The following is a 144,179-nucleotide window of genomic DNA, read 5'->3' as shown; positions in this document are numbered from 1 at the left end:
CAATAAAACCCCCCCCCTCCAGGTGTGAAACCGGTAACCCCCCCAAAAATCCCCCCCCAACCCCGGGGGAACCGGGGAAACCCCCCCAAACCCCCCCCTCCAGGGATGAAACTTTAAACCCCCTAAAATCCCTCCCCCAGGGGGTGACCCCGGAAACCCCCCCAAAAAACCCGCCCTCCCTTTTGGGAAACCCGGTTTAACCCCCCCCCCCCAAAAACCCTCCCCCCAGGGGTTTAAACCCCGGTAACCCCCCCAAAAATCCCCTTTCCCCCCCCCCCGGCCCGTTTTTTTCCTGGTAAACCCCCTTTAAAAAACCCTCCCTCCAGGGTGGAACCCGGGGAACCCCCCCCCAATAAAAACCCCCCCCCCAGGCGGGGAACCAGGGGAACCCCCCCTAATAATCCCTCCCCCACGGAACCTGGGAACCCCCCTATTTAAAAACCCCCCTCCCCCTGGGGAACCTGGAACGGGGGCCCCCAAAATTTCCCCCCCCAAAATGGAACCTGGTAAAAAAACCCCCCAAATAATCCCCCCCCCCAGGGGTTAACCATAACCCCCCAATTTAATCCCCCCCTCCAGGGGGTGAAAACCCGTAAAAATCCCTAATAAAACCCCCCTCTTGGCGTGAACCGGGGAAACCCCCCCAATAATCCCCCCCTCCAGGTGGAACAATTTTTCCCCCAAATAACCCTCCCCTCCCTTTTGGGAAACTGGGAAAAAGCCCCCCAATAAACCCCCCCCTCCCAGGGAACCCCGGTAAACCCCCCCAATAACCCCCCCCCTCCGACGTGAACCTGGGAAAACCCCCCCAATAACCCCCCCTCCGGAAACCTGGGAAACCCCCCCTAATAAACCCCCCCTCCCGGGGGTGGAAACCGGTAACCCCCATAATTAAACCCCCCTTTCCAGGGGGGAAAACCCGGTAACCCCCCCCCAAAAAACCCCCCCCCCGGGTTTTGGAAAACCTTTGGGAACCCCCCCCCCCCCCAATAAAACCCCCCCTCCAGACTTTTGGGGAAACCCGGGGAAACCCCCCTAAAAACCCCCCCCTCCAGGGGCTGGAACCGAACCCTCCCCTTAACCCTTTCCTTCCCGGGCCGGGGGGCCTGGGTAACCCCCCCCCTTAATTCCCTCCCTCCCCGGCTGTTAACCGGTAACCCCCCAAAAAATCCCCCCCCCCAACTGGGGAAACCCGGAAAACCCCCCTTTTTAACCCTCCCCCCCCAGGCTGGGGACCCTGGGGAACCCCCCCCAATTTTAAACCAACCCCCCCCGGGGTGAACCTGGAAAACCCCCCAAAACCCCCCCCCAGGGGGGGAACCCGGGGGGAAACCCCCCAAATAAACCCCCCCCCCAGGGGGTGTAAAAACCAAAAACCTCCCAAAACCCTCCCCCAGACGTGAACCCCCCCTAATAACCCCCCCCTCCCCGGCTGTGAAAAAAACCGGAACCCCCCTTTTAAACCCTCCCCCCACGTAAACCCGGAACCCCCCTTTAAAATCCCTCCCTCCAGACGGGAAAACCCCCCCCCCCTAATAATCCCTCCCCCCTGGGGAAACCCGGGGAAACCCCCCAATAAACCCCTTCCCCCCCAGGGGTTGGGGAACCTGGTCCCCCCCCAAAAATCCCCCCCCCCTTTCCGTGAACCCCCCGGTTTTTCCCCCCCCCCAAAAAAACCTCCACCCCCCCCAGCTGTGAAACCCGGGAACCCCCCAAAATTTTCCCCCCCCAGGCTTTAAAACCGGTACCCCCCTTTTAAAAAATCCCCCCCTCCCGGCTGTGAATTTTGGATCCCCCCTAATTTTTCCCCCCTCCCGGCTGGAACCTTTAACCCCCCCAAAAACCCTCCCCCAGGGGGGAACCGGGGGAACCCCCCCCCAATTTAAACCCCCCTCCAGGGGGTGTGAACCCGGTAACCCCCCAATAATCCCTTTTCCCCCCCGGGGGTGAAACCCGGTAAAACCCCCCCCAATTTTTCCCCCCTCCAGGGTTGAACCGGTAAAACCCCTTTCCTTTTAAAAAACCCCCCCCCCCCCCAACGTGAAACCCCCCGCCCCAAAAACCCCCCCCCCCCCAAATGGGAACCCGGTAACCCCCCTAATTAAAACCCCCCCTCCTGGCTTTAACCTGTAACCCCCCCAAAAAATCCCCCCCCCAGGGCTGTAACCCCCCCAACGGGCCCCCAAAAATTCCTCCAGGCCCGTTTAAAACCCGGTAAAACCCCCCCCCAAAAAAAACCCCCCCCAGGCGTGAACCGGGAACCCCCCTAAAATCCCTTTCCCCCGGGGGTGGAAAACCCGGGAACCCCCCCCTAAAAACCCTCCCTCCCGGGTGTGAACCGGGAACCCCCCTTAAAAACCCCCCCCCCCCCAACTGGAAACCGGGGGGCCCCCCAAATTAAACCCCCCCCCAGGCCCTTTAACCTGGGCCCCCCCAAAAATCCCTCCCTCCAGGGGGTAACCGGGGAACCCCAATAAACCCCCCCCCCCGGGTGGGGAACCTGGTAAACCCCCCAATTAACCCTCCCTCCCCGGCCGGGGAAAACCCCAGTAAACCCCCTAAAAAATCCCCCCCCAGGTGAACCTGGTAACCCCCCTAAAATCCCTTCCCCCCAGGCTGTGAACCGGTAAAACCCCCCCAAAAACCCCTCCCTCCAGGGGGTGGAAACCCGGAACCTCCCCAAAAAACCCTCCCCCGGCCCCGTTAAACCAGAAACCCTTTCCCCAAAATCCTCCCTCTAAGGGGGTTTAACCTGGAACCTAAAATAATTTCCCCCCTTTCCCAAAGGGGGAACCTGGGAAAACCCCCCCTAATAAACCCTCCCTCCGGGTGTGGGAAACCCCCGGTTTAAACCCCCCCAATAACCCCCCCCTCCAAAACTGGGGAAAAAGGGGAAAACCCCCCCCAATAAAAAACCCCCTCCATCGGGGGGAAACCGGGTAACCCCCCTAAAAAATCCCACCCCCAGGGGGGACCCTTTTGGTTTAACCCCCCCCCAAAAAAATCCCCCCCCCGGCGGGGGAAAACCCGGGAAAAACCCCCCAATAATCCCCCCCCAACGGGGAAACCCGGTAACCCCCCCTAATAATTCCCCCCTCCAGGGTTTTGAACCGGGGAAACCCCCCCAAAATTTCCCCCCCCAGGGTGTTGGGAAACCGTTAAACCCCCCTAACAATCCCTCCTCCAGGGTGTGAACCTGGGAAAAACCCCCCCAAAACCCTCCCTCCATGCTGTGAACCTGGGAACCCCCCAATAATCCCTCCCCCCCAGGCGGAACCCCTTTAACCCCCCCCCCAAAATCCCTCCCTCCAGGCTGTGAACCCGGGAAAAACCCCCCTAAAAACCCTCCCCCCAGCGTGAACCTGGTAACCCCCCTAAAAACCCCCCCCAGGGTGTGAACCCGGGAACCCCCCCCCTAATAATCCCTCCCCCCCAGCCCCCCTGAACCCCCCCCCCCCCCCCCCCCCAAACCCCCTAAAAATCCCTCCCTCCAAGGGTGTGAACCTGGGAACCCCCCCTAATTTAACCCTCCCCCAACTGGGGGAAACCGGGGGAACCCCCCTAAAAATTAAACCCCCCCTCCCCCGAACCTGGGAAAACCCCCCCTAAAAAATCCCCCCCCCACTGTGAAACCCGGTAACCCCCCCCCAATAATCCCTCCCTTTCCGCTGTAACCAGGGAACCCCCCCCTTTTTTCCCCCCCCCCAACGGGGAAACCGGGGAACCCCCCCCCAAAACCCCCTCCCCTCCAGGGGTACCGGGAACCCCCCTAAAAAAAAACCCCCCTCCCGGCGGGCCGGAACCCCCCCCCAAAAAAATCCCCCCCTCCAAAGGGTGGTTTTAAACCCGGTAACCTCTCCCTAATAAACCCCCCCCCCCCCCCCCCCCCGAAAGGTTTAAACCCCCCGCCCCTAATAATTCCCCCCCCCCCAACTGTGAACCTGGTAACCTTCCCTAAAATCCCCCCCCTCCAGCGGGGGGAACCCGGGAACCCCCTAATAATCCCCCCCCAAGGGTTGAACCCCCCCCCCCCCGGCCCCTAATAATCCCCCCCCCCAGGGGTGGGGAACCTGGGGAACCCCCCCCAATTCCCCTCCCCCCAGGCGTGTTAAACCGGGTTTTAAAACCCCCAATAATTCCCCCCCTCCCCCGGTGGAACCTGGTAAAACCCCCCCTTAAAAATCCCCCCCCCAGCTGGGGGCCTGGGAAAACCCCCTAAAATCCCCCCCCCCAAATGTTAACCCATAACCCCCCTAAAATCCCTCCCTCCACTGGGAAAACCCGGAACCCCCCCAATAATCCCTCCCCCCAGGGTGTGAACCGGTAACCTCCCTAAAACCCCCCCCTCCAGGCTGGGGGGCCTGGGAACCCCCCCCAAAAATCCCCCCCTCCCAGGCTTTTGAACCCAGTAACCCCCCTAAAATCCCCCCCCCCCCCAGGGTGTAAAAACCCGTTTAAACCCCCCCAATAATCCCTCCCTCCAGGGTGGGAACCTGGTAACCCCCCTTTTTAACCCCCCCCTCCAGCTGGGGAACCCCGGTAAACCTCCCCTAATAATTTCCCCCCCTCCAGGGTGTAAAAACCCGGTAACCCCCCAAAAAACCCCCCCCCTCTGTGAACCTGGTAACCTCCCTAAAAAATCCCTTTCCCCCAGAAATGTGGGAAACCCCGGTAACCCCCCTAAAAATCCCTCCCTCCAGGCCCGGGGGGAAAACCGGGGGAAAAACCCCTAATAAACCCCCCCTCCAACTGTAACCTGGGAACCCCCCCCTAATTTAAAAACCCCCCCCAACGGGGGAAACCTGGGGAACCCCCCCCAATAATCCCTCCCTTTCCCGGCTGGAACCGGGAAACCCCCCCCTAATAACCCTCCCTCCAGGTGGGAACCGGGAAAACCCCCCAAAAATTCCCCCCCTCCAGAAAAGGGGAAAACCCGGGAACCACCCTTTTAAAAATCCCTCCCCCAGCGGTTAACCTGGTAAACCCCCCCCCCAATAAAAACCCCCCCTCCCCGTGAAACCAGTAAAAAACCCCCCCAAAAAACCCCTCCCCCCAGGCTTTTGAACCTTTTTAACCCCCCAAAAATCCCTCCCCCCGGCCCTTTAACCCGGGGAACCCCCCTAAAAAATCCCTCCCTCCAGGGTTTTTGAAACCCGGAAAACCCCCCAATAATTTCCCCCCTCCCCGGCTGGGGGAACCTTGGGGAACCCTCCCCAATAAAACCCCCCCTCCAGGCCGGGGGAACCGGGAACCCCCCCTAATAATCCCCCCCCCAAAGGGGGTAACCGGTTTAACCCCCCCCAATAAAAACCCCCCCGCCCAAAGGGGAACCCCCCCCCCCCCCCCCGGGGCCCCCAATAATCCCCTCCCCCCAGGGTGTAACCTGGGGAACCTCCCTAATAAACCCCCCCCTCCAACTGTGAACCTGGTTTAACCCCCCCCCAAAATCCCTCCCCCCACTGTGAACCGGTAACCTTTCCCCCAAAAATTTCCCTTCCCCCCCGGGGTGAACCCCGGGGAACCCCCCCCTAAAAAGCCCCCCCCCAGGCTGTGAAAAACCCGGGAACCCCCCCCAATAAACCCCCCCCTCCCGGGCTGTGAAACCGGAACCCCCCAAAAATTCCCCCTCCAAAGGGTAGGAAAATGGTAACCCCCCAATAAACCCCCCTCCAGGGTGTGAAAAAAGGTAACCCCCCCCCAATAAACCCCTCTCCCCGGGTGTGGGAAAACCCCCTAACCCCCCCCCAAAAATCCCTCCCTCCAGGCTTGAAAACCCGGTTTCCCCCCCCAATTTAAACCCTCCCCCCAAAGGGGGTGAACCTGGTAACCCCCCCCCCCTAATAATCCCTCCCCCCGGCTGTGAAAACCCGGGAAACCCCCCCAATAACCCCCCCCAGCTGTGAAACCCGGTAACCCCCTAATAAACCCTCCCTCCGGGGTGGAAACCCGGTAACGCCCCCTAAAAACCCTCCCCCAGGGTGTAACCTTTTAACCCCCCAATAAAACCCCCCCCCAGGCCCGTGAACCCCGGTAAAACCCCCCAAAAAAATCCCTCCCCCAGGCGTGAACCTGGGGAACCCCCCCCCCTAACCCTCCCTCCAGGCCCGGGAAACCCGGTAACCCCCCCCAAAAATCCCCTCCCTCCCCCGGGTGGAACATGGAACCCCCCAAAAAATCCCTCCCCCCAGGGGTTTGGGAAACCCGGGAAAGCCCCAATAACCCTCCCTCCACGTGAACCTGGGTTAAACCCCCCCCAATACCCTCCCCCCCCTGTGAAACCGGGGAACCCCCCCCTAATAAGCCCTTTCCCCCAGGTGGGGGAACCTGGTAACCCCCCCAATAATCCCTCCCCCCAGGGGTTGGGAAACCCGGGGGCCCCCCTAATAAACCCTCCCTCCAGACTGGGGGAAACCTGGTAAACCCCCCCCAATAACCCTCCCCCAACTGGGGAAAACCGGTAACCCCCCAAAACCCTCCCTCCGGCTGGGAACCTTTGTAAACCCCCCCAAAAAACCCCCCCCAACGTGAACCCATTTAACCCCCCCAAATAATCCCTCCCTCCACTTGGGGGGAAACCCAAATAAAACCCCCCCAAAATTTTTTCCCCCCTCCCGGGTGGGGGAACCAAAATAACCCCCCCAATAATCCCCCCCCCCCAGGGTGTGAACCAGGTAAAACCCCCCCCCCCAAAACCCCCCTCCCCGGCTTTTAACCAGGTAACCCCCCCCAAAAATCCCCCCCCAGGCTGTGAAAACCAAATAACCCCCCCCCAAAATCCCTCCCCTCCAACGTGGGAAACCCATAACCCCCCCAAAAACCCCCCTCCAGGTTTAAAAAAATAACCCCCCCAAATAAACCCTCCCCCAGGGTGGAACCTAGTAACCCCCCCAATAATCCCCCCCCTCCGGCTGGGAACCGGGAACCCCCCCCCAATTTTCCCCCCCCCCAGGGTGTTTAACCTGGGGAAAACCCCCCTAAAAATCCCTCCCCCCCAGGCTGTGAAACCCGGGGAACCCCCCAAAAAATCCCCCCCCCACTGTAACCCGGGAACCCCCCCAATAAAACCCCCCCCCCAGGCTTTAAAACCTGGAAACCCCCCCCCCCCAATTCCCCCCCCCAGGCTGTGAACCAGGTAAAACCCCCCTAAAAATCCCCCCTCCCAGGGGGTGGGGGCCCGGTAACCCCCTAATTTAACCCCCCTCCCCGGTTTGAACCTGGTAACCTCCCTAAAATCCCTTTTCCTTTCCAGGCCGTGAACCTGGGAACCCCCCCTAATAATTTCCCCCCCCTTTTTAGGCCTGTGAACCTGGGGAACCCCCCCAATAATCCCCCCCCCAGGGTGTGAACCCGTAAAAACCCCCCCAATTAAAAACCCCCCTCCAGGGGGTAACCTGGTAACGCCCCCCAATAATTTCCCCCTCCAGGCTGTGGAAAACCTGGTAACCCCCCCTAATAACCCTCCCTTTCCCGGGGTTTGAAAACCCGGGAAACCCCCCCAATAATCCACCCTCCAGGGCTGGAAACCCGGAAAACCCCCCCAATAACCCCCCTCCCCGGCGTGAAAAAATGGAACCCCCTAAAAAACCCCCCTCCAGGCTGGGAACCCCGGTAACCCCCCTAATAAAAATTCCCCCCAGGCTGGAAAAATGGTAAACCCCCCAAAAACCCCCCCCCGGGGTTGGGAAACCCCGGTAAAACGCCCCAAAATCCCCTCCCTCCAGGGTGGGGGAACCTATAACCCCCCGTTTTAAACCCCCCCTCCGAGTTGAAAATGGTTCCCCCAAAATCCCCCCCCTCCAGGGTGTGAAAACCGGGGGAAAAACCCCCCAAAAAATCCATCCCCCCAGCCCGTGAACCGGGGAACCCCCCCCAATAATCCCTCCCCCCCAGGGTGTGAACAAGGTAACCCCCTAATAATTTCCCCCCTCCAGGGGGTGTTTTAACCTGGTAAAACCCCCCAAAAACCCCCCCCAGGGGTGAACTGGGGAACCCCCTAATAATCCCCCCTCCGGGTGTGAACCTGTAACCCCCCTAATAAACCAGCCCCCGGGGGGGCGGGGAACCTGGTTTAACCCCCCCCAAATAAACCCCCCCTCCAGGGTGTGGGCATGGGAAAACCCCCCCCAATAAAACCCCCCCCTCCAAGGGGGTGGAACCTGGTTTAACCCCCCCAAAAAAACCCCTCCCTCCAGGCGGGGGAACCTGGTTTAAAAAACCCCCCCCCAAAAATCCCCCCCCTCCAGCTGTGAACATGGGGGGCCCCCTAATAATCCCTCCCTCCCCGGGGTGTGAACCCGGTAAACGCCCCCCCAATTTAACCCTCCCCCCCAGGCTGTGAAAACCCGGTAACCCCCCCCAATAACCCCCCCCCAGCGTGAACCTGGGAAAACCCCCCTAATAACCCCCTCCAGGGTGGAAAACCGGAAAACCCCCCAATTTAACCCCCCTCCAGGCGTGAAACCGGGAACCCCCCCCCCTAATAAATTTCCCCCCCCCCAGACGTGAACCCCGGGTTTCCCCCCTAATAAAACCCTCCCTCCAGCTGGGAAACCTGGTAAACCCCCCCAAAAATTTCCCCCCCTCCCGCTGGGGAACCGGGGAAAACCCCCCTAATAAAACCTTTCCCCCCAGGCTGGGAAACCCGGAAAACCCCCCCAATAATCCCCCCCCTCCAGGCGTAACAGGTACCCCCAAAAACCCTCCCTCCAGCCTTTGGGAAACCGGGGGGCGCCCCTAATTTAAACCCTCCCCCAGGCTGTGAACCGGGGGAAACCCCCCCAATTTAACCCTTTCCCCCAGGCTGGAAAACCCGGAAAAACCCCCTAATAACCCTCCCTCCCCGGGTGGGGAACCCCCGGGAACCCCCCTAAAATTTCCCTCCCCCCAGGGGTGTTTAACCTGGTAACCCCCCCCCCCCTAATTAAGCCCCCCCTCCAACTGTAACCAGTAACCCCCCCTAATAATCCCCCCCCCCGGGTGTTGGGAAACCGGGGAACCCCCCAAAAAACCCTCCCCTCCGGCTGTGAAACCTGAAAACCCCCCCCAATTAAACCCCCCCCTTTCCCGGGTGGAAAACCTGGAACCCCCCTAATTTAATCCCTCCCCCCCAGGGTGTTTAACCTGGAACCCCCCTAAAAACCCCCTCCCCCCCACTGGTTTTCTGGGGGAACCCCCCTAATCCCTCCCTTTCCCGACTGTTGGGAAACCCGGGAAAACCCCCCAAAAAATCCCTCCCTCCCAAAGGTAAACCGGAACCCCCCCTAAAAAATCCCTCCCTCCCCGGGTGGGGAACCTGTAACCCCCCTAATTCCCCCCTCCAGGCTGGGGGAAACCCATAAACCCCCCCCCAATAATCCCCCATCCGGGGTGAACCTTTGGGAACCTCCCCCTAATTCCCTCCCTCCCAAAAAGTTTTAAACCGGGGAAAAACCCCCCCCTAATTTTTCCCCCCCCCCAGGCGGTTTAACCCCGGGAACCCCCCCCAAAATCCCCCCCCCCCCAAAGGGTGGAACCTAGTAAAAACCCCCAAAAAAACCCGCCCCCCAGGCTGTTAAAACCCGGTAAACCCGCCCAAAAAAAAATCCCTCCCTCCAGAAAGGGGAAAACCCGGGAACCCCCTTAAAAATCCCTCCCTCCAGGCTGTTGAACCTGGTAACCCCCCCCCCAATAGCCCCCCCCTCCCCGGCGGGGAACCTGGTAACCCCCTAAAACCCCCCCCCCCGGGTGGGGAACCGGTAACCTCCCCCCCCAAAATTTCCCTTTCCCCCCAGGCCCGTGAACCTGGTAAAACCCCCCCTAATAACCCTCCCCCCAGGCTGTTAACCTGGTTTAAATTCCCCTGATAATTTCCCCCTCCAGGCGGGGAACCTGGGAACCCTCCCCAAAATCCCCTCCCTCCAGGTGGAAAACCCGGTAACCCCCCCAAATAACCCTCCCTCCCCGGCCGGAAAACCGGGAAACCCCCCCCAAATTTAAAACCCTCCCTCCAGGCTGTGAACCTGGTAACCTTTCCCAATAAACCCCCCCCTCCAGGCCCGGGGAAAAACCGGTAACCTCCCCCAAAAAATCCCTCCCCCCCACGTGAACCTTGGGAACCTCCCTAAAACCCTCCCTCCAGGGTGTGAACCTGGGAACCCCCCCAAAAAATCCCCCCCTCCAGGGTGTGAACCCGGGGGAACCCCCCCCAATAAACCTCCCTCCAGGCTGTTAACCCCGGTAACCCCCCCTAAAAATCCCCCCCCCGGGTGGAAAACCGGGGGGAACCCCCCCCCAATTAAACCCCCCCTCCAAGGCCCGGGGAAACCCGGGAACCCCCCTAAAAACCCCCCCCTCCAGGCGTGAACCTGGTAACCCCCCCCCCCCCCCCCCCCCTAATAACCCTCCCTTTCCCGGCTGTGAACCTTTTAACTTCCGGGTAGATGCCCACACTGCCCCATATGTCCAGCACAAAATTCCCGCGACCCGGCCCCCAAAAAAATTTTAACCCCCCCTGTCCAGGGGGCCCGGGGTCATCCCCTTTTCCCGGGTGGTTAAAATGATTTCCAAAAACCCAAATTTCCCGGGCGTCCCGGTTTTCAACCAAAGTCACGTCCTTTTCCCACGGGACTCCCCGTTTTCCCAAAGTACAAATAAATTGGGAAAAATTTAAAAAACAAAGTCGTGGAAAAAGGTTTTGGGCCCTTTTGAGGTTTTTCCCCCCCCCCCCCCCCCCCCCCCGGCCCCCATAGGTTTTCCTTTAAAACCCCCCCCCCTCCTTTTAGTTTACCTTAAAAAACCCCCTTAAACCCAAAAGGGCCAAGGGGGGGTAGGCAGTTTGGATTCCCTTTTTCCCCTCCTTCTCAGGGTTAACACTTCTTACAATGAAAAACCCCGTCATCACGTGGGGGGGCCTGACAACACACTTTTTTTGGGCAGGGCAACAACCCCCGGGGGGGATAAAAGAAAACCCCACGTGATCGGCATGACAACACACCGGGGTGTCCCTGACCCAAAACACGTTTATTAGTCTTTACAACCCCCGTGTGTCAATGAAACACCCTGATCGCAATTTTTTTGTCCTGATTAAAAAGGTACCCAAATTTTTAGGGGGTAGTTTTGGTTTAAAATAAATTTGCTCAAAGTGGGGTTAATTTCGAAAAATGATCTCAGGAACTATTTAATTTTAGTGGGGGTTAAAAACAAATTTGTTTTTAACCCCTTTCTAACACTGTTGTTGAAAACTACAAAAACTTTGTTTTACACTTTTAATCTACGTTAAAAATAAAAAGGCATTTTTAAATAAGTTATTTTTAATTTCTTTCTTTTTTTAAAGCAATTACAACCCTTAAAAAACCTATCTTTTTGGGTTTTTTCCCTTTTTTTTTTTTGGGGGTTTGGGGAATTTTAAAATTTTTTCCAAAAGGGTCCAAAATTATTTTTTAAATTTAAGGGTTTTTTATGTACAAGGAATCATTGTTTTTTTAAAAAATGGAAAAAAAAAGTGATCAGCCTGGGTTTAATTTTTTTGGGAAAAGGGGTTTAAAGTTTTTAAAAATTTTAAAAGTTTTAAAAAAAATAAGGGTTTTAAAAAAATGGGGTTTATTTTGTAACGCCCCCTTAAAAAACCCCCCCAAACAAAATATATAAAAAAAGCAGACGATTAAAAAAATTATCCGTTCCATTATTAAAAAACACCACGGGGATCAACTTTTAAAAACGAAAATTTCCCCGAAAAAAACCCAAAAAGAAATACAACTGAAACCCTTTTTTGGGCTGGGGGCAAAGGCCCCTTTTTTGGGGCCCCCAATTTTAGCATGGGAAAAAAAAAAAAATTGGCCAAGAAATTTTGATTTTTTGAGGCCCCCAAAATTTTTTGGAAAAACCCCAAGGGTGTCAAAAACGCGAAAATTTAAAAAGTTAAAAATTTTTGGCTGGGTTTAGTCTTGACCACCCCTTTAGAGGTTTTTATTTTACGGGGTTTCCTGCTAAAATTTTAGCAAATTTTGTTTTAAGTATAACTATTACTATCAGTAAGGCTCTTCAAACATATGCTATTGTCAAAGCCTACTTTGAGAATGGCTCAAATCCGTTTGTCACCAACAAATACCTACCTTGATTAAATATTAATATTTCCACAGAAGGACTAGAAATATCAGTGTATAACAAAACTGATGATTTTAATTTTCATGTTGTATCCCTTACATTTCCTCACAGTAACATCCCAACCGAGGTTGGCTACAACGTTTTTTCAAGTCAAGTTCTTAGATATGGTAATGTTTGCACTAGATTGGATATCTTTACCTCCCATCTTCACAAAATATTCAAAATTCTAATTGATAGAGGATATAGCCGTGATAGACTGATTAAAGGCATTAAACGTTGTCTGAGGAAATATGATAACGTTTTCAGGAAGTTCGGTATTCTAGATGACCATAACATTATTAAAGAACTCCCCTGATATCTTTTGATTTTATTGAAACACGGGTACTAACTCTGCTAAACTGAAAAAATTCGGAAACTTAGGTGAATAAGTGTACAACGTGCTAAACCGAAGTTCAGACTGACCAGTGAAAATGGGCGAGCGTACCAAGTATCATTTTAATTAGAAGTTTTAGTCAGTGATTTTATTAATTATTATTGTAATCTTACTATATATAAAGCGAGACGATATATATATATCTGTGCCATTTTACTGACACCACGGCATCAACTTTAACGCGACTAACGACTTTCCGCATAAACCGTAAAAGATATACAACTGGAACTTTTTTGGCTGGGTCAAATGCTTTAATGGCCTTCAAATCAGCATGAAAAAATAAAAAATTGGCCAAGGAATAATGATTTTAGAACCGAAAATTTGGACCCCCAAGTGGTGTCAAAAACGCCAATTAAATAGGTAATATTTATTTTAGTATTTTGAGTCTTGACACCGTTTAGGGTTATATTATACGGGTTCCTGCTAGTTATTATAATTTGTTTAATTTGTCAACCTCTTTATTTGTGAACATTTTAGTTTTTGATAATATTGTAATCTTTGAGTCGAACAGTGGAAAACGTAAAAGTTGATGTAAAAAATAATGGTACGATCTTAATGAGCCCCCCCCCCCCCCCCGGCCCCCTTAATGAGTGAGGGAGAATGGGATAAAGCAGAGCATGAGTAATAATAAAGCTATTAATTCAGACTACATGTGTTAATATTAAACTAATTAACAGCTTATTAATAGTGAGTAATCAGCTATTAATTCAGACTACATGTGTTAATATTAAACTAATTAACAACTTATTAATAGTGAGTAATCAGCTATTAATTCAGACTACATGTGTTAATATTAAACTAATTAACAGCTTATTAATAGTGAGTAATCAGCTATTAATTCAGACTACATGTGTTAATATTAAACTAATTAACAGCTTATTAATAGTGAGTAATCGCATTTACGGATGGAACACTGGGTCGGTCATCAAACATGAGGGAGACGGAGAATCGAGAGAGTAAAACACGAGTGCATAAAACATGATGTGCATGATTGTTGAACTATCAAACTCTTTCCCATTCAAAACATCCAAAAATAAACAAATGCTGTCAGTGCGCAGATTGAAAAATAAATTGCATTTACTTTAAGATTAAAATTTAACCATTCTGAGCTGCGAAAGTAGTTGATGATGTGAAAAGTGAATTTCAATCCTCCAACAAACTTTAGTAAAATACACGACGTATATGTTTCAAAGATTGTTTATTTAAGCTACCTTGACTTTATTTAATTAACCTGTGCTATTTGATAAAGAGAGAATAGCATAGCAGAATCTAGTTCACGTCTTCCTATTTTCATCAAGTCTGCGTGATCTTATGTAATTGATGAAGCACAATCTAAGAGTAGAATTCAGTGATCGTCTACAACACAATAAAATGAAAAAAATGGAAGTTTGATATACTTTTCAGAAACTCCATTGCAACATATTGCAATAGATCTCTTATCGGGGTATAGTATGATGTGAATTTGAAAAGTATTTAATATAAAAGCAAATTGTTTATCTCGTTAGGAAAATTTATCAAATAAACCCATGCGAATGGTGATAGGTGCTACGACACCGTGATTAATGAATATAGTGTTCATCGTTTACTTCAATCTGGATCCTAATTTTCCAGCTTTACGGAACTCAGAAAAGAATTTCCTTGCCACTACACGAAGGCACGCAGTAAATTTTAATGCTAAAGCTTGTCTTTCTTCGAAGCACTCTAAAATTTGGATCCGAATAATAAACAATGACCTTATGCCATAATTATTAGACGGAGAGATCGTCTATGTATATTTTCGGAGTTTGCGTTCCACGAACGGAGACCATTCCTACGGTAATTTTGTTGATACTGTAGGATTTTATCTCCGTGAAATTCCGGAGAGCTTCATTCCGTCTAATACAGTAGGACGGGGTGAGGATCATTCGGAGTATGGATCTACGGGGAAATGGCCTCCGTCTAATAATTTTGGCATAATATCCGGCCATGGAACTGGGGGGTAAACTGTTTGGAAATATCTGTAAAATTATGAAAATGTTTTTTTATAAATGATGCAACGTCTCGAACTCTCTAGGACGTTGCCACCCGAAGTATGTCTATTGTGTAATCAATTTTACCTAAGTTAAGTCAGAATTCACATCATTGTACCTCAAATAGTCCACTGGCAAAATATTTTCTACAGTAACCATATACTGTGAATGGACTCTTTTAATTACAGGTAAGAAGATTGTGTTGAATTATTATCTTTTCTTTCAGAGACCGTTTGTAGACTATATAATATATATTTCGTAACTGCTTATACAAAATTTCGGGAATCATTGAGTTGGGTGATAAAGTTTCTTGTTATAATATAAGTAGGGTTCATGGTGATCATTATTTTTGGATCCCAAAACTTTGGAAGCACTCAACACACCAGGCTGAAGAAAACTTTCACCATTTCACCGTACGTGGTAAGATGATCTAAAAGTATGTACTAGTTACATCTTTACTCGTGGGACGAGCGTCCTGACTTGAGCCGAAAATTTTTGGAAATTATATACCGTTAGTAATAAGTAGCATACATAAATATGATACCAAACATGTACAATGTGGTTTTGGCCATTGCTATATATTAAAATAAAATATATCTGCCATAATTATAAAAAATTTACAAATAAACTGAAGAAAGGGAGATGGAGAGTATGAGAATAGTTTCACATAAACATAATGAATTATTAAATGTGTAGGACGAATAAATGCATTAGCAAGCTTGTATCATTTAATTTTATTTTCTCTAGCTCCAGACCTATTTTAGTCATCATAACTGTCAATTATTGTAAATTGTCCTATTGAATCGATAATTGTTCATGACTTTAAAACTTTACTCACTCCCGGCTATTGTCATTCAGCAGATCACCTGTATAATAATGTGAACGGTCATTTTTAACTAGACTGTCTCTTCAATAAATCAGAATTGAGGGGCTGAAAAGATAAAGGAAAACAAGAAATTCAAAAGTCGGGCAAACACAATGAACAGTACAGGCATTTGAGAGTAAAAAATAAACTCTTTTTTAATATTGTGCCCTACGAATCCAGTACAATAAGTTGCATGAACATGTGGTAACAGTCACAACAATTTAATAAAATGTCCACTGAATAGGAGCACAATAGCACCAGCTAAAGCTTGTTGACAACTTCTTACAATCATCATTGCTAAAAGGTCGCTAGGGAATTCATAAAGCTGCAACATGCAGCCAACAATAAGCATGGACTCAAGTGATTATGACACTGTGTTGAGTAAAAAAACCTCCATCAAACAAAATGAGTAACAGAGTAAGTATCGCAAAACATCAGAAATTTGCCATTAAACTTTAGAATACCCAAAACTAATTACCGAATAAATGTTAGAAAAACGGATACAAGTTATTCAAAAAAGTACACTTGTAAGGTGACTTTATTAAGAGGGGGAACTGCTTTGTTAATAATATTAGATATACATACGATCTACTAGACTATTACGCACTCAGGTACTAGCATAAACTAATGATTTTCTTAGGTTGAATAATTAGATACATTTACTAGTATACGTTTAATTTCGGTATATTCACAAAGCACAGGCCGTTAGAGGATCATTGTCTCCTAGAGTACTAGGTGTAATGTGTGTGTTAAGCGTTGTAAGGCGTAGTGTTTATTGTCAAATTTTGGTTGTGTATAGGTTTTTGTGTCTCACGCAACAAAATTAACAGCGTCATTATTGTTGATTAAATTACGAAATGATCTCACTATCATAATCTGAATCATTTAATCAAAACTTGGTTCAGACTGCTCAGTTAATATAAAGTATAGCAATAAATCAGTGGTTTCAAAAGTTTGGTTGAAACTGTGGAGGAAAGCTTGAGGTATACGATTAAAATAACTTTTATAAATAAAGGTTACAAGTAAGAAGTCAGTATGTTGCAGGGATGCAGAGGTTGAGAGTACATTAATCAGTACAGTGTGTGAATAAAGCATCTGGGCTTTGGTGTGACTTGTTTTCCGACTTAGATCGTTGCACTGCTTCAAAATATCTCCTAAACATGTATAAATACGCTGTTTTAAACGAATAGTAACGCAAAAAATTTTTATTAAGAATGGACAATTAAATCAATTACATCTTCGGCTTGCAATCATATTTCTACATCATCAAAAATGGAATACTTGATGTAGCATAAAAATAATGATATTATACAATAGACATTTTACAATATTATTCCATTATACCTTGAAAAAACTACCAGGGAATTTAAACAAAATTTTCGAGAACAATTCGAAAAGGTTGATACAGACAGTTATAATAATCATAATACCTGTTAGGTATCTGTGTGTGACACAAAAATTATAACGACCTACTGACATTGAGCTAGTTTTAATATTGAAGAGTGAAAAATGTTAACAGTATATATAATATTATACAATAATTAAATCAAGTGATGCAATAGGGCAGAGCACAAAGTTAATCCTGAGCAAAATCGATATCGTCTATCTTCGTAGTTCTTCTCCTCAGTTATCAGGTTGAAGGAGACATTGGATATGGGGCGGTCCAGCTCTATGGCTTTCCATGTACACCTCTAACTGGCTACCTCGACACTCCTTTTAGTCTTTCTATTCATGTCAGGCGTGTCCTGATGTTAATATCCACTGGCTGTAGTCTCCTTGGTCTGGTGGCTATCAACACAGCAAGTTCCTTATAAAAACACTTGGCCTCAGGTGCCATTCCTCTGTGTAGGTAAATACAGGGGAGGACAAAAATGAACCCTTTCTCAATTATTGTAGACATGTTCATGCATACTGGTTCTATTTTCATTCTCGTGCAGAGTGTAGAGCTGTGCATGGTCTTTCCTCTGATATGTAGGCGATTTAGGATTGAAAATACGCATGTCAAAGAAAAGTCCTCTCAAATGTGCTCATTTACTCCTCTTGCTGATATATCGAGCCTAGCCTTATATCAGCATTGTTGTTTTTGTTGGAAGTTGGCTGATTCTATAGGTGTTAACAGGGGTAAATACTCAGCTCACCATTCTTGGAGTCAGTCTAAGGTCTTCCAGCAAAGAGTCTCTCACGTTATTATGACGGTAGTTCTTCCAGTTGGGGATATGATTGTGATCATTCTTGGCTCCAGAATAACAGTTCTTGGGGGTGTTAGGGCATGTCCCAAACCACACTAGAGATGAAACAGCATCTCTGAAGTCTTGCTCGCTATAAGCATACCTAGCTGTTGAATGTGAGGGAGCACATGTTAGCCAAGCTCCTGACCCATGTTCTTTGTACAGTTGCAAGTGAACTCCCTAGTAGTCTATCCACTTCCACTCATTATATCAGCAAGCGCCTTCTTCAGCGTAATCTTTAACTAACTTTAGGCTGTGAACTTTGCCCTTTATCTAATTTTATCCTCCAATTCATCAGGGATCTTCCTGGTCCATAGTGAGGTCAACCAGCTCCTCTGTTATCTTGATGTGACGTCTGGTATTCCTTTTCGCGATCTCTAGGTCAACGTCAACACCCCTCATTTACCAGGTGGTAGCGCAGACTTCACTGTGCAGGTCAGTCACATTCCTACCACTAATTGCGGCATGAACTTTTTCTTGACACTTCTCCAATGGGAGGAACAGTATTAATAGTGTTCTGGTGGTGCGCATCACAAGGTCCACCGATGAAGATGGCTTTGGTTATGCCTGAGGTCATCAAGAGCAATTCTGACAAACTCTTTACAGCCTCTCTCCCCTATCACAGTCCAGATGGCATCTGTTCCCAGATGAGGTCCGATGATGCCTCCTCTATCCAGTATTCCAAAAATAAAACATGGCTGCTGGTAGTAGCGGATTTTTTTTGGCCTTAGGATACGAATGTCTTCACTTTTTGGGAAGTGCCCTAACTTAGGACCCGTTCAACTGAGTAATCTACAACAGCCGAGTTTCTTCAGAGAAACTGCTGCTGCAGAGTCATCCACACACCAAGCTTGCATCAATTGTAAGCTAGTAGCCGGGCTGTACAGGCCAGAGTTGTTATAGGGTATATCACGTTTTGTATTCCATTACGATTATCAAGTTTGGTGTGGAGTAACTTCTTGCGTGGTCTAAGATGTACAAAGGATTCTGTTACCAGGCAACATATCATTGGCTCAATCTTTGGAATCTTTTAGACTCTTCTAAAATCTTCCTATTTAGACTGTCCCTTATTCTTCATCAATGAGTAACTCAATATCAATGACATACGAGAAAACATAGATGTAATCAAATTAATCGTTCGAAAAGATAAACCTAATAAAGTGATAAAGGAGATTTGAAAATGCATCGATATCACTAAAAAAATTACTAAAGTATTCTTGTGAAAATTTGGCAGTATTTGCTTTTAGCGTCGATTTTTCATACTACGGTGTAATTTTCGAATATGCGCGGCGCACCTACAATTTGGTTCCTTAAGAATTAATTATTTGCAGAATTATATTGAGCATTTAAATAGTCGTGATTAGTAGAGTAAGAAATAAATTTCGAAAATATTGTTTATAGTTATGAATTGTAGGTTACAACTACAGGACGCGGCCGAGTTGGATTCGATCGTCGGTCCACATATATGGAACGAATATTTTTATAGTATCACCGTTAGTTAGATCGCAAATGCGTTATTGTGCCTCGCGGCTGCGATGAATTTACATCGTCAATTAGGCGTCAAGCTGTGTAGTAAAAACAATTTAGTAAGTGCAGCGTGCAAATTTTGACGTATGGATTTTATGAACATGACACCGTTTTTAAAGGTGTTATCAGTGGTGGACCCACTGTCGCTTCACTATAGTGTATCGTCTTCGACGATACAGGGGGGAGCCGCAGCACTTCGGTGCGCAGGAGGTCATACGATTACAAGGTATGACAAGTTAAAGAACATCGGGTTGCCGAGGTTTAGGTTAACGGGGTGTTACCTGAGGACCCAGGCTTTAATGTTGATAGAGACTAGGCGGTGAATGACAGGTGAGCGCGGCCCATCTGCCCAGTAAAAACGGTGATACTCTTAAAATACTTGATTCAATATTATAAGTATATAACAAGAGTCGACAAGGACAGTAGTGGCAGCCGTTATCAGCTAGCAGTAATATATTTTGATATCAGTTCACATAACCTTTTTAAGTTGCAGTTCAACTGCAAATTCGCCGCAAATGAATAAAAGGCTTTGGATAAAGGAAATTGATCAGCAGTTAGCAGACTTTCTTTGCTTGTTTTATTATAGACCTTAATATTTGAAGCAAGAATTTTAAGAGTATCATGGTAAACCTTAAATTTGGTAACGATGTTGATTCACGATATCAATCCTTCGCATCTCGCCAATCTGCATCGGTTGCGAGAAGGCTTAATTTGATGGCGCGCGACAAAGTAGTGATAGTGCATCGCTACAACGCTGTACTGTGTAAGTGCTTAATTGACGATGTAAATTCATCGAAGCGCGCGAGGCACAGTAGGGCATCTTGCCGCGATCTAGTCACTGTGCGAAGCTAATTTCTGTGCGCGGCGCAGCACACAGTAACACATTCGCGCTACAAGCCTACGCTCCTGCAGCTGCAGTAAGATTTTTCTGGCCTTAAGACCTTAATATTAAGTCCTTAAGTGCTATTTTAAAATGTGATACTAGTAAAACCAAAATTTTACCGTCAAATGGTTCAACTCGGCGCGCATTTTAATTTTGATAGGTTATTAATACACTATATTAATTGTTATTAAATTATCATAATATTATTAAATTATAACATATAATGATTTATATATTATAACCTATAACAACATTTTTCGAAATTCATCTCCTCTACGTCTATTAATAACAAATAATTAAATGCATCAAGTATAAATTCTGGGCAAAATAATTAATTCTTAATGGAACCAATTTTAGGTGCGCCGGCATATTGCAAATTTACACGTAGTATGAAAATCGAGCGTACTTAAAGCAAAATACTGCCAAATTTTCACAAGAATACTTTAGTAATATTTTAGTGTTATCGTTGCATTTCAACCCTCCATTATCCACTTTATTAGGTTATCTTTTCGACGATTAATTTGATTATATATTTGATTTTTATATCCATGTTTTCTCGTAGTGTCATTGATATTGAGTAACATTGAATGAAAGAATAAGGGACAGTCTTAATAGGAAAGGTTTTAGAGAGTCTTAAAAGATTCCAAAGATTGAGCCAATGTATTATTAATAAATATCATAATTTAAACTTATAGTTATAGTGGCACAACAATTAAATGCACAAGTGTGCCACGGAAAACAAGTCAGGATACAAGAAACTGAAAAGCAATCCACATTTAGGTTCAAACCATAGAAAATGGTAAAGACTTGATACTCTAAAATTACAAGGTTTAAGGGTTATGCACTTAACAGTAGAAACGTTGAAAAGTAGTATATTAATTAATTTCAAAAAGACGTTTAAAAGAAACGTTTTCAGATTACACTTTAACGATTCCAGTGAATGCAATTCTTCATTTCAAGAGGCAGGCTCATTCCATAATTTAGGGCCCAACCTTCTGAAACGATCTTTTCTCCATACTGGGAATATACTCTTGGTTCAGTCAAATAGATAAAGATGATGATTAATTGGCATATTTAAACATATTCTCTTAAATATCTGGTCCCATAACATTAAGACATTTATAGACCAGAAGCAATAACTTATATTGAATTCTGTAATAATAGGCAGCCATGAAGGTCTTCAGAGTGTCTCTAGATGATCATATTTATATAGTCCTACTATAGTTTAGCAGCTGCATCTGAACGCGTTGGGAGTAGGTGGATGCGGTTGTCACTAATTCTAATTAAAGCGCATTGCGTAGTCCAATGTTGCAGAACAATGATGCTGTTATTTATAAGCTTGGCTGGCTTTACTAAAGAGATATTTTCTCCTTAATTACATTCTAAGGAGTCTGAAACAATGCTTTTTGAGGGAATTGATTTGAGGCTCAAAACGGTAAGATGATGGCAATTTGAAACACCAAGGCTCTTTGTTGTGTGAAAATCTGATCCAGGTATTTTTGATAGCTTAACTCCCCTATACTGACCGGTATAGAACTGAGGTGAGGCGGTGATAAAGTATTTGTGTTTGTCCGGATTCAGTTGAAGGCAATCTTCAACATCCAGGTGTATGACTAGGCAATTCACCAATGTGGATGCCCAGCAAGAAAACATTTACCTGATACAAGGTTTGAAAGTTTATATACCTGGTGGTTCCATGCTGCCTTTCTTGGCACATTGAATCCAGATTTTCGATGGTCTATACAGAGTCGATGATATGTTGAATAGCACGGTCAACACGAACCTTGAGGTCACACAATTTAGTATGATCGTAATCACTAGTAGAAGAGACTTTCTGGTTCTTTGAGTGGGCCTACCAGGAAACTCTTGAACAGTTAAGAGCAGTAGTACCTCCGATAGGGATCTTTCGAAAGGAATTTTGAGTAATTTTCTGTTGTTCCATGTGTCAAAGGCTGCAGATAAATCGAGGCTCTGAGATCAGAGTGGTGGATTTGGCTAACACTTTTGCCAGCAGTAGTCATTTGTTCTTTTAACAAGATGGTCTTAGTTAGAATGGAATGCTTATAGGCAGATTGCAGTGGAACCTTGAGATTTTTTAGGCCAGATGTATTAACTTTTTCAGCACAAACTTCGCGATGAGTATCAGAAAAGAGGGTTAGATATAGGTCGATAGCTCTTGAAGTCTTGAGGATCAAGTTTGTGGTCTTGATGGTAGGGGATATGTCAGCAGTCTTCAATACGTCGAATGTGACCTTAGAGAGACTGGTCACAGTTTGCACAAGACAGGATAGAAACTTGGGATATTGTCTTTGAGGACAGTGTTGAAGAAAATCAGATGGTGCACACTGATTCACTTTCTTAGATTATTTCAGACAGTATCTTGTTGCATGGTTCAACTTATTATAAGACTACACGTTGGAATTGTTCTGTTGATTCATAATGTGTTTATCAACATCAAAATCTTCTATGCTGGGGAAATCTTTCCTAATGTTCTTGTTCTTTCATTGAATAGTGATTTAAATCACTGCAAGTTTTGAAAATCTTTGATTCTGGAGAGGAGTTTATTCTGTGTTGTCAAGAGCTCACATTGACAATGTATATATGCTTTACTCATGTTGATTTTTGTCAAGTACAGTTATAATACTGTTGTTTTTTAAGATGTAGCCATGTTTGTTGTTTCAATCTCGGATCACTTCAAAGAGTTATCCTGTTCTCCTCATATTATGCTTAGTTCTATCAGGCTTTCCTTCTTAAGTTTCCTTGATCTTTGTAACTCAGAATCACACAGGGAGCATGGGGAACAAAAGCTTATAGTCTTTAGGACAAAGGTGCATGTTCATCGAGGACACTACAATGCATTGGAAAAAACTGTTCACAAAAGATCAACAAAGCAGTCTGCAATTCATAGTCTGAGAACACATCAGTAAATCAATCGCAACTGATCACAATCCACGGTTTTACGGTGGTTAGTATTGGATTGTTTTAGGAGCTTTTGAGGTAGTTTGAATTCTTGGTGGCAATATGGGGGAAGTGATATCAGGGTACAGTTTTTTCAGGATTACAATTGTAGACGTTTCAATCAGTTTACTCTGGTCAAAGAGAGAGGTCAATAGTTCTCCACATGTGGGTTCGGATTTTCAATAGTTGCTTGAAAACATAAGTGAGGTGGTCATGCAGGCAGTTCTGTTGAGTTTACAGTAATTGGACTCTGAGTGAATATTGAAATCTCTCCAATTAGTATTTTAGTCACTTTTCAGGACTTGCAGAACCCAATAAGTCATCAGTTCCTCAAAGAACTTCTTTGACGAAGGCCAGTTCGATAGATGCATAGGGAAAAGGATCTTCAGGGCAGGAGTGCACTTTATAGATCAGCGATGATTCAAAGGTTGTCAGGTTCGGAACTTTTCAAATTAACAAACAGAAAAATGTAATGCCATGTTGTAAATCAGGGAGGGGGCAGTGCACCTTCTGTTGTTTTGCTCTGAAATCATGAACAATACTGTAGCCATATGATTTTATAATGCTGTTTGTGTATGGCTTTGGTCAGATAAACCGGTTTCAGTTTACAATAGCAACGTCTACAATCATGATTTGAAGGTAAGACATAATGTCGTCACACATTATTATTAGACTTTAGCTTCCAGATCATTATCGGAAGTTGAAGCAATTTCTATTGGTATGGAGGAACTAGTTTTTTTGAATAATAAGATAGGGAGCTTTATGTTTTTCTTTGTGAACCTGGTAAGAAAGGACACTCATCAGTAGAAAATGCCGCTGTTTACATAAATCATCAGGTGGAGCCAGACTTTTTGCAGTTGATACAACAGTATGTGGGCATATTAGACATTTTTTCTCCTCTGAATTGTTGTCCTTTTATCACATTGTGAGTTTCATGTCCAGGGGCGGCGCGTGAACCCACATAACTCGTTTTACAAAGTCTTAGGAATAGTGACAAAGCCTTGACACGTGTTACATCTTTTATGTAATGAATTGGTCTACACATGGCAAGACAGTTAAACCGGAAAAAAGAAAACCTGTTATTATTATCTTTCGCTATAGCAAATTCTAAATATTATCACTCAACCTTATGATGTTGTTGATATTTTGGTTTGACGGAGAGGTTTCAAAGGACCGAACATCAACAGTGAAGAGTTGCTTTGAGGAGTGAGAATGTAGGATTTTGGCTTCAGGATGGTGTTCTTTTCTTTTTGTGATCTTATTAAAATCCTTAGGTAGCCAACAATGAGATATAGTGGGATATCTTTGCTTTGGTTGTTTTTCAGTTGATTAGCGCTATACCTGTGATATAGCTTGTCTCAGATTATTCGTGCAGCTTGGGTTTGGCTGATATGGAGTACTTGATCACCTTACTATCAACATATTGCTTATGAACTGGATGCATTCTCAACCCATGTCTTTTCTAGATATTTACATGGAACATAGCACCTTTTGTAACAACAGCAAGGTTTGTTCTTATTTCATCGAGCCACACGTTTCACCTGATCAGTAGCTGGTTCAAGGTACACTGTGCTTTGGGTGTCGAGATGAGATATAACAGGGATGTTAATAGATTCCCAGCAATTACATTCTCAATAATTTCTATAATCTCTGTGACATCACTAGCTAAGTGTGTTACTCTGTTGTCAAGAACTGAACATGATCATTAGTTGTGCTAGTCTGATTCACTGATGATGTGTAAAGCAAGGATTCAACATAAGGAAGTTTCCATATGTTGTTCTTTACTTTTGTTCGAACTTGTTTTGTACAAAAGGCTGTGTAGAAAGACTTGGTCCAGGGATTATTAGGCAATGACTTAGACTTGGGCTAGCACTGTTGAGTCATTTGAACAGGAAGCCACACAGAGGGCATGAAACAACTTTTTTACAATTGATACAACATACCGTTTCATCTTTTACTTGGGTTTTTTCAATGCACAGTTTGCACACAAGTCCATTTTCTCAGCTGTCGAGGATCTTTTAATCATTGTATTATCCGTAATGGTACATAATTCGAAGACACCGAACCGGCCACTTTAATTTCATTGATTCATCTTTGGGGCAACACAAGAAGATCCTGTTGGACGGCGAGTCTCTAATGTAGTCACGGGGGGGGTTAGTAGTGACAAATTTGAGTAAAGTTGCAGTTTAGGGGTCCCAAATTATTTGTTATATAGTAGTGTTGAAGTATAAAAACTGTTGCTGGTAACAGAAAGTCCTTTGTACATTTTAGGAGCCACTGCAGAGAGTTACCACACCAAACTTTGATATCGGGTAATGTAAATAAGCATCGTGGATTATACCGAGAATACTGGCCTGTAACAGCGGCTACAGCTTACAATTGATGCAAGGGGTGTGTTGGTGATGCAGCCGCAGGTTTCTCTGAAGAAACTCGGGCTGTTGTAGGATTTTACTCGTTTGAAAACGGTCCTAGTTAGGGCTACTTCCCCAAAAAATGAAGACTATTCTTATCCTAAGGGCCAAAAAGGCTACTACCAGCAGCCATGTTTTTATTGGAGATATGGTTAGAGGATCACATGCGATGGGGCGCATCATCTGGGGAAAATGATCGGTGAGAGAGGAGGCTAGAGAGCCGTATGCAAAAAATAAAAGTAGAAAATGGGTGAAGGATGTAGAATAGAGTTGTAGAAAATTGCTCTAGTGAACTCCGGCAGCCCTATCTGGATACAAGCCCTCTGTCATTCGGTTGGACTTTGTGATGGAACCATCCAGAACATATTAATACTCTTCATCCATTGTGAGGAAGGTACAAGAGAATGTTCATTCCTGCAATTATTGGAGGAATGTGACTGACCTGCACAGGAGAATGTCTGCGTACCTGTAAGATGAGGGGTGGTTGGTTAGCGTTGAGCAGTAGAGATCGCGGAAAAAGGAAATACCAGAGTCACTCAGATAAAAGAGGAGCTGGTTGACTATTATGACCAGGATGCATCCCTGATGAAGTTGGATAAAAATTAGATAAAGGGCAGAGTAACAGCCTAGTTAGTTAAAGAATTAGCTTGAAGAAGGAGCTTGTGAGATAATGAGTGAAGTGGATGAAATACTTGGGTGTCATGCAAGGTACAAGGAAACATGGGTTCAGGTGCTTGGCTAACTGTCTCCCCATTCAAAGCTAGGGTGGTATGCTTTATTAGCGAGCAGATTCAGAGATGCTGTTTCATCTTGGTGTGGTTGGGACATCCCTAACACCCCAAGAATCTGTGATTATGGAAGCAAGATGATCACAATCTTATCTCAACTGTAAGAACTACCGACTAACAACGTGAGAGCTTGTTGCTGATACTTAGCTGGTGACAAGGATGTGAGCTGAGGATTTAGCCTTTAACCACTTAGAATCAACCAACTTTTCCATTCTAGAGAATCACCAAAACGATTTTCAATCTAAGGAACTAATGACAGTGACCTAAAATATTAGATACAGATGCTTGCTTGAAAACATGACGATAGTGAAGGTCATCAGCCCATATCCATGTATTCTTCTCTTTAAGAAGTTGACTCAGAGATGACGATTTGTGACACACACTCATCTCAACAATTACGCTATAAAGGGGCAAATCTATGGAATTATACGTGGTCTTGAGCAGTCACTGCACGTGGTTTAAAATAGGTTCACTGGTTCAATTAAATCCAATGAAGATTCTATCATGAGGTCAACACCAACCTGACAATATTAACTGGCAGGACTTAAACTTCAACACTTTCCTCTGAAAAGTACCCCATTATCTTTGATTCTTTTACATTTACCTGTCACTCACAATATATATAACACAAAAGAAACAGATTCTTCAATCATTCCATTATACAGCTCACTCCACCACACATGCACACAAACCATTGAAGCAGGTTACACGCGGTTGTAACGTTCACTTTTATCCGAAGGGAAAATGATACTTTAGTAAACGCGCGATTTAGTCTTGGTAGCTAAATTATTAAAGCGCTATTTGTAAGAGCGGACACAAATGCGCGCTGCGAGCGCTTGCGTGGTCACCTATCCAACATCATTTTAAACGTAATCAGGCAATGGTTCAGTTATTATGGTAAGGGCACAGCTGTCAAAACCCTTTTCGCATGATCCGTCGACATCGCCTGAAGGTGACTGCATAATAACGGACAAACGTGGAATCAAACGTTATAAGCTTGCAGCTTCCGTGACAATGTTTCAGACCTGTGTCATGCTTTGAATTGGTTTTGGACTTGCTTCATGCTTTTAATTTATATTATTGTTATTTTTTTTTCTGGTTATTATGAGCTTGATATGTAATACATGCATCGGTATCTAAATTAAGCGTATATGGCATATTTAAAATTTTTAAGAATTAATGTATTGCGAGAGCTGTAAATTAATATTTGCATATTTATAGAATTATAACTAAAACTAAATTTTATTGGAATATAGGTTTTAATAAGATAAAATTAATGTCAGACCCGTCGCCCTTCAGCAGTCAACCCAGGGTCATAAAAGCTTAAATGTGATTATGTTATTGAACCCAGCTAACCACACAGGTGGTGTACGTTCTATTTTAGAGTCCACAATAATGTCACCCTCTTCACTGAGATCCACTGTCGCTATCATCTGTAAATATTGGAGGTATCATGAAACTGTCTTTCTATTTAGACAGGAATCTATCTGACTACAACATACCACGAACCATGAGACTACAACATGTGACTACAACATGTGACTACAACATGTGACTACAACATGTGACTACAACATGTTACTACAACATGTGACTACAACATGTGACTGCAACATGTGACTACAACATGTGACTACAACATGTGACTACAACATGTGACTACAACATGTGACTATAACATGTGACTACAAAATGTGACTACAACATGTGAAAACAACATGAGACTACAACATGTGACCACAACATGTGACTACAACATGTGACTACAACATGTGACTACAACATGTGACTACAACATGTGACTACAACATGTGACTACAACATGTGACTACAACATGTGACTACAACATGTGACTCCAACATGTGACTACAACATGTGACTACAACATGTGACCACAACATGTGACTACAACATGTGACTACAACATGTGACCACAACATGTGACTACAACATGTGACTACAACCTGTGACTCCAACATGTGACTACAACACGTGACTACAACATGTGACTACAACATGTGACTACAACATGTGACTACAACATGTGACTACAACATGTGACTACAACATGTGACTACAACATATGACTACAACATGTGACTACAACATGTGACTACAACATGTGACTACAACATGTGACTACAACACGTGACTACAACATGTGACTACAACATGTGACTACAACATGTGACTACAACATGTGACTACAACATGTGACTACAACATGTGACTACAACATGTGACTACAACATATGACTACAACATGTGACTACAACATGTGACTACAACATGTGACTACAACATGTGTCTACAACATGTGACTACAACATGTGACTACAACATGTGACTACAACATGTGACCACAACATGTGACTACAACATGAGACTACAACATGTGACCACAACATGTGACTACAACATGTGACTACAACATGTGACTACAAAATGTGACTACAACATGTGACTACAACATACCATAGGTTGGGGTAGATCCAGACTTATGGCACGTCTGGCCGGTATAGCAGAGCTAGTCCCGCTCAAACTAGTGATAAGGTGAGCTTCTTCGTTAGCTAGCTGCTTGTGTGCTAGTATCCTGGTTAGTGGGTAGTAATGTAAAGAATGTGAAGAATTTTACTAAGCAGGGGGAGGAGGAGAGAGGGGAACCCGGACAAAGTGAAAGTGAAAGCGAAAGTGAAAGCGAAAGTGGAGGTGAAAGTGAAACCCGGACTCAGTGTCCTCCACTCTCACGTCCCATATAAGCAAGGACAAAGGTAATCGCGGCATGTGCGGAATCGCGATTTTCCCCATTCTCCGCGACAAATCGCGATTTTCAGCTCTCCGCGAAAAATCGCACTTTCCTTTATCCTAAATCTGAGGGCCAAATATTAGTACGTTCTTTATAAGTAGTATATGGAACCAATCACAGCCTTCCGATTTCCGAATGTAGGTACGGACTAGGAACCGACCGGCTGATATCAGAGTAGCATGAAACGTGAACAAAATTAGTTTCCAGAAAAACTTTTTTAAATTTTGACGTTACAAATCTTTGGTCAGAGTCATTCTCGATAAGTACCTCTGAAGGCAGAGCTCCCGCTCCCGAGCTCGTATTGCAAAGGGGAGGCCTGCCTTCCGAGATCGTATTACAAGGAGGAAGCCTCGAGTTCAAAATTGTACATCGAGGAGTTTGTACTAGGAACGTGATATAAGTAAAAGTGAAAGTGAAAGTGAAAGTGTCCTCCACTCTCACGCCCCATATAATTGAAAGTGAAAGCGAAAGTGAAAGTGAAACCCACCTCTGAATCCCGGACTCCATGACCTGAGTGTCAGTGTCCTCCACTCTCACGTCCCATATCCTCACCTCCACTCTCTTGCCCCCCTCACCAAACATCCTCAAATCCAGGGTTACATTCCTTGCTTCAGAGTACATTATTATCTTATCTTCTTCTCTATTTCCCGATAGTGGGTCTGAGATATCCTGGATAGAGGAAACATGAGTTAATCACCTAGCAACCACTCAGTAACATATCAACCACTCAGTAACCCAGCAACCACTCAGTAACCTAGCCACCACTTAGTAACCTAACGATCACTCAGTAACCTAGCCACCACTTAGTAACCTAACGATCACTCAGTAACCTAGCAACCACTCAGTAACCTAGCAACCACTCAGTAACCTAGCAACCACTCAGTAACCTAGCAACCACTCACCAACCTAGCAACCACTCAGTAACCTAGCAACCACTCAGTAACCTAGCAACCACTCAGTAACCTAGTAACCACTCACCAACCTAGCAACCACTCACCAACCTAGCAACCACTCAGTAACCTAGCAACCACTCAGTAACCTAGCAACCACTCAGTAACCTAGCAACCACTCAGTAACCTAGCAACCACTCAGTAACCTAGCAACCACTCACCAACCTAGCAACCACTCAGTAACCTAGCAACCACTCAGTAACCTAGCAACCACTCAGTAACCTAGCAACCACTCACCAACCTAGCAACCACTCAGTAACCTAGCAACCACTCAGTAACCTAGCAACCACTCAGTAACCTAGTAACCACTCACCAACCTAGCAACCACTCAGTAACCTAGCAAACACTCAGTAACCTAGCAACCACTAGAAGCATCTTAATGACCACTGCAACTGCACATAGTATATAATCCACCTACCAGTATCTTCTCATCAGTGTAGAGGAGGCACACTGCTAGTTCTACCTGTACCTCTACTCTGATATCCCCCACTCCTCCCTCCCCAGTTATAGTACCATCCTCACTCTCCACACTGGTCTCTAGATCTGCAGAGGGTTTCTTAGGGGCAGGTGCTACCTGAGAGGTGCAGGGGGTTAAGTTGCTGTAGAGACTAACCGTACAGCAGGTTAAGTAGAAACCTTAAAACTCTAAAACAACCTGCAAATAACAGTAAATACTTAAATATTTTATTAAATACCGCGCGGTATGTTACCTACCTTACACAGTTTGAAAGTTTCCCACCCGACTAATTTAGTAACTTATAATTCATATGAGAATATCAGCAGTTACCTACGCTATGGTAGGATGGTAACACTACCATATAAGGTAATGTTACCATAGTAACACTACCATATTAGGCAATATAGGCGGATACCAGTAGTTACCAACGCTATGGTAGTACGGAGGAAAGACCAAATATTTATTAAGTTTATGAGCCGTACACATAGCTACATAGTGTATTATCTTGCTTACTACAACATACAGCTGTAGCTGCGAGGATTTTACTTGCAAGGCTTTATCTATACTATAGTATACTATAATATATCTATACTATAGTATACTATAATATATCTATACTATAGTATACTATAATATATCTATACTATAGTATACTATAATATATCTATACTATAGTATACTATAATATATCTATACTATAGTATACTATAATATATCTATACTATAGTATACTATAATATATCTATACTATAATATATTATATATCTATACTATAATATACTATATTGTATCTATACTATAATATACTATATATCTATACTGTACTACTGGTGGAGTGTGAGACTCGCTTTACTTTTGCACGTGATCATTATTTTACTCAATTTTACGGTTACTTGAAATTTAATCACTAACATTACCTTATCTGGTAGTGTTGCTATGGTATCATTACTTTATATGGTAGTGTTGCTGTGGTAACACCACTTGACTGGTAACCTACTCTTACCCTCACAGATATGTTTAAGTATTACTGTGAGTGTTGCTGTGGTTGCTATGGTAACTAGTAGACTCCGTTTTGCTATTTTCGGTAGTTTTATAGCTGGGTGTGTCAATGTGTGGTGAAACTTTTACCATTTTATGTGTCATATAATTTCCTGTTAGCCACTCTATTGGTGCAGTAGTACAGTACAGTGCACAAACCCAACACACTGGGGTAGTATAGATATTCATATTGATATCTATAGCTCATTTAGTTTATTCTTTCTACACACCACTAACATACAGTTTAATCCAAGCAAATCATATTGTCATGATGTAAAAGGTCAGATCAGGCCGGATTTAATTAAAAAACAAAGGATTCTAATATTCCAATTGTGAGAGAGAGAATAACCTTCTCCCAGTGTATTGTGAGGAGCCTGGTTGGTAGCAATACTGGGTTACAGCAGCGCAACCTCTCTATTCTTGTGGTTTAACCTTTTGTAATCCTGCATTGTTGTGGTGTAACCTTTTGTAATCCTGTATTGATCGGCCAGACTCGCTATTATTAGCTCAGATTGTGGACATCATGGTCTCGCTATTAAGAAGGCATTTGCCTATTAAGCCTCACTGTCGCTATTCTTCTTGATCCAAGTAGTCACTCCTGAACTTTTATTTGCACTCGGTAGAATACAGGGTGTCCCAAAAAAAACGCCCCAGTTAGTAACCCTCCTCATTTCCTCAATTTCCTAAATTTTCCTTTAATGGTAGTAGTATGTATCTCTTAGTATGTTTACCTCAAGGGTTGGGAGATTTGTTTGTGACTTCTGAAAACTTAAGCAAACTATTTTGAGTCCTCATTTTAAAAAAGTCAAAAATTATTCAAAATAGTCCCCAAATTATGAAGAGGAAAAAAAACCTTTTGTTATGAATTTTAATTGCAAACTGTTCCTTTTTGTCTCATCTAACTCCTGAACACCTCAGTTCATGCTAAAAGTCCCAAGAGGTGCATGCAAATGGTCATTTTCCCAGCAGGCCTAAAACCCAAAAATGGACGATAGGCCAAATTTGCATAAATTATGCAATTTTTTCCCGATCCATGACAGCATGACTCATGTGCCGAAATCACAAAAGAGTCAAGGACAAGGGTTAGCAAAGGAGGTTTTTTTTCTCCGTATATGGTAGCTTGCGACCGTCGTGCGTGCCTGCCTGCGAGCGAACGTGCCTGCATACCCAAATGTCGCCCACGTCCCTAATATAACTGCGCAAAGTTATTTTGCGAGATATTCTGAATTAAATTTTCATTGGCGCACGGCGCTGAACCGATCAAGTCTAACCATGAGTCTTCGCTTGCTAGCGTGAGGGCTTATTCTGTAATAAATGGCATAAAATTGAAATGTGTGTTTAACTGAGAGTAGGGTAGCCAAAAATTAAAAATAATATGAAAATAGGGCAAAATATCGCCGTTAAAGGCAAAAAAGGGTGTGGCCCGAAAATTCTCCCAAAACATGCATTTCAGTTCTCATTGTGAAGAAGACTTTCCATTGTGTCTGATATGCCTGGTTTACAATTTGGGGCAGTCTTAACGTTTCAAAACTAGGATTCCATCATGGACGAAAACCATCGCCTATTATGGGATCACACCAAGATTTCTTCGCATATCTTCAACATCAAAAGAATGTTGCCCATCAAGTTCATATATTAAGACGCAATGAATCTACCGGACCACGATGTATGGGGACTTGCCACTCCATGGCAACATTAAAATATATCGACTCTGTTACATCGCTTCCTGTTAATATAAAACTCCGTTGCAAATTGAACCGGGATGTGGCAATACTACACCTTAGTTTAATAAAATATGATAAATTAATGTATAACTAGACTAAAAGTCTGAAAAAATATAGAAAACAAAATAGTATATAATTATTAATCAACTATATACAGCAAACACAGGATAATAGAAAATAAATCATAAAATCGAGTGGCCGAGTAGTCTCGACTCACCCATAGCTTCTCCATAAGCGTCTATCATGAGCTTTGTACACTAAATCGTTGAAATTACTTAACTTACTTAATAAGTATATATATAATACTGCTTGAAAGCTTAATAATAAACTGTGAAAGAGCAGTCAACGTAAATATGAGACTCCCAATGGTCCAAAACAAATCTCCTAACCAATGTAAACCAGATAAGCAATGAGTTAAAACTGAGAAAATAGAGGGTTATTCTAAAGAGTAGCCTTTTTTGTGAGTTATTAATTTTAATTATAAGTTAAAGTTAGCGCAGAATGAAAAGTTTTAGAAAGCTTATAACTAGTGTTTAATTTTTACTAAAAAATAAGTCTCAAGAAGATGAAAGTCATGACTCTGTTAGCTCTTTCTTGTTTGGCTTTGATAAAGATATCAAATGGTACGTACACTTTTATCCATCATGTTACAATTAATTAACTATTAATTGAAACTAATTAAGTAATAAACAATCCTGTTTATTAGTTTCTGCCCTAACCAGCCTGAGCACGTTTCAGCCTAAACATTCTTTGTAGTCATTGTTTATAAGTTAATTGCTGTATAATTCTGTATCATTTTATAAAAATTTCAGATCAAACTATGTCGAACAGTAATTGTAGTCCTAATACAGTAGTATTAGGTAGTACACCTCCTAGTTACCATGGTTAAAGTTAGTTACCATAGTATTAGGTAGTACACCTCCTAGTTACCATGGTTAAAGTTAGTTACCATAGTATTAGGTAGTACACCTCCTAGTTACCATGGTTACAGTTAGTTACCATAGTATTAGGTAGTACACCTCCTAGTTACCATGGTTACAGTTAGTTACCATAGTATTAGGTAGTACACCTCCTAGTTACCATGGTTACAGTTAGTTACCATAGTATTAGGTAGTACACCTCCTAGTTACCATGGTTAAAGTTAGTTACCATAGTATTAGGTAGTACACCTCCTAGTTACCATGGTTACAGTTAGTTACCATAGTATTAGGTAGTGCGCCTCCTAGTTACCATGGTTAAAGTTAGTTACCACAGTATTAGGTAGTACACCTCCTAGTTACCATGGTTACAGTTAGTTACCATAGTATTAGGTAGTGCGCCTCCTAGTTACCATGGTTAAAGTTAGTTACCATAGTATTAGGTAGTACACCTCCTAGTTACCATGGTTACAGTTAGTTACCATAGTATTAGGTAGTGCGCCTCCTAGTACTATTTGAGTTCCATTTGAGCAAATCACTATTTGAGTATTTTCCCTAATGGCAAAGGACAAATAGTGCGCCTCCTAGTGCGCCGCATAGGACAAATAGTGCGCCTCCTAGTGCGCCGCAGAGGACAAATACTCAAATAGTGCTGCTCAAATATTGACCCACTGTAAGAATGTAATTATTTGTTATGGATATCAACTTATCAAGTTCAACATCATTTACTGCAGTTAAACCAACGAATGTAATTTCAGCTGGATACGCCGTAGCAGATGAGTATAGCAAAGAGAATTGTCCAATCTGCTACAACCCCAGAGTGAACCTGCCCGATGATTGTACACAGGATGATGCAGACAAGACAAGAACTGAAGGTAATATTAGTACCTACTACTACTACTGTATTGATAAAGCTTTCGCTGACGTTAAGGAAAGTAGAGATTGTCCAGCAAGGGTGTTAATTAGCCGCAATCCTCCCAAGATAAAATACGTTAGGATCTTAAGATTTTTTAGATAGCATTGAGCATAAGCACTAAGCAGTGATACAACGTATCTCGGGTTGATCCGCAGAGTCTCGACTAGTTTCGGCTTACCGCCATCAACAGGATCGATGAATCATCTCAAATTATTTGTTATATAGTAGTGTTGAAAGTATTAAAACTACTACTGTATACTATATTGATAAACAATCATAAACAATCAACAATGAAATATAATATTAACTATCAAAATATTAAGATCAGCCGATGAAAGAGAAAACTCATTTTGTTTTATCCTAGCGTGCGATGAGGATGAGCTTTGTTACATTATGACGTTGGAAGAAGGTGCTGTTCCAAACGCAAAAAGTTTTAACACGAACTATCATAAAGGCTACAATGCCCAATTTCTTTGTGCCGACGAAATTGGTAAGCTCCGTCCTAACTTGTATTATATTTTATGCACTAAAGTAGTCCATTATTACATTTTAGAATATGAAAACATATCCCTGCTCTTGACATAATGTATACTATAGTATATATAATACATTATACATTATACATTACACATTACACATTATACATATATACATTACACAAAGTTTTTATTGAGTGTAAATCAATAAAATCCCTAGAATTTGAAAACATCATCAAAAGTATAAAGATTGACGGACTGACAATCAGAGATGTGGAAGTTACAACTGAGCCACCCACAGGCTCAACAACAGGAACAAGTAAGTGGTTGTTGGACGAATATCAACTTTCCGTTTCAAAGCTGATAAATAAACTCAGGTTATAAATTATTATTTATTATCAATAATAATAATAAATTGAAATTTAATAACACCACTTTTAAGATACAACTTATACTCAGCAGTGTTTAAACTAGTCACCCCCCCCCCCCTCTGTAATAACAGCAGCAATACAGGGGGAGACACCCCCCCCCCTCTGTAAAAACAGCAGCAATACAGGGGAGACACCCCCCCCCCCTCAGCCTCTGTAAAAACAGCAGCAATACAGGGGGAGACACCCCCCCTCTGTAAATACAGCAGCAATACAGGGGGAGACACCCCCCCCCCCCTCAGCCTCTGTAAAAACAGCAGCAATACAGGGGGAGACACCCCCCCCCTCTGTAAAAACAGCAGCAATACAGGGGGAGACACCCCCCCCCCCTCTGTAAAAACAGCAGCAATACAGGGGAAGTCACCCCACCCCCCCCCCCCCCCCCCCCCCCTCTGTAAAAACAGCAGCAATACAGGGGGAGACACCCCCCCCCCTCTGTAAAAACAGCAGCAATACAGGGGGAGATACCCCACCCCCTCTGTAAAAACAGCAGCAATACAAGAGGAGATACCCCCCCCCCTCTGTAAAAACAGCAGCAATACAGGGGGAGACACCCCCCCTCTGTAAAAACAGCAGCAATACAGGGGACAGACCATCTTATCTATAACTCCTCCTCTCACATTTAGTTGGGGGTCATGAGCCCCCATACAAACCTAGACCATCCCCCTTTTTTGCTGCTGTTGTTTGCTCTCTCAGTTCTGGAGCGGTAAGGCATGTAGAGATTAAGTGTATCTTCTCATTGCAGTTGAGATAGTTACGGAGGAACCGACTGAAACCGCACAAGAAATCACATCTTGCGGAGCGGGAAAAAGGCCGGGCGCAGAGACAGGATGTGAGAAATGTCCAGAAAATACCTACAGCGTGGATGGGGCAGCTTGTGTAGAGTGTCCTGGTGAAACACCCGTCACTAACGTGCCCAGAGGGGCTACAAGTGCTGAGCAGTGTTTTGCTGGTTAGCTTTTATACACCTTCCTCTTCAACTGTTGTTCTACACACAATGTACTTTACAATGTACTTTACAGTGTACTTTACAGTATACTTTTTCTACATTTCACCTCAGGTAGTAAACTCGAAGTATATATATATACATAAACTATCTATAACTATAAAGTATATTATATATAAACTATCTATAACTATAAACATATCCTACTATATACCCTATATAAAAGTATAAACATACCCCAGGTTGTGCAGCTGGGAAGTTCCTTGATAACAAGGGCAAGTGTGAAGATTGTGCTGACAACTACTACAGTACTGACGCTGTACACAACACTAAGTGCGAGGAGTGCCCTGCTGGATCCGCTAAACAACCTGGCAGCTTGCCTGGCAACGACTGTACAACACTAAGTACGATATTATCACCATGGTAACATCCATTAGCTTATTATGGTGTACGATATTATCACCATGGTGATATGTAATAAGGAAAATGTCACCATGGTACAAAAGTTTATAAGTCCAAAACATGTTCCTGCCTAACTATTCCCACTATTTGCTGTTAACTTGTAAAGTAAAGTAGAAGTGTATGCCAAGATAACCCCCCTAATAATCCCTCCCCCCAGACTGTGAACCCCCCTCCCCCCCACGGCCCCTAATAATCCCTCCCTCCAGGCTGTGAACCTGGTAACCCCCCTAATAATCCCTCCCTCCAGGCTGTGAACCTGGTTACCTCCCCTAATATCCCTCCCTCCAGGCTGTGAACCTGGTAACCCCCCTAATAATCCCTCCCTCCAGGCTGTGAACCTGGTAACCCCCCTAATAATCCCTCTCTCCAGGCTGTGAACCTGGTAACCTCCCTAATAATCCCTCCCTCCAGGCTGTGAACCTGGTTACCTCCCCTAATAATCCCTCCCTCCAGGCTGTGAACCTGGTAACCTCCCTAATAATCCCTCCCTCGAGACTGTGAACCAGGTAACCCCCTAATAATCCCTCCCTCCAGGCTGTGAACCTGGTAACCCCCCTAATAATCCCTCCCCCCAGACTGTGAACCCCCCTCCCCCCCACGGCCCCTAATAATCCCTCCCTCCAGACTGTGAACCTCCCCCCCCCCACGGCCCCTAATAATCCCTCCCTCCAGGCTGTGAACCTGGTAACCTCCCTAATAATCCCTCCCTCCAGGCTGTGAACCTGGTAACCCCCCTAATATTCCCTCCCTCCAGGCTGTGAACCTGGTAACCCCCCCTAATAATCCCTCCCTCCAGGCTGTGAACCTGGTAACCCCCTAATAATCCCTCCCTCCAGGCTGTGAACCTGGTAACCCCCCTAACAATCCCTCCCTCCAGGCTGTGAACCTGGTAACCCCCCCTAATGGGCATATTTCAAAACTATAGAATGTTACGGTGTGACAATTTTACCGATTTTTTCCGAAAAATGTCCAAGAAAACAGGTTCATTATTGGTTAAATTATGTTTCTAAGGCTTTTCAAACCTATGATTTACATATCTGCCAAAGAAAATAGTGAGAAATCAATCCGTTTTTGAGTAATTAAAAGTCGAAATTTCGTTACGGAGTGACTAGATAAATTTTAAGATTTTGGTACACCCATATTCTGACCTAATTTTTATCTCAGATATTCTTGAAAGTTGCATTTTGACGGCTTCCAGGCACTTTTCAGACATTTTCCTTCAATAATTAATCAAGAAAAAGTGTGTATTGCCAAAGGAATAAAAAATTTGAGGCTTTAAAAATGTTGGGGATTGTTACGGAGTGACTGTTACGGAGTGACGCATCAAACAGTCTCTCATTCCACTCGAATTTTTCATCATTTTTCATCCTGTTCCTGGCTCTAAATAGTAGAATTCTTTTCAAAATTAGATAGATAACACTTAAACAAGGTAGACACACAAATTTATTGATGTGAAATAAATCAAATCTGGTACAATTCATATAAGTCTTGATCACAATTATGAATAAAAATACGATCATGTGATAAAAAATCAACCCTGGAGCTTACAACTCTGTAAATTTCCCTTAAAATACAGCACATTTAAATCACTGTTTGAAAAATATAAACAACTGCATAAAAATCAGTCTCATTGGTTTAACTTTCTACAAATATTACTCGGTTAAGAATCTGTTACAGAGTGACATATCATAATGAAATGTTTAAAAATCTGGGCTTATTTGTTTAAAGTTATAAACTGTACAATGTACACAGATTAACGAAAATTTAAACCTTTACACCCCACTTATAAGCAAGTTCAGGTACTTCAAACTCTATTCTTCTCCCTGTTCCCGGCAAAAGCTTCGGCATACCAATAGCTCCTTTCACGTCAATAAGTTCGTAATCATGGACGTCCTCTTTGTCAGGCCATTTCCAGATTGATCCAGGTTTTCCAGCTGGTACAAGGCACTTAACGGTAAGGTTACTGCTGTCTGGCTTGCCAATAACTTTTCCTGGGTAAAGTTTACCCTCCTGGGTAAAGTTCACCCTCCCAGTTAACAATCACGAATTGATCAATGTTGTAAGTTTCACAGCTGTTAGAAGATGATGGTGTTTCCTCCTCTCCAATAACTGTTGTTGAAGTCGTCTGAGCAGATGATTCATCGGCAAACTCTTCTTTATCAAAGATCCATCAACTGACGTGTCCCTAAAGGTAAGGATGCAGCTGTTATCTTTGAAAGAACGGACAATGTGGTGCACTTTCAAGGTTCCTGGAACTGGTCTTGCTTTCCTTCTGCACTCCTCTTCCATACCTGAGGCTAGATCTCCAACATACATGACATTGATTGACTTGAGAAGACTGTCTGCATAGGTTGCAAACTCCTTTGGTGTATTTATGACAATAAAAAAATTCGTTACGGAGTGACAATGTCCCTTGAATTTGTCACTCCGTAACACAGCGTTACGGAGTGACCAAAGTTTGGCTCATCATATCTCCTCTTAAATTATAATGTTATCAATCGAAAATGTTGGAAAATCTTAGTGTAAGGTCGCTGAGATACTTCAGAAAATATGGAATGGAATAGGCGTGTAGTTAAGAGAATAGATAACTTTTTTACACTTTTTTGTTACGGAGTGACAAAATTTTTAAAACCACATTTTCCCCATGTTAGCTCTTTCTCCTTGATTGGGCTTTATATCAGTCTGTAAAAATGAAATCTCATATACTAACACACAAAATTTGGGTTTAGTTCAAGCAAAGGCCTAATCTAGAGACGTTATGAAGTAGAGCACACTTTTGAGGATTGTTTTAGTGTCGATGATAGAATGAGCTATTTTTGCATGATAGAGTAGATTGATGTCTCCAATATTGCAGATTTTCAAAGTATAAAGTTCAAACATTCTAAAATTTCCAAAATTGGATTGATAAAAGCATTTCTAAAATTTCCTCCAAGTGGAACCAGTTTTGAAATATGCCCTAATAATCCCTCCCTCCAGGCTGTGAACCTGGTAACCCCCCCCCCCCCCCTAATATTCCCTCCCTCCAGGCTGTGAACCTGGTAACCCCCCTAATAATCCCTCCCTCCAGGCTGTGAACCTGGTAACCCCCCTAATAATCCCTCCCTCCAGGCTGTGAACCTGGTAACCCCCCCTAATAATCCCTCCCTCCAGGCTGTGAACCTGGTAACCCCCCTAATAATCCCTCCCTCCAGGCTGTGAACCTGGTAACCCCCTAATAATCCCTCCCTCCAGGCTGTGAACCTGGTAACCCCCCTAATATTCCCTCCCTCCAGGCTGTGAACCTGGTAACCCCCCTAATAATCCCTCCCTCCAGGCTGTGAACCTGGTAACCCCCCTAATAATCCCTCCCTCCAGGCTGTGAACCTGGTAACCCCCCCCTAATAATCCCTCCCTCCAGGCTGTGAACCTGGTAACCCCCCTAACAATCCCTCCCTCCAGGCTGTGAACCTGGTAACCTCCCTAATAATCCCTCCCTCGAGACTGTGAACCTGGTAACCCCCCCCCCTAATAATCCCTCCCTCCAGACTGTGAACCAGGTAACCCCCTAATATTCCCTCCCTCCAGGCTGTGAACCTGGTAACCCCCCCCCCCCCCCTAATATTCCCTCCCTCCAGGCTGTGAACCTGGTAACCCCCCTAATAATCCCTCCCTCCAGGCTGTGAACCTGGTAACCCCCCTAATAATCCCTCCCTCCAGGCTGTGAACCTGGTAACCCCCCCTAATAATCCCTCCCTCCAGGCTGTGAACCTGGTAACCCCCCTAATAATCCCTCCCTCCAGGCTGTGAACCTGGTAACCCCCTAATAATCCCTCCCTCCAGGCTGTGAACCTGGTAACCCCCCTAATAATCCCTCCCTCCAGGCTGTGAACCTGGTAACCCCCCTAATAATCCCTCCCTCCAGGCTGTGAACCTGGTAACCCCCCTAATAATCCCTCCCTCCAGGCTGTGAACCTGGTAACCCCCCCTAATAATCCCTCCCTCCAGGCTGTGAACCTGGTAACCCCCCTAATAATCCCTCCCTCCAGGCTGTGAACCTGGTAACCTCCCTAATAATCCCTCCCTCCAGGCTGTGAACCTGGTAACCCCCCCCTAATAATCCCTCCCTCCAGGCTGTGAACCAGGTAACCCCCTAATAACCCCTCCCTCCAGACTGTGAACCTGGTAACCCCCCTAATAATCCCTCCCTCCAGGCTGTGAACCTGGTAACCCCCCTAATAATCCCTCCCTCCAGGCTGTGAACCTGGTAACCCCCCCCCGGCCCCTAATAATCCCTCCCTCCAGGCTGTGAACCTGGTAACCCCCCTAATAATCCCTCCCTCCAGGCTGTGAACCTGGTAACCCCCCTAATAATCCCTCCCTCCAGGCTGTGAACCTGGTAACCCCCCCCTAATAATCCCTCCCTCCAGGCTGTGAACCTGGTAACCCCCCTAATAATCCCTCCCTCCAGACTGTGAACCTGGTAACCCCCCCTAATAATCCCTCCCTCCAGACTGTGAACCTGGTAACCCCCCTAATAATCCCTCCCTCCAGGCTGTGAACCTGGTAACCCCCCCTAATAATCCCTCCCTCCAGGCTGTGAACCTGGTAACCTCCCTAATAATCCCTCCCTCCAGGCTGTGAACCTGGTAACCCCCCTAATAATCCCTCCCTCCAGACTGTGAACCTGGTAACCTCCCTAATAATCCCTCCCTCCAGGCTGTGAACCTGGTAACCCCCCTAATAATCCCTCCCTCCAGGCTGTGAACCTGGTAACCTCCCTAATAATCCCTCCCTCCAGACTGTGAACCTGGTAACCTCCCTAATAATCCCTCCCTCCAGGCTGTGAACCTGGTAACCCCCCTAATAATCCCTCCCTCCAGGCTGTGAACCTGGTAACCCCCCTAATAATCCCTCCCTCCAGGCTGTGAACCTGGTAACCCCCCTAATAATCCCTCCCTCCAGGCTGTGAACCTGGTAACCCCCCTAATAATCCCTCCCTCCAGACTGTGAACCTGGTAACCTCCCTAATAATCCCTCCCTCCAGGCTGTGAACCTGGTAACCCCCCTAATAATCCCTCCCTCCAGGCTGTGAACCTGGTAACCCCCCTAATAATCCCTCCCTCCAGGCTGTGAACCTGGTAACCCCCCTAATAATCCCTCCCTCCAGGCTGTGAACCTGGTAACCCCCCCCTAATAATCCCTCCCTCCAGGCTGTGAACCTGGTAACCTCCCTAATAATCCCTCCCTCCAGGCTGTGAACCTGGTAACCCCCCCCCCCCCTAATAATCCCTCCCTCCAGACTGTGAACCTGGTAACCCCCCTAATAATCCCTCCCTCCAGGCTGTGAACCTGGTAACCTCCCTAATAATCCCTCCCTCCAGACTGTGAACCTGGTAACCTCCCTAATAATCCCTCCCTCCAGGCTGTGAACCTGGTAACCCCCCTAATAATCCCTCCCTCCAGGCTGTGAACCTGGTAACCCCCCTAATAATCCCTCCCTCCAGGCTGTGAACCTGGTAACCCCCCTAATAATCCCTCCCTCCAGGCTGTGAACCTGGTAACCCCCCCCCTAATAATCCCTCCTCCAAACTGTGAACCTGGTAACCCCCCTAATAATCCCTCCCTCCAGGCTGTGAACCTGGTTACCTCCCTAATAATCCCTCCCTCCAGGCTGTGAACCTGGTAACCCCCTAATAATCCCTCCCTCCAGACTGTGAACCTGGTAACCCCCCTAATAATCCCTCCCTCCAGGCTGTGAACCTGGTAACCTCCCTAATAATCCCTCCCTCCAGGCTGTGAACCTGGTAACCCCCCCCCCCCCCCTAATAATCCCTCCCTCCAGGCTGTGAACCTGGTAACCCCCCCTAATAATCCCTCCCTCCAGACTGTGAACCTGGTTACCTCCCTAATAATCCCTCCCCCCAGGCTGTGAACCTGGTAACCCCCCTAATAATCCCTCCCTCCAGGCTGTGAACCTGGTAACCCCCCCCCTAATAATCCCTCCCTCCAGGCTGTGAACCTGGTAACCTCCCTAATAATCCCTCCCTCCAGGCTGTGAACCTGGTAACCTCCCTAATAATCCCTCCCTCCAGGCTGTGAACCTGGTAACCTCCCTAATAATCCCTCCCTCCAGACTGTGAACCTGGTAACCCCCCTAATAATCCCTCCCTCCAGGCTGTGAACCTGGTAACCCCCCCCCCCTAATAATCCCTCCCTCCAGGCTGTGAACCTGGTAACCCCCTAATAATCCCTCCCTCCAGACTGTGAACCAGGTAACCCCCCTAATAATCCCTCCCTCCAGGCTGTGAACCTGGTAACCCCCCTAATAATCCCTCCCTCCAGGCTGTGAACCTGGTAACCTCCCTAATAATCCCTCCCTCCAGACTGTGAACCTGGTAACCCCCCTAATAATCCCTCCCTCCAGACTGTGAACCTGGTAACCCCCCCCCCTAATAATCCCTCCCTCCAGGCTGTGAACCTGGTAACCCCCTAATAATCCCTCCCTCCAGGCTGTGAACCTGGTAACCCCCCTAATAATCCCTCCCTCTAGGCTGTGAACCTGGTAACTTCCTGCTAGATGCCCACACGTGCTCCATATGCCCAGCGGACACTTACAGCGACCAGGCTCACAATGAGAAGTGTACCGCCTGTCCAGGGGCAGGATCATCCAGTTCCAAGTGTGGTAAGTTCTTACACTCAATTACACCACGTGACGAAATAATTAAAAATTTAAACCCCCCCCCGGCCCCCAAGTAGGTTACGATCTTAAACCAACCCTCTCCCTCAGATATACCTGAAAAAACACCTGAACCAACAGTTCCTAGTAGTAGCGCAGTAGTGGAGTCCTGTTTCCTCCTTCTCAGCTTCACACTGCTTATCAGATTGTAAGCAGAAGCAGTCATCACGTGATGTCATAACAACACACGTGATGTCATAACAACACACGTGATGTCATAACAACACACGTGATGTCATGACAACACACGTCATCGTCATGACAACACACGTGATGTCATGACAACACACGTGATGTCATAACAACACACGTGATCGTCATAACAACACACGTGATGTCATAACAACACACGTGATGTCATGACAACACACGTGATGTCATGACAACACACGTGACGTCATGACAACACACGTGATCGTCATGACAACACACGTGATGTCATGACAACACACGTGATGTCATGACAACACACGTGATCGTCAGATTATTTTACTGATTAACAGGTACATTATTGAGGTGTGTTTAACTAAATTGGCTCTACGTGCAGTTTATTGCAGCAAGATGATCTCAGGAGCTTATTTAATTGTAGTTTTGTTAACACTAGTGTTGTTAACACTACTAACACTGTTGTTAACACTACTAACACTGTTGTTAACACTATTGAACTGTTAACACTACTAACACTGTTGTTAACACTTCATCTACGTTAAAGAATTAGAAGGCATTTGAAATAAGTTATTTTAATTTCTTACAATACAATCTTTTGAGAATTTCCTTTTTTGTTTGGTTTGTTCGAATTAAGAGTTTGTCAAGAGGATCAAGTTATGTATATATTAAGTGATGGAACAGTGATGCCACGAGGAATTAGTCTTTTAGGATCGGTGAGAAGAAAGTAATATACACAGTACAAAGTGATCAGCATGGTTTACTTTTTGGGTACATGGCTTATGTTTTAAATTTATAAAGATAGTTTTACAAAATAAGTTAAAACTATGGGATACATTTGTAACGTCACTTAAAAACCAGAATTATAAAAATTTGTTTAATTTGTCAACCTCTTTATTTGTGAACATTTTAGTTTTTGATAATATTGTAATCTTTGAGTCGAACAGTGGAAAATACTTTGTAAAAGTTGATGTAAAAATTAACGGTACGATCTTAATTAGTGAGGGAATGGGATCAAACAGAGCATGAGTAATCAGCTATTAATTCAGACTACATGTGTTAATATTAAACTAATAACCAACTTATTAATAGTGAGTAATCAGCTATTAATTCAGACTACATGTATTAATATTAAACTAATAACCAACTTATTAATAGTGAGCAACTAATCTTGTTACTTTATTAAGAAGCTACTAATACCACTAATACTACTACTAATACCACTAGTAAAGATTTACCGCAGTTCTTTTTATCCCCAAACTACGCGGCAAATCACTCAACTAATCTAAAACTTTTATTTTTTTAAACCAAATTATTAAATTAACGTTATTACCTCAACTTATTAACTTAACGTTATTACCTCAACTTATTAACTTAACGTTATTACCTCAACTTATTAACTTTACGTTATTACCTCAACTTATTAACTTAACGTTATTACCTCAACTTATTAACTTAACGTTATTACCTCAACTTATTAACTTAACGTTATTACCTCAACTTATTAACTTAACGTTATTACCTCAACTTATTAACTTTACGTTATTACCTCAACTTATTAACTTAACGTTATTACCTCAACTTATTAACTTAACGTTATTACCTCAACTTATTAACTTTAAGTTATTACCTCAACTTATTAACTTTACGTTATTACCTCAACTTATTAACTTAACGTTATTACCTCAACTTATTAACTTAACGTTATTACCTCAACTTATTAACTTTAAGTTATTACCTCAACTTATTAACTTTACGTTATTACCTCATCATTAGTGATGATTGCTTGCGGAGTGACTTCCAAAACTCTGTCTCCAGTTTCCGCCAAGTTTTCCTCCAAAATCTTCAAGGCCATGTGATAGTCTTCATAGCCTGTAATGTTGAACTAATCACACCGTATCATGATATCTCTTTTTTTAAATATCGATCATTCAAAATATCTTAAACCACAAAAATGAACGTTCAAAATGAACATAATTGTTATTTAATTTGATATATTCTTCGAATGAATGATACTAGCAAGATTGAAGATACTCAGTGACTGAGAAATGAGCCGCAACGTATTGAGCCCCGCAATAAAACTTACCAAGATTAGCGTGGATTTGTTTAAGTGTGGTATTAACACTGATATTAGCATCTTACCAAGATTAGCGTGGATTTGTTTAAGTGTGGTATTAACACTGATATTAGCATCTTACCAAGATTAGCGTGGATTTGTTTAAGTGTGGTATTAACACTGATATTAGCATCTTACCAAGATTAGCGTGGATTTGTTTAAGTGTGGTATTAACACTGATATTAGCATCTTACCAAGATTAGCGTGGATTTGTTTAAGTGTGGTATTAACACTGATATTAGCATCTTACCAAGATTAGCGTGGATTTGTTTAAGTGTGGTATTAACACTGATATTAGCATCTTACCAAGATTAGCGTGGATTTGTTTAAGTGTGGTATTAACACTGATATTAGCATCTTACCAAGATTAGCGTGGATTTGTTTAAGTGTGGTATTAACACTGATATTAGCATCTTACCAAGATTAGCGTGGATTTGTTTAAGTGTGGTATTAACACTGATATTAGCATCTTACCAAGATTAGCGTGGATTTGTTTAAGTGTGGTATAAACACTGATATTAGCATCTTACCAAGATTAGCGTGGATTTGTTTAAGTGTGGTATTAACACTGATATTAGCATCTTACCAAGATTAGCGTGGATTTGTTTAAGTGTGGTATTAACACTGATATTAGCATCTTACCAAGATTAGCGTGGATTTGTTTAAGTGTGGTATTAACACTGATATTAGCATCTTACCAAGATTAGCGTGGATTTGTTTAAGTGTGGTATAAACACTGATATTAGCATCTTACCAAGATTAGCGTGGATTTGTTTAAGTGTGGTATTAACACTGATATTAGCATCTTACCAAGATTAGCGTGGATTTGTTTAAGTGTGGTATTAACACTGATATTAGCATCTTACCAAGATTAGCGTGGATTTGTTTAAGTGTGGTATTAACACTGATATTAGCATCTTACCAAGATTAGCGTGGATTTGTTTAAGTGTGGTATTAATACTGATATTAGCATCTTACCAAGATTAGCGTGGATTTGTTTAAGTGTGGTATTAACACTGATATTAGCATCTTACCAAGATTAGCGTGGATTTGTTTAAGTGTGGTATTAACACTGATATTAGCATCTTACCAAGATTAGCGTGGATTTGTTTAAGTGTGGTATTAACACTGATATTAGCATCTTACCAAGATTAGCGTGGATTTGTTTAAGTGTGGTATTAACACTGATATTAGCATCTTACCAAGATTAGCGTGGATTTGTTTAAGTGTGGTATTAACACTGATATTAGCATCTTACCAAGATTAGCGTGGATTTGTTTAAGTGTGGTATTAACACTGATATTAGCATCTTACCAAGATTAGCGTGGATTTGTTTAAGTGTGGTATTAACACTGATATTAGCATCTTACCAAGATTAGCGTGGATTTGTTTAAGTGTGGTATTAACACTGATATTAGCATCTTACCAAGATTAGCGTGGATTTGTTTAAGTGTGGTATTAACACTGATATTAGCATCTTACCAAGATTAGCGTGGATTTGTTTAAGTGTGGTATAAACACTGATATTAGCATCTTACCAAGATTAGCGTGGATTTGTTTAAGTGTGGTATTAACACTGATATTAGCATCTTACCAAGATTAGCGTGGATTTGTTTAAGTGTGGTATTAACACTGATATTAGCATCTTACCAAGATTAGCGTGGATTTGTTTAAGTGTGGTATTAACACTGATATTAGCGTATTACCAAGATTAGCGTGGATTTGTTTAAGTGTGGTATTAACACTGATATTAGCATCTTACCAAGATTAGCGTGGATTTGTTTAAGTGTGGTATTAACACTGATATTAGCATCTTACCAAGATTAGCGTGGATTTGTTTAAGTGTGGTATTAACACTGATATTAGCATCTTCAGTGAGGTACCGTGTTATTTTCAGCTCCATCTCATACGGTTCTAAAATATCTCGTTCTCTTAAAACGTCCCCGTAGCTACCCAGGATCACCCTGTTGAAATGTACAGTTAATTACACCACATGACGTAATCATAATACCACGTGAATCCTTCAAATACCACGTGACGTCATTATAATACCACGTGACGTCATCATAATACCACGTGACGTCATCATAATACCACGTGACGTCAGTATCACGGGTTGCCTGGCAATATCGAGTTTCCGCTAAAAACTAGAAAAGAAAAGTACTAATCGAAAATAATTTTAATAGTGAAACATTTTTGAAATGTTGGGCAAGTTTTCGTACCTGGAGACGGCAATGTGAGACAGTTCAATAGAGATAACATCTTTTATAGTCTTTTTCTTTGTCAAGGAGAACTTGTTTTGCAGTTTAATGTTTCCCAACTTAACCTTGTACCCCTCTACACTGGTAGAATTGCGCGGTATCTTCACTACCGGGCTCTCCACCTCCAGGTTTAGCACTACCAGTGAGGAAGTGGTGGACTGTTGCGCTAGTTTAGCTGTCTCTATACTCGCAGATACCATCTTATCTCGCGCAACACTAAACACGTCCAGCACGTGCAGCAGGTTCTGAGGAGGTATTGTGTGACGTCATTACAGTGACGTCACTAGATTCAGTTTGGTGATTAAGTTACGTCATTACAGTGACGTCACTAGATTCAGTTACGTCATTAAGTTACGTCATTACATTTAAATGACGTCATTACATTTAAATGACGTTATTATATTCTAAACCCACAGTACCTGTACGAAATAGTTGAGGAATATAAAATGAAGAGATCCCATCTTAATGTTCAGTTCCATGTCGGGGTCTAGTTCCCCTAACTTCTTCTGGTACTGTATCTGATAGAGGAGAGGTAACCATGGTAACATGGTCCAAGAGTTTCATTCCCAAACATTGAAATAAATAGTAATTAGTTAATTAACTAGGGTAATCAATTAGAACTTTGCACGGTAACCATGGTTACACTGTTTAAAACTACACACCATCTGGAATGAGATAAGCTCCTGGTAGATACTGCTCTCCACAGTGAGTATATTGTTGTAGGTAATGTGACTGGAAGGCTGCTTAACATCTAGTGACTTGAGAGAGCTGTTCACTTCTGTAGTGTTCTCCTTTACTATCACCTGTAGTTATCATGTGACGTCATTGTAATACCACGTGACGTCATTGTAATACCACGTGACGTCATTGTAATACCACGTGACGTCATTGTAATACCACGTGACGTCATTGTAATACCACGTGACGTCATTGTAATACCACGTGACGTCATTGTAATACCACGTGACGTCATTGTAATACCACGTGACGTCATTGTAATACCACGTGACGTCATTGTAATACCACGTGACGTCATTGTAATACCACGTGACGTCATTGTAATACCACGTGACGTCATTGTAATACCACGTGACGTCATTGTAATACCACGTGACGTCATTGTAATACCACGTGACGTCATTGTAATACCACGTGACGTCATTGTAATACCACGTGACGTCATTGTAATACCACGTGACGTCATTGTAATACCACATGACGTCATTGTAATACCACGTGACGTCATTGTAATACCACGTGACGTCATTGCAATACCACGTGACGGCATTGCAATACCACGTGACGTCATTGTAATACCACGTGACGTCATTGCAATACCACGTGACGTCATTGCAATACCACGTGACGTCATTGCAATACCACGTGACGTCATTGTAATACCACATGACGTCATTGTAATACCACGTGACGTCATTGTAATACCACGTGACGTCATTTTAATACCACGTGACGTCATTGTAATACCACGTGACGGCATTGCAATACCACGTGACGTCATTGTAATACCACGTGACGTCATTGTAATACCACATGACGTCATTGTAATACCACGTGACGTCATTGTAATACCACGTGACGTCATTGTAATACCACGTGACGTCATTGTAATACCACGTGACGTCATTGTAATACCACGTGACGTCATTGTAATACCACATGACGTCATTGTAATACCACGTGACGTCATTGTAATACCACGTGACGTCATTGTAATACCACATGACGTCATTGTAATACCACGTGACGTCATTGTAATACCACGTGACGTCATTGTAATACCACGTGACGGCATTGCAATACCACGTGACGTCATTATAATACCACGTGACGTCATTGTAATACCACGAGACGTCATTATACTATTATCTTATTATACCCTATTATACCTAAAGTAAGTAAGTTATTTAAATTAAAAATCATAAGTAATTAACATTGAATATTACTAGTATGTAACTAGTATATTACTATATTAAATACCCACTAACCTCTGCATTACAACTAGTAATGGATATGTCTGCATATGTCCTCTGACTGCTGTCTACGATTATGTTAATGTTGTTCACTACGGCAGCCACGTGAATCTGTAACGACACTTTTTAAACAGTAGAAATGTTTTCTACTTGGAACTGATGTGTTCGACAAGTCGTTTTATTATTTCCTACTCTTGTTGTGCAAAAACATTAAAAGGAGTTTCAGTTTGAACTATTAATACCTTATAGTAAACTTTAGTAACCACTAATAAAGTAATAACCACTAGTAACCATTAGTAACCACTAGTAACCATTAGTAACCACTAGTAACCACTAGTAACCACTAGGAAGTAGGAACCATTAGTAACCACTAGTAACCACTAGTAACCATTAGTTACCTTGATAAGATCCTCATTAATGCTCTCATCAGAAGAGTACCTCTTCATTTCCCCACCAGCCCCACTCTTCTCCTCCTCCTTCTCCTCTAGTCCAGATACTTCCTCACTTGACTGGGGCAGCACGGACATTGCTACAAATTATTTATTTAATATTTTGAATTTGGGTTTTATTAAGGTATTAACGGTTTATCATAGTTTAGAAACAATTAGTTGATTCGGTTGTTATTTTTTTATCTCACTATAATTTGATAAATCTTGATATTAGACTTAAGAATTTGACTGATTTCGAAGACCTTAGATTTTTAGCTTTAGATAGGGAGGAGTGGAAGAAGTTAGAAGATGGTTGATGTTTTTGTTTTCTTTTTTATGCGTTTTGATATCTATAAGGTGCCTAGGATGCTCTTTTAAAGAGATATTTCGTACTTTGAAAGATTTACTACTACTATAATTTGTTAAACGTATAGAGAGCAGTAGTCCGGAGGTGTTTATATATAAAGTTAAGTAACCACTAGTAACCAGTAACCACTAGTAACCACCAGTAACCACTAGTAACCACTTGTAACCACTAGTTACCACTAGTAACCACTAGTAACCACCAGTAACCACTAGTAACCACTCACCAAACTCGTAGATGTTACAAAAAGAGTCGACGTGTATTTTAGCCGATATCTGGTCGAATGTGCCCAGAACTGCAATCTCCGTGTTCTTAAAGTCGTTCTCAAAGTAAGGTGAAGTGGGGTCATTCATCTGGGCTGCTATTGAGATCAGTTTACCTGAACATTACGTCATCACAACGCATAGTGACGTCATAGTTACCGCTGTAACAAAAGTTCACTAGTAACCAAAATTAACCAATGGTAACCACTAGTAACCACTAGTAACCACTAGTAACTAACCGTCAGGGGGGATGATATGAGATGTAACCACTAGTAACCACTAGTAACCACTAGTAACCACTAGTAACCACTAGTAACCACTAGTAACCACTAGTAACCACTAGTAACCACTAGTAACTAACCGTCAGGGGGGATGATATGAGATTTAACCACTAGTAACCACTAGTAACCACTAGTAACCACTAGTAACCACTAGTAACCACTAGTAACCACTAGTAACCACTAGTAACTAACCGGCAGGAGGGGATGATATGAGATGTAACCACTAGTAACCACTAGTAACCACTAGTAACCACTAGTAACCACTAGTAACCACTAGTAACCACTAGTAACTAACCGTCAGGAGGGGATGATATGAGATGTAAGGGTTCCTCAGAAGTAAAACAATCCAGCATGGTAATCTCCCCCAGAGAGGCCTCTATTTTCTGCATCCAGGTTGTTTTAACAAAGGTTGCTGTGATATTCTTTATTAGGGACTTCAACACTACCTTCCCTTCGTAACGACCTGAAATAAATAACACCTTAACAATGTTTACTTCAACACTACCTTCCCTTCGTAACGACCTGAAATAAATAACACCTTAACAATGTTTACTTCAACACTACCTTCCCTTCGTAACGACCTGAAATAAATAACACCTTAACAATGTTTACTTCAACACTACCTTCCCTTCGTAACGACCTGAAATAAATAACAATGTTTACTTCAACACTACCTTCCCTTCGTAACGACCTGAAATAAATAACACCTGAACAATGTTTACTTCAACACTACCTTCCCTTCGTAACGACCTGAAATAAATAACAATGTTTACTTCAATACTACTTTCCCTTCGTAACGACCTGAAATAAAACAACACCTTAACAATGTTTACTTCAACACTACTTTCCCTTCGTAACGACCTGAAATAAACAACAATGTTTACTTCAACACTACCTTCCCTTCGTAACGACCTGAAATAAATAACAATGTTTACTTCAACACTACCTTCCCTTCGTAACGACCTGAAATAAATAACAATGTTTACTTCAACACTACCTTCCCTTCGTAACGACCTGAAATAAATAACAATGTTTACTTCAACACTACCTTCCCTTCGTAACGACCTGAAATAAATAACACCTTAACAATGTTTACTTCAACACTACCTTCCCTTCGTAACGACCTGAAATAAATAACACCTTAACAATGTTTACTTCAACACTACTTTCCCTTCGTAACGACCTGAAATAAATAACAATGTTTACTTCAACACTACTTTCCCTTCGTAACGACCTGAAATAAATAACAATGTTTACTTCAACACTACTTTCCCTTCGTAACGACCTGAAATAAATAACAATGTTTACTTCAACACTACCTTCCCTTCGTAACGACCTGAAATAAATAACACCTTAACAATGTTTACTTCAACACTACTTTCCCTTCGTAACGACCTGAAATAAACAACAATGTTTACTTCAACACTACCTTCCCTTCGTAACGACCTGAAATAAATAACAATGTTTACTTCAACACTACCTTCCCTTCGTAACGACCTGAAATAAATAACAATGTTTACTTCAACACTACCTTCCCTTCGTAACGACCTGAAATAAATAACAATGTTTACTTCAACACTACCTTCCCTTCGTAACGACCTGAAATAAATAACAATGTTTACTTCAACACTACCTTCCCTTCGTAACGACCTGAAATAAATAACAATGTTTACTTCAACACTACCTTCCCTTCGTAACGACCTGAAATAAATAACAATGTTTACTTCAACACTACCTTCCCTTCGTAACGACCTGAAATAAATAACAATGTTTACTTCAACACTACCTTCCCTTCGTAACGACCTGAAATAAATAACAATGTTTACTTCAACACTACCTTCCCTTCGTAACGACCTGAAATAAATAACAATGTTTACTTCAACACTACCTTCCCTTCGTAACGACCTGAAATAAATAACAATGTTTACTTCAACACTACCTTCCCTTCGTAACGACCTGAAATAAATAACAATGTTTACTTCAACACTACCTTCCCTTCGTAACGACCTGAAATAAATAACAATGTTTACTTCAACACTACCTTCCTTTCGTAACGACCTGAAATAAATAACACCTTAACAATGTTTACTTCAACACTACCTTCCCTTCGTAACGACCTGAAATAAATAACAATGTTTACTTCAACACTACCTTCCCTTCGTAACGACCTGAAATAAATAACAATGTTTACTTCAACACTACCTTCCCTTCGTAACGACCTGAAATAAATAACAATGTTTACTTCAACACTACCTTCCCTTCGTAACGACCTGAAATAAATAACAATGTTTACTTCAACACTACCTTCCCTTCGTAACGACCTGAAATAAATAACACCTTAACAATGTTTACTTCAACACTACTTTCCCTTCGTAACGACCTGAAATAAATAACACCTTAACAATGTTTACTTCAACACTACCTTCCCTTCGTAACGACCTGAAATAAATAACACCTTAACAATGTTTACTTCAACACTACTTTCCCTTCGTAACGACCTGAAATAAATAACAATGTTTATCACATTAAATCTCTTAATCAAAAAGCTTCGAAATTCGTAGCAAAATTTCATCGACATTCGGGCATTTTCAGGGTCGGGGTGACATTTAATGGTGCCCCCCCCCCCCCCCCCCCCCTAACGTTATAACAGCAGATAACTCACTTTGTTTTACGACGTCTAATACAATAACGTTTAGTGTAAAGTCTGCTAGAAGCACTGTCTGACTGATTATATTCAGAGATTCCCTCTGAAAAATACATTTTCAATGTAAATCCAGGAATACTTTATTTATTTTCCGTCACAACAGATACAAAATAAATGAACCAGTAAAAATCGCTATTAGTTTCTAATTTTTGCTCTTTTAAAACTGTTATCAGTCACAAAACAAATACCTCTGTTATCAGTCCATCCTCCTCCACTAAAAAGTGGTCTGGAGCGTCAAAGAAATCGTCGGAAGCCTCAGTTGAGATGGAAACAGCAGATAATGGGGATTTGGCATTTTCGGAGGGTGTGGACACTTTCCCTGGGATTAAATAGTCAGTACTAGGTGTTTTAATGTTGGAACTGTGAACATTTCTAAATTGATTGTTCAAGGAGGGAGACGGGAGTTAACACTAATTTATTTTCTAATTGTCATAATAGCTTTGCTCAAGGAGCGGGTGTATTAGATTTTGAATTGTGTTACTTTTTAGGATCCCTTTCACAAGTTTCTTCTCAGACCCAGATTTGTGAGTCGAGGAGTCAGTAGTCGGTCGGTCAGAAGATTGGGTATTGTCAGAAAAGGAAACACAAGGTTTCAACTTCTTTAGTCTGTAGTTCCTGCGCGACTCTGAAATTCAGTGAAAGTTTTGTGAAGGTGCTAACCATGATTTCCACACAGTCAGGGTAATAATAGGAGAAGCTGGGAATTAACTCCCTGATCAGTTTCAATCGGACAACTTTTTCCGATGTTTCATGGGAATATGGACGACACATTCCTTAAGAAAAACCTTTCATACGAATATTTTCACAGAAGCTGTAATAAATTGCGCTTGTTGCGGAAGCTAGCCTCATGAAAATATTCATTTCACACATGGCGCCGCGCGGTTTTTACTCGCGTGATGAGGTGCTGACATTGCGCCGCGCGCTACTTTCATTTTATAAATGTCTCGTAAACTAGTGGTAGCTGGAAGTAAACTCAGCTGAGCCCGCATTGAACACATTCTGCTTTGTTATTAATTGCTATACCTCTTCTAGAGATCTACAGATCTACAGGAGGACAAGCTAAGTGTTTCTTTAGAAAACACCCTTTTGCACACCTACATAATCTAGCTATATTGTTTATCATCTTCACAATGACTTCACTTCTTTAGAATGCTGCCAGAAATAAAGGAATTTAAATGGTATCACGATGTTTAGTGCTAGCATTACAGGAATTGTTGATATAACTTGCATTATAATAACATTCTGACCTGTAACTATATTAGTAACAGCAGCTAGTTGAGCTGCGTCTACCCAGTTATCATCTAGTCCTACCACTGAGTTTTTACTCTTAACTTCAGCTGGCTCCGACTTTGGTAAACTGTTTATTATCCTGGGCAGTGCAATTGTTATACTGTGTACTGTGTACTGTGTACTGTGTACTGTGTACTGTGTACTGTGTACTGTGTACTGTGTACTGTGTACTGTGTACTGTGTACTGTGTACTGTGTACTGTGTACTGTGTACTGTGTACTGTTAGTAATTATACTACCTACCTATTGAACCTATTGAGAGGTTTAGAAGTTGGCATCTTCACAACCATCACGCAATCTACGGACTGCACCAGTCTATTATCGAGTAAGAGTTTTCTGCTACTTTTATCAATATTGTAATAATACTTTCTCAATCGCTTTAACTATTCTCTAATTGAGAAAATGTGAAATAAAGCAATTCTACACACAATGACTCTAAACTAAATAACCCTAACCTATACAAATGCTGAATCTTCACATCTGACATTACAACTTTAACAGAGTCCAGATGTCCCCGGCACTTGGTTTTAGGTAGCTTCTTATCGTCAGGCAGGATAGAGTTAGACAGATTTATATTGAGTCGTACAGGGTAGAGTATAAAGGAGTCGTGTGTTATTGCTAGATCGTTCTCCCAATCTTCCTATAATTACTCTTGTTCATGGGAATGTTAACCACTAGTAACCACTAGTAACCACTAGTAACCACTAGTAACAACTTGTAACCACTAGTAACCACTAGTAACCACGCACTAGTAACCACTGGTAACCACTAGTAACCACTAGTAACTATGGGAATGTGCAGACAGACATGTTCTTAGACCGGGGTTAAAGATTCAGGGTTAAAGATTTTATTAGATTGAGTTTAAACAAGCGATCAGTATAACAACAGTTACTAATAATATTAAATTTAGTTTTATTTAATGTACCTTATTGTTGAACATTTTAACGTAGAAGTTTTCAAGATTGAGCAGGTAATTATCGTAGGCAGCTTCTTCTAACTCAGCTAGTGACATTGCTAACAACTCTTTAGGAGATCTAGTCTCCCCCACCTGAAGTAACGGTTAGTTGTAGTAATGTCTTGTAGTTAGTAATACAATAGTTCTTGTTTGTGAGACCTTCAGGATCCCCGTAGTATTTTCACATTTCACTAATGGAAAGCACGGGTCAACTTCACTTTTCTGTGCTGCAGTATAGATTTAACGTAATAACAATTACAAATCGCATTTTAACAAGAATTGCACCCGTGTTTCTTTTTGGCGGACGCTAGATTTCCATTTCCTATAACTATAAATACTGTATAAGCTCTAATCAGCTCACTTCATAATAATAATATTGAAACACATCAGTTCACTACGCGTACCAAGTACAAAATTGGCCACGTACAAATTGGGCTTATTACCTAATACTATACATTAAACATAGTATACATTAAAATACGCTCGAGCCGCGCATTCCAAGCAATCCTCGCGCACGCGCGTGGCTTTTCCGTTGACATCTTACTATATATAAAGCGCGACGATATATGTTTATCCGTGCCATTTTACTGAACTTTAACGCTACTTTCCGCAAAAACCGTAAAAGATATACAACTGAAACTTTTTTGACTGGGCCAAATGCTTTAATGGCCTTCAAATCAGCATGAAAAAATAAAAATTGGCCAAGAAATAGAAGTTTTAGAGCCCCAAATTTGGACCCCCAAGTGGTGTCAAAAACGCGAATTAAATATATAATATATATATATAATAAAATATATAATATATATATATAATAATTATTTTAGTCTCTTGAGTCTTGACACCATTTTAGGGTTATACGGGTTCCTTCTAGTGGTAACTAACGGAAGGAATGACACCATATTCAGACCTGCCTACCGCTATCTCCAAAATCCTTGTTTTTCTGCAAAAACGACCATTCGTAACCTTTCACTAATGCCTTTTTACAAAAGGGTGAAATGGAAAAACTCTAACTATATAATATTACCACGTGACTACAAACAGTAACATCACGTGTTATAAAGGGACACGTGTTGTTGCACGTGCTGTTGCACGTGTTGTTGCACGTGCTGTTACACGTGTTCTTGCACGTGCTGTTACACGTGTCCTACATACCTCTGTAGTTAGAATAAGGCGCCCCAGATCCGCTACAATAAGAGGTCCATTCTCCTCTAATTTCCCACTCTCAGGTATAATAACTTTAGGGGCTGATAAGGTAACGTTAACGTCCACTACCTGGGTAGACATGATTATTAGTTACATATTATATTGTCATAATTAACTGTAATGGCTGATTGGAATTAATTATTAGTTATTACATAATTCGGTAACCGTGGTAACCGTGGTAACTGTGGTAACCGTGGTAACTGTGGTAACCGTGGTAACCGTGGTAACCGTGGTAACCAGAACCTAGACCCTCCTGCCCCAGCTAGACTATGAATTGAATGTATTAACTTTAATTAATTATAAATTATCCTGCTAACTAATTCCAGCAGACAGGGAACACGTGCCACTTTTCCTGCTAACTTAAAATAATTTACATAATTGATCCAATAACAGACAATACATACCTTGCGTTTCTCTATAGCGTACAGCAGCCCCGACTTGCCCTGCACTTTCAACCTATCAGAGTAGTAGTTGATATTCTTACGCAGTTCAGCAAAGTCAGTTAACTCTTTCTCTGTCTTAGTGAAATCCAGGATAGAGTTTATTAGGTTCTGAAATGGTAAGCTTATTAATTTACACTAATTAACTAAAATTATGGTTTAAATTAGAATGATAACAGTGGTATAGAGTTCCATAATTCAATTCAATGAAATACTCCCCCCCCCCGGCCCCCCCCCCCCCCGGCCCCCCACTATTATATTATAACAACTGGTTTCTAGTAAAACTACTATAATACTTATTATAACAAGTGACCGCTGTGTGGATTAAACGTTATTACACAAATACTTGTGTTAACGTTTTGTGAAATTTGATATGTAAAAGCTGAGTATACACAAAAGGAGAGATGTGTGTAATGTTTGATATACAGAGTGTGTCTACTCTAACAGAGTGTGTCTGCAGTATAATTTTATAGTCTACCACTTACTCACTCTTCACTTAGTATCAGGTAACAGTACGGGGGGGGGGGGCAATGTAACAGTACGGGGGGCAATGTAACAGTACGGGGGGGGGGGGGGGGGGCAATGTAACAGTACGGGGGCAATGTAACAGTACGGGGGGGGGGGGGGGGGGCAATGTAACAGTACGGGGGGAAGGCATTGTAACAGTACGGGGGGCCAATGTAACAGTACGGGGGGGGGGGGCAATGTAACAGTACGGGGGGGGGGCATTGTAACAGTACGGGGGGCCAATGTAACAGTACGGGGGGCAATGTAACAGTACGGGGGGGGGGGGCATTGTAACAGTACGGGGGGGGGGGGCAATGTAACAGTACGGGGGGGGGGGGCAATGTAACAGTACGGGGGGGGGGGCATTGTAACAGTACGGGGGGGCAATGTAACAGTACGGGGGGGGGGGCAATGTAACAGTACGGGGGGCAATGTAACAGTACGGGGGGGGGGGGGGGCATTGTAACAGTACGGGGGGGGGGGGGGGCAATGTAACAGTACGGGGGGGGGCAATGTAACAGTACGGGGGGGGGGGGGCATTGTAACAGTACGGGGGGGCAATGTAACAGTACGGGGGGGGGGGGGCAATGTAACAGTACGGGGGGCAATGTAACAGTACGGGGGGGGGGGGCATTGTAACAGTACGGGGGGGGGGCAATGTAACAGTACGGGGGGGGGGGCAATGTAACAGTACGGGGGGGGGGAAATGTAACAGTGCACATTACTACATTATAACAGGTGTCCGAGTTAGAAACTAACTTCTCAGTGCAGTTCTCTAGCACAAGTAAAGTAATTGACTCGGTACTGGGATCATCCCTTCTACAATGTAATTCTTTACTCGCACGTGTTACTCCAGTGTTAATATTGCACGTGTTACTCCTTTGTTAATATTGCACGTGTTACTCCAGTGTTAATATTGTACGTGTTACTCCAGTGTTAATATTGCACGTGTTACTCCAGTGTTAATATTGTACGTGTTACTCCAGTGTTACTATTGCACGTGCTACTCCAGTGTTAATATTGTACGTGTTACTCCAGTGTTAATATTGCACGTGCTACTTTGGTCGTGGAGTTGAATATCAGATATCCCAAATGTAAGCGTAGTAAGACAAGACACAAACCAGCAAATCAGGAGATCTCACTTTTTATTATGATTAGAATCACGTGGTACTAGTACTGTGTTCTGACTGGTTGGTTTATGTCACGTGGTACTGGGACTGTGTTCTGATTGGTTGGTTTATGTCTTGTGGTACTGGGACTGTGTTCTGATTGGTTGGTTTATGTCTTGTGGTACTAGTACTGTGTTCTGATTGGTTAAAACACTTACCATGTCGAAGAGTAGAGTGACAGAGGAGAATTTGGAGAGAATGGCAATGTCAGCCGGGTTGTCAGTAGGGTTTATCAGCACTCTGCCCTCACATATAGGAACTGGAATAAGAGTGTATAGTGTACTGTGTATAGTGTACTGTGAATAGTGTACTGTGTATAGTGTACTGTGTATATATTTAGTTGAAAATATCAAAACACAAAATAAGAAATGTGAATATTTTCAGTTTAACTCATTAAATCTATTAATTACTCGATCACTTAATTTCTTTAAATAAGAAGTGCATTTTATTGTTTTAACACCGATCAAAGTTTTTATCCTAGCAGACAAGAATCAATGAAAACAAATAGCTTTACAAATTGGTAATATTTCTCTGATTTAGAAGATCAGTGTACTCATTGTACACATTGTACTACATTGTACACATTGTACACATTATACTACATTGTACTACATTGTATTGATAAAACAACAGCTACAGAATATAACCTTGGAGAAACTTATAAGTCTCTGAAGTGCGGTGCGAACCTGGTATTAAATTTACATATTATCTAAAATATATTACATAACAATAATTATATGATATACCAATGTACCATTAAACCTTAGAAGTACCAATAACTTTTTACAGAATTAGGTTAAGGCAATTAATGGATTAAAAGTTATTCAAAAAGTACGTCCTTGCAGAACTTTTGAAACACCCTGTATATTTAGAAAATATGTAATTAAAAACAAGGATTTACAGTAATACCGGGGTACCATTCAGTTTAATCGCTTATTTTCTTAATTTGTATGTATAATTTTGCAATAAAAATCTATAAATTTACAATTCACGATTTTCAAGGCACCTGAATAGTGAATGGTACCCCTGATATAAAATAATAATATAATAAGCTTCCTCACCAATAGCATGAGAATCTGAAGGTATGAGAATGTGTATAGTGTACTGTGTATAATGTATTATGTATAGTGTACTATGTATAGTGTACTCACCAATAGCATGAGAATTTGAAGGTATGAGAATGTGTATAGTATACTGTGTATAATGTAGTATGTATAGTGTACTATGTATAGTGTACTCACCAATAGCATGAGAATCTGAAGGTATGAGAATGTGTATAGTGTACTGTGTATAATGTAGTATGTATAGTGTACTATGTATAGTGTACTCACCAATAGCATGAGAATCTGAAGGTATGAGAATGTGTATAGTGTACTGTGTATAATGTACTATGTATAGTGTACTATGTATAGTGTACTCACCAATAGCATGAGAATCTGAAGGTATGAGAATGTGTATAGTGTACTGTGTATAATGTACTATGTATAGTGTACTATGTATAGTGTACTCACCAATAGCATGAGAATCTGAAGGTATGAGAATGTGTATAGTGTACTGTGTATAATGTACTATGTATAGTGTACTATGTATAGTGTACTATGTATAGTGTACTCACCAATAGCATGAGAATCTGAAGGTATGAGAATGTCCACCTTATCTGATAGCACGTAAACAGTGTGTATCTGATAGGACAACACTATACCGTTATTGTTAGGTATTATACCCACTTCACTCGTTATTCCTTTAACTGCAGCCTGGGGGTATAAAGCAATAATACAGGCACCTTCCTATCTTAAGGTTGAGTTAATTAATATTATGCTATTGTGTAATATGGTTCTCTAGTAGCAGAGTGTAGTGGTTCTTTCGTTTCAAAACAATTTATTAATGAGCTATTCAAAACAGTCCGACGTCGACCCAAAATTTCAGCAAGATACTAATGCAAAATTGGAGCTTCTAGCTTGTTTCCCAGAACGGGTATAAGCAATTTAATGTTGAAAGTTTGAGTAGGAACAGTATTTGTAATTTTACAAGTCTCAAACATGTTATAACCCAAACATTTGCACACTGACTTATGTGCCATCTATACTAGTAAAGTAGTAATCTCAAGTAAGCACGGGTTAGTCCTGTGTAATACCTGCTGTTCTCACGGTATCATTACACATTATAATATAATATATCATTAGTCATTATATATATATATATTATTACATATATTATAACATGTATCAAGGTATGCACATAATATATGATATATGTGGAATGCACATTGTTTTTGTAATATTTGTATCACGAACAAAAGGTATTATAACCGTATTGTTCTGCGTAAGGGGGAGGGGGAGGGGGAGGGGGAGGGGGAGGGGGAGGGGGAGGGGGAGGGGGAGGGGGAGGAGGGAGGGGGAGGGGGAGGGGGAGGGGGAGGGGGAGGGGGAGGGGGAGGGGGAGGGGAGGAGGGAGGGGGAGGGGGAGGAGGGAGGGGGAGGGGGAGGGGGAAGGGGAGGAGGGAGGGGGAGGGGGAGGAGGGAGGGGGAGGGGAGGGAAGGGGCTAGTGTAACTACCTTAAAGCATCAGTACCTACCTTAAAGCATCAGCACCAGAGCACCTACCTCAGTTATAACCCTGATATCATCATTCAGTTTGAAGGATACTTTATCTACGTCCAGCTTCAGTCTGAACTTCACATATTTCTCCGGGTAAATCTGACTGGAGGCTGCTGCTTCACTTTGTTCTGCGGTTATAGCATTCATTATGTCATGTTGTTACATAATTAATTATATTAACATAATAGTGTCACACAACTTGTAAAATTAATAATTCTGCTGATTAACAGTCACTAATCTGCAAGTAAGGTTCCTCTCCCTCTCTCCCTCTCTTTCATACTCAAACAACAGTAATCAGTGTTACCCGTATAATATATTAAATAATGTAATCTTATTAAATGTGAATATAATCATGATAAATGAACTTGAAGCTTAAAATAATCTGTAAGAACAGAATTATAGCTTTATAGCACTTAACACACGTCATCTCATGAGAAAGGGTGTACACTGTAGTAACACACATTCAGATTGATGGGGTGATTGGAATAACACACAGTATACAGTATACAGTATACACTGTATACAGTATACAGTATACTGTATACTGTATACTGTATACTGTATACAGTATACAGTACATAGTACACAGTACACAGTACACAGTACACAGTACACAGTACACAGTACACAGTATACAGTATACAGTAATAGCAGGTGCAGGGTAATGGCATACTTTAGTAGCAGGGTAATAGCAGGTTGTTACTGTGTAGCAGAATGTGATTGATGAAAACGAAGTATCTCGAGGCAACCCGCTTGTGACTCGCTAGTTTCGGCTTTTTAATAATTACTAATTATTTGCACCTACCTATAGTGCACAGTATACTGTATACAGTTTACAGTAAACACCTACCTATAGCGCTATAAAGTGTATCCTTCTCCTCGGTGCTCATCCCGAACTTGTCCACAACACTAGTTGCAGATCTACTAGTACCGCCTCCCCACCACCCGCCGAACCAGGACGTGCTCGCCTGCTTCTTATCTGCCTCCAACTTAGCGCCTGAGGGGGGGGGGGGGGGGGGGTTTACTTTATAGTAGTTAACTTTAGAGTAGCAATAGATAACAAGGAAGAAGGTAAATCACAACTGAACTAGATGCTTTAATTGGTGGAATATAATTAATTGGAATTTGCTTATTTTTCTGTTATAATAATATAGAGTTGCAAATGTAACATAGAGGTAAAGATACATGAAAAGAGCAAATATGTTGAAGCGATGTGTATATGAAATAAATTATCACATAAATAATATTTTAATTATAATTATCACTAAAATAATATCATAGTAACTCACTCTGTTCGCAAATAGTGATATTAACGATATCATAATAACTCACTCTGTTCGCAAATAGTGATATTAACGATATCAAGTGTGTCAAATATCTCTGTTATCCTCGCTAGCTCGTTCAGTGTGGGCTTACCTACCATTTCCTTTACTCTGAGAACATTATAATTAGTAATAATTAGTAATAATTAGTAATAATTAGTAATAATTAGTAATAATTTGTAATAATTTGTAATAATTTGTAATAATTTGTAATAATTTGTAATAATTTGTAATAATTTGTAATAATTAGTAATAATTAGTAAAATAACAATATCATGTAAATATATAATATGAGTGGTCTCGGGAAGGTTTCCTACCAAACTGTTGTTCAGTGTTAATAATGAATGTGTCTTAAATTATCACTACCACAATACCAAAGTTTACATACCAAGTTTACGTAATTTCATATACCTACTAGTGTAACTTCACTATCGCAGTGGAAATGCAATAGTATAAACCCGCCTATTATATTTGAAAACACGCATAACATTTTCGTATGAAAGTATGAAGTCTCGCTGCAGTCCAAACAGACCGCAATGAGTGCAATCCCCCCAAATAAGCTTTGTATGAAAAAAGCATCAATATAAGCCCATGAATTGAAAGATTTTTTCTTGAACATTTATGATAATCTTAAAATTGTCAGAATTGGGATTTGAATTGTTGTAACACTACACGAAGTATTCATAATATTCAGTAATGTACAGTAATTACCAGTCAATTTTATGAATCTGAGTAGTTTTCATAGAAAAAGTTCAAACTTCATACATGATATGCTTTTTAACGAAGATTTTAATAATGCATTTTAACAATTTATTTTAACAATGCATTTTAACATAATATACAGTTAAATTACTTTATGGCTTGATGCCAGGATAGCCGAGTGGTATAAGACGGCACACTCTAGACTATCTGTATGGAAGTATTCTGGTATTATTGGTTCAAACCCCACTGCTAGCAACTTCCTGCTACTACCCTATCTTGGAATGCAAAACTAAAAGTGTTACATTACAAAATATCATGATAAGTTCACATTGTTTAACACTACGTCATGTGAGATTTAACACTAATGAGAGATAATATAACTGCTATTTACGTGTAAAGAACATGTCAGGATGGCCGAGTGGTCTAAGGCGCCAGACTCAAGAGATAATATCTTGTCTTCACACGAAGGAGCATTCTGGTCCACGAATGTGGGCGTGGGTTCAAATCCCACTTCTGACACTTTTACGATTATCAGTAACCGTTTTATTTCGACAGGAAGAAGAATTATCATCGAGTACATTATCCGTTGTATTTACTATTTCGGATCTGTTTGTCTATATTAGTCATCAGTGTATGTAATATGTATTATTGGTTTCAGGAAGATGTTAGTATTAAAGGGATCATGTTTTTTGTTCCTACAATTTTGTCCATCCTCAGAAAATAGGGTACCGCATGGACAAAAATGGACAAAAATTGTAACTGAATTTATTTTGTAAACAGAATATCCCGTCCCCCCCCCCCCCCCCCCCCCATTCCGTTTACAACACAGCGGGCAAATGAATCCCCAAATTATTTCATATTATATATTATATAAGCCCATGAACTGAAAGTTTTTTCTCGAACAATTATGATAATCTTAAATTTGTCAGAAGTGGGATTTGAGATGTTGTAACACTACACGAAGAATTCATAATACAATATTCAGTAATGTACAGTAATTACCAGCCAATTTTATGAATCTGAGTAGTTTTCATAGAAAAAGTTCAAACTTCAAACATGATATACTTTTTAAAGAAGATTTTAATAATGCATTTTAACAATTTATTTTAACAATGCATTTTAACATAATATACAGTTAAATTACTTTATGGCTAGATGCCAGGATAGCCGAGTGGTATAAGACGGCACACTCTAGACTATCTGTATGGAAGTATTCTGGTGTTATTGGTTCAAACCCCACTGCTAGCAACTTCCTGCTACTAACCTATCTTGGAATGCAAAACAAAAAGTGTTACATTACAAAATATCATGATAAGTTCACATTGTTTAACACTACGTCATGTGAGATTTAACACTAATGAGAGATAATATATACTGTTATTTACTTATAAAGAACATGTCAGGATGGCCGAGTGGTCTAAGGCGCCAGACTCAAGAGATAATATCTTGTCTTCACACGAAGGAGCATTCTGGTCCACGAATGTGGGCGTGGGTTCAAATCCCACTTCTGACACTTTTACGATTATCAGTAACCGTTTTATTTCGACAGGAACAAGTATTATCATCGAGTACATTATCCGGTGTATTAATTATTCTGTTTGTCTATATTAGTCATCAGTGTATGTATTATTGGTTTCAGGAAGATGTTAGTATTAAAGGGGATCATGTTTTTTTGTCCCTACGATTTTGTCCATCTTCAGAAAATAGGGTACCGCATGGACAACAAGAAATGCGGCCGCTTTTCTTTTGTGGATGGCCGCTCAATTTCCCGATCCGTGATGGCTTATTTTATTATATTCAAAATAACCTGGGTCCCCAGTATAGCGGTGTGACAGGCCGAGCGCCGCCCATTTAATTCCATATTGAATTTGAAAATCGTGTAACCGTATGTTTATTGTTTGACTTTATTGTTTATGCAACCTGACACGGATCTGTGCAAAATAGTAATACTAACAATACTAACAATAATAACAATATGCTATCAATAAGTGCCTAGTGGGATACGTACATATCATGGTGAAATTGACAGTTTATTTGGTCAGTTCAGTGCCGCGCGACAACAATTATTTAATTCAGAATATCTCGCAAAATAACTTTGCGCACGCTAGTTAAGAACGTGGGCGACATATTGGAGCGCAGGCACGTACGCTCGCTCGCACGCTTGCACGCACGCACGGTCGCAAAGCTACTATATCAAAAAAAACCTCGATCGCTAACCCTTGTCCTTGACTCTTTTGTGCCTTCGGCACTTTGAGTCATGGATCGGGAAAAAATGGACAAAAATTTCAACTACATTTTTAGGCGTAGTAAAAAGTGTACCTAGTAAAAAAGGTACACTTTTTTTACTATTAAAAAAATACAAAAATTCGAGTGATCGCAAAACTCTAGAAAAGGGTGTGGCCCAAAACACCATTATTACATTTAGTACAAAAATGAAATAAAGGCCAAATGTTTTGAGCATCATCTAGACAGGTGATTGCCTTTAACCCGAAAAGCTAGCAAGTTCCCCTTTCATCTCGGACTATTTCATGTATTTTGAAATTTTTGTCCATTATTGTCCATATTTGTCCATATTTGTCCATTTTTGTCCACCTTATTTTTTGTCCACCTTATTCTTTGTCCATCTTGAAAATATAGGGTACCGCATGGACAAAATTGGACAAAAAACATCAAACATGATCCCCTATTAAAAGGGACTACTATTATTAGTATTATTAGTAATACTAGTTTGTAGCAAATGCGAGAGGAATTTTGGTAACTCGGTAATCTGCCGATGCACATCTGGGGCACACCTCGGGCACACCTGGGGCACAAACTCGGGCACACCTCGGGCACACCTCGGGCACACCTGGGGCACAAAGCACACTTCGGGCACACTTCGGGCAGAACCACCTGGGGCACATCTCGTGCCCGAGGTGTGCCCGAGGTGTGCCCGAGGTGTGCCCCAGATGTGCATCGGCAGATTACCGAGTTACCGGAATTTTATTTAAAATTTTTATTATAAAAAATTTTAAAAAGTTTGTAGTAATTAAATACATTTCGCAGAAATAAACAACGAATACCACAAATTGAATACCAGATGAAGCGAGATTTTTTAAATTATAATTTTAAATTGATAAAATAAAAACGAATGTTGATGATAATCGTAAAAGTGTCAGAAGTGGGATTTGAACCCACGCCCACATTCGTGGACCAGAATGCTCCTTCGTGTGAAGACAAGATATATTATCTCTTGAGTCTGGCGCCTTAGACCACTCGGCCATCCTGACATGTTCTTTATACGTAAATAGCAGTATATATTATCTCTCATAAGTGTTAAATCTCACATTACGTAGTGTTAAACATTGTGAACTTATCATTATATTTTGTAATGTAACACTTTTTGTTTTGCATTCCAAGATAGGTTAGTAGCAGGAAGTTGCTAGCAGTGGGGTTTGAACCAATAACACCAGAATACTTCCATACAGATAGTCTAGAGTGTGCCGTCTTATACCACTCGGCTATCATGGCATCAAGCCACTAATTAATTTAACTGTATATTATGTTAAAATGCATTGTTAAAATAAATTGTTAAAATGCATTATTAAAATCTTCGTTAAAAAGTATATCATGTTTTCGAAGTTTGAACTTTTTCTATGAAAACTACTCAGATTCATAAAATTGGCTGGTAATTACTGTACATTACTGAATATTGTATTATGAATTTTAATTGTTCGTGTAGTGTTACAACATCTCAAATCCCACTTCTGACAATTTTAAGATTATCTTAAATGTTCGAGAAAAAACTTTCAGTTCATGTAATTATTTTCCAATCAGTCTTCACATAGTACATTTCCAAAGGTAAAACATACCTTTGATGAGGAAAAAGATGTCACTTTTTTACACTTTTAAAGGCTTTTTAGGCTATTTTAGGCTATTTTACACTACACCTTTAATTACACTTTTTTACACTACACTTTTGCCTTTTTTTATGTATGGTGTAAAAAAGTGTAGTGTTATTATTTTTTGTCCACCTTATTTTTTGTCCATCTTGAAAATATAGGGTACCGTATGGACAAAAATGGACAAAAAACATGATCCCCTATTAAAAGGGACTACTATTATTAGTATTATTAGTAATACTAGTTTGTAGCAAATGCGAGAGGAATGACCCCGGGGAGGGCCCCATTGGTTTTAGTAGGTTGCACATTTATTTTATTTTATTTTTTTAATAAATACGGGTATCGGCCTTACAAAATGACACGAAAAAGGAGATGGCTCCGAAATGCACAAAAATGAGTTTTGTTCATGTTTTATTATCCAGATAGGTAGTTCAACAGGTATATTTTTCTTCCCGGGGGTTGATTTGATTGAAAAACCGTAAATTTTGCGATAAAAATTGTCATCTTTGAAATCTTCCAAAAAAACATGCCTTACAAAATGACAATTTCGTCACGGCTGTCATTTTTTAACAGCAGCCTATAGAAATTTGATTTCACCTAGGACAGTTAGATAAATATAATAGATTGAAGATTAGAATAGCTTTTACAGGAAAAAGGATGATTAAAAAAAGTTGGGCAATTTCGCGTGAGATAGTGCCTTACAAAATGACAACCCAAAACGGCATCACTTCAAATCCGATTTGGGAAAAAGTTTCATAGGCCTCCCCCAGCCTCGGATCTTAGGATTGGATTTGCAAAAATTCCTAAGACAAACTGCTTAAGAAAAGCTAAGACAGCAAAAAAAGCTGAGACAAAATTTAAGCGAACCTGAGATGTCAAAATAAGCTAAGACAGCGAAAATTCTTAAGACAAAATTTAAGGAAACCTAAGACAGCGGAAAATCCTGAGACAAAATTTAAGGAAACCCAAGACAGCGAAAAATCCTAAGACAAAATTTAAGAAATCCTGAGACAGCGAAAAATCCTGAGACAAAATTTAAGAAATCCTGAGACAGCGAAAAAACCTGAGACAAAATTTAAGAAATCCCGAGACAGCGAAAAAACCTAAGACAAAATTTAAGAATCCTGAGACGCGCGAAAAAACCTGAGACAAAATTTAAGAAATCCCGAGACAGCGAAAAATCCTGAGACAAAATTTAAGAAAACCTGAGACAGCGAAAAATTTTTAGATACTTACTTGTACTTGAAAAGGTCTCCTCCTAGTCGTTGGAGTGGCCTGCACCACATAGTAACTCCTTTCTCCGGTGTATTAGACCTCTCCAGTGAACCCTGTCTGTAGCTTGTTGTTCTGCATCTTCTATCGTGATGTTATCGACACCTGTGAAGATTGCTGCATCCTCCCGGACACATGACATCCAGTTTTTCCGAGGTCTACCTCTTGACCTTTTACCATGCTTTGGGATCCAGTGCAGAAGATAGTTGGGTATTCTTTCTTCTGGCATCCTCACCACATGGCCAAACCATCGGAGTCTAGCTGCTCGTACGAAAGTATCAACAGGGGCGATGTTAGCCCGCTTAAGTACATCAGCATTAGATACATGATAAAACCATTTTATTTTCAGGATCCTCCTGAGACATCTATGATGGAACACCTCAAATCTTTTCATCTGCGTCTGTGTGGTATTCCATACCTCACTTCCATAAAGCAGTATAGTGAGAACAGCCGCTTTGTAAATCCTGATTTTAGTTGGAGTCTTGATGTTGCGACTGTACCATATACTGCTGAGCTGATAGAATGCCCCAGAGGCCTTTTGAATTCGAGCTGAAAGTTCTTTGTCAATTGTTCCATTCGCACTGATGATTGCACCCAAGTAAGTGAAATTGCTGACCTGCTGTATTGGGAGACCTTCCACATTGATGTCCATAGTGTCGTCTTTAGAATACGGCCTCTGCGATGCACTTTTGCTGACAACCATGCTCTGTGTCTTGCCAGCATTAATCTTCAGACCCGCATAGGCACTGTATTTGCAGAGAAGGTCAGTGGTTTCCTGCAGCCCCTCTTTTGAGTTATCTAACATAGCCATGTCATCAGCGTAATCAGTGTCCAAAAGATGTTTCTCTTCTACCCCGGGGGCTGGCAGCTGTAATAAAGCCCCTTTGCTAATGACCTTGTTCAGTTCCATAAGGTATGCCGAAAAATTCAAACAAAAGTTGAAGACTGGTGGTCCCTGTATATCACCTTGCCCAGTGCCCGAGTTGACATCAAACCAACCTGTAACCTCTCCATTGACCCTAACAGCACTAACTGTGTGAGTGAAGAACGCCTTCATAATTCTAATGTACTTGTCAGGTAAGCCGTAGTGCTGCATACTTCTCCAAATGAACTGCCTGTCAATTGAATCAAAAGCTGCTTTGAAATCAACAAAATTAATATACAGAGGGATATAATACTCAATGCATTGGTGTATAATACAGCGGAGTGAATAAACCTGGTCAATACATGAGCGATTCTGTCTAAAACCACTTTGATTTTCCCGGAGGAATCTTTCCATGCCATTGCTAAGTCTCCGCAGGAGTATCATCTGCAGGAGCTTCGAGGCTGTGGATCTTAATGTAATGCCTCTGTTGTTAGCGCAATGAGAGGTGTCACCTTTCTTTCCAACGATGATAATAACACCTTTGGACCAATCCTCAGGAATCTTCTCATCTTCCCACACTTTCTTGAACAACACAACTAGTTGGTCGACCAACCCATCCTGTCCATACTTAAGTTGCTCGTTGGTGATACCATCCACTCCTGGACTTTTGTGATTCTTGAGTTTTTTGAGGGCATCAACAATCTCGTTTCTTGTAGAAGCTTCATCCGAATCGGAAAGGTCGTCAAAACTGGGTTGCGGAGGGATGTTGTCTAGGTCAGAAATATTGGCCTCTTGCGGGGGAGGGTTCAATAGCCTAGAGAAGTGCTCTTTCCACCTTTCTTTCTGGGCATGTGGGTCGGCAATCAACTGGCCAGATACGTCTCTAACTGCAGTTGACTGCTTCTTCTTCTTTCCAGATATGACATTGATCTTCTGCCATACCTCACGTTGCTGACCTTTTCTCGCAGCTTCTTCCAAGTCATTGGCCATTCTACGTGCCCAGTTGTTATCGTCCACCTTGCTACTTTTTTTAAAGAGCTTATTCAATCTAGAATACTCTGACCTGTTAGCGTTCGAATTAGGGTCTTTACGCTTAAATTCCTTACGGTTCTTCAATAATTCTTTTGTCTTCTGAGATTGGTGCCTGTCCTTCTTTTTTCGAGGTCTTTGCCCAAGGATTTCCATGGAAACTTGTTGGACAGTTGTCTTGAAGTTGTCCCACATTGATTCCAGGTCAACCTCAGGTTCCAAACAGTCAAATTTGTTTCTCAGAACAATATTGTATTCGGAAACAAGTGAATGATCACGCAGATGCTCAATAGCAGGAATCTCAAGCTTACGTTCCTGCTTCTTTTTCACTGACATAAGCTTCATTCTCAGTCGTGCTCTTACCAAATAGTGATCAGACCCAATGTCAGCCCCCCTACAAACTTTTACATTTAGCAAGGAGCCTCCAAACTTCTTACTGATACAGATGTGGTCTATTTGGTTTACAGTACGACCATCAGGTGATCTCCACGTACCTTTATGTATATCCTTTTGCTGAAACATAGTGCCCCCGATGGTAAGTTGGTGGGCAATGCAAAAGTCCAACAATCGGGTACCATTGTCATTTGATGAGCTGTGAAGCGAGTGTCCACCAATGACACCTGACATAGAACTGCAGTCCGATGTGACCTTAGCATTAAGATCACCGAGCAGTAATTTTAAATCATGTCGGGGTAGCTCATCGAATGCACTTGACAACTGCTGGTAGAATTCATCCTTATCATTATCTGAAGCCCCCTCAGTTGGCGCATATGCCACAACAACAGAGATGTTCAGGTGTTGACTATGCAGCCTTGCACTCAACAAACGGTCAGATATTGGTAGATAGGAAATTAATGAATTTTTAGTCCTCTTTGAAAGGGTAAGACCGACACCTCGCCTTCTTATACCGTCCGTCCTCCCTGAATAAATAAGTAAGGAGCCATTATCCAGTAGCTCTGATCCTTACCAGGCATATGGGTCTCAGTTATACCCAGCAAGTCCAACTTATACTCAGAGATATTCTCTGATAGCTGGAACAACTGACTTGAACTACTTGTCAGAGATAATACATTCCATGTCCCAAATGTAAGGCCTGTTTTAGAATAATTTGCTGGCTGTTTCTTATTAGAGTCGGAGTCCACATGGGTGATCTGTGGAGAAATAAATCTGCTACAATGACGTGTTCTCCCAACACTCATCTGGCCACGGGGGTCCCTTAGGCTTTGCCCCGCCACCTTCATACTGGTATCATCCGTCCTTGCAGAGGGAGCCACACACCGTTTCTTGTTGTTACTTTGTGATGTTTCTGCAGCAAATGTTTAGAGAGGAAAAGTTGCCAGCATCTCGCACCCGGTTTTTTATCGACCTTTGCCTGTCTAGATCCATAGTGTTTTGTTGCACGTCATCTGTTTAAACTGGAGTCACCCAGGACAGATTACAATGCTTAATAGTAGCACCTCGAAAAGGATGTGATTCTTCATCACGCACTATGGTCATTGGAATAGGAGAGGTTATCAGTGACACGATCACTATTCCCTGAGATTAAAAATAATCTCTTGCCACCAATACATATAGATACAATTTATACAATAACCACAAGAATATACATGGATATTACATCTTTTAATTTCTTGCAAAGAATATAATAAATACAATATTACTAGGTATAGTAGGAATGTCAATAAGTCAATAGAATTTGTCTGAAACCTCTATGTGCCTGCTAATGAAGTGAGTATCCCAGATCATATCTTTACAGGTAGGACTGTATAATGGGGGCCCGATGTTATAGCGGACATCATCCCCCCCCCCCCCCCCCCTTACCCCTTCTTACCCCCAGTTCCATAGCGGATATTATGCCAAATTATTGGACGGAGATCGTCAACTAATATTTCTTCGGATATTTCTCCGGTTTGCAGTTCCATAACCTTATCCGGAAACCATCTACGGTAATTTTGTTGATTCTCACAGAGCAAAGTGCTAAGAAACTGCCGCAAACTGCTACAATCTCCGAGAAATCTATTTATTGACTAGCTTGCTACAATTCATCGTCAAATTACCGCTGCTCGAGTTACCTAGCCAGGCCCATTTCAGTTTTGAGTACTAGAGTCGGTTATCTAGTCAAAGCCTAGCTTTTTTGTAACTTGCAAGTGCTTTTGCGGATTGTCGAGGGTTTCGGCAAATAGTCGTGGATTTCGGCGATATTTTCAGATTATTCTTCAATGTCCTCAAACCTGAGCACTGGGACTACTTAAGTTTTTGCTACTATCTGAATTATTTGCTCAAGCTACTGGCTCGCTAGGTTCAAAGGTTTATTTCCTATTTATCATGAAAAAAAAAATTGTGCTGGGTAAAAGTTTACATGGTGTTCACGCAGGTTTGAACTCCCGACCTCGCGCAGAGCTAGCCGATCGCCTGGCCGCTAAGCTACTCGGGTGATGTACTCATGAAATTTTTGATGTAATTATATATTTACCCCTTTTTACCCCCAGTTCCATAGCGGATATTATGCCAAATTATTGGACGGAGATCGTCAACTAATATTTCTTCGGTAATATTTCTCCGGTTTGCAGTTCCATAACCTTATCCGGAGACCATCTACGGTAATTTTGTTGATTCTCACAGAGCAAAGTGCAAAGAAACTGCCACAAACTGCTACAATCTCCGAGAAATTCCCGGAGAGCTTCATCTCCGTATAACTGTATAATACAGTAGACGGAGCCGGAGAATCATCACCGTAGAAATGGACCTCCGTCTAATAATTTGGCATAATATCCGCTATGGAACTGGGGGGTTAATCTGATTAAAAGCTACAAAAAATTCCAGAAATGAGATGGCTGGTTAAAACCTACCTTTGGAAAGCTCTGATAAACCTGCCCGTGGAGAAATAAACACACTTAACTTCACCTCAATTGAGCAATAACTATTTATCGCTTATTACTTCATTTATTTTGGATGTACAGTGTGCTTCGTAACTAATTTATTATTACAAAGTTTACTTTCTAATAAGCTAAAACGACAACTAATCTTTCGTTTTACTCCCTACTGTACTGGTTTACTCGTCAATCCAGGTATATGAGAATGTGTGAGAATGGTCTTGAAACTCTGAAAAGAGGGAAGCAGTTTTGGGGACGGGGAGATTGAAGCGGGTGGGCGACAAATGAACCCCCCCGGCTTTCAATTGACCCTCCATAAAATTACACTGAGTCAATTGATCTCAGTATAATAACATGGGGGTTAATTGTCGTACTAAGCCCTAGATTGTACCTGCTAATGAGGTGAATATCCCAGATCATAGCTTCACAGGTAGGACTGTATAATGGGGGCCCTGATGTTATAGTGGACATCACTTTCCCCTCCCTTATCTGATTAAAGGATACAAAACAGTCATGAAATGAGATTGGTTAAAACCTACCTTGGGAAAGCTCCGATGGACTAGCCCGTGGAGAAATAAACACACTTAACTTCAGCTCAATTAAGCAATAACTGCCAATTTATTGCTTATAACTTCATTTATTTTGGATGTAGATTGGGCTTCGTTGTGAGATACTATACCTGAGTGATTACTCCGAACTTTCTAAAAAGCTACAAAGTTAACTTTCTGAAAAGCTACAAAGTTAACTTTCCTACTGTACTGGATTACTCGTCAATTCAGGTATAGGAGTATGTATTAGAACGGTCCTGAAACTATGAAAAGAGGGAATTAGCGGTTTTGGGGACGGGAAGATTACAGCATCAAAAACGGGTAGGATGTAGGAGCCTAGGAGGGTAATTATAATAATAAAGGTACTGGGGGATTGAACAACTTACTTACTTTCGGCGATCCTCGATCGAACTCCCATTCACTGTCTGCCTCCACACGTCTTGATCGCACATAACAGTTCGAAGGTCGTCCAACTGGAGCCCAGTGTCACGAGCTACTACGTCCAGGAAGGTGAGTGGTCTCCTTCCACAGTTCCACGGCCGGACTGGGTAAGTCGCCAGGGGAGGATAGAGGAGATAACTTGGTCAGAAGCTCTCATGCAGTGCCCAGCAAATCTGTTACGCCTTGACGCAAGCCTAGGGCTTAGTACGACAATTGACCCCCGACAATTAACCCCCATGTTATTATACTGAGATCAATTGACTCAGTGTAATTGCATGGGGGGTCAATTGTAAGCCGGGGGGCCACCTGCTTCAATCTCCCCGTCCCCAAAACTGCTTCCCTCTTTTCAGAGTTTCAAGACCATTCTCACACATTCTCATATACCTGGATTGACGAGTAAACCTGTACAGTAGGGAGTAAAACGAAAGATTAGTTGTCGTTTTAGCTTATTAGAAAGTAAACTTTGTAATAATAAATTAGTTACGAAGCACACTGTACATCCAAAATAAATGAAGTAATAAGCGATAAATAGTTATTGCTCAATTGAGGTGAAGTTAAGTGCGTTTATTTCTCCACAGGCAGGTTCATCAGAGCTTTCCAAAGGTAGGTGTTAACCAGCCATCTCATTTCTGGAATTTTTTGTAGCTTTTAATCAGATTAACCCCCCAGTTCCATAGCGGATATTATGCCAAATTATTAGACGGAGGTCCATTTCTACGGTGATGATTCTCCGGCTCCGTCTACTGTATTATACAGTTATACGGAGATGAAGCTCTCCGGGAATTTCTCGGAGATTGTAGCAGTTTGTGGCAGTTTCTTTGCACTTTGCTCTGTGAGAATCAACAAAATTACCGTAGATGGTCTCCGGATAAGGTTATGGAACTGCAAACCGGAGAAATATTACCGAAGAAATATTAGTTGACGATCTCCGTCCAATAATTTGGCATAATATCCGCTATGGAACTGGGGGTAAAAAGGGGTAAATATATAATTACATCAAAAATTTCATGAGTACATCACCCGAGTAGCTTGGTGGCCAGGCGATCGGCTAGCTCTGCGCGAGGTCGGGAGTTCAAACCTGCGTGAACACCATGTAAACTTTTACCCAGCACAATTTTTTTTTTTCATGATAAATAGGAAATAAACCTTTAAACCTAGCGAGCCAGTAGCTTGAGCAAATAATTCAGATAGTAGCAAAAACTTAAGTAGTCCCAGTGCTCAGGTTTGAGGACATTGAAGAATAATCTGAAAATATTGCCGAAATCCACGACTATTTGCCGAAATCCACGACAATCCGCAAAAGCACTTGCAAGTTACAAAAAAGCTAGGCTTTGACTAAATAACCGACTCTAGTACTCAAAACTGAAATGGGCCTGGCTAGGTAACTCGAGCAGCGGTAATTTGACGATGAATTTTAGCAAGCTAGTCAATAACTCAATAAGTATATTTCTCGGAGATTGTAGCAGTTTGCGGCAGTTTCTTTGCACTTTGCTCTGTGAGAATCAACAAAATTACCGTAGATGGTCTCCGGATAAGGTTATGGAACTGCAAACCGGAGAAATATCCGAAGAAATATTAGTTGACGATCTCCGTCCAATAATTTGGCATAATATCCGCTATGGAACTGGGGGTAAGAAGGGGTAAGGGGGGGGGGGGGGGGAGATGATGTCCGCTATAAAGCTATAACATCGGGCCCCCATTATACAGTCCTACCTGTAAAGATATGATCTGGGATACTCACTTCATTAGCAGGCACATAGAGGTTTCAGACAAATTCTATTGACTCATTGACATTCCTACTATACCTAGTAATATTGTATTTATTATATTCTCTGCAAGAAATTAAAAGATGTAATATCCATGTATATTCTTGTGGCTATTGTATAAATTGTATCTAAAAATTTTTCGCTGTCTCAGGTTTTCTTAAATTTTGTCTCAGGATTTTTCGCTGTCTCAGGTTTTCTTAAATTTTGTCTCAGGATTTTTCGCTGTCTCGGGATTTCTTAAATTTTGTCTCAGGTTTTTTCGCGCGTCTCAGGATTCTTAAATTTTGTCTTAGGTTTTTTCGCTGTCTCGGGATTTCTTAAATTTTGTCTCAGGTTTTTTCGCTGTCTCGGGATTTCTTAAATTTTGTCTCAGGTTTTTTCGCTGTCTCGGGATTTCTTAAATTTTGTCTCAGGATTTTTCGCTGTCTCAGGATTTCTTAAATTTTGTCTTAGGATTATTCTGCTGTCTTAGGATTATTCTGCTGTCTTAACTTTTGCACCTGTGTCTCAGGAATTTTTGCAAATCTAATCCTAAGATCCGAGGCTGGGGGAGGCCTTTTCATTATTCTTTCACGTGTCTTACTGTTAGATATATATTTTGTTTATATTATACCAGTTCTGTTTTTACCAAAATATATTTAAAAAGGAACATTTTTTATACTTTGAAAAAATTTAAAAAATGTCATTTTGTGAGGCGTAAAAATCATTTTTTGTTTTCATACTTGAACACAGTATTTGGTTATATTTGATATTTTCTATGACTGGATAGATCACTTTTCAGTGTTTAGTTAACGTTTGACATGTTTTAGGAGTTGTTATTACTCTCTGCTTTCACAAAATAGAAGCTTTATTTCGTTGAGTTTTGAAATCAGAGTTTGAAATCAAAGAGTTTGAAATCAAAGTTTTGATATCAGAACTGCACTTTTTTAATGCTACTTGATTGTTAACTGTCAGATTATGATTATTTTTAACTCCTTCTTGTATTGACTGTCTCTGATCCATTTTAGATGATGAAAATAATTCAATCTGAAACATTGTCATTTTGTAAGGCTTTTCGGTGTCATTTTGTGAGGCATTTTGATCAAAATTGATGATCAAACAAACACATTTAGGCTCATCATGAGCTTACTGGGTTTAAGAATACCAATAATTAGGTAAGGGGCATCCAATATAAATATGCCATCTTTGTATCATAAAATAAAACTGTCATTTTGTGAGGCATAACACTGTCATTTTGTGAGGCTAGGTCATTTTTTTGTCATTTCTTCTACCAAAGTCACTAAATCAGTTTTTTTATTTGACCAGAGTAGTCTTTGATTGACATAAGTCATGGTAGTACCTGGTTTTCTGGGGTTAAATTCAAAACTTTGGTCTCCATTCTGGGTAACAGTTAGGCGGGGCAATGACTGAACAGCAAAAACGTCCATATTTATGTAAGAAATATAGATTCTATGTCATTATCATTCCTTGGGAAGTGTTAATTAATGCTTTTTCTTTCATACAGTAAAAGGAATAGGGTTCAATGTATAGGGAACCTAAGCTACAGCATGGTCTATGTGGGCTGTCATTTTGTGAGGCCTGTCATTTTGTAAGGCCGATACCCGTACGTATTTTTTTAATAAATACGTACAAATTTTTAAAAAGTTTGTAGTAATATATAGTTATATAATATAAATACATTTCGCAGAAATAAACAACGAATACCACAAATTGAATACCAGATGAAGCGAGATTTTTTTAAATTATAATTTTAAACTGATGAAATAAAAACGAATGTTGATGATAATCGTAAAAGTGTCAGAAGTGGGATTTGAACCCACGCCCACATTCGTGGACCAGAATGCTCCTTCGTGTGAAGACAAGATATTATCTCTTGAGTCTGGCGCCTTAGACCACTCGGCCATCCTGACATGTTCTTTATGCGTAAATAGCAGTATATATTATCTCTCATTAGTGTTAAATCTCACATTACGTAGTGTTAAACAATGTGAACTTATCATGATATTTTGTAATGTAACACTTTTAGTTTTGCATTCCAAGATAATATAGGGTAGTAGCAGGAAGTTGCTAGCAGTGGGGTTTGAACCAATAACACCAGATTACTTCAAATAGTCTAGAGTGTGCCGTCTTATACCACTCGGCTATCCTGGCATCTAGCCATAAAGTAATTTAACTGTATATATTTAAAATTATTGTAATACGAGACTCGTATCGTCGAGGCTACTGGTAATAGTTGATAAATCGCAGACTTTTATTCTATTTAAATCTTGACTTATTGAACGTATAATATAATACGCTAAATTACATTATCCAAGTATATTATATAATACCTCATTTGATTATTAATCAACTTAATAACACCAGAATGTGTGTGTGTCTGTGTGTCTGTGTGTGTGTCTGTGTGTGTGTGTAATTTCCGAACGGTTATACAAAAAAAACGGTAATAGTTACGGGACTGGTTTTTTCGGTATAGTGCCGACAAAACTCTGATGAAGCCCATAGGAAATTTTTTTTTAAATCGGCCGTTGGTAAGTGGTTTAATTGATGGTTTTGTACCACAAATGTTACATAAAATTGCTTGAGCAGAACGGCAAGAGTTACGGGGCTTGCTCTCTCTCTCTCTCATTACTGTGTAATATGTTATAGCTGCATTTAAGTAGCGTCATAATTGGATTAGCCCGGAAGATTCGCTGTAATGTTATACCTTAAGCTTATTAGGGGAGGGGGGACTGCTAGTGTTTGGGGTCTGTTTGGACTGCAGAGAGAGAGAGAGAGAGAGAGTGTTCATACGACAATGTTATGCGTGTTTTCAAATATAATATGCGGGACTGGTTTTTTCGGTATAGTGCCGACAAAACTCTGATGAAGCCCATAGGAAATTTTTTTTAAAATCGGCCGGTGGTAAGTGGTTTAATTGATGGTTTTGTACCACAAATGTTACATAAAATTGCTTGAGCAGAACGGCAAGAGTTACGGGGCTTGCTCTCTCTCTCTCATTACTGTGTAATATGTTATAGCTGCATTTAAGTAGCGTCATAATTGGATTAGCCCGGAAGATTCGCTGTAATGTTATACCTTAAGCTTATTAGGGGAGGGGGGACTGTTAGTGTTTGGGGTCTGTTTGGACTGCAGAGAGAGAGAGAGAGTGTTCATACGACAATGTTATGCGTGTTTTCAAATATAATATGCGGGTGTGGTGCAGAGTTAACAAGGGTTAATTTCTATAACGATTTAAATAAAAATAGAAAGCGGTTCAAGACGGGAGTGATGAGGTGTAATACTCGGTGTTCAGACCTTATGATCATGGAGTGTGGTGCCTCATGGCTAATAATGACTTAATTATCCACAAGAAATAACTGATTATGAGATTATTGTTTAAGAAACTATTGGGTCACCTAATGCGGGTTTTGACTCAGCGGGTAATTACTCCTACCCTTTTTAACTGCGGCAGTGAAATCCCGGCCGTAGGCCGGGTTACACTAGTATAATAATAAACACAGCTCCAGCAACAACTACACACTAGTTACACTGGCACTACATCGTTATTTGGACTGTATAGTACAGTTTAACACTGTTTACTGACGAGGCTATTAGCTTTATTACACCACTATACACTATATATTATATAGTTATATGCAATGTGCATTATATTATACATGCCCTTAGAGTTTAACATATTTCTACACGTTACAGTAATTAGTATTATATTTATACAGTAATTAAGTGTGAACTAAGTAGTATACTAAGACTCCCATGCTAAAGCGTCTCACTTACTCTCCCTCTCTTCCACTCTCTCTACGAAAATGTAATGCGTTTTTGTAGAATATAATAGGCGGATTTATACTTTTGCATTTCAAATTTCAACTGTGATAATGAAATCCCGGCCGTAGGCTCGGGTTACACTAGTATTATATAATATTACGTAAGCCACTTTACACAAAATTATTGTTAAAAACCAACAAATCATGTAACATGTTATGTAAGGGAGATACAGTATATAATATATGTATAGTAGTAGTGTACAAGTAGTACTCTGGGCAGTTGTCTGATCTTTAGTAACATTTTTCATTTAATGTGTTATATTTTATGCTGCTTAACAAATTCAGGTGAATCTGGATTTAATACTATCTTACGACAGTATAGTAGTAAAAGAATAATCACTATCAGAACTGACCTGAGGTTAGTGTACTCTCTGCACATTTCCCTGTGTCTTCTTATACTGCTCCATCTCCACGAGATAATCCTGCGCTTTACTCTCGTCTCTACACAATACCGGTGTAGATACTGCCACCTGGATATAATTATAAAGGAGCAAGTAATACTTTACAAAGTGTGCTGCTACTTAGTCCCGTTATTTCTGAGAAACTCGAATTATTTATTCTATAACTATTTTATAAGGTATTAAATATATACTATTATATAATATAATTTAATAAACTTTTAATGAAGTTTAACAACATTACTCTCAATCGTCAATGAAATTCCATGTAACTATAGTTCTGTAAAACTACAATTATTAATTATAAAATATAATCACATTTTGCTCCTTTATAAACTAGCTCAGTGTATTGAGTAGTACAAAAGAGCAAGCTGCTCATGACAGCTAGACAATGTTTTACACGCGTATTTGTATTGTAGTGTGTCATTACTACGATTACTACAACAACACAGCTCGCATCATAATATGGGGGGAGGGGAGGTCCAATCATATGGGGGGGTGTTCCAATGGCATCATATTATAAGCTTCATCTAGACTGATAAGAGGCATCTAACTATCTAAGATACGGGGCCCCCTCTCTTGTGTAAAAGCGACATGAACCCTAAAAGGTGACCAGAAGCGACCCAAAAGCGACCGGAAGCGACCAAAAAGCGACTAGAAGCGACTAGAAGCGACCAGAAGCGACCAAAAAGCGACTAGAAGCGACCAAAAGCGACTAAAAGCGACCAGAAGCGACCAAAATTTAAAAAGCGACCAGAAGCGACCAAAAAGCGGCCTCAACGTGAAAAAAGCGACCAAAAGTCGACGTTGTTTAAAAAAAAGCGACGGTCGCTTTTACACAAGAGAGGGGGCCCGATACGGATATAGTTCAAGACTATTCCACAAGATTGCTAGTGAGAGAAGGAGATACCCGGCTTTAAAGATACCACATTTGTAACTCACCCCCCCCCCCCCCCCCCCTTTGTAACTCACCATTTCCTAGCGTTCCCCTTAATAGGGGTACCAGGGTGCCACTTAGCGAAGGGTTGTTTCTTCTTTCCGCGCTCCATCGAGTCTAACAGGGACATCGTATCAAGGTACTGCGTCTTACGCACCTGGGGACAGTTAGTGTTAAACCACATTATCTTACCCTAAAGTGGTGATAAAACAATATTTACACCACTTGGGGGTCCAAATTTGGGGACCTAAACTCCAAAGTTATTATTTCTTGGCTAGGAATTACATTCCTCTCATTCTGTAACCGGCATATATGGCATAACGCCAAAAAACTTATGGTTCAGTAATAATTTCCACGTGATTAGTATTACCTCGGTTGTGAGAGAGGAGAAGTGAACACTGGCTGTAGCTTTGGGAACGTCCATGACAACCTTGTTACTGGGATCTATCACCATCTTCACTTCACATCCCATAGGGTGGATCACTGGGATATTGAACATTGAACATAGTAACATAGCAGTAACAGCAGTAGTAATAGTATGCATACCTAATTAGATAATCCAATAAAATAAAATAGGATACGAATTCTCTTAAAGTATGACATTAAAGTAGGAAATATTCTTGCAGACCACACATAAAGTTTTGTATGGATGTTATGGTGCCTTTAATGCTAACCGAAGTTATGTTGAGAGTTTGGGGTCGCCTTGGTGACGATGAGTTTCAACAACTCTGCTTCTATTTTGTGCTGAGGCAGGTTAAACAACTCCAAGCTGGGGTTGTTCCAGTATACACAGAAGTTCTCTATCTTCGCAAGCTGGGAGGAAATGTATTTAGAACACAGAAAATAAAAAGAAATAAGCTGATACAAGAAGAGAAACCACGTGATGCCCACTGCCCATATAAGGAGATGTAGAGACACGTGATGCCCATATAAGGAGATGTAGAGACACGTGATGCCCATATAAGGAGATGTAGAGACACGTGATGCCCATATAAGGAGTTACCTTGAATATCCTCTGAACTGTCTGATTACTAATAACAGCAGGTGACCACATCTCATCAGTAGTAGTAGCGTACAAGTGGTCCAGTGTAACTCCAGCTGCATAACCAGAGTCCGGGTCCTCGTACCGGATATGGATGTTCTTTATATTTAGCTGGGAGGGGTGGTTACAGGTTAGAGGTTACAGGTTAGAGGTTAGAGGTTAGAGTATCAGCAACTGAATCAAACAGTGCTGAAACCTGAAACTATCGATCACATCGCTAAAATTGTGACATGGTATTTGCAAGTTTCAAACATTAACTCCAGTGCTTACAGAATATTTAGGCCCTGAATTCACGTTTTTCCAAAATCCACCTCCTTGCTATCACCACTAATTGTTAAAATAAATAGCAGGAATTTACCTCCAGATTCTTGATGATAGCAGTGATGAGGCTCTCAGCCCAGGTCTGTTTCTGTCCCTTTCCCTGTGTTTCAGACATCCGGGTCTGAGCTTCCTCTACTGCTTGTAACATTGCCTTCTTTCTTGCTCTCTCTTCCTTCTTCGCCTTCTCTTCACTGGAACAAAGTGAACATTCATAAATGGCTTAGTACAAAAAGAATTTGATGCTTTTGCTTTTGCTTTTTGGTTTTCAAAATTTTCAGCTGCTATTATTATAACATACAATATAATATAATTAACCAAATTTTGGTTTCACTGCTTATATATATTAACAATTAATTGAACAAGGTTTGGACTAACTTGTAAGGAGCAGCTTCTTTAGGAACGACTAATAAAACAAGGTCCTCAACAACCACTTTGGTAGGAGCAGTCCACAGTGCTTTCCATGGCACCTGTAGTTCTAGAGACCCTATCAGTCCAGCATACACAAACACTGGCAGGTCAAACTTAGCCTGTAATAATAGTCAGTATCAGATAGTAAATAGTGCAGTATAGTGACAAAATACCAGTTACAGTATGAAGATTTAGGATATTCCTTGATAATTATAATGTTGACATGCCATAATATGTATGCTGGACGCTTATCAGATAATATTATTTAACTATAATTACGCACTAATGCCTCAGCTTTGAGTCGTAAGTTCTTGAGGACGACATTCCCTGAAAAATAAAAAATGTAAAACTTTGAAAATATGGAAAATCAGAGTGTCACATTAGAGAGAAACAAATGATGAGATTTGAAAAACTCTCTTCAAAGTTTGAAAATAATTATAAAATTAACTGACCACTCCATACAGCAAGTTTAAGGTCCTTGCTGTTTATATCCTGTACAAACTCTCCGAGTACTTTTTCTAGAACAGTCTCTAAAACCCTCTCAAACATGGGACAACACCTCCTGAAAAACATTCCCTGTTAGTTAGGTAACACCGCTAACTTTAAGTCATGTTAGGTAACACCGCTAACTTTAAGTCATGTTAGGTAACATGCTAGGGTAGCCTGCTTACAGAAGTCGATTGTAATTTTCTTTCAACACAGCCTTATTTTAAGGTAGCTATAACAATGAACTCACTAAAAGTTGTAAGATCAGCACATGCCAAACACCCTCGTCATCATAGATATTTCTTTCACATCCATAGCATTATCAATCACTAAAACAAATTGAGGCATAATACAAAGAAATGGATTGTCTTCTCTACTAATACTGCCAAATTTTTCTAGCAGTATTTAGTGATTTGAAAAAATAACTTTTAAAAATCAGAAGCAATTAGAAGTAAATTTAAGCAAAAATATTCTATAATATTGAGTTAAACAGTGTTATCAAATAGGTAGAATTCAGAATTGAAACAGCATATTGATACAGCAGCAAAACATTTTTCCAAATTTGAACCAATACCAACACATAATTATATTTACATGGAATATTTACATTTTTACATTTTATGTATCTAATTATCTAAAAATTGATTTGATAATTTTTTTGCATTGTCTGTAGAGCAATGTGTGTAAACTTTATCCATATAATAATGCAAAGTAATAACCAACTACTTAATCTATAAAGTGCAGCACTAAAAACATATATCTATCCTATAACTAGATATTTACTACTTCTTTTCTCGAAAAATTAACTTTTCTTAAAAACTATACCATTTTACCATAACGAGAGGGTAAATTTATACGTAAAATAAATAGTACTTTCATGCAATGAATATAAAACTTTAATGATATGTTTACTGTAAAAACAGTGTATCAAATAAATAAATGAATATAAATTATTGTTTGAAGATCCATAAAAGTGAATAATCAAAATGGTCAAGATTAAAATCCATCCTCCAGACAAACTATTTTACTAAAACTTTAAATTATAAATCAGCAACTGTTAAAAGCTGTGCGTGTTTCCAGAAAAGGCTCCTTTAACCCCCATGACTTTAAATCTATACAACAAGCCTTTATCACATAGGAAATGTAGCACATGGTAGGGATTTTCTGCGTACTCAGGATGATACTTTCAACACTACTATATATTCAACACTACTATTTTAATACTTTCAACACTACTATATAACAAATAATTTGAGGACCCCTAGTGGGAATTAACACCTCAATCAAATGTAGCAACCATTACAGGTTGTATGTCGATGTAAATGGTTGTTGCATGATAGTTTATTTAAAGACATCCTAAAGACTATCAGACATCGTTTTTAAGAGCTGTTAACTCCCATCTATCACCTATCACCCATCTATCACCTAAAGAATATCAGACACCACTTATTCCCATCTTCTGAATTGCTGCAAAGGTACTGTAATCAACAACTAAATAACTATAAACAGTAGCATCGGTTTTAGACTCTATCCTGAATTCTTTGCATTATTGTGTTTATTTGAACTATGTCCGGTATCCCAATCAGAAATTACAGCCTTCGTGACAGAGCTAACAGTGCAAAAACAAAATGTTCTACCTGTGTATCACTAAGTCTTGAAAACGACAATTTGAGGAGACAAATTGCTCGTCTAACCAAACTTACCCAAGGCTCAGGCCATGACAAAATTGCGGTTCCATTCTCTTGCGGGGACAATGTTCTTATCTCTGAACATGAATCAGAAACTCAAAACTGTGAAGTTAGCAGTGTGACTGAACTTAATAGCAACCCATCTCTTGTGAATTCTTCTGATGTTAACAAACAATCTTCAACCAGTGTTAACGTTGTGGGTAAGTCCATCAATCCATATCATGATTTGAGTCGAGGTGTATTCAGGTTTGTTGATACTCTCAAGTTGGATATGGAAACACAATACACACAAACGTTTAACAATAGGACTGTAGCATACTATGGGGATTTCCCATATGCCTACAATGGAGGCTTCCATAACACAAGGCCGTTAAATGACAATCCCTTATTAAAGTCTATTTTAGAACGTTTACGCTCACAGTTCCCAAGTCTGAAATTTAACAGCGCCATGGTCACTAAGTATGAAAATGGCAAGCAAGGAATACCATTCCATTCAGATGATGAGAGGTCCATATCACCAGGCTCCATGATTTCCACCATATCGTTAGGAGCAACAAGAGTCCTCAGTTTTAGGTCTAAAAGCAAAGTCCACGTTGCCAATCTTACTCTCTCCCATGGCGACATAATGATTATGACCAGAAAATCTCAGGACAGCTTTGAACACAGCCTTATTCAGGACCATACTGATGACATGAGAATTAGCATTACTCTGCGCCAGATTGATGGCAGTGCAACCTTGTCTGCTCCACCCGATACCTCAAGTAAGCCTTTCGATACTGTAAGAGAAACTGAACCCTCAATCAAAGGGAAATCATCACCCAACAAAATCACTCATAAGAGCACCGTACCCCCTGCTTCAGTCAAAAGCAAATCCCTTGCTGTGTATGTTAGCTCAAGCATGTTCTCCAAGTTAGATGCTACAAAACTATCCTCTGCTCATCAAGAAGCACATGTATTTCACTATCCTGGTGGCATTGCAAACGGTATCAATGAACGCTTCCACTCAGATGAAAGAAAGAGGTCAATTGATGCAAATAATGTGAAGACCATCGTACTCATGTGTGGAACTAATGATGTGGACTTAATCCTAGAGAGTCCTCGACACATGAGGAATAGATTATTGTCACCCGATGAGTTCACAGGAAAAGCAAAGGCCCTTGATAACACCAATCGCTCTATTGATAATCTGATCCAGTCACTTCACTCGTGGGCTCCAGCTGCAAAAATTAAGATCATAAACATTTTACCGAGAGAAAGTTTTGCTAGAAATAAAGTGATAAATGACATCAATACCTTTTTATCTAAGATTCCTTCCAAATACTCGTTTGTTAGCTTTATACCCACAGAGAAGAATCGATTTTTGTTTAGTGATAGATCTGGATTTAGGAAATCATCTTGTTTTAGTAGATTTGGGGAAGACAATGTGCATCTAAACAGCGATGGTATCTTTAAACTAGCAAAGCACATCAAGTACCATGCTCACCATTGAAATCGACATGACATTTCCACCTGAATATTTATTTTGATTTCAAGTTTAAAACTTTTCTATTAAAAATATTTACAGGCGGATAATTTTCACCTGATTTTAGTTTAATCAGACACAACGACTAACACGTTTTGTGAAATGACAAATATTCACAACTCAGCTGACAAATTTCATAACCTTTGCATTGGTCACTGTAACATTCAAGGTGGTCTCCTAAATTTAGCTAAAAGTTATGAACTTACTCAACTCATTCGAGATCATAAGCTAGACATACTTTCCCTAAATGAGATGAATCTTAATGATACTATTGACACAGACACCATAAATATTCCTTCCTCCTTCAACATTATGCGATGCGACAGGCCAAACAGTTCTAGGGGTGGTTGTGGCTTAATGATAAACAAAAAACTAGCTTACACAGAATTAGTTATGGATAGTAAGCTTGATAACATTGAAGCATTATGGGTGAAGCTTAAGAATAGCAAGATCAATGTTTGCTGCTTCTATCGCTCTGGAAATTATTGCAGTGTTGATAACTTTATTGAGTACATTCATTTTTGCATGAAAAAATTGAACGGGAAAAAGGTTATCTGGATTGGGGATATAAACATTGACCAGAATAATATCTCATCCACCCAGTACAAAAAATTAGATATGACCTTGAGATGTTACAATCTAGTTCAAACCATTCAAGGGATAACTAGAGTTGCTAAACGTGGAGACAATTTTACCCAGACTACTATTGATGTAATATTCACTAACTGTTATGCAGATTTTGTTCAATCTTCTGTTCTTGATGAACGTATTGGGGATCATCAAGCTATTATGTGTGAGATAGATTGTAAAGTACCTATAGCTCCTAAATTTGAAAAGGTTGAAATTAGAAATCATTCTAAACGTAATGTTAAACAATTCTTAGACTATCTAGATACCTGTTCTGATTACAGTCCACTATTGGAAAGTACAGATGTTGAAGCTATCACTGTTAGCCTTTGTCATCATATTGAACAGGCATATGCAACCTTCTTCCCTTGCAAGACCATAGAAAGGCATGAAAAGTTCATACATAAACCTTCTACTGAACTTTTAAATGCCATTAATCATACACATTTTCTTCTAAAGAAATTCCGTAAAAAGAAGGATAAGAGAGACAATGGAAATTGCAATAAATGTGGTATATGTAGCAAATGTATAAAGTGTAATGAGGCCTGGGATTGCTACAAGATTCAGAGAAATATTAGAAATAAATTAGCTAAAACCTGCAAAAAGGCTAATGTAATCGATGATCTACAAGTTAAAAGTGCCAAGAATGATCTTAAAGGGGTATGGAAAACTATCAAACTGGCATCAAATATGACCCCTGGTACAACTAATTGTCAAACTATCAATGAGAATGATCCTGAGCTATTTAACTTTCATTTTGCAAATGTTGGATCAAGATTACAAAATCAGGCCCCCAATATTGAAAGAGTTAGTTTTACTGATTTTTTACCTCCTAGAACTTCTAACATCTCATTTGATAGATTCCAAGAAATAAATGAAACTGATATCCTAATGTATGTCGAAACGCTCAAGAATGACAAGGCCTCATATGACGATGTGCCTCTATTTTTACTTAAGCAAGCTGTACCACACATAGTTGAGCCACTGACCCATATTGTCAATTTGAGCCTTAATACAGGTGTTGTACCAACCCTTTGTAAAAAAGCTAGAGTAACTCCCATCCATAAGGCAGGAATGAAAGATGATCCTAATAATTACAGGCCAATATCCATCCTTCCACTTGTAGGAAAACTTATAGAATACTTTGTCGGCAAGCAACTCACTGATTACATGGAAGAGAACAAACTTTTCATCCGGCATCAATATGGCTTTCGGAAAAATCACTCCACAACTTATTTGATGTACGATCTGATGGACGAAATATATATGAGTAAATCTAAGTCTTATAAACCAGGAATCATCTTTCTTGATCTTAAGAAGGCCTTTGACACAGTGAATCATGAAATATTGCTTCAAAAATTGGCATATTATGGAATTGGTGGCATTGCTTTAACCTGGTTTAAGAACTTCTTATCTTGTAGATATCAATGCACTAGGATCAATGGCAAACTAAGTTCATTTTTAGAAGTTCTGAGTGGTGTACCACAAGGAAGCATCATTGGGCCTATATTATTTAGTATCTTCATAAATGACATCATTTATGCCTGTAACCTATCTAAGCCCTTTCTATTTGCAGATGATGGTGCACTATTCTTTGATCAAACTTGCAGAAGCACATTTATAAACATGAAAATAGAACTTATGACAATCTTTAAATGGCTCAGTGTAAATAAATTATCACTCAATGAAAAGAAGACTGAATTCCTATTGTTTGATTCTGTTGATCAACATGATGAATTAACCATTGAATGTAATGAGGTAACTTTCACAATCAAGGAGTGCAAAGAGACAAAATATCTTGGCCTCATTCTAGATAGTAAATTAAACTTCAAAAGCCATGTAGATTATATTATTAGGAAGGTCATGAAGAGAATTGGTGCCATGTATAGAAGTAAAGCACTGCTACCCATTAAATATAGGAAAATGTTTGCCAATGCACTCATGTTGCCACAATTCGATTATTTAGACACGATCTATTGTAGAGCTGGCAAGACAAAACTTGCTGAACTTGACACTCTGTACAAAAAGGTAGCCAAAATAGCTCTCAACGTTCCACAAACAGAGAGCAGCCTTAATGTTTATAGAGACATGAAATGGTTACCACTCCATCTTAGACGACAACTCCATCTGTCAAATTATATGTTTAGAATCATCCATGACAATTGTCCTACAAACTTTATGAACAAATTTAGTTACATATCAGGAGGTAGTAGGAGCGGCGAAAGCTGCAACCTATATGTTAATAGATCAACATCACATAAAAACTTTCAATACTTGGGGGCAAAATGTTGGAATAATGTTCCAACAGATCTACGAAATCTGCCCGATGTTAAAAGCTTTAGTGATTCGTATAAGAAACAGCTACTCTCATCTATAACAACAGACCCTAATTATACCGTCGACAATTCATATGACAAATTTTACACTGCAATCATAGTCGACGATAACTAAGTATCTTCTAATTCTTTTAAATCTGAGGCATATATAATTGATGTATCGAAAGGATTTTCCCTTTTTTACCACCTTACCATTTTGATTGATTTTGCACATGACTGACATGTTTTAACTGGAGAAATGGTTCACACAGTGGTAGTTTTATAAACCACTTTTAATTTATTGACCTATTATACCTAGTGGTAGTTTTATAGACCACATTTAATTTATTTACTTATTATACTTAGTATTTATTTTTGGTGACTGTATCACCCAGTTTTAACATTTGATAATTGTACAGTTTATTGACGACACATTGACTGAATGTTATTTTATATTCTAATTTATATTCTAGATATTTTATTTATTTTTCAACAGACGACAACTTCCTGTTTTTTCTTCTATATTAGTTACTCATATCTCTTTTACAGACTTTTTTACAAGGACATTGACAGATGATACTCACATTAGGCATTCATTATTGCATCTAAATTATTTCACTTGCATTAGGTTTAGAAATTTATTCTCTGGTTAACAGATTTCAAATGTTTAATTAATTTGTAGTATGACAGTAAGGTATATAAGAAGTTATTTAATTTTGCTTGGGCTATTATATTGACTATTGAGGTTTAATGATGATATGGAATTTGAATTCTATATAAATTTACACTATGTGGTTGGGGCATTTTGCATAGTAAATATGGTTACTACTCCTATATATCATATTATTTGATTGGTATTCGATTTCTGATTATTTCTCTAGGAATATGATTATTATATCTCAATTTGGCTTTAGGTAGGGTGCCCCGCTAAAAGAACTGGATTCTTCCAGGAAGCATCCCGTGCACAGACCTTGGTCTACATATATATTAAATTATTAACCATTCATTCTGTATGTGCACGAAAATTTATTTCAATCAATGACGGCTGTGGGGGCTTTCCGGGATAAGCGAACTTCAACAGAACAGTAATGCAGAGAGTCACAGTGATTTTCTTCCCAGTGAAAATTTGATTCCTGTTCACTTATTGTATCCAAATCACCTGAATCTAGACAACAAGTTGAAATGATAGTCCCTACAGAGTTCATGGTGATTTCAAACAGAGGCTTTTTGTCTTCATCTGGGCCCCAAACTTGATAAAATCCTGATAGCCCCTTCGACATTTTGTTTGTTATTACAATCATTGAACCACATCTAAATGTGTTGCCCATCATAACCTTGTTAGGAAAAAGCAAACTTTGATAAAATATCATTGAATGCTCGACAAACTCTGGCTTTATGCCATAATCACGAAAACAAAGGAAACTCCACAGCCGAATATCAGTAGAAAATTGTTCATAAATGTCTGAACAACACGCAAAGACTTGCAGAATGTCCTTGACATCCAAGTACGACAAGACTTTGTAAAGTAGTTCTGACGGAAGCTCAGTCAAGGTTTCAACCATTTCTAATCAGTGCAGTTCATAGCACATGCTGTAGGATATTTTGAAGCATTATTTTACATATTTCTTAACAAAAGTTTGTTTACATATTTCTTAACAAAAGTTTGTAAATCAAATCATAAATTATACTGCTGATAGGAACTAAAAAGTTATAACCTTATTTAGGCATCACATGAGTTAAAGCAATTTCGTTTTGGCCATCATGTTAGCCGTTAGGTAGGGCATTACTGCAATCCTGTATTTAGGGCCAAGAAGATCCAAAATACGGCATGTCAACGTGTGATGATGGTAAGATTTGTATTTAATGTATTTGTTAGCGCACTTTCTTGGATCTGCATCATGATGAACAAATAAACGAGACTGTGTCCAAGACATGATGTGTGAGGCTTATCAGAGCAACTCGTCATAAGTAGAAACTGACCAGTCTGGTGTTTGATCTGCTAGACCGGATTCTGCCGGTACTACTGTATTTTCCAGTTAGCTGCATTTTGCTGAACCGAAAACAGGTTTTAGAAAGGAATGTAAGTTGCCAAAACTTTTAAAAAAAAAAAAAAGTTGCCAAAACTTGTCAGAACAAATAAAGTATAAACATATTTAATACATATTAAATTGGATGTGCTTTTGGTGGAGGTATAGCGCACACATTTATTAAATAAATACAAAATGACATTAAAAATGCTCCTCCTACCTGGACAATGGAAAGTTTTTTTTCTAAAATATGTTTAAATTGCATGAAATAAAAGGACTTTGTCAATTAACAATACGCTATTTAACTGGGACGGAGCGTATATAATTGACATATGTTACTCGTCTACATTTCCCCAAGAAAAGTTACTGGCTGGTGGTGTTACTAGAATTGGTTTGATTTAAACAGACGGCTCGACCTCGCGCGCGACATCAAGCATGATTTGCACGCGTGGCGCATTCCACTGTTCAAACAGCTAGCACGTGACACAATTCAGCCAATCAGAGTACAGGAATCCGCAAAGTTAAAGCTGTGTACTTTGATAAGGCCCAAAATAAGAATTTTCGCGATAATTCAAAATCTACATTGTTTTGAATTTTCCCCCTGGGGGGGGGGAAACGTTATTTTTACAAGGCGAACATTTTGTTGAAAACCAGTCGTTTCTATCTTTTTTATTTTCGAAGTTAGGCCCCTACCAGTAAGGGTTTCTGGGCATGCAGCTGACTGACGCCAAATAGGGTGTTTTGGCCGTTCTAACTTAAGACTTTTAAGAATTAAAGCAGCCGTATTGATCTTCCAAACCTACAACTTTCAAGGGCTAGAATTAGCTGTATTTTGCCGTTAAAACACAACTTGTACTGTTTTAATTCATGATTGGGCCGTTATCCAAAAGCCAATTTGACAAGAAGTGGTGCTCATGGTCTCACTTAAGTTCACTTAAGAGCTCAGTAAAGAGCGACCATAGTCTTAAGCGACCGGACAGCCTGCAGGCATATGATCCGAATACGAAATATCCTTGTGTTCAGCATTTGGTAGCCCTAATTGGTTACTATTCGTACCCAGGAAAAGTTACTGGCTGGTGGTGGTACTAGAATTGGTTTGATTTAAACAGACGGCTCGACCTCGCGCGCGACATCAAGCATGATTTGCACGCGTGGCGCATTCCACTGTTCAAACAGCTAGCACGTGACACAATTCAGCCAATTAGAGTACAGGAATCCGCAAAGTTAAAGCTGTGTACTTTTATAAGGCCCAAAATAAGACTTTTCGCGATAATTCAAAATCTACATTGTTTTGAATTTTCCCCCTGGGGGGAAACGTTATTTTTACAAGGCGAACATTTTGTTGAAAACCAGACGTTTCTATCTTTTTTATTTTCGAAGTTAGGCCCCTACCAGTAAGGCATAAGGGTTTTTGGGTCTTCGAAGTAGCGCGCGCCGCTTTCTTCTCGCCGGGCCGGACCATTAACAATGGTCAACGTATTTAATAATGCTTTTCAAAAGATTGCAGCAGAGCGCAAGTTTTACTGCTAATCAATTAATATAATGTATTAGTTTATAAAGTAAAAATTTAAATGCTAAGAGGTTTTGATTAATTGACGATGTCAATTAATCGCAGCTCGGCGCGGCACAGCAGCGCATCTCGCCGATTTAGCTATGAGAAGCCTCATTGAGTGCACGACGCGGCACAGTAACACATCGCGCTACAAAGGTTTTGATTAACAATCCCAACTTTTTTAATTTGCAGCTTTGCATATCAACGATTTCGTAAATATTAATGGATTGCTCAATTTCTTTTTACGAAGCAACTTAATATTGTATAAACGTACAATTCAAATAACATTTATTAGGGCTATAACAAAAAGTTTAGGTTTATGTACAATTGAACGGGTAATTTAACGAGTGATACTCGTAAAATATTTGTTCCATATATTAGTCCAACTCTGAACTCGGCGCGCGCCCTGTAGGTTATAAACATACAAATTCTCATGGAGAGAATGGCGCATTAGGTGATTTTGTTGAGCTGCTGTATTTCGCTGTATTTCGGTAAAACCGAAAAAATCTCGTTACACAACTGGTACAAGTAAAACGACAAATTACGGTAGATCAAAAAACCGAATATTCTTGCAGTCCTCTTGAGGATTTTTTGAGGATACGACCTCCTTTAAATGAATCCTATTTAAGTGTCTAAATGAATTAAATGATTGCCCTTGCTAGGCTTTTTTCTGGCGCCCCGGAAATGTTTGTGTTTTAATGCCCAATTACTTTTCCAACAATATAAACGGATTCTATAAAAATAAGTTTTTAGATGATTTAAAGAAAACCTGTAAAGAAAACATAACAGAATTTAATTACAAAAAAATATTTCCATATATTTATGAATTCAATAATATTAGAGAAAAGGCAAGTTTTTGAAAAAAGTCAATTCAGAACCAAAATAACAATGTAGGAATGAACCCTATTTCAAATAACGGAGTAGTTCGCTGTTTATTAGTCTCATGATTGAAATACTGATATCTGGATATTATCCGGTTGGAAGAGACAAGGACATGTGAAACAAGGAAGTTAGGAGTAAGGGCAAATTTTCGGCGTCAACTGTTAGATGGCCTCTAGTTGAACAATAAAACCCGTATTTGTCGTATGTACAAAACCTGTAAAACAAAATACTTTATTACATAATAGAATAACTTTACCACCAAATTAAACCAATTCCAAATAAATACCTAATAACTAAACATTATAAATACTTACCGATTGGACGGTAGTGTGCTGCCAATGTTCCACTCCTCCCCAGTCCAATCGGTTATCCTTCTTTGCTTGTCATTGCTAGAAAAGGTAAACACGGTTAGAAGTATTCTGTCACGAAAGAGAGAGAAAGGTGTGAACAGTAATAACATCAACGCCATCTTCAGGCTCAAATTATTTGTTATATAGTTGATAAACTTTTAGTATATCACAGCACTCTAGCGTGTGTTCACTGTATTGTATTGTATTATCTCGTACGATTTTCGAGAGACCCCTTCAAGTTTTAACACTTAACTTACGCATAGCAATTATGCAGCGTGTGCCTTTTCTTCAAGTAGTGGTTCACGGGTTCCGTGGGGTGGGAGCTACGTGGTAGGGCTTAAGGGCTCTTCTTCAAATTCTTATCTGTTATTCAGCGTGCGTATCTCCTCATATTATTGTATCCGCTAGTTCTTATAATATTGTATCCGTCAGCCTGATTCTATTGAATTTATTATTGATTGACTTGCTCCGTGCAGTCGTTTTCCAGTTAAGGTAACTTAGTATTTATAAAATTATCCCCTCTCATCATAACACCTGTATAATACCGACGTCGAGAGACCAGTTTTTTGTCCACGTGAGTTACCTCTTTATCACCATCAATTTCACCTATTTATTATGTTTTATAGGTATTTTAAAAGGGTCTGATTGACTCGTACTGATTTTTTGTACAGTGCATTATTCATTATTCAAAAGTTTAAAAAAATCTTTATAAAGGCTATGCCAACAAACATACAAAAAAAACTCTTGCTCGGTGTATAACCGGTATCTATAAACATTATGATATAATTGCTATCATTCTCATTTTGTTCTAGATTTTCTGATCTTCTATCTGCTACAGTTTCGGGTAAACTGTCACAACTTCTCCTTGCGACACGTTCACTCATGTTTCCTAGATACAGTGTGTTTCTCACCTTGCTACCTCGTCACTTCGATTATTGGTTCTACTATTATTCCAATAATAACTGTTATAATAAGGGCGGGGCCAGTGTAGGTTGTAGTACAAACAGGCTGTATTATTGTAGAAATTATTTTTCTACGATCGTTTTCCGTGTTTCTATGTCGCGTGTTCATGTTTTTTGTGTTATTTCCATTGTATATACTCATTTTTTCACGACACCATCACCTTCATTTCTGGGGTTTAATTCAGGGGGGGTAAAAAGCTACACTAAGGAAGGGCGGGGCCATTTTCAGATTAACAATGACTCCGCAAAATAACAGCAATAGTGGGTTGGCATGCCCAAAAATCGGTTCTTTTAACTGCAATGGTATGGGTAACCCGATTAAACGTAATCTTGTTTTAAACTGGCTTAAAAATAAACCTGAGCAAATCATTTGTCTCCAAGAAACACACTCAACTCCTCAAGTTGAGAGAGACTGGAAACATTCTTGGGATGGGGATATAATCTTTAACCATGGCACTTCAAACTCAACCGGTATTGCTTTCCTTGTTAAAGCTGATGCTCCGAATCTCCATATTATTAACCAGCGTAGCATCAGCCAAGGTCGTGCGACCCTTGTCGAGTTAGAATACGACTCTCTCAAACTGTGTTTAGTGAATGTCTACTGCCCCAATAATGACGATGTTTCATTTCTCGAAAACGTATTTCTAGAATCACTCAGTCGTGCACGAGATGATCATATAATATTTGTGGGAGACTGGAACACGGTTCTGAACAACATGTTGGACAAACAGGGGGGGTCTACCACCCATGCAAATAGTCGCTGCCAGAATTTTCTCAATGATTCCATTAACGACTATGGGTTTAGTGATATTTTCCGTCTTAACAGAGGTGCTGAGGCACGGGTTTTTACTCATTTTAACAAAAAGTACAAAACTCAGTCTAGATTAGATTTTTTCTTGATCCAAGATAGCCTGGTCAATCTACCTGTATGTGATACAGAAATAAGCCATGGCTATAAATCTGATCACAGCTACATCTCGCTATCCCTCCAGGGCTCTACTATTGCACACGGAAAAGGATATTGGAAAATTAACAACTCTCACCTCCTAGATCAAAATTTTATTAACGAAATAAAGAAAATCATTCATAATACAAAAGAAGATAGCTTTGATTCTTACAGGGGTCTTTGGGACGTTATAAAAATCAAAATAAAACAGTTTGGAATGACCTTTGGTAAAAAGAAAAAAAAAGAAATCACATTGAAAAAAGAAAAGTTAAAAAAAGATATTGAAGACTGTAAAAACGATTCGAATCTAGTAAACTGTACGATACTACAGAAGAAATTATTTGAAGCAGAGTCGGATTTAAATCATATTATAGATCAGGAGGTGAGAGGTGCAATTACCAGATCACGTGTGAAATGGACAGAGGAGGGGGAGCGCTCGACTAAATACTTTTTTGGACTTGAAAAATCAAACGGCAAGAAAAAATGTATTAGTAAATTGATAGACAACGACGGAAATGAACTAACGGACCAGGATAACATCTCTAGTCACGTGGTTAACTTTTATCAGAATCTGTATAACTCAACTAACCCATCTCCCACTGAGATAGATAATTATGTAACCAGCAGCGAGCTTGAGCAAATCCCACAGGAAATTACTGAAACTCTGGAGGGACCTATTTCGTTACACGAAATGGATGCTATTGTGAACAAGTTAACAAACAATAAATCCCCAGGTTGGGACGGGTTATCTGCTGAATTTTATAAAACCTTTTGGTTGGATATCAGGCAGATCATTTACGACTGCTATCTAGAATCTATTGACAGTGGATGCCTGTCGCCTTCGCAGAGAATAGGTATTCTTACTCTTATTCCCAAGCCTAAAAGCCCAGTGGAACTTAACTACATAAAAAATTGGAGACCTATTACTCTGCTTAACATTGACTATAAAATCTTCACACATATAGCTAAGAATAGGATTATGAAAGCTATCCCCAGCATAATCAGCAAAACCCAGTCAGGCTTTCAAGCAGGCAGGAGTACAGCAGATAATCTTATTCTCATGTCAATGGTTCTGGAATCATTTAACAACGACTCGGAACAAGAGGGTCTCCTTTTACAGATTGATTTTGAAAAATGTTTTGACTCGGTAGAACATAACTTTGTCTTCAGTACGCTTGAAAAATTAGGTTTCAGTGATTATATTATTAAGTTGATTAAAGTGGCTTTTCAAGCGTGCTTTAGCTACGCAAATATTAATGGGTTTTTAAGCGCACCTATTTATCTCCTCAGAGGTCTTCATCAGGGTAGCCCACTCTCTCCTATTCTATTTCTACTTGTGGCTCAAACTTTCTCGAATAAACTTCAGATCAACCCTAATATCATGGGTATTAACATATCGGGTGTGGAAATTCTACAGAGTCTCTTTGCAGACGACACTGATCTGTTTCTGAAAGCTTCAATAGAGAGTGTAGAGGCAGTTATGGTAGAACTCAGAACGTTTGCTCAGTGCTCGGGGTGTAAAGCTAACATCGACAAAACTAGATGTATTCCTTTAGGTCGTGCTCGCCTTAATACAACTCTTCTAGCGTCCCTTCAAATGGACTACGGCGATGATTTTATTACAAATAACTTTACGGCTTTGGGTATAGTTTATAGGAATGATTGCTCACTTATGGATATAGTCAACAGTAATTATAATGATAAATTGATTAAGGTTCGGTCTTGGATTAACAGGTGGAACAAGAGGGATCTGACGGTAATGGGTAAATGTACAGTTATCAAAACTCTCCTCTTTTCCCAATTAACATACCTGGTTCCTCCTCTCCCCAGACCAGATGCTTCCTTTATCAGAACTTTTGACACGAATATATTCCATTTTCTTTGGGGTTGCAAACGGGATAAAATAAAACGTGAAATCATAACCCGAAACAAGGAACATGGAGGCCTGGGACTATTTTATTTATCTGATTTTATTATAGGTCTTAAAACTAGTCTTATTTCAAAGCTACTAAATGATTCCTTTCACCACACTTGGAAAGATATTATGATAATGCAACTGAAATTTCCCGAGCATATCACCATCTCTGTAGAAAACGGTCTCGCAAATATCAACTGTAATTTTACACAGGACGTACTTGATTGCTACACTGAGTGGAAGATTAGTTCGGCTAATGCAGCCTTGGGTTCTATTGATCACTGTGTGTGGTCCAACCCAGCAATAACTGACATCGGGTCCAAACTTTGGAACAATCATCTTATTGATAAGGGAATATTTTACATCTCAGATTTCCTTTCTATAGACCAAAGTACACTCCTTAACTACGATATGTTCATGAACAAGTGGGAGCTGTCTCCGAATACGATTTCCAAAATTGATTACTGTAACATTATCATGGGGATACGGAGATATAACTGTCCCACGATTAACTCAAGGAATATCGAATTTGTTGACCCGAATATAAAACTTCAATTTTTACATTCTGCAACTGGGCAGGTGAAGGGAAGCAAAATTCGGGATAAAATGTACGATTCTATTTGCCCAAACGAGCTGTCTCCTTACGTCAGTGGGTTATCGACTTGAACAGTCATTCCATCGACTGGGCAGTCGTTCTAAGCAACCTGTTTTTCTTAGTATCTAAAAACTTTAAGTTGATTCAATTTCAGTACAAACTTTTAATGAGGATCACAACTTGTAGATACATGAGACATAAGATGAAAATTGTTACAGATACTCCCATGTGTAGCCTGTGTAAAACATATTTAGAAACTATTCCTCATATTTACCTCCATTGTATTCACACAAATAGCTTCATCACAATACTTGAAGACTTTATTAAAAGGAAAATCGATAGAAATTACGAAGATCCCACTAAAATTAATTTTATAGTCTGTAATCACACTTCACAAATTATAAATTATTTTAATATCGTTGCCAAATGGTACATTAGCAAAAAATTTCAGGCAGGAGACTTGCCGATCTGGCAGGGGTATATCAAACTTCTTAAGCTATCACTTCAAGGAGATAAAATAGGTCACAGAAGTTCTATTGTGTCGATCTTGGCCGATTAGGGTAATATGTCCACTCCATTTTTATTGCTGTCTATGTTATTTAATTTTTATCAGTTATTGTTACAATCTTGCAGTACTACTAGTAGCTGTCTTTTTGTAGTACATGCCCTGCTTCCTTCCTTTCCTAAATTTCTTACAAGCTCCTCCAGCCTCCTCTCTTACACCCTTTTCACTCACTTCATTTCACTCATTCACTTTATATTTTATTACCACAGTATCTGCCAAAACCAACATGGCCTAAGTAGAAAGGGGCCTTGACGTTGTTTCCCGCTTGGCCCTGCATCCCAAGCTGACGGTTGGCCTCCACTCTAAAGAAACTTACCTTCAGTGAAGGCCGATGGTCAACAATTAGCGATGTAAGAGCTTGGCGGGTACAAATCCTGACCTCCTTTTACACCTTTGGGACGACTTTCGCAAATGCGAGAGGAATGACCCCGAGGAGGGCTCCATTGGTTTTAGTAGGTTGCATATTTAAAAAAAAATAAAAAAAAAAAAAAAAAAAAAAAAAAAAAAAAAAAAAAAAAAAATTATTTGTTATATAGTAGTGTTGAAAGTATTAAAACTTTTTTTAAATACTTTCAACACTACTATATAACAAATAATTTGAGCCTGAAGATGGCGTTGACGCCGAAAATTTGCCCTTACTCCTAACTTCCTTGTTTCACTTGTCCTTGTCTCTTCCAACCGGATAATATCCAGATATCAATGAACCCTATTATCCAAAGATGATAACACTCAATTTACAAGTTATCCTGTGTCAACTGGTTTTACTGGTACTAACCACATTCTTTGTATTACTGCTTGAATGGGTTGTCTGGTTAATGTTGTTTGTTACAGGAAAATAAATTGAAAAGGTGTGAACAAATTTTGCTCTCCGGAAATATTTTATACCCCAAATAACAAAAACCTATAATTCGGGAAAATGGCTCCCCGCTGATTAAACACTCCGCTGTCTAACAAATTATTTCAATCCCATGAATTACTCTAATTTCTTTTTCGAAATTCGTACTGACTGGAAGTGAGCAGGGATTTTCTTACCACCACTGTTTGACTACTAATTTCACTCCTAAACTACTGTAGATGCACCGAAGACAATCAGTTTTTATTAGCATAACCAAAAACTGTAATTGTGTTTTCCCTTAAACACGTTTTAAGGGACTACAATTTGCAATATATATGTGCAATGTTACATACAGGGTGGCCCAAAAGTAACTGCCCACACGCAACCCTTTAATAACTCATGTATAGAAACTTTGAAGTTCCTAGCTGAAAGCGTTCTCATTTTGTGGTGACAATAGTGAAAAGAGGGAGTGGCGTGCCACATCCACTGTAATTAATTAGATTTGACGAAACTTTCAGGAAATCTAAGTTTGACCCATATCTATAATCTCTGAAATTTCTGTGCAATTCTAAGAAGAATTACGTGAGTTATTAGAGGGTTGCGTGTGGGCAGTTACTTCTGGGCCACCCTGTATTTAAACTTGACATGGAATGAGAATAACATTCGTCAAAGTTTTCAATGTACCCAGTGGCGTAACGTTGCCTGTTGGCGCCCCCCCCCCAAAAAGGCGCCCCCCTGTTGGCGCCCCCTCCCCTTTTGGTGCCCCTCCCTAAAATTGATCAAATTAGGTGATTTTAGAGGATACGCCGGTAAAATCTCTAAAAAAGTGTGTATCTAGAGCAAAACGCGCAGTTTTGCTAGTAATTTAGTTAGGTTTTCGAAATTGTCCCACATTCAAACGACGATTTGGCGCCCCCTAAGACGGCGCCCCCCTGCACATCGGGGTCAGCGGGGCCCTTCGTTGGACCAAATTATCACAAATTACAGGTTAATTTTGATAATTTGGGTGTCACACTGCATCTAAGAGAATTGCTGAATGTAACTATATTTTTGTATCAAAATGCTGTTTTGAAGAAGATAATATAGAAGGTGTGAAGAAAGATACACATATCAGATTCAGTAGAATAGGGGCCCTTTATTTCGCCACTGACAGAACCATTATTTAGGATGCAAAATGTTGGAGAAGTACATTACTCCTCTCTTGATGTCCTATGTGGACAAGTACATCAAGGTTAGCAAACATCTACCAAATGTGTCAACTGTTTCTTTCCAGAGGACTGTTCAAATTCACTTATTGAGTATTTGTGCAAGGAATTTTTAGGATGAGTTAATCCCTCGTCAACACAGAATAATTTTTTGTTAGCTCATGATTTATGTTTCAGAACCTCTCCCCAAATGATCTGGGTGTGTCTCTTTGGGGAGGAGATGTGTTGTTAAAGAATCTGGAGCTCAAACTTGACGTCTTAGAACAGGTGACAGAATATAACATCTTAAATTCTGCATTCTTAATTATAAGTTGATGATGTTCACCTTGGAAGTGGATGTACATTATACTGCTATTCACTACAATTTCTTAATATTTTCTTAGCCAATTGTGATCTATTAATTATCTTCAGCTTATCAAAATTATATGTGAATGAATGCAGAATAACTTGAGTCTCGTCTCTAGTTTTTTTGCATATTATTGAGACAACCCTAAGCTTCTACTACAAACCCGATATAATAATACTGTTACTTAACAACTCCTTTACCCCATCAGGAGTTCCTATTCCCAGTCAAGTTTCTGAGCGGTAGGATACACGAGCTAAAGATACACATTCCCTGGACTAGTCTAGGGTCTGATTCAGTTGTTATCACGCTCAACACTTTGGAGTGTTCCTTGACTTATAGACCTCTAGAGGAAACTAAAAGAGGTGTTTCATTATAGCTGCACAATTACCTGCTTATATGTTAAATGTTTATGTTACTTCTTGATGTGGATTTGGATTGAAATTGAACACTTTGAATAAACCTAAACAGAATCTATGTATTTTATAGAAAGAGTCATTAAGATGTCAATTGTTCAGACATTAACCTCATTACATCCTCAACTAGAAGCAGCAAGTACAGCAGAAGATGAAGAAGACAAGGAATCAGATAGTGGTATATCTGATGCTAGTGGACAACAAGCTGTTGCACCCAGCTATGTGCAGCTTCTCACTCAGGTAACAACTCTTGTTTAGCTGTGTCACTGTATACAGAGATGTAGTATTTAATTCAGTGCACAATTTGGGGAAAATAAAACAGTGAATAGGGTTTTACTGTAAGTTGTGGAATTTTGCTTACGAAAGATTATCTTTGCAGCGGATACTGAACAACGTAGAAATTCACGTGAACAACCTGATTTTCAAATATATTGAAGATGACATTGTTCTATCAGTCAACATCAAATCAGCTTGTGAGTTTTCCGACACATTTTTTCATAATCTACCATTTTTCATCTTACAAAATTGAGATTTGTTTGAACAAATATAAAAGCAGATGGTTGAAACCGCTGGCATAAACAAATAACATTCAATAAAGACATGATGATATGACAATATTATATTATAAAATGTATTGTTACAAATGCACATATTGTATAAAAATAGATAAAACACGCCAGGTATGTACACTGTAAACTCGGAGTGGAGCCAGGCTTTCTCTGATGTACAGTCTCCTGAACTGACTCTGAGAAGAGTTATTGAGCTGGTAGATCTCACTATCTGTCTGGATAGAAACAGCGCGTCAGGTAACTAATAACAGTAACTATAGTAACCATAGTCAGGTAACTAATAACAGTAACTATAGTAACCATAGTCAGGTAACTAATAACAGTAACTATAGTAACCATAGTCAGGTAACTAATAACAGTAACTATAGTAACCATAGTCAGGTAACTAATAACAGTAACTATAGTAACCATAGTCAGGTAACTAATATCAGTAACTATAGTAACCATAGTCAGGTAACTAATAACAGTAACTATAGTAACCATAGTCAGGTAACTAATAACAGTAACTATAGTAACCATAGTCAGGTAACTAATAACAGTAACTATAGTAACCATAGTCAGGTAACTAATAACAGTAACTATAGTAACCATAGTCAGGTAACTAATAACAGTAACTATAGTAACCATAGTCAGGTAACTAATAACAGTAACTATAGTAACCATAGTCAGGTAACTAATAACAGTAACTATAGTAACCATAGTCAGGTAACTAATAACAGTAACTATAGTAACCATAGTCAGGTAACTAATAACAGTAACTATAGTAACCATAGTCAGGTAACTAATAACAGTAACTATAGTAACCATAGTCAGGTAACTAATAACAGTAACTATGGTAACCAAAGTCAGGTAACTAATAACAGTAACTATAGTAACCATAGTCAGGTAACTAATAACAGTAACTATGGTAACTAATAACAGTATCTTATATTAGATTTGCTTCATTTCAGATTAACGATAAGGTAAATTATACCAGTATCTTATATGTATGCTATTTGCAGGTCGAATAGAAGTGTACGAAGAGCCAGTACTTTACAGAGCGCACATAAACTGCAGGTCTCTGTTCACCTTCCCTAACGTCTACTCCTTCTCTCCCTCCGCTATATTCGTACATGTGCTGTGTGACGATATTAACCTCAACATTTCCGATCAACAGGTCTGCAAGTAGATTACTCTGGTTAATTAACTTAAGAAGACCCCCCCCCCGGCCCCCTTGATAACAAACATGACTAGTATTTACAACCGGAACTATATATATATACAATATTATATATATAATTTAGTTAGTGAAACTATAACTTGCTGTATACCCTGTATTATATATATAGTAACTATAGGTAACACTACTATAACTAACTATGTATATTATATATATACATTATATATAGTTAGTGAAACTATAACTTGCTCCCCCACAGTTCCCTGCCCTGATAGTGCTACTAAGAAGATTGTACTACCTGACCAACTCTTCAGACACAACTAAACAAGTAGTCCACCCTGCTCCCCCTCCCGTCATGTCAGCTGACGAGGAAGGTAATAGTCAAACACAAGGATATATTCTGTGTTGTGTAGTCGAACACACAGATATATTTTATGTAATTTAGTCAAACACAATGATATATATTCTGTGTTGTGTAGTCGAACACAATGATATATTTTGTGTTCTGTAGTCCTACACAATGATATATTTTGTGTTCTGTAGTCCTACACAATGATATATATTTTGTGTTCTGTAGTCAAACACAAGGATATATTATGTATGTCCCCAGGTTGGATAGGTTGGGGATGGAGTATGCTAGGAATGGCAGCATATGAAGACTACGGAGTCTCCCCCGCTCCTCCTGCTGAAATGCTCTTCAACTTCTCCCTCTTTGTTAAGAGTTTCAATATCTCATGTACACAAGTTCTAGCTCAGCGCAGAAAGAGGTTAGCTTTATGTCACAGTGTGTAGATCAATATTTTATTCTAGGTTTGATTCTTGGAGAATGAACTGTTTTTCAAGATACATCAGTGAACACCGTACTGGTGGTTTTATAATATAATGGCCTAATGTCGGTTAATAATCTACTAAGGGTAACCAGTGTGTTCTTGGTTAACTATCGCAAATAACTATGTTCTCTATATTATTATATATTATATATATTATTATATAATATCTAGTTAAATTATCTCTGTGGCTCAGGTCGGCAAAGTACCAGTTCACTCCGTTCTTGAACATGAAGATACGAGGTTTAGCGATGGAGTGCGTTGCTAAGGGTTACTACTACTCTCACTTCACATTGGGAGTGTGTAGTTTAACTGCAAACCTCTCTCACCATGTTAGTTAATTAGTGAAAATTAGTTAATTAGTTAGTTATTTAATGAGTTGCCAGCCCTTTAACAGAAAATTAGTCCATTTACAGAAACCAACCACCGAAAACAAAAATTTAATTTGCCCTTTACAAGTTTGGTATGCCATGAACCCTGTTTCAAGTATGGTATTAAACCCTGATTTACAATGTTAATAATGGTTACCAGAAGGAGCAGATGTTTGTGTTCGGAGATGTTGAGGTAGATACTATGAGTACATTAACAGAGGGCTCCCTGTTCGACCTGCTGCCTCAACTAGACTATGAGGTGATATAATCTGTGTAAATAATATGGTAATTAATTAATTAAATAAAGCTACATTAACTAATTAATTAATTAAAACTAAGTTAATTAAAGAAAACTCAGGACAAGAGACACGCTACCGAGGAGGAGACACTAAAGTTCACCAAGTTCCGTGCTCTGTGGCTCTGTATGTTAAACATTATACCGGAGTTCAAACAGCGCCCTTTGTGAGTACATATACACAACCTTTAATATACCTGTATACCTGTATACCTTTACTATATTATTATCATCACTTTCACTTGAAATTATCTTGCACTATGGTGTGGTGAATATTTAAACCAACACACCATAATATCGTACACCAACACACCATAATCAATAATGCTAATATTAAGTGAAGTTAACCCCGAGTTACCGTAAAGTTTGGGGGAAATGGTTAATCAGAATTTGGTTGTACTTTATTAGCGAAAATAGTGAAGGCAGTTGATGAAGACATAGTTTTAAAGTTTTAATATATACAGGTATTAAATAAATTACAGTTATTAAATAAATTACAGTTATTAAATAAATTACATTTTTAAATAAATTACAGTTTTAAATAAATTACAGTTATTAAATAAATTACAGTTATTAAATAAATTACAGTTTTAAATAAATTACAGTTATTAAATAAATTACAGTTTTAAATAAATTACAGTTATTAAATAAATTACAGTTATTAAATAAATTACAGTTATTAAATAAATTACAGTTATTAAATAAATTACAGTTTTAAATAAATTACAGTTATTAAATAAATTACAGTTTTAAATAAATTACAGTTATTAAATAAATTACAGTTATTAAATAAATTACAGTTATCAAATAAATTACAGTTATTAAATAAATTACAGTTATTAAATAAATTACAGTTATTAAATAAATTACAGTTATTAAATAAATTACAGTTATTAAATAAATAATTACAGTTATTAAATAAATTACAGTTATTAAATAAATTACAGTTATTAAATAAATTACAGTTATTAAATAAATTACAGTTATTAAATAAATTACAGTTATTAAATAAATTACAGTTATTAAATAAATTACAGTTATTAAATAAATTACAGTTATTAAATAAATTACAGTTATTAAATAAATTACAGTTATTAAATAAATTACTCTATAAATCAGGGACGAACTGGACAGATTGGAGAGAAACGAGACCGAGCTGTTTGAGATACGGATGGTAGCTAACAAGTTTACTGTATTCCTCAATAACTCCATCCTCAACTCCCTCTCCCTCTTCTTTAACTCCAAGGTTTGCTTTCACTTTCTCTTTCTCTTCTTTTCCTTGTTCGTTCTCTCTTTCAGCTCCTCGATTACTCAGTCTCCTTCACATTCGAGACTAAAAATTAATAATTGTTAAACTTTGAATTTCCAGACATTTTGTGCTATTTAACCTAAAGTAAATATTTGTAAAGTTGTAAACCTCTCTCCCAGACGATGTGGGCTCTATTTGAGCGTCTGCCCGCCCAACCCAACCCTAAACGTGCTGTCTCCACTACACGACTACACGTCATGTCACACCTGAGTGTCACCTGTCTAGGTGCTACTGTGTATCTCTCAGGGAGCAACGTTAGGTTAGCTACTTTCTCTTTCACTTTCTCTTTCACTTTCTCTTTCACTTTCTCTTTCACTTGTTACGTCACTTAAGCCATCTGTACAGCTGCACAAAGGTAACTTTGTTTATTAAGTGTATTAGTTTTTATTCACTTGAACACCAACCTGAATAAAATGAAAATTGATCGTCTATTTACGATTAAGAATATTATTTACCTAATAACCCCACCTGCAGAGAGGGAGACGGTACACACCCAGTCTGCATGTTCTACACGTGCTCGCGCGTTGACCTGGACCAACACGCCCCTCTGTGGGTCTCACAGCTTACCAAACTAGGAGCACAACACTCGCTCACCACTAAACTGTGTTATTGTAACTACGCTCTCAGGGTACCCACCTTATTTTAATAATGTACTGTGTTATTGTAACTACGCTCTCAGGGTACCCACCTTATTTTAATAATGTACTGTGTTATTGTAACTACGCTCTCAGGGTACCCACCTTATTTTAATAATGTACTGTGTTATTGTAACTACGCTCTCAGGGTACCCACCTTATTTTAATAATGTACTGTGTTATTGTAACTACGCTCTCAGGGTACCCACCTTATTTTAATAATGTACTGTGTTATTGTAACTACGCTCTCAGGGTACCCACCTTATTTTAATAATGTACTGTGTTATTGTAACTACGCTCTCAGGGTACCCACCTTATTTTAATAATGTACTGTGTTATTGTAACTACGCTCTCAGGGTACCCACCTTATTTTAATAATGTACTGTGTTATTGTAACTACGCTCTCAGGGTACCCACCTTATTTTAATAATGTACTGTGTTATTGTAACTACGCTCTCAGGGTACCCACCTTATTTTAATAATGTACTATGTTATTGTAACTACGCTCTCAGGGTACCCACCTTATTTTAATAATGAACTGTGTTATTGTAACTACGCTCTCAGGGTACCCACCTTATTTTAATAATGTACTGTGTTATTGTAACTACGCTCTCAGGGTACCCACCTTATTTTAATAATGTACTGTGTTATTGTAACTACGCTCTCAGGGTACCCACCTTATTTTAATATTGTACTATGTTATTGTAACTACGCTCTCAGGGTACCCACCTTATTTTAATAATGTACTGTGTTATTGTAACTACGCTCTCAGGGTACCCACCTTATTTTAATAATGTACTGTGTTATTGTAACTACGCTCTCAGGGTACCCACCTTATTTTAATAATGTACTGTGTTATTGTAACTACGCTCTCAGGGTACCCACCTTATTTTAATAATGTACTGTGTTATTGTAACTACGCTCTCAGGGTACCCACCTTAATTTAATAATGTACTGTGTTATTGTAACTACGCTCTCAGGGTACCCACCTTATTTTAATAATGTACTGTGTTATTGTAACTACGCTCTCAGGGTACCCACCTTAATTTAATAATGTACTGTGTTATTGTAACTACGCTCTCAGGGTACCCACCTTATTTTAATAATGTACTGTGTTATTGTAACTACGCTCTCAGGGTACCCACCTTAATTTAATAATGTACTGTGTTATTGTAACTACGCTCTCAGGGTACCCACCTTATTTTAATAATGTACTATGTTATTGTAACTACGCTCTCAGGGTACCCACCTTATTTTAATAATGTACTGTGTTATTGTAACTACGCTCTCAGGGTACCCACCTTATTTTAATAATGTACTGTGTTATTGTAACTACGCTCTCAGGGTACCCACCTTATTTTAATAATGTACTGTGCTATTGTAACTACGCTCTCAGGGTACCCACCTTATTTTAATAATGTACTGTGCTATTGTAACTACGCTCTCAGGGTACCCACCTTATTTTAATAATGTACTATGTTATTGTAACTACGCTCTCAGGGTACCCACCTTATTTTAATAATGAACTGTGTTATTGTAACTACGCTCTCAGGGTACCCACCTTATTTTAATAATGTACTATGTTATTGTAACTACGCTCTCAGGGTACCCACCTTATTTTAATAATGTACTGTGTTATTGTAACTACGCTCTCAGGGTACCCGCCTTATTTTAATAATGTACTGTGTTATTGTAACTACGCTCTCAGGGTACCCACCTTATTTTAATAATGTACTGTGTTATTGTAACTACGCTCTCAGGGTACCCGCCTTATTTTAATAATGTACTGTGTTATTGTAACTACGCTCTCAGGGTACCCAACTTATTTTAATAATGTACTATGTTATTGTAACTACGCTCTCAGGGTACCCACCTTATTTTAATAATGTACTATGTTATTGTAACTACGCTCTCAGGGTACCCGCCTTATTTTAATAATGTACTGTGTTATTGTAACTACGCTCTCAGGGTACCCGCCTTATTTTAATAATGTACTGTGTTATTGTAACTACGCTCTCAGGGTACCCACCTTATTTTAATAATGTACTGTGTTATTGTAACTACGCTCTCAGGGTACCCACCTTATTTTAATAATGTACTGTGTTATTGTAACTACGCTCTCAGGGTACCCACCTTATTTTAATAATGTACTGTGTTATTGTAACTACGCTCTCAGGGTACCCACCTTATTTTAATAATGTACTGTGTTATTGTAACTACGCTCTCAGGGTACCCGCCTTATTTTAATAATGTACTGTGTTATTGTAACTACGCTCTCAGGGTACCCAACTTATTTTAATAATGTACTATGTTATTGTAACTACGCTCTCAGGGTACCCACCTTATTTTAATAATGTACTATGTTATTGTAACTACGCTCTCAGGGTACCCGCCTTATTTTAATAATGTACTGTGTTATTGTAACTACGCTCTCAGGGTACCCGCCTTATTTTAATAATGTACTGTGTTATTGTAACTACGCTCTCAGGGTACCCACCTTATTTTAATAATGTACTGTGTTATTGTAACTACGCTCTCAGGGTACCCACCTTATTTTAATAATGTACTGTGTTATTGTAACTACGCTCTCAGGGTACCCACCTTATTTTAATAATGTACTGTGTTATTGTAACTACGCTCTCAGGGTACCCGCCTTATTTTAATAATGTACTGTGTTATTGTAACTACGCTCTCAGGGTACCCGCCTTATTTTAATAATGTACTGTGTTATTGTAACTACGCTCTCAGGGTACCCACCTTATTTTAATAATGTACTGTGTTATTGTAACTACGCTCTCAGGGTACCCACCTTATTTTAATAATGTACTGTGTTATTGTAACTACGCTCTCAGGGTACCCGCCTTATTTTAATAATGTACTGTGTTATTGTAACTACGCTCTCAGGGTACCCGCCTTATTTTAATAATGTACTGTGTTATTGTAACTACGCTCTCAGGGTACCCACCTTATTTTAATAATGTACTGTGTTATTGTAACTACGCTCTCAGGGTACCCACCTTATTTTAATAATGTACTATGTTATTGTAACTACGCTCTCAGGGTACCTACCTTATTTTAATAATGTACTGTGTTATTGTAACTACGCTCTCAGGGTACCCACCTTATTTTACTAATGTACTGTGTTATTGTAACTACGCTCTCAGGGTACCCACCTTATTTTAATAATGTACTGTGTTATTGTAACTACGCTCTCAGGGTACCCACCTTATTTTAATAATGTACTGTGTTATTGTAACTACGCTCTCAGGGTACCCACCTTATTTTAATAATGTACTGTGTTATTGTAACTACGCTCTCAGGGTACCCACCTTATTTTAATAATGTACTGTGTTATTGTAACTACGCTCTCAGGGTACCCACCTTATTTTAATAATGTACTGTGTTATTGTAACTACGCTCTCAGGGTACCCACCTTATTTTAATAATGTACTGTGTTATTGTAACTACGCTCTCAGGGTACCCACCTTATTTTAATAATGTACTGTGTTATTGTAACTACGCTCTCAGGGTACCCACCTTATTTTAATAATGTACTGTGTTATTGTAACTACGCTCTCAGGGTACCCACCTTATTTTAATAATGTACTGTGTTATTGTAACTACGCTCTCAGGGTACCCGCCTTATTTTAATAATGTACTATGTTATTGTAACTACGCTCTCAGGGTACCCACCTTATTTTAATAATGTACTGTGTTATTGTAACTACGCTCTCAGGGTACCCACCTTATTTTAATAATGTACTGTGTTATTGTAACTACGCTCTCAGGGTACCCGCCTTATTTTAATAATGTACTGTGTTATTGTAACTACGCTCTCAGGGTACCCACCTTATTTTAATAATGTACTGTGTTATTGTAACTACGCTCTCAGGGTACCCACCTTATTTTAATAATGTACTGTGTTATTGTAACTACGCTCTCAGGGTACCCACCTTATTTTAATAATGTACTATGTTATTGTAACTACGCTCTCAGGGTACCCACCTTATTTTAATAATGTACTGTGTTATTGTAACTACGCTCTCAGGGTACCCACCTTATTTTAATAATGTACTGTGTTATTGTAACTACGCTCTCAGGGTACCCACCTTATTTTAATAATGTACTGTGTTATTGTAACTACGCTCTCAGGGTACCCACCTTATTTTAATAATGTACTGTGTTATTGTAACTACGCTCTCAGGGTACCCACCTTATTTTAATAATGTACTGTGTTATTGTAACTACGCTCTCAGGGTACCCACCTTATTTTAATAATGTACTGTGTTATTGTAACTACGCTCTCAGGGTACCCACCTTATTTTAATAATGTACTGTGTTATTGTAACTACGCTCTCAGGGTACCCAACTTATTTTAATAATGTACTATGTTATTGTAACTACGCTCTCAGGGTACCCACCTTATTTTAATAATGTACTGTGTTATTGTAACTACGCTCTCAGGGTACCCACCTTATTTTAATAATGTACTGTGTTATTGTAACTACGCTCTCAGGGTACCCACCTTATTTTAATAATGTACTATGTTATTGTAACTACGCTCTCAGGGTACCCACCTCATTTTAATAATGTACTATGTTATTGTAACTACGCTCTCAGGGTACCCACCTCATTTTAATAATGTACTATGTTATTGTAACTACGCTCTCAGGGTACCCACCTTATTTTAATAATGTACTGTGTTATTGTAACTACGCTCTCAGGGTACCCACCTCATTTTAATAATGTACTGTGTTATTGTAACTACGCTCTCAGGGTACCCACCTTATTTTAATAATGTACTGTGTTATTGTAACTACGCTCTCAGGGTACCTACCTTATTTTAATAATGTACTATGTTATTGTAACTACGCTCTCAGGGTACCCGCCTTATTTTAATAATGTACTGTGTTATTGTAACTACGCTCTCAGGGTACCCACCTTATTTTAATAATGTACTGTGTTATTGTAACTACGCTCTCAGGGTACCTACCTTATTTTAATAATGTACTATGTTATTGTAACTACGCTCTCAGGGTACCCGCCTTATTTTAATAATGTACTATGTTATTGTAACTACGCTCTCAGGGTACCCACCTTATTTTAATAATGTACTATGTTATTGTAACTACGCTCTCAGGGTATCCACCTTATTTTAATAATGTACTGTGTTATTGTAACTACGCTCTCAGGGTACCCACCTTATTTTAATAATGTACTGTGTTATTGTAACTACGCTCTCAGGGTACCCACCTTATTTTAATAATGTACTGTGTTATTGTAACTACGCTCTCAGGGTACCCACCTTATTTTAATAATGTACTATGTTATTGTAACTACGCTCTCAGGGTACCCACCTTATTTTAATAATGTACTGTGTTATTGTAACTACGCTCTCAGGGTACCCACCTTATTTTAATAATGTACTGTGTTATTGTAACTACGCTCTCAGGGTACCCGCCTTATTTTAATAATGTACTGTGTTATTGTAACTACGCTCTCAGGGTACCCACCTTATTTTAATAATGTACTGTGTTATTGTAACTACGCTCTCAGGGTACCCGCCTTATTTTAATAATGTACTTTGTTATTGTAACTACGCTCTCAGGGTACCCACCTTATTTTAATAATGTACTGTGTTATTGTAACTACGCTCTCAGGGTACCCACCTTATTTTAATAATGTACTGTGTTATTGTAACTACGCTCTCAGGGTACCCACCTTATTTTAATAATGTACTGTGTTATTGTAACTACGCTCTCAGGGTACCCACCTTATTTTAATAATGTACTGTGTTATTGTAACTACGCTCTCAGGGTACCCACCTTATTTTAATAATGTACTGTGTTATTGTAACTACGCTCTCAGGGTACCCGCCTTATTTTAATAATGTACTGTGTTATTGTAACTACGCTCTCAGGGTACCCACCTTATTTTAATAATGTACTGTGTTATTGTAACTACGCTCTCAGGGTACCCACCTTATTTTAATAATGTACTATGTTATTGTAACTACGCTCTCAGGGTACCCACCTTATTTTAATAATGTACTATGTTATTGTAACTACGCTCTCAGGGTACCCACCTTATTTTAATATTGTACTATGTTATTGTAACTACGCTCTCAGGGTACCCACCTTATTTTAATAATGTACTATGTTATTGTAACTACGCTCTCAGGGTACCGACCTTATTTTAATAATGTACTATGTTATTGTAACTACGCTCTCAGGGTACCCACCTTATTTTAATAATGTACTGTGTTATTGTAACTACGCTCTCAGGGTACCCACCTTATTTTAATAATGTACTGTGTTATTGTAACTACGCTCTCAGGGTACCCACCTTATTTTAATAATGTACTGTGTTATTGTAACTACGCTCTCAGGGTACCCACCTTATTTTAATAATGTACTATGTTATTGTAACTACGCTCTCAGGGTACCCACCTTATTTTAATAATGTACTGTGTTATTGTAACTACGCTCTCAGGGTACCCACCTTATTTTAATAATGTACTGTGTTATTGTAACTACGCTCTCAGGGTACCCACCTTATTTTAATAATGTACTGTGTTATTGTAACTACGCTCTCAGGGTACCCACCTTATTTTAATAATGTACTGTGTTATTGTAACTACGCTCTCAGGGTACCCACCTTATTTTAATTATGTACTGTGTTATTGTAACTACGCTCTCAGGGTACCCACCTTATTTTAATAATGTACTGTGTTATTGTAACTACGCTCTCAGGGTACCCACCTTATTTTAATAATGTACTGTGTTATTGTAACTACGCTCTCAGGGTACCCACCTTATTTTAATAATGTACTGTGTTATTGTAACTACGCTCTCAGGGTACCCACCTTATTTTAATAATGTACTGTGTTATTGTAACTACGCTCTCAGGGTACCTACCTTATTTTAATAATGTACTGTGTTATTGTAACTACGCTCTCAGGGTACCCACCTTATTTTAATAATGTACTATGTTATTGTAACTACGCTCTCAGGGTACCCACCTTATTTTAATAATTTTTTTTTATTATTATAAAACAGGATCTTACCGACAAAAATGATTCTTAAAAATACCTTAATGCGGTAAACTGTACCCTTGAAAAAGATTTTCCCAACATCTGTTGCATGCAGCTATATCTTTAATTTCGTTCAATTCATACAAGTTGTCCATTTGCAAACTTCTACTATTTAAATCACTTCTTAAAACCGATAACAAGTTCATTCTAGGTCTCCCCAATCTTCCAATGAATAACATGTACTATGTTATTGTAACTACGCTCTCAGGGTACCCACCTTATTTTAATAATGTACTGTGTTATTGTAACTACGCTCTCAGGGTACCCACCTCATTTTAATAATGTACTATGTTATTGTAACTACGCTCTCAGGGTACCCACCTTATTTTAATAATGTACTATGTTATTGTAACTACGCTCTCAGGGTACCCACCTTATTTTAATAATGTACTATGTTATTGTAACTACGCTCTCAGGGTACCCACCTTATTTTAATAATGTACTGTGTTATTGTAACTACGCTCTCAGGGTACCTACCTTATTTTAATAATGTACTATGTTATTGTAACTACGCTCTCAGGGTACCCGCCTTATTTTAATAATGTACTGTGTTATTGTAACTACGCTCTCAGGGTACCCACCTTATTTTAATAATGTACTGTGTTATTGTAACTACGCTCTCAGGGTACCCACCTTATTTTAATAATGTACTGTGTTATTGTTACTACGCTCTCAGGGTACCCACCTTATTTTAATAATGTACTGTGTTATTGTAACTACGCTCTCAGGGTACCCACCTTATTTTAATAATGTACTGTGTTATTGTAACTACGCTCTCAGGGTACCCACCTTATTTTAATAATGTACTGTGTTATTGTAACTACGCTCTCAGGGTACCCACCTTATTTTAATAATGTACTGTGTTATTGTAACTACGCTCTCAGGGTACCCACCTTATTTTAATAATGTACTGTGTTATTGTAACTACGCTCTCAGGGTACCCACCTTATTTTAATAATGTACTGTGTTATTGTAACTACGCTCTCAGGGTACCCGCCTTATTTTAATAATGTACTGTGTTATTGTAACTACGCTCTCAGGGTACCCACCTTATTTTAATAATGTACTGTGTTATTGTAACTACGCTCTCAGGGTACCCACCTTATTTTAATAATGTACTGTGTTATTGTAACTACGCTCTCAGGGTACCCACCTTATTTTAATAATGTACTGTGTTATTGTAACTACGCTCTCAGGGTACCCGCCTTATTTTAATAATGTACTGTGTTATTGTAACTACGCTCTCAGGGTACCCAACTTATTTTAATAATGTACTGTGTTATTGTAACTACGCTCTCAGGGTACCCACCTTATTTTAATAATGTACTATGTTATTGTAACTACGCTCTCAGGGTACCCACCTTATTTTAATAATGTACTGTGTTATTGTAACTACGCTCTCAGGGTACCCACCTTATTTTAATAATGTACTGTGTTATTGTAACTACGCTCTCAGGGTACCCACCTTATTTTAATAATGTACTGTGTTATTGTAACTACGCTCTCAGGGTACCCACCTTATTTTAATAATGTACTATGTAATTGTAACTACGCTCTCAGGGTACCCACCTTATTTTAATAATGTACTGTGTTATTGTAACTACGCTCTCAGGGTACCCACCTTATTTTAATAATGTACTGTGTTATTGTAACTACGCTCTCAGGGTACCCGCCTTATTTTAATAATGTACTGTGTTATTGTAACTACGCTCTCAGGGTACCCACCTTATTTTAATAATGTACTGTGTTATTGTAACTACGCTCTCAGGGTACCCACCTTATTTTAATAATGTACTATGTTATTGTAACTACGCTCTCAGGGTACCCACCTTATTTTAATAATGTACTGTGTTATTGTAACTACGCTCTCAGGGTACCCGCCTTATTTTAATAATGTACTGTGTTATTGTAACTACGCTCTCAGGGTACCCACCTTATTTTAATAATGTACTGTGTTATTGTAACTACGCTCTCAGGGTGATCACCTTATTTTAATAATGTACTGTGTTATTGTAACTACGCTCTCAGGGTACCCGCCTTATTTTAATAATGTACTGTGTTATTGTAACTACGCTCTCAGGGTACCCGCCTTATTTTAATAATGTACTGTGTTATTGTAACTACGCTCTCAGGGTACCCGCCTTATTTTAATAATGTACTGTGTTATTGTAACTACGCTCTCAGGGTACCCGCCTTATTTTAATAATGTACTGTGTTATTGTAACTACGCTCTCAGGGTACCCACCTTATTTTAATAATGTACTGTGTTATTGTAACTACGCTCTCAGGGTACCCACCTTATTTTAATAATGTATCATGTTATTGTAACTACGCTCTCAGGGTACCCGCCTTATTTTAATAATGTACTGTGTTATTGTAACTACGCTCTCAGGGTACCTACCTTATTTTAATAATGTACTATGTTATTGTAACTACGCTCTCAGGGTACCCGCCTTATTTTGATAATGTACTGTGTTATTGTAACTACGCTCTCAGGGTACCCACCTTATTTTAATAATGTACTGTGTTATTGTAACTACGCTCTCAGGGTACCCACCTTATTTTAATAATGTACTGTGTTATTGTAACTACGCTCTCAGGGTACCCACCTTATTTTAATAATGTACTATGTTATTGTAACTACGCTCTCAGGGTACCCACCTTATTTTAATAATGTACTATGTTATTGTAACTACGCTCTCAGGGTACCCACCTTATTTTAATAATGTACTGTGTTATTGTAACTACGCTCTCAGGGTACCCACCTTATTTTAATAATGTACTGTGTTATTGTAACTACGCTCTCAGGGTACCCACCTTATTTTAATAATGTACTGTGTTATTGTAACTACGCTCTCAGGGTACCCACCTTATTTTAATAATGTACTATGTTATTGTAACTACGCTCTCAGGGTACCCGCCTTATTTTAATAATGTACTGTGTTATTGTAACTACGCTCTCAGGGTACCCACCTTATTTTAATAATGTACTGTGTTATTGTAACTACGCTCTCAGGGTACCCACCTTATTTTAATAATGTACTGTGTTATTGTAACTACGCTCTCAGGGTACCTACCTTATTTTAATAATGTACTGTGTTATTGTAACTACGCTCTCAGGGTACCCACCTTATTTTAATAATGTACTATGTTATTGTAACTACGCTCTCAGGGTACCCACCTTATTTTAATAATGTACTATGTTATTGTAACTACGCTCTCAGGGTACCCACCTTATTTTAATAATGTACTATGTTATTGTAACTACGCTCTCAGGGTACCCACCTTATTTTAATAATGTACTGTGTTATTGTAACTACGCTCTCAGGGTACCCGCCTTATTTTAATAATGTACTATGTTATTGTAACTACGCTCTCAGGGTACCCGCCTTATTTTAATAATGTACTATGTTATTGTAACTACGCTCTCAGGGTACCCACCTTATTTTAATAATGTACTGTGTTATTGTAACTACGCTCTCAGGGTACCCACCTTATTTTAATAATGTACTGTGTTATTGTAACTACGCTCTCAGGGTACCCACCTTATTTTAATAATGTACTGTGTTATTGTAACTACGCTCTCAGGGTACCCACCTTATTTTAATAATGTACTGTGTTATTGTAACTACGCTCTCAGGGTACCCACCTTATTTTAATAATGTACTGTGTTATTGTAACTACGCTCTCAGGGTACCCACCTTAATTTAATAATGTACTGTGTTATTGTAACTACGCTCTCAGGGTACCCGCCTTATTTTAATAATGTACTGTGTTATTGTAACTACGCTCTCAGGGTACCCACCTTATTTTAATAATGTACTGTGTTATTGTAACTACGCTCTCAGGGTACCCACCTTATTTTAATAATGTACTGTGTTATTGTAACTACGCTCCCAGGGTACCCGCCTTATTTTAATAATGTACTGTGTTATTGTAACTACGCTCTCAGGGTACCCACCTTATTTTAATAATGTACTGTGTTATTGTAACTACGCTCTCAGGGTACCCACCTTATTTTAATAATGTACTGTGTTATTGTAACTACGCTCTCAGGGTACCCACCTTATTTTAATAATGTACTATGTTATTGTAACTACGCTCTCAGGGTACCCACCTTATTTTAATAATGTACTGTGTTATTGTAACTACGCTCTCAGGGTACCCACCTTATTTTAATAATGTACTATGTTATTGTAACTACGCTCTCAGGGTACCCACCTTATTTTAATAATGTATCATTTATTATATTATTATGTAATGATATTAGAAAGTTCATTTGTACGTATTTTTCAAAACATGGGGGGTGCAAACCCCAAAAACTCAAATTTCCATTTTGGGTTTGGGTTTTAATTGGGTTTTTTCCCTTTTTTTGTAACTAAATAATTTGTAACTAAAAATGCAAAAATACATAATACAATTTACAAATGAAACATATCATAATTGATAATGGGAGTGAAGGGGTATAACTTATAACTTAGTCTCAAATAAATGTAGAATGAAGGTGTAAGTATTATCAATTCTAACATAACACAATTCTTAAATAAACCCAAAAACCCCAATTTTATCTCAAATTCCCATTTGGGGTTGGTTCGGGGTTTTGTTTTTGGATTAAGCACCCCCAAACACATAGTATAGCTGTATAGGTTCATTAAATGAACGAAATGTTGATTTTACCATTATATTTACTATGTTGATAGTATAAATGTTACATTTAACGACTGAGGTCCCATGCGGTAATAATATATACTAGCATAGCTATATGCTAATAATATAGTATAACTAAAGTATAGTGCAGTTTATCCATTATTATACGGTACGATGATAACAAATATCAATAAGTGTAACTATACAATAGTGTAACAGCATAACAATACCGTTACAATACTATTAATGCTTTTCATTCATACAAAGTTAGAACAAATTCTTCTTGTAATGCATCCTGGGTTTGGACAGTATATGCCCGCTTAAAATATTTCCATCACGTTACATTACATAATTCTCAATAAATGTAATAGATTTGTAGTGTTGTAATTAGTTTACTATTACCACCTAATAACCACCAGGTTACTGACAACTCAGCAGGATTCTGTTCAGTAAGAGACCTGAAGATTTTGTCCAGTATAGTTATTCTACCTGCTACCTTCCTACAAACTGTTATCAAAGTGTATTGCTACCCTCTGAGCTGGTTTGTAAATTTCTCTTTCACTTTCACTTTCACTTTCACTTTCACTTTCACTTATCTTCTGCCTCACAAAGTCTTACCTGCTACATTCTTACAAACTTACGTACAGTTATCAGGGTCTACTTTATCTTTCACTTTAATTCCTCTTCCATAATATCTACTTAGTATGTATTATATAGTATACTATAGTATTATTATTATTATTACTTCCCTCAGGGTCTCCACAATGCAAGGTTTATTAGAGGTGCGACTAGAAGTGCCCCAGATCACGGTGATGCTGACAATGCCACAAGTTCACCTCTCCTATCACTTCCTATATTACTGGACTAACAAACTGTGTGGTGGAGTGTTGGAGGGGGAGTTGTTACACGGCACTGCACTCAGAACACTAGCCCAGCAAGCTCTAGATATAGGTTAGACACTGCACTCAGAACACTAGCCCAGCAAGCTCTAGATATAGGTTAGACACTGCACTCAGAACACTAGCCCAGCAAGCTCTAGATATAGGTTAGGGTTATGTCAGTTAAGAAAAAGTGATTAAGGGAGCAGGTTTTTTAAGAGGCTGTCAATTTTCAAATGAAATAAATTTAAACCGCGATTTTAAGGGAACCCTTAATAAAACAACCATTAATTTGATACTAATAATATGGTATTATTTAATTAGTTAATTAGTTAATAACACTATTATATCACAGAAGAGCAGTTGAGTGTAGAACTGTGTGTTTCGCACATTGGGATGAAGTATTGTCAAACTACGGTAGTTAACTCTGCTATGTTGACACTGCGCGGCGCTGAGCTCTTTCTCTACAAATCTAGTATGTTATTTATTATTATCTCCTGATAAATATACAGGGGCGCTGAGCTCTTTCTCTACAAATCTAGTAATTATTTATTATTATTATTATCTCCTGATAAATATACAGGGGGGGGGGGGGGGGCTAGTATGTTTAATTATTTATTATTATTATCTCCTGATAAATATACAGGGGGGGGGGGGGGGGGCTCTTTCTCTACAAATCTAGTATGTTTAATTATGTTATTATTATCTCCTGATAAATATACAGGGGGGGGGGGGCTCTTTCTCTACAAATCTAGTATGTTTAATAATTTATTATCTCCTGATAAATATACAGGGGGGGGGGGGGCTCTTTCTCTACAAATCTAGTATGTTAAATAATTTATTATCTCCTGATAAATATACAGGGGGGGGGGGGGGGGCTCTTTCTCTACAAATCTAGTATGTTAAATAATTTATTATCTCCTGATAAATATACAGGGGGGGGGGGCTCTTTCTCTACAAATCTAGTATGTTTAAATATTTATTATTATTATCTCCTGATAAATATACAGGGGGGGGGGCTCTTTCTCTACAAATCTAGTATGTTTAAATATTTATTAATATCTCCTGATAAATATACAGGGGGGGGGGGGGCTCTTTCTCTACAAATCTAGTATGTTTAATTATTTATTAATATCTCCTGATAAATATACAGCGGGGGGGGGGCTCTTTCTCTACAAATCTAGTATGTGTTATTATTTATTATCATTATCTCCTGATAAATATACAGGGGGGGGGGGGGGCTCTTTCTCTACAAATCTAGTATGTTTAATTATTTATTAATATCTCCTGATAAATATACAGGGGGGGGGGGGCTCTTTCTCTACAAATCTAGTATGTTTAATTATTTATTATTATTATCTCCTGATAAATATACAGGGGGGGGGGGCTCTTTCTCTACAAATCTAGTATGTTAAATAATTTATTATTATTATCTCCTGATAAATATACAGCGGGGGGGGGGGGGGGCTCTTTATCTACAAATTTAGTATGTTTAATTATTTATTATTATTATCTCCTGATAAATATACAGGGGGGGGGGGCCGGGGGGCAAAAGTTAGTGCGCAAAAGTTTGTCTTATACCTCCGCCGTGTTTTATATTTGAGAGTTGTTGCTTTGCTGTACCTACTTGTTCGAGGATTCCGTCGCCAAATTTGAAAATTCGAGTGTTTTAGACTACGCCCATTCAATATTAAAACACCTATCTTATTCTCTCTGAACATGGTGGACGCCTAATTTTTCAGAGACGGTAGATTATTAAATGTTGAATGGATTAGAAATGACGAAGTTATCAAACAAATTTCTCGAACCAGTGGTGGTAGTAAGTCATACCAGAACAAATTATTTCAATTGGGCACTCAGTGACTGAGCTATTAAGGCCAACGTTTGCACACTGACTTTTGGCCCACCCTGTATTTAGTATAGATTGATTTTTAATTGGCTTATATTTTGGTTAGCTGATCAGATTTATTTTATTCTCGCTATTTTTTATTTTATTAACAAATAACTGCTGTAAAATAATAGTGCAAAACATAAATTATTTAAATGTCAGAGACTACAACGAGAATGAACAATGGATATGAACTTTGTACTAAAGTACTAACTAAACTATAAAACTATGTGCTAACTAAATTATGTGCTAACAATTATTTCGTTACAGCGGATGAGGCGGTATGCATTTTATCTGGGCCCTACTTCACTAAAGATGTATACAGGTAATATAATCACTACTAAACTAATGATTAAATTTGAATTTACAAAATTTGGTTACAAAATTTAGTAACTGATGTTAATAAGTAAAGAATTATCAATTAGTAAGTAATCACCTACCTATGTCACCTAACTGTTCAGGTCGCTGGAGCAACCTTCTGATGTACACGTGGTACCCAGTTTATTGAGTGTTACTGTTCAGTGGCCTCACGTTCCCTTTACCACCAGTAAGTACACGTGGTACCCAGTTCTATAACTTTATCATAACCGTTCTAATATTTATCATATTACAAGAAGAATTGCACTTGTCTCGTAAATTTACGTTGGTAAAAAATCTGCGTGTTTTAAAGAGTTTCAATGATATTTTAGATCTTCCTTTATAAAATATATCCTTGTGTTTTACATTTTCCTTCATAAAATATATCCTTGTGTTTTACATTTTCCTTTATAAAATATATCCTTGTGTTTTACATTTTTCTTATAAAATATATGCTTGTGTTTTACATTTTCCCTTATAAAATATATCCTTGTGTTTTACATTTTCCTTTATAAAATATATCCTTGTGTTTTACATTTTCCCTTATAAAATATATGCTTGTGTTTTACATTTTCCCTTATAAAATATATCCTTGTGTTTTACATTTTCCTTTATAAAATATATCCTTGTGTTTTACATTTTCCCTTATAAAATATATCCTTGTGTTTTACATTTTCCCTTATAAAATATATCCTTGTGTTTTGCTCAGGTTCGACCCCATCAGACAGGCCAGTGTTAATAGTGCACAGTAGCGGTGTAGTGATATGTTGGGACAAAGCCCTTCCTGCTCTCCTTGCTTATCAGCCCCCTGTCAACTCTGGTACTTATGTGAGGTGAGCGGTTTTAGTAGTCACCACTACTCAACACTACGATAACATTATTAAGGGCCAGGGGGTGGTCTTCATGGAAATTGTCTCAAAATCGATTTTTTAGTTGTTTCTGATAGAGGGGGGTAATATCTATCAGATGCTTTTGATCCCGTGGAAAAATATCGTTCCTAGCCAAAATTATTGCCGGTCAAAGGTCAGCGCGTGTGTGTAATTGTATTGGGCCAGCGATTTTTGATCGCGTGCCCTGAAAATCTAGTCTAAAAATCTATCTTCTCCTACATTCTTTGAGCAATCACCCTGAAACTTTCAGGATATGTTCTAGGGATCATTTAGAAGAAATGAGCCCGACAGAATTTTGAGATAGGCCTTTAAATTTTTTTGTTCGATTTTGAAAATCGTGGACCTCGAAAAATCATCAAAAAACGAGGTCCAAGATTTTCAAAATCGAATGCAAAATCTTTAAAGTACTTTATTGAAATTAGTTTAGTTTAAACAGTAGCATCCTTAGTTGGTTACTAGTTGGTTACTAGTTGGTTACTGATACTCAATTATAAACCTCAGGTCTTGTTCACTAGAAAGTGTAGCTAGCTCTACACCCGCCTCTTCCACTGCTCCCTCTTCCACAGCACCCTCTTCCACAGGCCCCTCTCCTAACAACTTCACTACTCCTGCTTCCACACCATCAGGTTAATTAAACAGATTAGTTGCTCTAATTGTTGAGAGTTTGAGTATGTTTATAATGATACTGAGGACCAGAGGTACTACACCCCTGAGGACTGAGGTTACATGCTACATGCTCATTTTCTGAGGACTGAGGTGTATAATGACCACTCTTCCAGACAATAAAGTCCCCGACACACGGTACTCTCCTGATGACGACACAACACATGACGTCATACCGCGTGACGTCACAGCACATGACGTCATACCACGTGACGTGTCAGCTAGTGGCTCCTCGTCACGTGTCACTGACTCGGTGGAAAGCACTAGTTTGTGGCATGTAGTGGAGTATCTTGCTGTGCAGGTAAAATTAACCAGGTAACCAGGTAACCAGGTAACCAGGTAACCAGGTAACCAGGTAACTAGTTTGTGGCATGTAGTGGAGTATCTTGCTGTGCAGGTAAAATTAAAACATGCTTTATAATATAAAATAAGAAGGTAAGGATACTATAATATAGGAGTATATACCTCCAACTTTATGATAAAAGTTGTGTCTAAACTCTGATCCCCTCAACTTTATGATAAAAGTTGAGTCTAAACTCCTCTCTCTCCCCCCAGATGGTGGTGTCCCCAATAGTACTGCTAATAAGCTCAGCAGGGTGTGGTTCTCCTCAAGGGGACGTGTTAGAGTACTAACCTCCCCACTAACCTCCCCACTAACCTCCCCACTAACCTCCCCACTAACCTCCCCACTAACCTCCCCACTAACCTCCCCACTAACCTCCCCACTAACCTCCCCACTAACCTCCCCACTAACCTCCCCACTAACCTCCCCACTAACCTCCCAACTAACCTCCCCACTAACATCCCCACTAACCTCCCCTCCTCTCTCCAGATGGTGGTGTCCCCAATAGTACTGCTAGTAAGCTCAGCAGGGTGTGGCTCACCTCAAGGAGACGTGTTAGAGTACTAACCTCCCCACTAACCTCCCCACTAACCTCCCCACTAACCTCCCCACTAACCTCCCCACTAACCTCCCCACTAACCTCCCACTAACCTCCCCACTAACCTCCCCACTAACCTCCCCACTAACCTCCCCACTAACCTCCCCACTAACCTCCCCACTAACCTCCCAACTAACCTCCCCACTAACCTCCCCACTAACCTCCCCACTAACCTCCCCACTAACCTCCCCACTAACCTCCCCACTAACCTCCCCACTAACCTCCCAACTAACCTCCCCACTAACCTCCCCACTAACCTCCCCACTAACCTCCCCACTAACCTCCCCACTAACCTCCCCACTAACCTCCCCACTAACCTCCCCACTAACCTCCTCTCTCCTTCCAGATGGTGGTGTCCCCAATAGTAGTGCTAATAAGCTCAGCAGGGTGTGGTTCACCTCAAGGGGACGTGTTAGAGTACTAACCTCCCCACTAACCTCCCCACTAACCTCCCCACTAACCTCCCCACTAACCTCCCCCACTAACCTCCCCCACTAACCTCCCCACTAACCTCCCCACTAACCTCCCCACTAACCTCCCCACTAACCTCCCCACTAACCTCCCCACTAACCTCCCACTAACCTCCCCACTAACCTCCCACTAACCTCCCCACTAACCTCCCCACTAACCTCCCCACTAACCTCCCCACTAACCTCCCCACTAACCTCCCCACTAACCTCCCCACTAACCTCCCCACTAACCTCCCCACTAACCTCCCAACTAACCTCCCCACTAACATCCCACTAACCTCCCTCCTCTCTCCAGATGGTGGTGTCCCCAATAGTACTGCTAGTCAGCTCAGCAGGGTGTGGCTCACCTCAAGGGGACGTGTTAGAGTACGCGCAGAACAGCGCGGATCTGGACGCAGTGCTGATCTGCTTACCTGCTCTACTCGTTACTAACCAGACTACAACTTGTGGACTTATCAACCCTCAGGTGAGGAATAGTAACTTTATAGTGAGGAATAGTAACTTTATAGTGAGTTATAGTAACTCTATAGTGAGGAATAGTAACTCTATAGTGAGGAATAGTAACTTTATAGTGAGGAATAGTAACTTTATAGTGAGGAATAGTAACTCTGTAGTGAGTTATAGTAACTTTATAGTGAGTAATAGTAACTTCATAGTGAGTTAAAGTAACTCTCTAAAAGTCTGTAATATGCCTCTCTCCCCAGGAATTACCCCTATCAGTAACTACAACTGGTGGACTAGTGGGTAATCCTACTGATTATAAAACCCTTTCTCCCCAGGAATTACCCTATCAGTAAACTACAACAGGTGGACTAGTGGGTAATCCTCCCCTTACTGATTATAAAAACCCTATCTCCCCAGGAATTACCCCTATCAGTAACATACAACCGGTGGACTAGTAGGTAATCCTACTGATTATAAAACCCTTTTCTCCCCAGGAATTACCCCTATCAGTAACTACAACTGGTGGACTAGTAGGTAATCCTACTGATTATAAAACCCTTTCTCCCCAGGAATTACCCTATCAGTAACTACAACTGGTGGACTAGTAGGTAATCCTACTGACTATAAAACCCTCTCTCCCCAGGAATTACCCCTATCAGTAACTACAACAGGTGGACTAGTGGGTAATCCTACTGATTATAAAACCCTTCTCCCCAGGAATTACCCCCTATCAGTAACTACAACAGGTGGACTAGTAGGTAATCCTACTGATTTTAAAACCCTTTCTCCCCAGGAATTACCCCTATCAGTAACTACAACTGGTGACTAGTGGGTAATCCTACTGATTATAAAAACCCTTTCCTCCCAGGGAATTACCCCTATCAGTAACTACAACAGGTGGACTAGTAGGTAATCCTACTGATTATATAACCCTTTCTCCCCAGGAATTAACCCTATCAGTAACTACAACTGGTGGACTAGTAGGTAATCCTACTGATTATAAAACCCTTTCTCCCCAGGAATTACCCCTATCAGTAACTACAACTGGTGGACTAGTGGGTAATCCTACTGATTATAAAACCCTTTCTCCCCAGAATTTCCCCTATCAGTAACTACAACTGGTGGACTAGTAGGTAATCCTACTGATTATAAAACCCTTTCTCCCCAGGAATACCCCTATCAGTAACTACAACAGGTGGACTAGTAGGTAATCCTACTGATTATAAAACCCTTTCTCCCCAGGAAATTACCCCTATCAGTAACTACAACAGGTGGACTAGTAGGTAATCCTACTGATTATAAACCCTTTCTCCCAGGAATTACCCCTATCAGTAACTACAACTGGTGGACTAGTGGGTAATCCTACTGATTATAAAAACCCTTTCTCCCCAGGAATTACCCCTATCAGTAACTACAACTGGTGGACCTAGTAGGTAATCCTACTGATTATAAAACCCTTTCTCCCCAGGGAATTACCCCTATCAGTAACTACAACAGGTGGACTAGTAGGTAATCCTACTGATTATAAAAACTCTACCCTGGAAGATATCCCTCAGCAACTTGGCTGTACCACCGTCTCCACACTGTTCAACCGCTCCTTGCTCCTCTGTCTCTTGACGTGAGCTAATTAGCTAATTAGTTAATTAATCAATAAACCGATGGAAAATTTGCATATCGTACAGTTATTACTCGGTTTGGAGCGAATAAATAAAATGTTCAATCAAAAATCTGTCATTTTAACTTCAATTATACATCTTTATAAGGATGCTAATATTTCTAATATTGCTAATCAAGTAATTAACATTAAAATAACTTAATAATTAATTAAATTAACATTAAAATAATTAAGAGACATGTTTCTCAGGTGGTACTAGCTCTGGGCAGCAGAGGAAGTAATGACATTTGTTTACACGCTGACACCCATCCCATATCAGTAGCTGTACATCTGGATCAGGTATAGGTTCATATTATATAGGTTCATAATACAGTTCATATCTCTCCGAATTCCATCAACACAATTATTGTATTCATTAATCAATTACCCAGTCAACTAACCAATTAGTTTGCTAATTAACTAATTGATTAACACTGCAATTACCCAGTCAACTAACCAATTAGTTTGCTAATTAACTAATTGATTAACACTGCAATTACCCAGTCAACTAACCAATTAGTTTGCTAATTAACTAATTGATTAATCACCACTGCAATTACCCAGTCAACTAACCAATTAGTTTGCTAATTAACTAATTGATTACCACTGCAGATAAGACTAGTGTTACGTGTAGTGGCCTCCCTTACACGCTCGTTTAGTGTGGCTAGTAGTCTGGACACTCCTCTCACTCAAGTATCTACCACAGGTAACTAGTGCAGTGTATTGTGTGTAGTAACATGTGTGAAACATGTGTAGAAAACATGTTTTAAGTAACACGTGTAGAAAAACACGTGTAGTAAACAGGGGTTTTAGTAACATGTTTATTTAACATGTGTAGTAACTTTGGAAAGTAACATGTTTTGTAACATGTGTAGTAACATGAGTAGTAACATGTGTAGTAACATGTTGTAGTAACATGGTAGTACATGTGTAGTAACATGTGTTAGTAACATGTGTAGTAACATGTGTAGTAACTTGTGTATTAACACGTGTAGTAACATGTGTAGTAACATGTGTAGTAACATGTGTAGTAACATGTGTAGTAACATGTGTAGTAACATGTGTAGTAACATGTGTAGTAACATGTGTAGTAACATGTGTAGTAACATGTGTAGTATCATGTGTAGTAACATGTGTCGTGTAGTAACATGTGTAGTAACATGTGTAGTAACATGTGTAGTAGCTGTGATGTGAAATGTTAACGCTAGATAAACAACCCCTCTATTATATATTTTACGGTTTTTGCGGAATGTCGCGTTAAAGTTGATGCCGTGGTGTCAGTAAAATGGTACGGATAAACACATCCATCCATATATAATATCGTCTCGCTTTATTATATATATAAGTATATACTATATAGTACTAAGATTATATCCCCCTCCAGATATTAACACTGTAATATCCCCCTCAGGCTCTGAGATCTCCTCAATCCACACCTACCTACCAGATCTAGTGTACTATACTGATAGTGGTAGTGTTATACCAGACAATGAGGGGGACTCTAAACCTTTCCTTTACGTGTGGCTACAGTACGCTATACCAAAGGTAGGATGTCACCTGTTATTAGTACACCTCACTTATACCTCACTAAACCTCGCTTATACCTCACTTATACCTCACTTTATCTCGTGAAACCTCACTTATAGGGGTGTCACGTCCGTCTATGTCCGCTTGTCTCATAGAATCCAAAAAGGACAGGACATAGGCGGACATAGGCGGACATAGGCGGACATAGACGGACATAGGCGGACATAGACGGACATAGGCGGACATAGGCGGACATTAATGGACACCTAAATTGCTAAATAAAATGTTCAATTTTTGCTGTTATAGGGGATCATGTTTTTGTCCGTTCGGTACCCTATATTTTCAAAACGGACAAAAAATAGAGCGGACAAAAATGGACAATAACGGCCAAAAATGGAAATAACATTTAGATGCTTCATCCTCCTACTCTTCCTCCTCCTCCCCCTGGGTCTTCCTGATCTTCCTCAGTCCTCTTCCTCCTCCCCTCCTCAGTCCTCCTCCTACTCCTCCTCCTCGTCCTCAGTCCTCCTCATCAGTCGTCAACAGTCCTTCTCCTCCCCAGTCCTCCTCCTCCTCCTGAGTCTCCTCCTGGGTCCTCCTCCTGGGTCCTCCTCCTCCTCTTCATCCTCCTCCCTCTTCCTCCTCAGTCCTCAGTCTCCTCAGTCCTCCTCCTCATCCTTCTCCTCAGTCCTCCATCCTCCTCCTCCTATTCAGTCCTCATCCTCCTCCTCCCTCCTTCTCAGTCCTCTCAGTCCTCCTCCTCCTCCTCCGTCCCCTCCTCTCTTCCCAGTTCCCTCTCAGTCATCCTCCTCAGCCATCTCCTCAGTCCTCCTCAGTCCCTCCTCCTCAGTCCCTCCTCCTCCCTGGGTCCTCCTCCTCCTCTTCATCTTCCTCCTCGGTCACTCAGTCCTCCTCCTCCTGGGGTCCTCCTCCTCATCCTTCTCATCAGTCCTCCTCCTCCCCAGTCCTCTCCCAGTCCCCCTCTTCTCCTCCTCCTATTCAGTCCCTCCTCCTCCTCCCTCCTAAGTTCTCCTCAGTCTCCTTCTCATTTCTCCTAAGTCCTCCTCTGAGTCCTCCTCCTGAGTCCTCCTCCTCATCCTTCTCATCAGTCCTCCTCCTCCCCAGTCCTCTCCCAGTCCCCCTCCTTTCCTCCTCCCTATTCAGTCCTCCTCCTCCTCCTCCTCCTCCTCAGTTCTCCTCAGTCCTCCTCCTCAGTACTCCTCAGTCCTCCTCCTTCTCAGTCATCGTCAGTCCTCCCTCTCAGTCCTCTCAGTCTCCTCCTCCTCCTGGGTCCACCTCCTCCTCCTGGGTCCTCTGGGTCTTCCTGATCTTCCCCAGTCTCTTCTCCTCCCCTCTCAGTCCTCATCCTACTCCTCCTCATCGTCCTCAGTCCTCCTCATCAGTCCTCAACAGTTCTCATCCTCCTGGGGCCTTTTCCTGGGTCCTCCTCCTCCTGGGTCCTCCTCCCTCTGGGTCCTCCTTCTCCTCCTCTGTCCTTCTCCCTCCTCCTCCTCAGTCCTCTTCCCCCTCTTCCTCTCCTCCTCCCTCTCAGTCATCCTCCCTCAGCCATCTCCTCAGCCATCCTCCTCAGTCCTCCTCCTTCTCAGTTCCTCCCTCTGAGTCCTCCTCCCTCCTCTAGATCATCCTCCTCAGTTCTCCTCCTCCTCCTCATAGGTCCTCCTTCTGGGTCCTCCTCCTCCAGGGTCTTCCTGATCTTCTCCTCCCTCTCAGTCATCCTCCTCAGTCATCCTCCTCAGTGATCAGTCATCCTCCTCAGCCATCCTTCTCAGCCATCCTCCTCAGTACTCTTCAGTACTCTTCAGTACTCTTCAGTCCTCAAAATTTTTGTCCGCTAATGTCCACCCAATGTCCATCCAAGTCCGCCACTGTCCGTCCGGGACCGCAATGTCCGTACGGGTCCGCCAATGTCCGTCCGAGTCCGCCAATGTCGTCCGAGTCCGCCAATGTCCGTCCGAGTCCGCCAATGTCCGTCCGTGTCCGCAAGGTCCAAAAAAACACGTCCCGTTGTCTCATAGAATCCAAAAAGGACAGGACATAGGCGGACATAGACGGACATGACACCCCCCCCCCCCTTATACCCCAATTATACCCACCTATACTCAAGTAACCTCACTTAACCTCACTTATACCTCAAGTAACACCACTTAATCTCACGAAACCTCACTTATACCTCATTTATACCTCACTTATACCTCACTTATACCTCACTTATACCTCACTTATACCTCAAGTAACCTCACCTATCCTCACTAAACCTCGCTTAATCTCGCGAAACCTCACTTGACATAATAAACCACAATTAACAATATTATTTTACCTCGTTAAACCTCACCAATACGCACTGATCTTACCATCCTTATTATTATAAAATAACTCTAACTTGAGGGAATGTTCTCAGATCTCTGTAACATTGGACGACACACTGAAAATAGAAGCAGAAGATATTACAGCTAGTACCGATCTGGAGGGATTACTACTGACTAAGAAACTGAAGATAGGGTCCTAACCCCCTCTATTACAAGTTAGTACTACTTAAGATGGGTCTTTACCCTCTCCATTTCAAGTTAACTACTTTTTAGGGTCCTAACCTTTTTCCATTACAAGTTAGTCTATTTGATAGGGTCTCTAAACCCCCTCCATTTTCAAGTTAGTATACTTAAAAAGGGGCTTAACCCCTCCATTATCAAGTTTGTATACTTAAGAAGGGTCTCAACCTTCTATAATCAAGTTAGTATACTTAAGATAGGGGTCTCTTACCCCCTCCATTATCAATTAGTTTTCTTAAGTGGGTCTCTAACCCTTTTCCATTTCAATTTGTACTACTTAAAATGGGGGCTTAACCCCCCCCATTTTCAAATTGTACACTTAAAATGGGTCTCTTCCCCTCCATTTCAAATTTGTATACTTAAGTAGGGGTCTCTAACCCCTCCATTTTTCAATTAGTACTACTTTAAAATAGGGTTCTTACCCCTCCATTATCAAGTTAGTACTACTTTGATAGGGGCTCTTTCCCTCTCCTTTCAAGTTGTTACACTTTAAAATTGGGTTTCTTACCCCTCCATTATCAAGTTTGTTTCATTAAGAAGGGTCTCTTCCCCTCCCTTATCAAGTTAGTACTATTAAGATGGGGCTCTTACCCCCTCCATTTTCAAATTAGTCTCTTAAGTAGGGTTCTAACCCTCCCTTTTCAAGTTAGTACTACTTAAAATGGGTTCTAACCTCTCCATTATCAATTGTAACTTAAGATAGGGTCTTTACCCCCTCCTTTTCAAATTATATCTTAAGTAGGGCTCTTACCCTCTCCATTATCAAGTTAGTGTGTTATTGTAACCCGCTCTCAGTTACCACCTTATTTTCATAATGTACGTGTTATTTGTAACTACGGCTTCTCAGGTGAACACCTATTTTAATAATGTACTGTGTTATTGTGAACTACTCTCTCAGGGTACCCGCCTATTTTAATAATGTTACTGTGTTATTGTTACTACGCTCTCAGGGTAAACCCGCTTATTTAAATAATGTACTGTGGTTTATATGTAACTACGCTCTCAGGGTACCCACCTATTTTAATAATGTACTGTGTTATTGTAACTACGGCTCTCAGGGTCTTCCAACCTTTATTTAATAATGTTCTATGTTATTTGTAACTACGCTCTCAGGGTACCCACCTTATTTTTAATAATGTACTGTGGTTATTGGTAACTAGGCTCTCAGGGTCCCCACCTTATTTTAATAATGTACTATGTTATTGTAACTACGCTCTCAGGGTGTCGCCCACCTTAATTTTAATGAATGTACTATGTTATTGTAACTACGCTCTCAGGGGTACCCACCTTAATTTTAATATGTACTGTTTTATTGTAACTACGCTCTCAGGTACCCACCTTATTTTAATAATGTACTTGCTATTGTAACTACGCTCTCAGGGTACCCGCCTTAAAATTTAATTAATGTAACTGTGTTTGTCACTACGCTTCTCGGTACCCAACCTAATTTAATAAAGTCTGTGCAATTTAAATACGCTCTCAGGTACCCGCCTTATTTTAATAATGTACTAGGTTATTGTTACTACGCTCTCAGGGTACCGCGCCTTATTTTAATAATGTACTGTGTTATTTGTAACTACGCTCTCTGGGTGATCACCTTATTTTAATAATGTACTATGTTATTGGTAACTACGCTCTCAGGGTGGATCACCTATTTTAACAATGTACTGTGTTATTGTAACTACGCTCTCAGGAGTGATCACCGATTTAAATAATGTACTATGTTATTGTAACTACGGCTCTCAGGGTACCCGCCTTATTTTAATAATGTACTGTGTTTATTGTAACTACGCTCTCAGGTACCCCACCTTATTTTAATAATGTACTGTGTTATTGTAACCTACGCTCTCAGTGATCACCTTATTTTAATAATGTACTGTGTTATCGTAACGGACGCTCCTCAGGGGATCACCTATTTTAATAAGTACTGTGTTAATGTAACTACGCTCTCAGGGTACCCCGCCTTATTTTAATAAGTACTGTGTTATAGTAACTACGCTCCAGGTGATCACCTTATTTTAATAATGTACTATGTTAATGTAACTCTACCACTCAGGGTACCCACTTATTTTAATAATGTACTGTGTTATTGGTCACTACGCGCTCAGTACCCACCTTATTTTAATATGGTACTATGTTTATTGTAACTACGCTCTCAGGGGATCACCTTATTTTAATATGTACTATGTTATTGTAACTACGCTCTAGGGTGATCACCTTTTTTAATAATGTACTGTGTTATTGTAACTACGCTCTCAGGGTGATCACCTTAATTTTAATAATGTACTTGTTATATGTAACTACGCTCTCAGGTGATCACCTATTTTAATATGTACTGTGTTATTGTAACTACGCTCATCTGGGTGATCCACCTATTTTAATAATGTACTATGTTTTATTGTAACTACGCTCTCAGGGTGATCCACCTTATTTTTAATAATGTACTGTGTTTATTGTAATACGCTCTCAGGGTACCCCCGCCTTATTGTTAATAATGTACTGTGTTATGTAAATACGCCCTCAGGTGGATCACCTCTTTTAAATAATGGACTATGTTATTGTAACTACGCCTCAGGGTGATCACCTTATTTAATAATTACTGTGTTATGTCACTAACGGCTCTCAGGGGTACCCGCCTTCTTTAATAATGTACTGTGTTATTGTAACTACGCTCTCATTCCCAGGGTACCCACCTTATTTAATAATTAACTGTGTAATTGTAACTGAAGCTCTCAGGGTGATCACCTTATTTTAAATAATGTACTGTGTTAGTGTAACAACGCTCTCAGGGTGATCACCTTATTTTAAATATGTACTAGGTTATTGTAACTGACGCTCTCAGGGTGATCACCTATTTTAAATAATTACTGTGTTATGTAACTCCGCTCTCAGGGTACCCACCTATTTTACAGTAATGTACTGTGTTATTGTAACTACGCTCTCAGGTGAACACCTTATTTAATAATGTAACTGTGTTAATGTAACTACGCTCTCAGGTACCCACCTTATTTTAATAATGTACTTGTTATTGTAACTACGCTCTCAGGGTGAACACCTTATTAATAATGTACTGTGTTTCTTGTAACTAACTACGCTCTCAGGGTACCCACCTTATTTTAATAATGTACTGTGTTATTGTAACTACGCCGTCAGGGTAACCTCGCCTTATTTAATAATGTACTGGATGTTATTGTAACTACGCTCTCAGGGTACCCACCTTATTTTAATAATGACGTTTTATTGTAACTACGCTCTCAAGGGTACCCCACCTTATTTTAATAATTACTGTGTTTATTGTAACTACGCTCTCAGGTCACCCGCCTTATTTTAATATGTACTGTGTTATAGTAACTACGCTCTCAGGGTAACCCACCTATTTAAATAATGTACTGTGTTATTGTAACTACGCTCTCAGGGTACCCGCCTTTTTTAATAATGTTCTGTGTTATTGTACTACGCCTCTCAGGGTACCCACCTTATTTTAATAATGAAACCGTGTTATGTTGTAACTACGCTCTCAGGGTACCCACCTTATATTAATAATGTACTATGTTATTGTACTAACGCTCTCAGGTACCCACCTTATTTTAATAATGTGCTGTTTATTGTAACTACGCTCTCAGGTACCCACCTATTTTAATAATGACTGTGTTATTGTAATTCTACGCTCTCAGGGTATCCACCTATTTAATAATGACTGTGTTATTGTAACTACGCGTCAGGGTACCCGCCTTATTTTAATAATGGACTGTGTTATTGTAACTACGCTTCTCAGGGTCCCACCTTATTTAATAATGTACTGTTTATTGTAACTACGCTCTCAGGGTACCCACCTTATTTTAATAATGTACTGTGTTATTGTAACTACGCTCTCAGGGTACCACCTTATTTTATAATAATGTAACTGTGTTTATGTAACTACGCCTCAGGTACCCACCTTATTTTAATAATGTAACTATGTTATTGTAACTACGCGCTCAGGGAACCCACCTTATTTTAATCAAGTACTGTGTTATTGTAACTACGCCTCAGGGTACCCACCTATTTTTAATAATGTACTGTGTTATTGTAACTACGCCTCAGGGTACCCACCGTTAATTTAATAATGTACTGTGTATTGTAACAACGCTCTCAGGGTACCCCAACGGGGGGGGGGGGGGGGTGGGGGGGGGATTTAATAATGTACTGTGTTATTGTAACTACGCCTCTCAGGGTACCCACCTATTTTAATAAGTACTGTGTAATTGTAACTACGCGCTCTCAGGGTACCCACCTTATTTTAATAATGTACTGTGGTAATTTAACTACGCTCTCAGGGTACACCACCTTATTTTAATTATGTACTGTGTTTTGTAAACTACGCTCTCAGGTACCCCACCTATTTAAATAATGTACCTGGGTTATAGTAAACTACGCTCTCAGGGTACCCACCTTATATTTAATAATGTACTGTGTTATTGTAACTACGCTCTCAGGGTCCCCACCTTATTTTTAATAATGGTACTATGTTATTGTAACTACGCACTCAGGGTACCCACCTTATTTTATAATGTAACTACTGTTTATGGTAACTACGCTCGCAGGGACCCACCTTATTTTAAATAATGTACATTCTGTTATTGTAACTACGCGCTCAGGGTACCCCACCGTATTTCTAATAATGTACTGGTGGTTTTGTAACTACGCTCTCAGGTAGCCCCCGCCTTATTTTAATAATGTACTGTGTTATTGTAACTCTACGCTCTCAGGGGTACCCACCTTATTGTAATAAGACTATGTTATTGTAACTACGCTCTCAGGTTACCCACCTTTATTCAAAAAATGTACTGTGTTTTATTGTAACTACGCTCTCAGGGTCCCACTCTTATTTTGAAAGTACTGTGTTTTATTGTAACTACGCACTCAGGGTACCCGCCTTATTTTAAGAATGTACATGTTAATTGTGACTACGCTCTCAGGTACCCACCTTATTTTTTAATAATGTACTGTGTTAGTGTCCGTTACGCTCTCCGGGTACCCACCTTATTTTAATAATGTACTCTGTGTTATTGAACTACGCTCTCAGGGTACCCGCCTTATTTAATAATTACTATGTTTTTGTAAACTACGCTTCTCAGGGTACCCACCTTATTTTAATAATGTAACTGTGTTTATTGTAACTACGCTCTCAGGGTACCCACCATATTTTAATAAGTGTACTGTGTTATTGTAACTACTCTCTCAGGGTACCCACCTTATTTTAAATAATGTACTGTGTTATTGTAACTACGCTCTCAGGTACCCACCTTATTTTAATCATGTACTGTGTTAATTGTAACTACGCTCTCAGGGTACGCCCCCTTATTTTAATAATGTTACTGTGTTTATTGCTAACTACGCTCTCAGGGTACACCCCCTATTTTAATAATGGACTATGTTATTGTAACTACGCTCTCAGGTACCGCACCATTATTTTAATAATGTACTGTGTTATTGTCTCTACGCTCTCAAGGGTACCCACCTTATTTTAATAAGTACTGTGTATTGTAACTACGCTCTCAGTACCCACCTTATTTTAATAATGTAACTGTGTTATTGTAACTACGCTCTCATGTACCCCACCTTATTTAATAATGAACTGTGTTATTGTAACCTACGCCTCTCAGGGTACCCACCTTATTTTAATAATGTACGGTGTTATTGTAACTACGCTCTCAGGGTAACCACCTTAATTTAATAAGTACTGTGTTATTGTAACTACGCTCTCAGGGTACCCACCTTATTTTAATATGTACAGTTTTATGTAACTAACGCTCTCAGGGTACCCACCTTAATTTTAATAATGTTACTGTGTTATTGAACTACGCTCTCAAAGGGGTTTTTTTACCCCGCCCCCCCCCCCCCCACCCCCCCCTTTTATTTAATATGTACTGTGTATTGTAACTACGCTCCATGGTACCCACCTATTTTAAAATGACAGTGTTATGTAATACGCTCTCAGGGTACCCACCTTATTTAATAATGTACTGGTGTTATTGGCACTACGCTCTCAGGTTACCCACCTTATTTTAAATAATGTACTGTGTTATATGTAACTACGCTCTCTCAGGGACCCGCCGTATTTCATAATGTACTGTGTTATTGTAACCAACGCTCTCAGGTTACCCACCTTATTTATAATGTAACTGTGTTATTGTAACTACACTCTCAGGGTACCCACCTTATTTTAATAATGTACTGTGTTTATTGTAACTACGCTCTCAGGGTACCCACCTTATTTAAATAATGAGCTGTGTTTATTGTAACTACGCTTCTCAGTGTAAACCCACCTTATTTTAATAATGTACTGGTTATTGTAACATACGGCTCTCAGGGTACCCGCCTTATATTAATAATGTACTATGTTATTGTAACTACCCCACAGGGTACCCACCTATTTTTAATAATTACTGTGTTATTGTAACTACGCTCTCAGGGTACCCACCTAATTAATAATGGTAACTGTGTTATTGTTACTAACGCTCCAGGGTGATAACCTTATTTTAATAATGTCTGGTTATTGTAACTACTCTCTCAGGTACCCACCTTATTTTAATAAGTACTGTGTTATTGTACCTACGCTCTCAAGGGTACCCACCTTATTTTAAGTAATGTACTGTGTGTTAATGTAACTACGCTCTCAGGGTACTCCAACTTATTTAAAAATGTACTGTATTGAACTACGCTCTTGGGTACCCACTTATTTTTAATAAATTGTACTTGTTATGTAAACTACGCTCTCAGGGTAACCACCTTATTTAATAATGTACTGTGTTATTGTAACTACGCTCTCAGGGTACCACCTTATTTAATAATGTACTGTGTTATGTAACTACGCTCTCAGGTACCCGCCTTATTTTAATTAATGTACGGTGTTATTGTAAACCTAAGCTCTCCAGGTACCCGCCCTAATTTTAATATGTACCTGTGTTATTGTAACTACGGCCTCAGGGTCCCACCTTATTTTAATAATGTACTGTGTTATTGTACTACGCTCTCATGGTACCCACATTATTTTAATAAATGTACTGTGTTATTGTAACTACGCTCTCGGGTGCCCACCACCTTTTAAACTTGTAAGGTGTTATTTGTAACTACGCGCTCAGGTTGATCACCCTTATTTAATAATGTACGTGTTATGTTAACTACGCTCTCAGGGTACACACCTATTTAATAATGTACTGTGTTATGTAACTACGCTCTCAGGGTACCCACCATATTTGAATAATGTACTGTGTTTATTGTAAGCAACGCTCTCAGGGTGATCACCTTATTTTAATAATGTACTATGTTATTGTAACTACGCTCTCAGGGTACCCACCTTATTTTTAATACTGTCCTAGTTATTGTCACTACGCTTCTCAGCTTACCCACCTATTTTAATAAGTACTGTGTAATTGTAACTACGCTCTCAGGGTACCCCCTATTTAATAATGTACTGTTTATTGTAACTACGCTCTCAGGTACCCCCTTATTTTAATAATGTACTATGTTATAGTAACTACTACCCTCTCAGGTACCGCACCTTATTTTTCATAATGTCCAATGTTATTTGTAACTATGCTATCAGGGTACCGCACCTTATTTAATAATGTACTGTGTTATTGTAACTTACGCTCTCAGGTACCCACCTTATTTTAATAATGTACTGTGTTATTTAACTAACGCTCTCAGGGTACCCACCTTATTTTAATAATGTACTGTGTTATTTGTAAACGACCTCTCAGGTACCCACCTTATTTTAATAAATGTCCTGGTTATTTAACTATGCTCACAGGGTACCCACCTTATTTTAATAATGTACTGGTGTTATTGTAACATGCTCTCAGGGACCCACCTTATTTAATAAAGTACTGCTATTGTAACTATGCTCTCAGGGTACCCCCCTTATTTTAATAATGACTGTGTTATTGTAACTATGCTCTCAGGTTACCCACCATATTTAATAATGTACAATGTTAGTGTAACTACGCTCCTCAGGTGAACACTTTATTTTAATATTGTTACTGTGTTCTTGTACTACGCTCTCAGGTACCCACCTTATTTTAATAATGTACTAAGTTATTGTAACAAACCCTCAGGTCCCCACCTTATTTTAATAATGTACTGGGTTAATTGTAACTACGCTCTCAGGGTGCCCACCTTATTTTAATAATGTTACTGTGTTATTGGACTACCCTCAGGGTACCCACCTATTTTAAATGTACTAATGTTATTGTAACAAGCTCTCAGGGTACCCCACCTTATTTTAATAATGTACTGTGTATTGTAACTACGCTCTCAGAGGTACCCACCTTATTTAATAGAATGTACTGTGTTATTGTAATACGCTCTCAGGTTCCCACCTTATTTTAATAATGTATGTGTTATTGTAACTACGCTCACAGGGTACCCTACCTTATTTTAATAATGACTGTGTTATGTAACTACGCTTCTCAGGGGTACCCACCTTATTTTATAATTACTGTTTTTATGGTAACTACGCTCTCAGGGTACCCGCCTTATGTTAATAATGTACTGTGTTATTGAACTACGCTCTCAGGGGTAACCCACCTTATTTACATATGTAACTGTGTTATTGTCACAACTACGCTCTCAGGGTACCCACCTTATTTTAAGATGTATTGGGTACTGTGCTATTGTAACTACCTCTCAGGGTACCCCCTTAATTTTAATAAGTACTGTGTTATTGTAACTACGCTCTCAGGGAACCCACTTATTATAATAAATGTACTGTGTTATGTAACTAACGCTCTCGGGTACCCACCTATTTTAATAATGGACTGTGTTATTTAACACGCTCTCATGTGAACACCTTATTTTTAATAATGTACTGTGTTATAGTAACTACGCTCTCTGGTACCTCCTTATTTTAATAATGTAACTTGGTTTTGTTACTGACGCTCTCCAAGGTACCCCCGCCTTATTTTAATAATGTCGTGTTATTGTAACTACTCTCTCAGGTTACCACCTTATTTTTTAATCAATGTACTGTGTTATTGTAACTACGCTCTCAGGGTCCCACCTTAATTTTAAATAATGTAACTATGTTATTGTAACTACGCCTCAGGGTACTACCCACCTTATTTTTAATAATGTACTGTGTTAATGTAACGTACGCTCTCAGGGTCCCCCACCTTATTTTTAATAATGTAACTATGTTATTGTAACTAGCTCTCAGGTCCCCACCTTATTTTTAAATAATGTACTATGTTATTGTAACACGCTCTCAGGGTACCCATCTTATTTTTAAATAATGGTACTGTGTTATTGTAACTACGCTCTCGGGAAACCCACCTTATATTTAATAATGTACTGTGCAAGTTTAACCTTACGCTCCAGGGTACCCGCCTTATTTTAATAATTACTGTGTTATTGTAACTATCGCTCTCAGGTACCCACCTTATTGTTAATAAGTAACTGTCTATTGTAACTACGCTCTCAGGGTACCCCGCCTTATTTTAATAATGTACTATGTTTTGTTTACTACTCTCTCATGGGTACCCCGCTTATTTTAATACTGTACTGTGTTATTGTAACTACGCGCGTCAGGGTGATCACCTTATTTAATAATGTACTATGTTAGTTGTAACTACGCTCTCAGGGTGATCACCTTATTTTATTAATGTCTGTGTTATTGGAAACTACGCTTGCTCATGGTGATCACCTTATTTTAATAATGGACTAGTTATTGAACTACGCTCGCAGGGGTCCCCGCCTTATTTAATAATGTACTGTGTTATGTAAACTCACCTCTCAGGGTACCCACCTTATTTTAATAATGTACTGTGTTATTGTAACTACGCTCTCAGGGTGAGCACCTTCTTTTTAATATGGAATGTGGTTCATTGTAACTACGCTCTCAGGTTTGATCAACTATTTTAATAATACTGTGTTATTGTAACTACGCACTCAGGGTACCCGCCTTATTTTAATAATGTACTGTGTATTATTGGTAACTACTCTCTCAGGTGATCACTTATTTTAATAATGTACTATGTTATTGTAACTACGCTCCTCAGGGTACCCACCTATTTATTAATGTACTGTGTTTATAGTAACTACGCTCTCAGGGTACACACCTTATTTTAATAATGTACTAAGTTATTGTAACATACGCTCTCAGTGATCACTTATTTAATATGTACTAGTTTTATTGTAACTACGCTCTCAGGGTGATCACCTTATTTTTAATAATGTACTGTGGTTATGTAACTACGCTCTCAGGGTGTTCACCCTTAATTTAATAATGTACTATGTATTGTAACTACGCTCCAGGTTGATCACCTTATTAATAATGTACTGTTGATATTAAACTACGCTCTCTGGTGATCACCTTATTTAGAATATGTACTAAGGTTATTGTAACTACGCTCTCAGGGTGATCACCTTAGTTTTAATAATGTACTGTGTTATTGTAACACGGCTCTCCAGGGTACCCGCCTTATTTTAATAATGTAACGTGTTATTGTAACTAACGCTCTCAGGTGATCACATTTTTTAATAATGGTAACTATGTTATTGTAACTACCTCGTCAGGGTATCACTTATTTAAATAATGTGCTGTGTTATTGTAACTACGCTCTCAGGGTATCCCGCCTTAATTTTAATAATGTAAACTGTGTTTATTGTAACTACCTCTCAGGGTACCTACCCACCTTATTTTTAATAATGTACTGTGTTATGGACTACGCACTCAGGTGATCACCGTTATTTTAATAATGAACTGTGTAATTGTAACACGCTCGCAGGGTGATCACCTATTTTAATAATGGTACTATGTATGTAGCTACGCTCTCAGGGTGATTCACCTTATTTAATAATGTACTGGTGTTATTGTCAACTACGCTCTCAGGTTCCCACTATTTTAATAATGTACTGAGTGTTATTGTAAGCTACGCTCTCAGGGTGGAACACCTTATTTTATAATGTACTGGTTTATTGTAACTACGCGCTCTCAGGGTACCCACCTTATTTTAATAATGTAACTGTGTTATTGTAAACTAACGACTAACGCTCTCAGGGTGAACACCTTAATTTAATAATGTACTGTGTTTATTGACATACGCTCTCAGGTAACCCACGTTATTTAATAATGTACTGTGTTAGTTGTAACTACGCTCTCAGGGTACCCGCCTTATTTAATAATGTACTGTGTTATTGTAACTACGCTCTCAGGGTACCCACCTTATTTTAATAATGTACTGTGTTAGTGTAACTACGCGCTCAGGGTACCCACCTTATTTTAATAATGTACTGTGTTATTGTGAACTCCGCTCGCAGGGTTGACCCGCCTTATTTTAATAATGGTACAGTGTTATTGTAACTACGCTCTCAGGTACCCCCTTATGTAATAATGTACTGTGTT

General features: G+C 39.8%; 3 protein-coding genes and 1 long non-coding RNA gene across 4 annotated transcripts; 3 read left to right on the top strand and 1 right to left on the bottom strand.

The window, feature by feature from the left end:
* Positions 1 to 27,496: 27,496 nt before the first annotated feature.
* On the bottom strand, positions 27,497 to 85,200 carry LOC134825417 (intermembrane lipid transfer protein VPS13A-like). The gene is made up of 35 exons (XM_063837594.1): positions 85,115 to 85,200; positions 84,831 to 84,940; positions 84,662 to 84,705; positions 84,346 to 84,497; positions 84,008 to 84,161; positions 83,611 to 83,760; positions 83,282 to 83,420; positions 82,978 to 83,090; positions 82,643 to 82,764; positions 81,626 to 81,742; positions 64,085 to 64,185; positions 63,603 to 63,749; positions 62,759 to 62,880; positions 61,771 to 61,909; positions 60,314 to 60,414; positions 58,444 to 58,590; positions 57,989 to 58,108; positions 56,807 to 56,929; positions 56,337 to 56,521; positions 55,840 to 55,961; positions 54,781 to 54,911; positions 54,551 to 54,635; positions 52,184 to 52,351; positions 51,571 to 51,723; positions 50,951 to 51,081; positions 50,568 to 50,663; positions 49,224 to 49,364; positions 48,981 to 49,079; positions 48,523 to 48,806; positions 48,119 to 48,264; positions 45,950 to 46,056; positions 30,359 to 30,514; positions 29,478 to 29,659; positions 28,660 to 28,777; positions 27,497 to 27,616 (listed from the first exon to the last, which is right to left on the bottom strand). The coding sequence occupies exons 2-35, from the start codon at positions 84,925 to 84,927 to the stop codon at positions 27,497 to 27,499; spliced, it is 4,512 nt and encodes a 1,503-aa protein (XP_063693664.1). The 5' UTR covers positions 84,928 to 84,940; positions 85,115 to 85,200.
* On the top strand, positions 33,708 to 45,107 carry LOC134825319 (uncharacterized). The gene is made up of 8 exons (XM_063837491.1): positions 33,708 to 33,782; positions 34,835 to 34,951; positions 35,357 to 35,482; positions 35,689 to 35,787; positions 36,642 to 36,848; positions 37,085 to 37,246; positions 43,834 to 43,965; positions 44,071 to 45,107. Exons 1-8 carry the CDS (start codon positions 33,725 to 33,727, stop codon positions 44,169 to 44,171), a joined length of 1,002 nt encoding a protein of 333 aa, XP_063693561.1. The 5' UTR covers positions 33,708 to 33,724; the 3' UTR covers positions 44,172 to 45,107.
* A 17,609-nt stretch (positions 85,201 to 102,809) lies between the features above and the next one.
* On the top strand, positions 102,810 to 128,667 carry LOC134825416 (uncharacterized). The gene is made up of 28 exons (XM_063837593.1): positions 102,810 to 102,876; positions 103,028 to 103,117; positions 103,405 to 103,558; positions 103,740 to 103,849; positions 103,989 to 104,082; positions 104,290 to 104,415; positions 105,180 to 105,334; positions 105,597 to 105,711; positions 105,948 to 106,104; positions 106,361 to 106,496; positions 106,696 to 106,794; positions 106,894 to 106,997; positions 107,950 to 108,076; positions 108,259 to 108,398; positions 108,614 to 108,767; positions 120,934 to 121,055; positions 121,269 to 121,465; positions 121,748 to 121,867; positions 123,551 to 123,605; positions 123,742 to 123,827; positions 124,347 to 124,470; positions 125,029 to 125,153; positions 125,307 to 125,491; positions 126,897 to 127,067; positions 127,689 to 127,791; positions 127,990 to 128,025; positions 128,214 to 128,316; positions 128,514 to 128,667. The coding sequence occupies exons 1-28, from the start codon at positions 102,820 to 102,822 to the stop codon at positions 128,665 to 128,667; spliced, it is 3,399 nt and encodes a 1,132-aa protein (XP_063693663.1). The 5' UTR covers positions 102,810 to 102,819.
* A 663-nt stretch (positions 128,668 to 129,330) lies between these two features.
* On the top strand, positions 129,331 to 132,729 carry LOC134825087 (uncharacterized). Its single transcript, XR_010161485.1, has 3 exons — positions 129,331 to 129,405; positions 130,111 to 130,244; positions 132,646 to 132,729. It is a non-coding gene; the product is annotated as an uncharacterized LOC134825087 (long non-coding RNA).
* The last annotated feature ends 11,450 nt before the right edge of the window (positions 132,730 to 144,179 follow it).

The sequence above is a fragment of the Bolinopsis microptera genome, chromosome 13 (genome assembly GCF_026151205.1).
Source record: "Bolinopsis microptera isolate Bmic1 chromosome 13, MBARI_Bmic_1.0, whole genome shotgun sequence".
NCBI classification, from domain to species: domain Eukaryota; kingdom Metazoa; phylum Ctenophora; class Tentaculata; order Lobata; family Bolinopsidae; genus Bolinopsis; species Bolinopsis microptera.
The sequence above is the reverse complement of the archived record's forward strand: the minus strand, read 5'-3'. Positions and strand labels throughout refer to the sequence as shown.

Coding starts and splice junctions, on each gene's coding strand:
- LOC134825319 (XM_063837491.1), top strand. CDS start 33,725: ATGAAAGTCATGACTCTGTTAGCTCTTTCTTGTTTGGCTTTGATAAAG. Junction 33,783..34,834: donor TTTGATAAAGATATCAAATG/GTACGTACACTT, acceptor ATGTAATTTCAG/CTGGATACGCCGTAGCAGAT. Junction 35,483..35,688: donor TCTTTGTGCCGACGAAATTG/GTAAGCTCCGTC, acceptor TAAAATCCCTAG/AATTTGAAAACATCATCAAA.
- LOC134825417 (XM_063837594.1), bottom strand. CDS start 84,927: ATGTTTGAGAGGGTTTTAGAGACTGTTCTAGAAAAAGTACTCGGAGAG. Junction 30,515..45,949: donor CAATCATCACTAATGATGAG/GTAATAACGTAA, acceptor TGCACCTCTCAG/GTAGCACCTGCCCCTAAGAA. Junction 27,617..28,659: donor TGGATCTACCCCAACCTATG/GTATGTTGTAGT, acceptor CAATATTTACAG/ATGATAGCGACAGTGGATCT.
- LOC134825416 (XM_063837593.1), top strand. CDS start 102,820: ATGTTGGAGAAGTACATTACTCCTCTCTTGATGTCCTATGTGGACAAG. Junction 106,105..106,360: donor CTAGCTCAGCGCAGAAAGAG/GTTAGCTTTATG, acceptor TCTGTGGCTCAG/GTCGGCAAAGTACCAGTTCA. Junction 108,768..120,933: donor ATTGTAACTACGCTCTCAGG/GTACCCACCTTA, acceptor AATAACCACCAG/GTTACTGACAACTCAGCAGG.